Source organism: Thermothelomyces thermophilus, chromosome 7 (assembly GCF_000226095.1).
Source record: "Thermothelomyces thermophilus ATCC 42464 chromosome 7, complete sequence".
NCBI lineage: Eukaryota > Fungi > Ascomycota > Sordariomycetes > Sordariales > Chaetomiaceae > Thermothelomyces > Thermothelomyces thermophilus.
Genome location: NC_016478.1, coordinates 1,771,968 through 1,877,189, shown reverse-complemented (window position 1 = coordinate 1,877,189; position 105,222 = coordinate 1,771,968). Strand labels below are relative to the sequence as shown.

The following is a 105,222-nucleotide window of genomic DNA, read 5'->3' as shown; positions in this document are numbered from 1 at the left end:
TTTGTTTCCCCCCCCTGGGTGCCCTTAGGCTGTCGGATCGTGTCCGCGGGATCAGCTGTGCCAACCTCCAAACGAAGCTGCCTGGGAGCGGCAACGCCCAACCATGATGACCCTCCGTCTCAAATTCTGATGGCTCGGATTGGCGCCGGACGAGCCCCCACGGGCACACTAAGAGTATCGCAAGATTAGACAGACACACCTGCTCACCGCACACTCGCAAGCACGCAAGCACGCACGTACACAGTACACCACTGCACGCCCGAGCGACAGAGTTGCGGTGTAAGACCGCCTCCCGCCTGTTCGTTGATTCTTTCGCAACGGCGGCAAGGACGAGAGGGTAAGAAAACGCCCCCCCTTTCCCCCCCTTCCCCCCACGTCTGGCTTACGATGGTACACAACCATCGTATCCGAGCGACCTCGCTCCAGTTTACAACCGTATCGGATTCCTCTCCCTGGGTTGGAAGGTGATGGAAGTTGGGATTGGAAGGTTCGAGATAAAAAGGGAGCCTATCGCGACGCCGCCCCCAGATACGAAGAACGAGTCAAAAGTCGCGCGCCTTGGAAATTCCCCGTGGCTGAGCCTAGTGTAGCTCCCCGGGTTTCCGTGCCTGTGGGGAAGGGGAAGAGGCCCTCAGCGTTTTTAAAAACGGAGGTACAGTACAAACCTGAGGGTCTAACGTTTTGACCACTTTCGCCCACCAAACCCCTGTTCCGGGGTTGCTTCTTCCGCCTAGTGTAGGGGGGAGCAAGGTCTGGGGCGGAGTCAGACCGTCATAACTCCGCTAACCCTGGAACACATCTTCCCCGGGTTTGCTCCCCGGGAGATCAAGGCCCCTGTTACCCCATGAGTTCTGGCGGCCCAGAACTGCCACGGTCGCGCCTCACTGCCTGAAACGGCAACCTGAAAGACGAAGAAACAAACTGCCAACGCCTCCCGGATTCACGCTGGCGCCGACACTGTCGTAATTAAACGCAATATCTTTTTTCTTCTTTGTCTTTTGCTTGTTCTGTCGTTTGAAGTGGGAAGAGATCTCGATTGTCTGTCTCAGCTCAGCTCGCTTGCTTGCTTTTCTCTCACTCGACGCTGGCTTGGCTCATATTTGACTTGTCACCAGCGCCCAAACCGGGTCGCCGCGCCACGGTGTGACACCAATTAGTATACTGCTCCCCAACCAACGCGCGAAACCTGCCTGGCCCCCATTCTACTCTCTCCTTTCTCAGCTTGTTTGGACCGCCCAACAGAGAAACGGGAATATGATGGGTTGGAAAACCAGGCTTTGGAGGCCCTCCGACAAGGGAGGAGCGAAACAAGTGGTGGCCAGATTCGGCCACACCCAACGCCATTGACGAGTGAGCGCTGTTAGTTGCGGCGCGGTTTCTAAACTAGCTCCGAGCCTTTGTTTCTTGATTGCCAACACAAACGTGCGTCTAAATAAAAAAAGAAAACTTGTCCAGCTCACGCCCACCACCCCTCCACTTGGTTCCTTCACCGCACTTGGAACGTTGCATGTGGGAAACAGAAGAAAGGAAAAGCTAGAAGATGAAGCAGACGACGAGGTGGCACGCTACGTCACCGCGACCCCTCACGTTGGGCTCACCAGTTTTTGATGTGTTTTCTGCCTTGGCTGCGGAGGTGTTGTTGTTGTTTGAATCTTGAGTCACCCGCGACATGCGAAGCCAAACATGACCTAGCTGAGGGGTTGCCCGTGTGCCCAACGGGAGGTTCTCGTGGTCCTCCCCATCTGAGCCCGCCCCGACCTCCTTAACCACCGGGAAGTGTCTGGACCACTTCTCTAATCTTTGGGTCCGTTTGCGCAACGGTTTACGATTGTGACGGATCCGTATCGCGGATGTGGTACTCCATAGATACCGGATGAGAGAAATGCTGATATGAGTGGTTGCATGCAGGAGGGCGCAGCCCTACGCGAAAACAGACCGATAAGTCGCACGGCAATAATAAGCACGCTCGGCACGGTAACCGCCTTTCCATCAGATTGTTGGCTGCCGGCTCGCTGCACGCTGACATTTAAACTACATCACCCTCTTCCTCTCCACTTGACATTACTGCGTAGGCACGCCGCCGCCGACACCAACGCAAATTCCGACGCGGCCTCGGGTCAGCCTGGGGAAGCACAACGACGCCGAGACAAGTCATTGCTGACTCCGTCTTCATTTTTGCATTATCTCACCTCCCGCCTCCCCCGGACGGGAAGGCCCGGGAAGGATTACACCCGTACTTCGAACACGGGCTCATTATTATTAATCGGCGGGAAGGTCGGAGCGAAGCAGAACCAGCGCTGGTTTCTTTGGGAGGCGCCCTTCGGTATCGGCCGTAAGCAAGAAGTCCGTTGCGGTCGCCAAAGTGCGGGTTTCGGCAGTTTGCTGGTGTGGCTTCCCGAGGGTTGCTGCTATCCGCTTGCCGCGTCGCGCGCATTTACGGGCTTTTTTGCGGACGACGTGCCAAAACAGCCTTATTAGCGGCCGAGCATGCGGACGGCCTTGTCGCATCGGATGCTGATAAGGACAAACCGACAGGCTCTGCCGAAATGCCAGACGCCATGGCGGCAGACTTGTTGATAGTCATGCAAGCTTCACACCGTCCTTGAATGTCGGCGGTCTATGCTGAGCTGTCGTTTCTGCATGTATAGTAACAAAATCGGCCACCCTCTCTCCGCTCCTTGGCCGATCCAGAGAGCTTTGCACTGCTGCTGCAACTCTCCCTGAGCTGTCAATTCACCCAACGCCCGGGCCAGACCGCCTTTCCTCGAAGCGCACTTTCCTAGACTTACGCCCCTTTCGCCCGGCCTGCGCATCGTGTAACTGACGGACAAATTGCTCCAGAGGCAAGAGCTGACGAGTTTCTTATTGTGCTATGCGCACACTATTCCCGGATGGAAGGCGCCAAAACAACGCTACACGCACGCATTACACTACTACACGACGACTTGGAGATGGGGAAGGTGCTCCCCACCCTCTTAGCTTGCCCGCTGATCTCACGCTAGACCCCATACACTAGCGTTTAGTGTACGCTTGCTTCACCAACGCTACACGCGACGGCGGGTGCTCCGCTTCCCGGGCGCCTCCCCCGGATTGACCGTTCTTCTCGCCGACTGGCCGACCGACGGTCGGCTTCAAGAAATGCCACAAGGTGTCCCACACAAAGAAAGGGGCGGTCCAGGCCGCCCCAGGCGCCGCTTATCAGTAGTGGGTTTTCGGCAGCGAGGATCATGATAGCGCTTGCACGCGAAGAGAAGGTGACAATTTTGCCATTCGGGCTCTTGCTCATCACGCGCTATGTAGTTGCGCTAACTAACCATGCTGTTGTGCGATTGGTGCTGAAACGGCGGTTTTCGGCGGTTTTTCGTGCCCCGTCGCGCTGTGCCGCCCCGAAGATCACTCCGTCTCGAAACAAAGGCGACCTATGATAACGTTGACCAAACACCACACATGCTCGGACCCGGCCGCGGACCCGAGTGCTCCCTCCCTTCGGATGGGATCCGGACTCTGCACTTCTGAGATGAAACAGCAGCTCGCCCTGGTCCATACATTACGCTCGCTGGCACACTCCACGAATATCCTAGCCTACGCAGTACGCAAAGGTTGGTGGTTCTGATCAGCGGAAGCAGGGGCTCATTAACTAGCCGAGAAAATAAAAAAGACATCAAGGTCCCCAAAAGAAAAATCCTACCCCTTCTCCCTCCACTCCCTCTCCGTCGTTCACGGGAAGCCTTCGCCGCACGCAAGGGAGGCGAGATCCTATCGGGCCTTGCAGGTTGGCGTGCATCTGGTAACTTTACTCGGTACACTCCCCCGTGCACACGAGCGCTCAGAACGGATACTGACCTTGTCGCTTCCGCCGGGGAACCGAACTTTTGATGATGAACTTCATCCCAGCCTACAAGCAGCAAAGGTGTCTGAGCGGCCGGCCAGCCGGGGCCCTGGTCACCGGTGGAAAGGAGTCCATGCGCTGACCCAGCAACTCAAATTGGACCGTGGAGCCCAATCCATGTCGGCCATGCTTTCGCCATGGATTCCGGGACGCGGAAGCCTTCCCCGCGGTCGGGCTAGCTAGTGTACGCTGCCTAATCCTCCTGGGGCCCCTTGTCGCCGTCGGCGGCGGCGCCGGCGGGAACGCTTCCCGCTGGGAATGAGCCACCTGATCGGAAACTAGACCCCCTTTTGGCGAAATTTCACCATGCACCAGTTCCCTGGACTCGGTTTCTTCCCCCTCGTCGAGGAAAAGAAAATTTTTTTCCGGGAGACCCAGGAGTCAGGAACCGGAGCCAGGGGATCGGACTCCCCGTGGCGCTAGTCAACGTTAACCGCGGCCTTCTTCCCCTTCCTTTCGCTTCGAAGGAAATGCTCTTTTCGGCAAAAGGATGTCCCCGTCTCTCACCCCTTCCCTGGCAAAACGAAAACGCTGGCTACCGGTGGAATGGATCCCGTCCCGTCCACCGACCGTTCAGTCATTTCTCATGCCTCCACCCCTGCCCTCTCCCTCCCCCCGGTCGAGAAAATTGACGTTATACGCCGGGAAGTTGGGAAGGTCACCAAGTTTTGGGGTCCCCGGGAACTAAGGGGTTGGATCCGCGGAAAAAAAGAAATAACTAAAAGACTAAAAGAGAGGGGGAAATTTGGGGGGGGGAGGGAACGGCGAAAAAGAACAGCGGTTGTGATTAACGTTAGTGTGCTTGTGCTTGTCCACTACACTAGTGTACCGACAAGTCGGTCCGCGGGATGTGTCTGGAGCGAGCGTGGGGGCTTGGGCATTCATCTTCCCGGCGCTCCATCCGGACACGTGGGCTGGATGTTGGGCTTGCAGCCTTCGCGAAACCCAACCCCCCACACCTTTGAACTTCCCCCGTCCTCCCCCCGTGTCGCCCACCAGGACGAGGGGGGAATGGTGGTGTGCTCGAGCGGGTATCTCGCGTTCTTTCCTCTTGCCTTAATAAGCAGGCTGATCGGTGTATCAAAAGGGGGAATACCTGAGGCGTGGTGTTGCGGCGCATTTTTTTTGGCCCATCCCTATTATTATCTTCCCGCATCCTTCTTTTGGAAATGCGGGAACGGAAGAGAATGGAGGTGGCTTGTCGCTGGGGGCCGTAACTAACATGATATCACATCAGTCAGGTCTGCTTCATTTGAAAGGATCACCAGACTCGAGGGTTGGAGTCCGTAGTGTAGAGAAGCCGCGGAGGTTCCGTTTCAGGAGTTCGGAAGGTTGAACAGAGGGAGGATTCTCGGCGGGATCCCATGGGGAGACCTTTGTTGGTGTTTTCCGTTCCCGACCTGCGCCGGCAATAAGCTTGTCACTCATTGTCCGCGCCGGATGATTGGAGTGGCGATCCCGTCTCGTATATGTAAACCACAGGTAGACAAGTACCTAATCCGTCGACGGAGTGCATGCATGCATTTGACTCGCACCGCCACACTTTCTGCAGGCCGCAGCTCGGGCCACAGCTTCTTCGAACCTGTCCGGGGAATGGGCATCGCAAGGAGACTCGTGATTCGTCCGGTGTTCTCCCCTAGGTGCGAGTTCCAGGTCCAGTGACACCAGCCCTGAGCTGCTCGTAACTCTCATCCGTTAGTTACACACGGTTGCCGGTTCTCTCTTTGGTCGGCCAAGGGTAGGTAGTGTAGTTTAACACCTCAACGTCGAATCATGTTGCCGGACTGCTTCCCAACCTCTCTGCCCCGTTCAGCCAGAGTTGTCGTCGTCGTCAGATGCTCGCAGCACACCCAATACCTATGCTTGAGCAACCACCATGATGTATCGTGAGATAAGTCACTGCCACAAGGGCGAACGGAGCGTGGGGTTAAGCTTCCTCTTAGTGACGCGTCCCAGATAACCGTGAGGATAGCATCGTCTTCCGTCTCGGCGACAGAGTGATCATCGATATATTCACGCAGTGGCCCCCCACGGCGTCTTAGTGGTTGTCTCCCAAACGGGCGTAACTAGCACTTCAGCTACCCTGCACGGATTACCACGTTGCTATATATTATTCTGGGCTGGGCAGGATCAGAGGGATATACAGTTATTATTTTTCATCAACACGCCAACCAAGCATGATACTCTATGAATGCATCATCATCATCACCACCAAGATCTGAGTCTCGTAACGCTGCTGTAGCACGCTGGCTTGACGGGTCTCTATAGTGAAAAAAAGCCCAACGTATTTTTATTCCTTTCGAGTTACCCCGTGGAGATCAGCGCTTGTGCAATAATATAAAAACAATATCAGGCCTGGCATCGTTTACTACCGGTCTCAGCTCGGCTCATGTTCTACCCCCCCCTTTTTTTTTCCCCACGCGAGGGCAAAATTGCCGCCGGCGGCAAGAAATGACTCGTTTCCCTCCGTTCGCGAGGACGACGATAACTAACGGGTAGTTGGCGAAAGAGAGGAGTCAGGAGATGAGCTGAACTGAACCTGGAGTCTTGGTGCGCAGTGTGTGTATAGTGTGTATCGAGGCGTGATAGGAGAAGCGCCGGCGAGATCCGGCGAATCATCGGGTCGTGTGACATAGTGTGACACAAGTTGGGGGGAAAGGGCGGGCGCTTAAAGCTCGCGTTCTGCCTCGGGGGTTCTTGCGCGTTTCTTTCGCTCACCACCACTATCACTCGAGCGCTAGGAGGTCAATGGGAACCGCGATCTGAACTCGCCCACGCAGCCCGCGGCATCATATCCCTTTTTCTTTTTTTCTTCGTGTTTGGCGGCTCTTTTGCCATCTGGCTGTCGGCAGTGGGCGTCTATGAGCGTCAATAGCGATAGAAAGGAGGCTTTACATTACAGTTCCAGTTTCCCGGTCTCACACCCTCTTGGCGTTCTTTTCAAAGTCAATCGATCAGCATCTATTTTATTTTCTTTTCTTTTTGGGATTTGAATTGATAGTCATGCTGCATTGACCTGGGCAGCATGAGGGTGCGGAAGGGGATGTGTATCGGAAGACAAGCCACAGCATCGAAGACGTCTGAGAAGGAGGCCGTGCTGTGCGGTGGTTGACAGAACCGAGAACAAAGAAGCCCGGAAGTGCGTAGAATCCAGGTGTTCCGTTTGTTCGTATTACATGTTTGGTAATCGCAAGCAAAACTGCAAGTACAGCATGAACCTCTCCAAATTAAACGGTTTCGAGGCCGTGATCGCAGGCCATATGGCCATTGATTTTGCTGTTCAAAGCACAGCGTACTTTGGTCAAGCCCCAGGACGGATGAGCCATGTCCAACTAGAACCGGTCAAGAAGCAGAGTACGGACTTCCCTCGAATGCTCCCAGGAGGAAATTGGCTTCCCCGACTCACCGTGCGAGATGCTAGCCCCTGAGCTAGCGATGGCCACGACTTCAAGAAATATATCTGACACGCCAGGTGGCCAGAAAAATAGAGCGAATGGGCGTACGGCCAGCTGCAACGACCCCATGTTATTTCAGGAGGCCATCTGTATGCCCCATGAGACGGACGAGTACGCATATGTAAAGTCCCAGACATGACGTAGAAACGTGCCAAACCGATAGCAAGCAAAGTGGTCTGACCCAAACGCCCAAAACGCCGCGGTTCCCCGATATCCAGCGCCTAGCGCCCGCCAACATCCCGCCGAGCACGAAGAAGACGACAAGCTCCATCACCACCATCACCATAAACAGCGACAACAAAAGCCTCAGCGATGACACGACGGCCCCGGATCTAACGCGTGCGTTCACAAGCGACTTCAACTCCTCAGAGCCTCCAGCCGGTTCCTCATCTGGTCCATCATGGCCTCCGTATCTTCCTCGTCTTCCTCCTCTTCCACCTGCTGCTTCTGCTGCTGCTGCTGTTGCTGGAGGGGCTGTTGCTGAGCGGGCACCTGCTTCTGTGGCGGGGGCACGCTGGGCAGGGTGCCGGCGGTGACCAAGCGGTCCTTGAGGATCTCGCCGAGGACCTTGTCGATCTCGCCCTCGGCCTCCTCGTCCTCCTCCAGGTCGGCGGCGAGGGCGTCGGCGTCCTCGGGCAGGACGTCGCCGACCATCTCCTCGATGATGCCGGCCTTGACGAGCTCGACGCTGAGCTCCTGCATGGCCTGGGCGAACTGGGGCAGGCGGACGAGCGCGTTGACGTCCTTCATGATGCCGACGCCGGCCCGGATGCTGCCCTCGATGCGGCGCAGCGCGAACGCCTCGCTGACCTGCATCTGCACGCTCGCGAGCTGGGCGCGCCCCGTCACCAGCCGGTCGCTCGCCTTGCGCGTGCGGATCAGCTCGCGCGCGAAGTCGCGCACCTCGCGCTGCGCCTGCCGCTGCCGCGACGGGTCGCCCCGCTGAGCCCGCTTGTTGGCCGCGATGATGAGGTTCTTGGTCTTGATCTCGGTCTGCTTGAGCGCCGCGATGTCGCGGTCCAGCTTGCGCATGTTGGCTCGGAGGAGGGCGTTACATTTGCGGTACTGGAGGGAGAAGGAGGAGGAGGAGGAGGAGGATCGACGAGTTAGCCAGAGGAATAAATTGGTTTGTCTGGTTTCTTTTTCTTTTTCTTTTTTTTTTTTTTTTGGGGGGGGGTGGGTTGGAAGGGGAAGAAAGAGAGAGAGAGACCGGGCGAGGGAAAGGGGACAAGACACGAACCTGGGCCTGAGGGTCCGGCTTCGAAAACATGTTTCGGAGCGTCTCCATGGCTGCTGCTGCGGCCGCTGCAAGGCGGGGACCAACGCCTGGAAAATCGGAAGAAAAGGAAGAAAGAAAGGGAAAAAAAATGAAAGGAGAAAAGTTATCCGAGGGTGATTGCCCGGAAACGCAATTCCCGGGTGGTTGCCAGCGGCCGTGGAAAGCGTTACCGCGGTCGGGCGGTTCGTCTGTCGGTTGTTTGCGCGGACGTTGGACTCTGACGTCGTTGGAAGATCTCTCGGCCGAGCGTTGAGCCAAGGTCGCCCTGCGCTCCCCTCCTCCCCTCCAAACAGCCGCTGAATCGGAGCGGGCCCAGGGAAGCCCCGGCGCCGTCAGGCAACCCCGCTTCTTACCTGAGGTAGCCGTTGCCGTGGCCCCACCAATGTTGCGTGCGAAAGCCTCGCCCCGTTACGCAGGTACTGTATGTATAGGTATGTATGTATGTATGTATGTATGTACTCCGTGGTTAGCTGTAAAGAAGTCGGAGACGAACCACGGCTGATACCTGCGCATAGAAATGCTTTCCTACCTACACCTGCAGTAATAGAGTATACTAATGGCCTCTGAATTCACTAGGTCGTTCTTAAATGGATTTCATCCTTCCTCCGAGGCCAGCAGTTTCTCAGGTCATGATACAAAGACCTAAACGATTCTCTGGGTCTTTGTGTCTTAACAGTCCCAATGCGTGGCAGAGCCGACCTCAGAGCCTATGAAACTGAGGTCTCTTGCAGCCGGGCTCGGTTCAAGGAGCTGAACATCCACTGCCTGCGCAGCGAGTGCCTAGGAAAAAAGCATCATCGATCACTTTGGGGAGGAAACGAAGACCAGTGGTAGAGCACGATCCAATTTTTGGGCTTTTGGCCAGCTACCCTGGAATATAAAAAAGGTTCATGCGGCAGATCGCCCTGTAATCCCCATACAGGTTCCGCACAAAAAAAAAAAGGAAGCGGGACTGAGAGCTCGGTTAGCGACCCTGAGCCCCAGTACTCTCATGAGGGACAAGTGCAGACACACGCGTAACTCAGCGATTCAAATGAGTGAAAGGGCACGGCGTAGTACAGTACATCTCACAAGTGCCTACCTACCTACAGTGAAGTGATGGTGTGGGTAGTTGCGAGATTGCTGATCGATCGAGGAAAGCTTGTCGTAGGAAAGCTCGACACCTCAGCCCAGGGCCCCACTGCAGGTGCAAGATACTGGGTCGTTCCAGGCTGGGATGGCCCGTGCTGGTCGAATCTTTGGGCTTCTGACGAATTCCACCGTCACCCTAGCTGGCAAGGCGGTGCAAATCATAGCAGCCTCACAACATCCCGCCTTGCGACTCTTTCCACTCCCGGATTCAACTTGAACCTCTCAATTCCTCTTTCTTCAACCACCACCACTCGAATTCGCAAACGCAACATTGAAACACATACGGCTCAACACTTTTTGAAACTCGAATTCCACTCACTATTTCGCGCGCAGCAAAACGTTGGTTTCGCCATCCGAGAGCTACCCCACCTTCAAAGCCCCTCCACGCAGCACTTACTGGGACGACACGGAACTGACGACCTGCTTCACCCTAACAGATCGCAATGGCTGACACCAAGGTGACACCCGAGGGTAAGTCGACTAGCTCTCACTAACTCTCTTTTCATTTCTTCCTTTTTGCTTTCGTCCCATTTCGTGGCCTGGGCCGGACCTGGCTTCTGCCCGTCACCCGGGCGCCGCAGTTTTAGCTTAGCTTGAGTCTTGCCCAGGCCAGTAGTAACAGGGGAGTTAGGCTTGGGCGCCTGCTAACCGCCGTGTTGTCGCTTTGCAGTCCTCTGGGCGCAGCGCTCGTCCAACACGGACGCGGAGAAGAACTTCATCTACCTGACCATCAAGGTGCCCGACGTGCCCAAGGAGAACATCAAGCTCGAGCTCGAGCCGACGAAACTGTCGTTCGAGGGCCATTCGGACACGCTCAAGAAGACGTACCACGTCGACCTCGAGTTCTATGCCGAGATTGACCCCGCCGAGAGCAAGACGCACCACACGGCTCGCGATGTCGAGCTGAAGCTGCGCAAGAAGGAGCTCAACGAGTCGTATTGGCCGCGTCTGCTCAAGGACACCAAGAAGGCTCACTTCCTCAAGACCGACTTTGACAAGTGGGTGGATGAGGACGAGCAGAACGAGGCGGCCGACGACGACTTTGCCAACTTTGGTGGCATGGGTGAGTGATCCTGCTTCCCCTTCCTCCCTCCCCGAAACGCAGGGCTTCGCTGCCTGGGGGAATCGGCGCGCCGGTCGGGTCTGCCAAAAATAAGAGAGACCCTCTCTGTCCAGACGGCCGTTGCTCCGTTGGCTCAACGCTCCGTTGGCTAAACATGGCGTACCTGTCTCCAGCGGGACTACCAGGCATGGGTGGTACGTAACATGTTAGCCTCTGCCCGGGCCGGCTCGGGGCGCTCAGGCGGGATGCGGCGTCAGCTACCGCTCTGCAGGCGTGCCCATATCCCAGGCGGCGTCTAATTAAGTTTTTTTTCTTTTTTTTTTTTCCTGGGGGACAATTGGATCTTGCTGACCATACTCTGCAGGTGGCGGCGACTTTGGCAACATCGACTTCTCCAAGCTCGGCGGCGGCTCTGGTGTGCCCAACGACGACGACGACGACGAGGATGAGTCAGACGACGACATGCCGCCACTTGAGGGCGAGGAAGAGAACAAAAAGCCTGAGAAGGACGAGGACACATCGAAGGAGGTCGTCACCGACTCGTAGAGCGAGTAATCCGTAAGTCTTGAACCTCTCTCCCCCCCCCCCCCCCTCCTTTCTTTTCCTCGCGTCGTTGGGAGATGCCGCGTCTAACAGCTTGACCTTCAGGCCCGGACAAGGACGAAGCAATGATATGGGTTAGCAAAATTGGTTCACATATGGCGCTTGGCCTCGGGGCTCGGCGGCTGGCGCAGCGGCGGAGCAATCTGATGTACTGAGACAAGGATTTCTTTCTTGCCTTTACGCACCGGCGAATGAAGCTAATTTGTTTGCCTCGAACCTTGGATGTGGTGTGTGGCTTGTACGTGACTTGAAGTGAATCTGCTGATTCCTCTAGATGCTTGTCCCATCACGGGGATGCGGTACGATACGGTACTCCGGGGTCACGGACTCGAAAACGAGATCGAGGCTTGCATATCGAGTTGCTGTTGGCAAACCCGCGCATTGTCTTACACCCGATCGGCCGTAAGCTAACTTAGATCTAAACCGGCGGGTTTGGTGAGATGGAGACCGCCTTGCTTGGTTGCAAGGCAACGCAAGCACTGTCGGATCAGATCAGGTCGGGATTTCTTACTGTTTCGACGCCCCTTCATATGCGTCATTGTTTCCTTTGGCGCGCTTAGCCGACCATGTTACGCGAGGGAATCGTGTCTGGACTCAGTCTAACCGTCTGAACTTTCCAACTGGTTACTATTCATGGCCGCGAGGAAGACTAATCTGCTTTGTTGGTTACCGTGGCACCTTATTTGTCCTCGTGGCCTTGCAGTTCCGAAATTCCTCTGAGTGTGCCTTGGGACCAAGAGAGAGGAATGCCATTTTTGTGCCCGTTCTTGCCCCTATTCTCTTCAGGCACCACTTCTTCTTCTTCTTTTTTTCTTCTTCCCCCCCCCCCTTTTTTTTTTCTTCAAGCAAATATTGACTCGGTTAACTTGCCTTCAACCACCGTGGCTCTCACAATCTTTTCCTTTCCTTTTCTTTTTTTTTTTTTTTCATATATATTCTTCTTTTATTGGTTTCTCACTTTTGTTTTTCTTTTCCCCTCAGACCAGACCTCACGCTTGCTCGGCATCGCGCTCACCCTCGCCCGAGTCGGTCTCGAGGCTCAGGACGGTGACGCTCCCGCCGAGGGCCTTGGTGGCGTAGTTGAAGACGGCGAAGCGGTAGCCGACAAAGAAGGGCCACCCGGCGTAGAGTTGGTAGGCGGGCCCCAGGCCGGCAAAGGTCTCGCCCCCGTCGACGCTGTACCCGAACCGGGCCGTCCGCTCGCCGTCGGGCCGCGCGTCCATGCTCGCCCGCAGCCACACGCGCGTCACGCCCGAGGCCAGCTCGACCCGCTCCACCACCTCGCCCAGATCGAGCGTCTCGCCGCTGCCCCACTCGTCCAGCGTCATGTTGAATCGCGCCACCACCTCGTACGTCTTCTTCTTCTTCTCATCAGAGGAGGAGGAGCAGTGGATGCCGATGTAGGCACTGCGGTCGCGGAAGGCGGCCAGCCCGGCGCGGTCGCCGTCGGCCATGTCCGCGACGTCGAGGACCAGCGTGGCCGAGGGGAAGGGCCCGTGGGCGCGGTGCGTCAGCGTGTTGCGCGCCGAGTACAGGTCGTCGTCGGGCGCGACGGTGGCGGCCCGCAGGATCAGGCCGGCAGCGCCGTTCCCTCCCAGCGTGTAGTTGCTCGCGTCCGGGTTGTGGTTCCACTCGAACGCGGGCGGCAGTTCGGCGAGCGCGCTGAAGTCGTACCGCGCCCGCGACCACGGGTAGCCCAGCGGCCGGCGCGGTAGCGGCGGCAGCGGGTAGCTGGCGCCCCAGGCGTTGTTGTTGTTGTTGTTGTTGTTGTCCTTGGCGGTGACGAGGGTCGGGAACCCGTCCGGCTGGAACTCGATCGGGGCCAGCACGGGCAGGCGGCCGGACGGGTAGGCCCAGGTGAAGGACATAAAGTACCAGGCGCCCGAGGGCGTGGGCACCAGGCTGCCCTGGTGCGGGGCGCCGCCGCCGGGCAGGGGGCTGGCGACGTTGTCGGCCAGCGCCTTGCCCTCGTAGGGACCCCAGGGCGAGTCGGACTTCCAGACGTAGGCGGTGGTGCCCGGGTGGTCGTTGAGGATGTAGTAGCGGCCGTCGATCTTGTACATGCGGTTGCCCTCGAGGGCGTCGACGCCGGCCTGCTCCGGCACCAGGACGGTCTCGGTGCGGACGGCGCTCAGCCCGTCCGCGCTCAGCTGGGTCACGTTGACCCGCTTGCCGCCGTCGTGGGTGTAGACGACGTACATGGTGTCGTCGTCGTCGACCAGCAGGCCGTTGTCGTAGAAGCACACGCCGTCGCCGAAGTCGCCCGCCCGGGTCCAGGGCCCCTCGGGCGCCGGGGCGGTGAAGACCCAGGTGCGCCAGAAGTTGGTGCACCCGATCCAGTACCAGAGCCCCGTGCTCTCGCGGTACCGCAGCGTCGACGCCCACGTGCCCGCGCGGTACGCCCGCTCGCCCGTCGGCGGCAGGTCGTAGCCGGCGCCGAAGTCGAGGCGCGGGATCGAGTGGCCCACAAACTCCCAGTCGACCAGGTCGTAAGACCGCAGGATGGGCGCCCCGGGGCTGAAGTGGAAGTTGGACGCCGACAGGTAGAAGGCCCCGTCCGGCCCGACCGACACGTCGTTGTCCGGGAAGTCCTCGTACAGGATCGGGTTCCGGAATGTCCCATTCGCCAGCGGTGCCCATCCCCCCGCCGCCGCCGCCGCCGGGGTCCTGGAAGGGTGGCCGTTGGCCGCCGTTAGGAGGAGGGCCAGCGCCGCGGGGAGGGCCGACTTGAGCATCGTCATCGTGGTGCGAGGGGCGGGCATTATTCACAAACCAAACAGAAAAAGAGGCCACAGGCGGTTAAGAGATCACCGAGTTCTCGGTTGGGCAGTCCAGAGGAGAAAAGGGGGGAGAGGAGAGGGGAGTCACCTCACGGTACGTACCACTGCGAGAGCGGGATATACATATATATATATATATATATGTATGTATGTATGTCGTGCTGCTGCGTATGTATATTGACGCAGCAGTAGTAGGGTGCCATCCGCGCCTGCGGCTCTCCCCACGTTCCTGGACGGGGTTAATCTCGAGTGCCGTCCCTTGTTTGCGCCGTTCAGCAGGGGCCCAAGACCATCACACTCCAAGCTAGTCGAGCCGTTGGACGCTCTCGCTTTGGCTAGCAGCTCCGCTAGTTACCCCATACTCACGAACCGGTTCGGGGCGGGTTCAGAACCGGAAGGCAGGGCAAGGGGAGAGCGGCCACTGTCACCCCTTATCCGGTACGGAGCCGAGCCTCCGATATGGGGGGGGTCAGTCGGTCTCCCACGAGGTTGGTGGAACTGCTTGACTCCGTATGTATGTACATACATACGTGAGCACCGCTAGGGTGGCAGCATGATCGACAGTGCGTCTCGCGGCAAGATATTGCTGCTAGCCGACGTGCCTTCGATGCAACCTTCTCGAGGCCACCTGGTAGTGGACATTCGGAATCTGACTTTTTCTCTTTCCCTTTCTGTGCGACTTTCTCTTGAATAAAGTTAAACCATAAAGAAAGGATTGAGAAAATATTCTGTTAAATGAAGTGGAGCAATAGAGAAAAAGATGGAGAAAATAGATAGATAAAGTTTCTTAAGAACTATGAAAGGAAAGAGAGCAACACGCATATATATAATATAGTAAGAGACGTGTTTGCCATATCCGAGTCGACCGTGACCCTGAGATGGACCCTGTGGCCCAACTCCCACATGGGTCCCATCCTCACAAGGACACACTCAAACGAATTTTGTTTCTAAACAAAAATCATAAGCAGACCTCCCTGATGACTCCCTACAACCCGCCTGCCTCCGCCCGGGCCACTACCTCGTCCGCCACGAGATCATCGCGCTGCACTCGGCCTGGGCCGAGGGCGAGGCCCAGTTCTACCCCTTCCCCCTTTTTCCTTTTTTTCCCTCCCTTCTTTTGTGTGTGTGTGTGTGTGTGCGCGCGCGTACATACGCGTGTGCATTGTTGTTTTGTTGTTGTTGTCTTCTTGCTATGATCATGATCCTATTTTTCCTCAACCATGGCTAACTAACATCGTGTCGAAGCCGGTAACTACACGATTCCCGGTCCCGCGATCTGGAAGTGCCCAGAGGCACAGCAGAACGAGTGACTGCTTCCCCTCGGCGGGACCAACCCCCTATACAGAGCAACGCATCTCCAAATCAAGTGCGAACTGCATTGCTCAGGCTTGGTTTGCAACCTTCTCTCTGAGAAATCACAACCTCGGACATACATCAAGGTAACCACGCCGTGTGCGCCCAAGACCGCTAGGGCTTTAATTATACAGTAGATACAACACACCCGACAAAGCTAGCTACCGAGGATTGCCAATCTGTGCCGAAGAAATTGCTGAATAACTGCCACGTGAAAGCAGTGCCCAATCCGTTCTCCCCCAAATGCCCGCCGGTCCCTGTCTCGTTTCGTACACCCATGTCCCACTAAAAACACCCGCTCTCAGGAGTCTCAGAAAAGAAACGCTTCCCTCTACCCATATGTTCCCACAAGACGACTACATTCCCCTCTCTAAAGAACGTCCTCCTCCATCGCAGCATCGCCCCCGGCGGCTGCGCCATCCGCGGCCGCCGCAGGAGCAGCCCCGTTGGCATTGTTCTCGTTGTTGCGGTTCTCAAAGTAGTCGGCCATCTCCAAGTCGAGCTCCTCTGCTGTTTTCTTCGGCCGGCTAGCGCGGCCCCGGCCACCCTTCTTGCCCCCCTTGCCGCCCGCGGCACCGCCCTTGCCGTCCTTGGTGGTATTCTTCTTCACCGTCGCCGCAGACTTGGGCTGCGGCTTGGGCTGCGTCATGCGCTGAGCGAGTGACGGGGGTTGGGGGATGAGGTCGGCAGAGGCGACGACGATTTCGACCTGGCTGAGCGTTAGCGACCGCGACTCGAGGCCCAGTAAAAAAAAAAAAAAAAAAAAAAAAAAAAAAAAAAAAAACTAGTAAAGAGCGGTTCCTACCTTAACAGGCTTTCCATCGATGAGCAGGCCGTTGAGGTTGCTAAACGCCTTGCTGGCGCCGTCCGCATGGTGGAACGTGACGTGCGCGATGCCGCGGCTGACACCGCCCGGCCCGTACGAGATCTCAACCTTCTTGACCGGGCCGACAGATTGTTGAAAGTACTCCTATCGAACGGAAGCCGTGGTTAGCGTCAAACAGAGATTGGCAGTTTCGAGTGTCCGCATCCCGGGTCCGGTCGAGGTCAAGATCCAGCAAGGCATTCCCGTCATGCTTTAGTCGTCCTGGGGATAGGTATCCAAAAAAAATAAAAAAAGACAGCGAGCAGAGCAGTGAGCAGAGACTCCCAAAATCAACATCACCGGTGACTGGCAAGGCGACCCACGTCCCTCCAACCGAAACCATACGACCGACTCCGCGTGCGAGACCACGGACCCTTGTTGATTGGCGACAGATTGTGCGACGTGACCGAACCACGCGAACTGAACCCATCATGGGGCACAGCAACCAGTTCCAGACGACCCAGGGTCCCAGAAAAAGAAAAGCCCCGCGACGATGGATACTCCGGTAAGAACAGGATACGAACTTCCGCCTTCATGCCAGCCCGCCCCCACCTTGGTGAAGGCAAGGGAATAGGCGGAAGCCGCAATTCCAATTGCTCACTGCTAAGCTCGCTGACACCCATAGTCCCAAACCCGGTGACCAGCCGGGTGGAACATGGCGACAGCACCCAGCTAGGCGTTCTCTGTCTGATATATAGCCGGCGCCCTGTATGTCTGCGCAAAAACTTCGAGATCACGGGTGCTTGCCAGGCAACCCGATGACCCAAGGTTGCAGCTAGACGCGGGCTTGCTCAACTTCCGAGGCTCGAAAGCCCGTTGATGGCGCAGGTGGTGGTGCCAGGCCCACCTACGGCATCGGGAAGGAACTAGGGCATCATGACAGCCGCTTTCTAGCGCTGGTGTTTTGACGGGGCGAGAACCGCTCCCAACTGTCCACGAGGACAAAAGCGTCGATAGGATATGCCGCGGAAGAGGTGTGCGCCGACAAAAGTTCGAAGGCATCAAGGGCGCCATCGGTCATTAACATACCTTGATCTGGCCTTCGGAAACATCCTTGGGCTGGTGAAGCGTTAGAGACCTTCCAACAATCGGACCGATTGCTCTCCAAGTGCGACTTACCAGGTTGCTGACCACAATCTTGCTCTCACCGGTCAGGCCAACGCCCTTAGCAGGGGTGGGCTTGTTTGCGCCGCGCGCGGGCTTGCTGTTCTTTTGGATGCCGCCGGCCGGCGCAGTGGCAGCGGGTTTGGCAGCGCCAGCCGAACGGCGGGCAGAGCGGCGACGGCCCTGTTGATTGCGCCGCTGGCTGCTGAGAATCTCATCGAGAGACTGGTCGAGCTTGCCGGACATGATTGTCGACGGTGAAAGGCGGAAATGAGGTATGCCTTTTGAAAAACGGATGGCAGGTGCGGCCAGGAGCGGCTCTTTTATTTTAAAATTTGCTGAGTGACGCGATGCGAAAAAGCCGAGCGGCTTCGGTGTGATGGCTGAATGGCAGGTTCGAGAAACCGGTCGGCGGATCGCTGGATTCGCGAGCTCGCCGCTGCAGCAGCACGTCGCGTTGAGTTCGCGTTTGGTGCGGTCAGGTAGCAAGGGCAGAGAGGAGAATTCTCGATGTTTGGTCTCAGAAAGAAAAGAAGAAGAAAAGATTTAGAGCACCCCGGTGATGAGCTGCGCAAAGCCTGGACGGTTGCGAACAGGATGGGGATGCGCTGGGTTTGATGGGCGCGGTTGTGATGGAAGAAGGCGAAGGGAGGCCCGGGATTGAGTTGAGCGAGAATTTGAGGGAGTAGCAACGGGAAGCAGGGGAGTCAGGCAGGAAGAGCCAACTGGCTTCAATCAGCCCCATTATTTTAAGGTGGCGCGGGGCTGCAACTCGGAGGCGCTAAGCCCCTTCAAGACTGGTCAAGGCCGCAGCTGCCGAGGCCCACTTGCACGTCTGCCTTGAGCTGAGTAATACTTCTCGATTAGCTGAGTTAGGGATTGTGGAACACTTTTCGAGCCATGTATGGTCTATGGCTGCCCTTATCGACCTCAGACGATACATCTGCAAGCCCATCGGGCAATGCTGCTGTGGTGTGGTGGGAGAGCGCGCTTGGGATCGTATAGTGTGGTGCGTCTTCCCTGTCGCTGATCAACTCGTGGCGACAGACAATCGCGGCGGCAAGAGAGAGGGACCGAAGAAGATCCACCCAACGCTTCTCTTCGCGTTGCCCCACGGGCATATCCGGAGTATGTAGTGTACTTGTACGTATACCGTACTCCTTACGGAGTATGTACATACATTACATACACTAGGATCCAAATCGGGCACCCTGGCCAAGAAAGAAACCCAACGCAGGCCTCAATGACATCCGCTCTGTAGCTCACCAGCCCCTGGCACAGGCTGAGGGAGCTCAACGCGAAGGGCTCCTTTCTGCCAACGGCGAAGGAACAATCGGACGCTCCCGCTCTCTACTACTGTACGCAATTGCGCTTGCCCCTGAAGCATCCCCGCCACAAGCACACGGGACACCACCGATGTCAAAACCATGAATGTGCCTAAAATAACCAATCGTGCATCTCGCTTGTCGCGGTATCGCGGCCCTGATTCTGTTGTGCCGTCTCGTAATGCCAACCGCAACCCATTGCGCTGGGGCGTCGAGTGCAACTCGGGAAGATTCCTGCCCCCCCGAGAATACGCCAGAGATGCCGTTCAGAATCTAAAAATCGCCAGAAAACAAGCATCCCCTCAAACGCCGTATCGTACATCCGCACCTTGCTTGCCACCTATCGTGTCTTGGTCGACCCCTGTGTGTTTTGTGGCGCCCCCTTCCTTGATGCCTTCTCCTTCAAAGCTTCGCTCTGTTCCTCGCCGGAGTTGACTTCAAAGAAGTGGTATAAAATGATCAGCACCATCGCGGCAGAGCCGAGTACAATGGCCAGGCGGTAGAGCTCTGTGTCCGTGATCATGGTGACAGCAGGTTGATATCGGGGGAGGGGGAGCCTTGGTAACGGATGCTCCAGGGCGAGGAATCGGAGTGGACAGGAAACTGGCTGTCGCATTTACAATCAGTGTAAGGAAGCGTGCAGTAACTCGTTGTAGCAAAAGGCGCAAACTCACCTTGCTTGGGGATTGTCTTCTGCGACTGGGTGGTCGTGGGACTCGGCGCGTTGAATCTGGACAGCTTTCCAAAGCACTGACTGGTACGGTTCTGGCGCGCAAAAGTACTCCGTACCGGTACGTACCTCGAGGTAGCCACTCGCTGTACGGAGTACGGAGTGCGTAAGTAATCCGTACTGGTAGTTTGTTGGAGTGCCAGGTGGGCACTTCCTTACCAATTACTTCGTGCACGTCACGTGCTAGCAGTTACATTGGTACCAAGTACGGATTACACAGTACATAGTACGGACGTAGACGTCTTTGCTTCCCACGCCAGGGCTGGGTGGCAGTGGGGCGTCGTTAAATCGAAGCGCCATTCAGAAGAAGCCTTCCAGCCGGCGAAACACAGTTTCGAACAAGATCCCCCGCCCTTGGTACCTGTGAGTTTGCCTTCTGCACGCACGATACACCATCTCCCCCTTCATCCCTCGTCGAGTCCTCCAAACGCTACCGCTCTTACCACGCCGCTTCGCATAGGATCTGATATACCGAATCTCGCCCATCATGCCTCCCAAAAAGAACGAGAAGGGCGGCAAGAAGGATGCCAAAAAGATTGTCGAGGACAAGACTTTTGGCATGAAGAACAAGAAGGGTGCCGTTGCTAGGAGGCAAATTGCTCAGCTCGAAGCCAGCTCGCTCGCCCAGCAGAAGCGTAAGGAGGCCGAGAAGAAAGCGCGCGAGCAAGAGAAGAAGGCTGCCGAGGCGGCCAAGCGGGAGACCGAGGCCCTGCTCAACAAGCCCGCCCAGGTCCAGAAAGTGCCCTTCGGCGTCGACCCGAAGACGGTTGTGTGCATTTTCTACAAGAAGGGGAACTGCGAGAAGGGCAAAAAGTGCAAGTTCGCCCACGACCTCGAGGTCGAGCGCAAGGTCGAGAAGAAGAACGTGTATCAGGACACGAGGGCGGAAGAGGAAGAGAAGAAGAGGCAGGAGACGTCGGCCGACTGGGACGAGGAAAAGCTTCGCTCCGTTGTGCTGTCTAAGAAGGGCAACCAGCGCACAACGACCGACAAGGTGTGCAAGTACTTCATCCAGGCCATCGAGGACGGCAAGTACGGCTGGTTCTGGGTCTGCCCCAACGGTGGCGATAAGTGCATGTACAAGCATGCCCTTCCGCCTGGGTACGTATTGCACGGCACGGGTCGTATCCCTGGCATAAGCAACAAAGCTAATTAACCCACTCACAGGTTCGTGCTCAAGACGAAGGAGCAGAGAGCCGCGGAGAAGGCCCTATTGGAGAAGTCGCCACTCAAGACGCTGACCATCGAGGAGTTCCTCGAGTCGGAGAGACACAAGCTTACCGGAAAACTGACACCGGTGACGCCCGAGACGTTTGCCAAGTGGAAGAAGGAGCGTCTAGACAAGAAGGCGGCCGAGGAACAACTGCAGAAGGCCAAGGAGGCGACTGGTCGTGCCTTGTTCGAGAGCGGCAAGTGGCGGATGGATGAAGATGAGGAATCGGAAGACGAGAACGATGGCACCTGGAACCTCGAGAAGCTACGGCAGGAGACGGAGGCGCTCAGGATGAAGAAAGAAGAGGAGCGTCTGGCCGCTCTGCACGGGATTCCGACGGCGAATAGTGAGCCCAGCGGCGTTCCAGAGGACTCGGCCGAGCCAGAAGCAGTGCCCAACACTTGAAAGGCCACCGGCAAGCACGACCTACTCACCATGCCGAGCGGCCGGGCGAGGGCAGCGAGCCCACAGAGCGCTCCCCCTCAACTGGGCGCCCGGCGTCGGCCATGCTGCTCGAACATCTGGAAAGCTTTCAGTTGACGAGTGGAGTTCAAGGCTGACTCACAGGGCGGCGGCGTATCCGGAAGCATATGAAGCTAGAACACACTACTTGATCTGCTGCAAGGTCACGGGCGCAAGTTATCGGTTTATATAGGGAACACGACAAATACATCTCGATGTCGGAGCCCCAGCTGGCCCGGGCTTACCGCTTCGCACCTCTGTCACGCGAACGTGTCCTTGTGCACTCCCTCGAAGCTCCGGAAGCGGCCAACAACCAAGATGTTTGATGTAAGAGTTTTCAGTCCTCTCCTTAACCAATGTAGTTGTTATTCCTTCAAAACTTCTCAACATACGGCCTCAGATCCAGCTCCTGCGTGAAGCTCGACCGATGCTGCGTATGCAAGTGCCAATAACTCTCGGCAATCTACGGTCGCCATTGCCGCCACCGCCGGCATCGTCGTCGTCAGCAGGCAACGTACGGCGAAACATCTCGAAAAGGTCCGGTCCAGAACTCACCGCATCAGGACTAATCTTGCCATCCTCCTTCCCGTCATTCACCGTGTATCCACGCGTCCGCGGGATGTCAATGACGCCGTCGACTATGACATGCGCGACGTGGACACCCTGCGGGCCGAACTCGCGCGCCAGGCTCTGCCCCAGCGCCCGCACAGCGAACTTGCCCGCCGCGAAGGTAGCGAAGCGCGCCGAGCCGCGCACCGAGGCCGTCGCGCCCGTGATGAGCAGCGTCGGCGGGTGGGGCGAGGTCGGAACGGCGTCGAGGAGGGAAGGGAGGGTGGCCTGTGCGAAATTGAAGAGGCCGCGGCTATATGAAGCCCGTCAGATGTTAGAGGGAGGTGTTCGCGAAGAACTGGGAACAGGGTGATGAGGAATCTGCAAGGGGTGCAGCATACGCGTTGCTGTTCAGGCTGGCGTCGAGGTCTGAGGCTTGCACTTCGAGGAAAGGCTTGATGGCAAAGCCAGCGCCGACGTTGTCTGGCAGTTCGAACCACTCATGTCAGCACTGCTCTCCCGACCCAGCCATCACTTTACTTCCATCCTGGGCGTGTAGATGAGGAGAAAAGCTCACAAATAGCAGCAGCCAACTTCAGCCCCTTTCCCTTCTCAAACTCGGCCTTGATCGTCTCAAACGCCGACGCAACCGCCGCGGGGTCGGAGGTGTCTGCGCTGATGCCGCGCGCCTCGCCGCCCTGCTGCTTGATCTCGGCCACGATGTCGGTGTAGTTCGACGGATTTCGGGCGATCAGCACCACGGGGTAAGCCTTGGCGAAGCGCAAGGCCACGGAGCGACCGGTACCGGCGCCGACACCAGCAACGACGGCGTAAAAGGCTTTTGTTGAGGCCATGATGAACTTGGGTGGGATATAAGGATCTCGGATGTTTGACTCGGTAATGCTCGGTTGTTAGGTCGGGTCAAATTAGTAGAGTGAGGAAGTTAGGTAGGAACGAGTGCTCGTAGTGTGGTTAGAACTACGGGTCTTTTATAGATACTAGTAGTGTGCCGCCAATGCTCTCACAGGCAGCTGCCATGAGGTGCTCGGTTGACGCAATGATATGATGAACCGGGTGCCGAATTCACACAGCACAACCCCGCCCTGAGGACCCCAGATGTGGTCATGATTAATAATGCGTTTTCTATCTTTGTCTCCATGATTAGAAAATTACCGAAGGCAGACGGAATCCGTCGTGCAAAAAGATTCTACATGTGTGCCATTCACTCCTCTCACTCGGTCGGATAACTCGCACGGGAGGGAAGGAGACGGGGAGTGCTTGAAGCGGTTGAGTATGGCGAAGCGGCACTTGCTGTCCGAGAATGAAATTGCAATCGGCAGAGGGTTAGGGTTTTGGTTGTTGTTTTTGTTTCCCTTGTCTTGCAATGCTTAGGTACTGTACCTGAGAGGTAACACACGGAATACGTGGAAACTGTTTCATTCCTTAGCGCGTTCTTCTAGAGCTTCAAGCAAACACCTTCTGCCGCACGTTCTCATCTGTCTCTCATGGGTCGGATACCCTTTCGATGGCGCTCCGGTTCGATCTGCCTCTAGATTCGGTATTTGGGTCTGTTGGTCGAGTAGCTTGTAAGTAACCGCCCACCTGAACATCAGGTACCTTAAGGTACTTACATTACGGGAAGTTAGTAACCGTAACGGAACAGACCGCGTGAACCTCAACATCCAAAGTTCCGCCGCGTCGAGAACGTCAATTGATATTGATTTCTTCACCACTGACGGGACTTAAGGGTTAAATCCTGGAGGCTCTGTTCAAATTGATTTTGTTATTGAATCTACCCGTCGTGGATTCGGCCCTTGGATGATGCGATAACCAAGACCGTCGTTTCCTAGTTGCGACCAGATTGTTCACTTGAGCCTTAAGGTTTCGGGAGGCTTAGCCTTTCGGGGAAGATGCCTTACGATCCGGACTGGGACCTGGAGGAGGGGGATGGCTACAAAGCCGATACTCTCCAAGCCGAAGCTGATCACGGGAGCCTATCTTCCGGGCACGCATCGAACGGGATGGGCGCAGTGGGAGAGGGAGATAAACAGGGACAGGAGACAAGCGGCCATGAGGACGGGCCGGACAATGTGAAGAGTGAGGATGGCATGGAAGTTGAACTACCCGATCGTGATCGACATCATTTCGGAAATGCTCAGCACGACAGGCACACGACTCCTCGGAGCCGGCTGCCATTCCCGGGTGCAGAGGCTATTGCGAGGCTTCCCCACGTGGAAGTCGTCCTTCACTCCAGCCCAAGACGGTCCTCATTCACCGCATTGGAGGATGAAATGATGGAAAGAATTGACGGAGAAATGAATCTGGTTACCTCGGACATTGTCCCAGACCAAAGGAGGCACCAAGAACGACCCCCAGCAAAGGCGCAGGCTGTCCCGCCCAAGACGCAGACTTCTGCCGTTCCAGCACCCATCCTCACTCCCCAACCCAAGAAGCGCGGGCGCCCGGTCGGCTGGAGACTGGGGTACGGCTCATACACAGCAATGAGGTCGGGACTGCCACCCGGGTCGTCGACGCCGCGTCCGAAGCCGCAGAGGCCGACCAGCGAGCAGAAAGCGAGGCGCCGCCCGGGGCGGAAACCAGCTCCAACAGCGCGCGAAACCTACCTGAAGCTCAACCCGCGCTTTATCTCCTTCCGTTGCGAGTGGGAGAACTGCCCGGCGGAGCTGCAAAACTTGGATACCCTCCTCAAGCACCTGCTCGTCGTCCACGGCCGGCCGTCATCGTCGGCATCATCATCCGAGTCCGGCCAGCCTCTCCCCTGCAAATGGTCCAACTGCACCGCCATGCCACTCCCGTCCCGCGACTCCTTCGCGGCCCATGTTGAAACCGCCCATCTGATCCCCTATCTCTGGCACGCAGGCGACGGCCCGCGCAACAGCACGCCAACGCCCCGCCTCCGCCTCCGCTCATTGAAAGAACTCCCCGGAACGGCAGCGGCGGCAGCGGCGGCAGCGGCGGCAGCGGCAGAAGCAGCAGCGGCATCAGCAGCGACGACGTCAACGACGACGGCGGCAGAGCCCCTTCCAAGCTACCTTTTCAACGAGCGGGGCGAACAAGTGACGCCGTCAATCGCCGGCCAGCAGGTGGAGAACGAGGAGGAGCGCAAGAAGCGGCAGGCGCGCGTGAACCGGGTGCTGCTGCAGCGCGACCAGAACGCGCCCGAGGAGCCGGACTACACGCCGCGCGAGCTGGAGATGATCACCGAGCTGATGAGCGCCAAGAGGGCGCGGCAGGAGATGTTTCGCGAGTACGCCCGGCGGGTGTACAGCAGTGCCGAGATGGCAGGGTGGAAGCCGTATTAATTAAGGTCTTGTACTCTGGATTTCAGTCTAGTTGCACGTATACTAGTAATCGTAGGGCCGAGGGACACGTATGATGATGGTCTTATGACAGGTGTTGGGCCTAAGATATCCAGAGCTGGGGAGCGATATATGCCAGCAAAAGTCTAGCTGGTGTTGATTGGAGACATCTATGTAGTGATGGGACATTCTGGGCATATCAATCTCATGGCAACGTGCACGGCGTGTTGAGCAACGGCGTTAAACGTAAACGTTTGTGAATTGTGCTGGCTTGAGTCGATAGATACGTAATGTACGGGTTATATTCCGTCGAGCTCCGTTCTCTACTGGTCCGTTCTAAAGAAGAAGGGCAAGCGGCCGCCGATTAGCTTCCTGGCCCCTCAGAAGGGCTAGAAGACGTATAGAACAATCTGACACAGGGACCCGCGGGGAACTGACTCGCACCCAGAGACGACACCCCGGGCATTGACCACACGTCAGTCTCGCAATATTGGAATTGGCCACTCGTTAAGGCGATCGAGATAGGGGTCGCCTAAGTGGCTGCCAGCGGCACATTGATGAGCGATCGTATGTACACACCACTTGGTGCACATACTGTACTGTAGGCATATCCATTCATCAATGAACTTTGATGCAGTCATCTCCCCTTTACGAGTCGAGGAAGGTGGCGAGGTGAAGAGAAACCCCCCTACCACAGTCGGCTATTCACGTTCGAGTCGGGTATTGGCTCTAGCAGTTGCACTAAGCACTGTAACCCGTACAGAAATCATATATACTCCATGGTGTTGGTGCCAATTTCGGGTGTTGTGATTTAGATGGCTGAATCACCAACAAGACATCGGCAACAACCTCATGGTTCTCGCCCGGGTTAACTTTCTTTTCCCCGTGGTCCGACACCGCTCTCCCAATACAGTAGGTGCAGGGCTTTGTAAGCCGAAACGTGCGCTCAACGGCGGCAAACCGACACGAGAAGCGGTGGTCCCGGAACCGGCGGTACTCATCCCGAGGGCTCAAATCCCAAGAAAAGATCGAATATAACCGCCTCGTTTGTTGGCGAAATTTGGCACCACCATGTTCAATCCTTCGAGTTAGCCATTCTCGTCCTGGTCCTGGTGCGCACCAGGTACTTGGTATGTATGTACTTACAGTACCTTACCTAATCTGAAGGCACCAGAACCTGCTCGAGTGTTGTGCAGTAGGAGGCAGCATTGACAAGTCGCCCCGCCTCTACCCCTGCGCCTCTGCGTTGAATTTGGAGAAAAGGGGGGGGGGCTCCTGCCTGCGCCTTGGCCTGTGCTCACTAGGATCAGTTACGAATTGGGTACGGAGTAGTGGCGTGTCTGGTTGACCAGTCTGTCGGGGCAACCGTGGACTTTTTTTCGAGTTGGATGCATGGGGGTTAGCCACGTCGCAAAAACAGCATTTAGCAACTGGATAGAGCCTCATGTGTGCAATCGGGCCAAGGTGGTAAGATTGGCTTTGAGTACCAAGAATGGCTTTCTTCACTTGTTCAAGTCTTCCAAAATTACCTTCAACTCGGTCACTTGGTGACTCAGGTAGTTAGTAAGTTGTCGGGAAGCGAAGTAGATCCGGAGCAGCGGCAGGAAACGGAAGGTGCCTGAAGCGGATTCTGGCCGGCGGGCGGCATGTCCCGTGACTCCCCACTGTTGAGGCTACTGCTCGGGCCTGGATGCGTGCGCTAAGCCGCTCGCTTTTCGCGGCTGGCAGCAGCCGCCCACCCCCCCCAAAAGGACTGGATGGGGCCATCAAGCCGGTTGATTGCTCACGGTCTTCCTGTCTTCTCCTGCCACTGGCCGCCCGCCTGCACACAGCCCAGTAGCCAGAGCCCACATTGTTGTGCACGACCGCATCCATTCCGTCTATTCAATCGCTTTCCCCCCTCAACTCTTCCCTCCCCCCTCCCCCCCAAAAAGAACCCGGAAAACACGATGGTCCGCTCCCCATGATCATCACGACGCCGACCTCCAGGATGCCGTCCATCACCAAGAACACGAACGGCGACATCCATTTTCACCAGAAGGTGAAGGGGTGGTTCACGCGGAATTCGGCCAACCGCGACCGCGCCGTCGCCGACACCGTCGCACCCCAGAACGCCGGCACCGGCAATGGCGCCCCACGCACCGACAGCGGCAAGAGCACCTTCCGCCAGACCAAGTTCTGGACGGTCGGCCGCCTGCGCAGCGCCACCACGGCCAGCGAGGGCAACCCGCTCGAGACGGAGACGATGAGCCCGACCGCCCACGCGAACCCCTACTTTGCCCACCAGGGCCAGCCCGGCCTCCGCCACCACAACGAGGGCTCCGTGCCGCCCAGCCCGCCCGACACGCCCACGGTCAGCGTGAACCCGCCCGACGATGACCACGGCGTCCCCCCCGAGAAGGCCACCTCCGCCACGGCCGCCGCAGAGCTCGCGAGGAAGCTGAGGAGGGTTGCCAGCGCGCCCAACGCACAGGGCCTGTTTGCGAAGGGCGCCAAGAGCGGCGGCGGCGTCGTCGGCGGCAGCAGCAGCAGCAACGGCAGCGGAAGCGGCGGCGACGACGGCGGCAACGGCCAGCGGGCCGTCTCGGATGAGCCGACCAAGGAGCCGTTTGAGGAGGGCGAAGGCTCCGGCACGGCCGCGGCCGACGGCGGGCTGGCGGTGCCCTCGGAGACGGACGGGATCGGCTCGCTGCCGCCGCCGAGCCAGTCGGCGCTCGCGTTCCGCAGGACGTATAGCTCCAACTCGATCAAGGTCCGGGACGTGGAAGTGGGGCCGCAGAGCTTCGACAAGATCAAACTGATCGGCAAGGGGGACGTCGGCAAGGTGTACCTGGTCAGGGAAAAGAAGAGCAGCAGGCTGTATGCGATGAAGGGTTAGTGTTGCCTAATGTTTGCCGGGGCCAAGCGTATTCTCCGGGCTGCCGGGGTCCCCCGTTTTTTTTCTCTCTCTTTTCTCTTTGCTGACAGATTGCTATCACAGTGCTGAGCAAGAAGGAGATGATCAAGCGGAACAAGATCAAGCGGGCGCTGGCAGAGCAGGAGATTCTGGCGACGAGTAACCACCCGTTCATCGTCACGCTCTATCACTCGTTCCAGTCCGAGGACTATCTCTACCTCTGCATGGAATACTGCAGCGGCGGCGAGTTCTTCAGGGCGCTCCAGACGCGCCCGGGCAAGTGCATATCCGAGGACGATGCCCGCTTCTACGCGGCCGAGGTGACGGCGGCGCTGGAGTATCTTCACCTCATGGGCTTCATCTACCGTGATCTGAAGCCAGAGAGTAAGTACACTCGAATAATCCTACCCATCTCCCCCCCCCCCCCCCCCATGATAAGCATGATATCCCGCTAACCTTGCTTCCCCTCTCTCCCCCTCGCCAGACATCCTTCTCCATCAGTCCGGGCACATCATGCTGTCGGACTTTGACCTCTCCAAGCAGTCGGATCCCGGCGGCAAGCCGACCATGATCCTCGGCAAGAATGGCACAAGCTCGTCGTCGCTCCCGACCATCGACACCAAGTCGTGCATCGCCAACTTCCGGACGAATTCGTTCGTCGGTACCGAGGAGTACATTGCGCCCGAGGTGATCAAGGGCAGCGGGCACACGAGTGCGGTCGACTGGTGGACGCTGGGCATCCTGATCTACGAGATGCTGTACGGCACGACGCCCTTCAAGGGCAAGAACCGCAACGCGACGTTTGCCAACATTCTCCGGGAGGACATTCCGTTCCCGGATCACGCCGGCGCGCCACAAATCTCAAAGTCAGTTCTCTTTTTTTCCCTATATTTTTGCTTTTCTGTTCTTTTCTTTTTCTCTATGTCTCCTCAATTTTCTTCCTCTCTGGTCATCTCCCAATCCCCCTTTGTCATAACTAACGTGGCGGTGCAGCCTCTGCAAATCCCTGATCCGCAAGCTCCTTATCAAAGACGAGAATCGGCGGCTCGGCGCGCGGGCGGGCGCGTCGGATATCAAGTCGCACCCCTTCTTCCGGACGACACAGTGGGCGCTGATTCGGCACATGAAGCCGCCCATCATCCCGCACCAGGGCCGCGGCATCGATACGGTCAACTTCCGCAACGTCAAGGAGAGCGAGAGCGTCGACATCAGCGGCTCGCGGCCCATGAAGCCAGGTGTGCCGCCCGATGGCAGTACTCCCGGCGCGGAGACGCCAGATCCGTTTGAGGAATTCAACAGCGTCACTCTGCATCACGAGGGAGATGATTGGAGGACATAGTTGTTGGGCTGAGTAGTCGCGATCGCGATCGGCTTGAGGGGAACTTTTTGAGCAGATGACGACGCATACCATGATGGCCGCACCTTTTTTCTCCTGTTCCATGTACTCATGCTTCATCTGGTGGAGTTTTACGGCGTTTTCTCGTCTTTTGTCGCCCTTCGGTCTTCTTTTGATGAAGGGGGAATCCTTGTTCTTTGTCATTGTGAAGGGATGGATGGATGGATGGATGGACGGTGGATGGGTGGGAAGCGACGCTGGGATGAGACAGGTTTTCTCTTTTCCCTTTGAAGAAAAAAACAAAACAGAATCATTGTGAACAGTTGAGACCGGAGCAGAAAGAAATTACAGCGTCCTGTAGGATTTGGTTAGGTCATGATCGGGGGTTGGACTCGGTGGTGCTACTGCTTGGTCTGCTGCCCTTCTGGCCTAGGCGTGTAGTGTAAGCAAGTGAAGAAATGATTGAAGTTGCATCCACGTCGCCTTTCCACAGCATCGTGTCGAGAGGTAGCGGCTGACGTGAGCTCCCCCCTGCTGCAGAAGAGATCTAGAATCAAGCTCGAGGTTGATCTGCAAGGTCCGTGTATATTTGCAAGTTCGGCGTGCTTGGCCCGCGTGGCTCGCATGGGCCGTGTGACCGGTGCAACTGCGCATTCCCGGAGAGCTGTCTCAGTACTGGGAGGTCAGTTATGTATGTTCATACAGCACACATGGACATGATTCTGTATGTACGTACGTAGATTTCATTCCCCAGTTTCGCATGTGGCTGTTGGGACAACGGACTCGCAAGGTGGGGAATGTGAACACACCATTTCAATATATTCAATATATCAAATCAGGGAGGACTCAAACGCACATGTGCCCGCCTGAGTTGGTTTCGTGGGGGAGCGGGGCTTGGGGCGAGGGAGTAAACGGAGAAGATAAGGGGGACGGTGGCTTGCCTCTTGCTGTGGTGAGTCTTTCCCTCGGTGGCTCTTTCCCTCGGTGGCTCTTTCCCTCGGTGGCTTCCTCTGTCGAGGCCGAGGAAGAGGGAAGGAAAGGACGGATCTTGAACACGTCCGCCGTCCGCTTTATTAAAGTCTGTCCCAAACTTAACCCTCCTCCTCCCCTCCGCCATTGACGTACCTACCATACGATATGAAAGGTACCTTATGTACATGCATTTCTATATACCTTATATCCTTGATCCACCGTGTTCTCCTTGACGAGCTCGGGACACCAGCGTCACATTGTTTTTTTTTTTAAAAAAAAAAGATCCGGCACCACAAACTCCCTCCGACGTCACCCCTGACGCGACACACGAGCCCATCCGCACCCGGATCGACCACAAAACAGCCAAACACCGGAGATGTCTTGTTGCCCCCTCCCTCACGTCAACACCCACGCCGCCGCCTCCCCTTTCCCTTCCTCTTCACCCCGCCCAAACGACACAAACACCAACACCATTTCGTCCGGTCGCTTCTCCCTCCCCTTCCGGCAGCCGCCCACCGTCCTCGAGATCATCCGCGGGGACCCGGACGAGGGAGACGGACCGGATCCGCGAACCGCATCCGTGACGTGCCGCGCCGCCGTCGCCTCCTCCCCGCTGGGCCCTACACCAGCTTCTCCTCCGCCACGCCTCCGCCTCCGCCTCCCCCTCCCCCTCCCCTTCCTCCTTTCCCAGCCCCAGCAGCAGCAGCAGCAGCAGCAGCGACCACCACTACAACCAGCACCAGGCGGTGGTGGTGGTTCGCGGTCTGCCGCGGGACGTGGTGGAGGCGGCGCTGGCCGAGGGCTTGGTGCCGGCGGGGTGGGCGGACCGGTTCGTGCGGAAGTGCCTGGCGCGGCGGAGGCCGTGGCGGCCGGTGGTGATCCGGGGGAGGGGCGGCGGAGATGGGGCGGGAGGGAATGATGGAGGCGGTGCCGCTAGTGGTAGTGGTGGTAGAAATGGTAGTGAGACAAGGGGGCAGAGGCTCGGGGGGTACGTTTGGGAGTATCCTGAGGTCGTGGAGCTGGAGGGGGGCGGCATCGCGTTCGGTGGTGGTGTGAGGGACGGTGATGTCGACGGGGCGCTGCCGCCGCCCGTGATGCCGCTGCTGCCCCGAGGAGGCGCTGGCGAAGAGCGGGAGGGTCGCGAGACGGGGAATAAGAGGCTGGGGGTGGTGTTCTGCCGGGCGGGCCTGTGGTTTGGGAAGGAGAGGAGCGTCTTGTTCCTGGACAGGGATCCGCGGGATGGCCAGGGTCAGGGGAGGCGCAGGGCGAGGAGGAGCGCGGGTGTTGCTGCTGGTGCTGCTAGTGCTGCTGATGCTGATGCTGATGCTGCTGGAGAGGCAAAGACGGAGACCGGGGCGGAAGGGGAGGTCAAGGAGGACTTGGAGGACATGGTGACGGAGATGCTAAGGTCGAACCCGCACGCCGTCGACATGCTGCCCACCGTCGTCGCCGAGGCGGCCTACCACCAATGGCTCGTGCTGTTTGACTTTCTGGAGCCGCACCCCAGGGTGCTCGATGAGGCAACGATGGCGTGCTACCTGCGGATGCTGCGCTCGCTGGAGCTCAACGACGAGGCCGACGACGGGGACACGGTGTGGAGGAGGTTGCTCGTCCGTCTCCTAGGGCGCATCCAGTTGCTGAGCAGCGCATCACCGGTCGCCTCCCTGTCCACTCCCCGGGCTCCGACCGTCTCCGGGACGACGGGCGAGATGGCCAACATATCCAAGCGAAGGATCACCAGCCAGCCCAGCACAACGGGCGAGTTCTGCCTTGTCCCGTGCCGCCACGGCCCCATCGCCCAAAGAGCCCTGGACGAAAACCGGAAGGCGCTCGACCGGCTCGGCTACCTCGCCGGCATCCTCAGCCCTCTGCCCATCGTCTCCGGAATCCTCTCCATGGGGAACGGGTTCGGCCCCTATGGCGACAAGTTCTTTGTCTTTTGGGCCGTGGCCGTCCCTCTGGCCGGGCTCGTCCTGCTCCTCATCCACGCCGACACGATCCGCAAGGCCGAGGTCTGGGTCGAGATCGGCTCCGACCGCGTCGTGCCTATCTCCCCGGGGAAGACCCGAGACGGTGAAGACCGACCGTCTCCCGGGCTGCTGCGGCATCACGCCGTGCCCTTCGTCGTGGACCACGAGGCCGAGGAAAGGAACCTTGACATGCCGACGATGACGGATGGTTCTGCAATCCTTGCCGGAGAGCCGGAGGATGGGGACCGGCCGCGTCGTCGCCGGTGGAGCACCGGTTGGGAACAGGTTCCCGCGGTGATCCTGGAGAGACCGGCCGACGGGTCAAAGCCGAGAGCGTGGAAGAGGGAGCAGCTGAGCTGGTACGGCGCAATTATGGCCATCTTGTTATTCAGGAGGCTCCGGGATGGGAGCCATGTCCCGGAGGGCGTGGCGGCGTGTGAGAAAGCCGGCCGTTGCAGAACGAAGTCGTGCTGACGAGCTGACCTTGTTATATATGTATTCATTGCCAGAGCGACTAGTACGGTAAGCTGAATAAGATTATGTTCTTTTTGGCGCCATCAAGTCCAGAATCAGTCACCTCATTTTCCACCATCAGAGGGGTTCCGGGGGGTGGGGGTTGAGTATTAGGGGTTAGGGGTTCAGGGATGGGATGAGTGCCATGGAAGAGCTCTTGGTTAGATGCAATGTATTTTTACCAGCCCATGAAATTGATGATGCATGTTAACTCTGTTATCCATCGAATTCGCGAAAAAAAAAAAAAAAAAAAAAAAAAAAAAAAAAAAGAACGGTCAGATAGAAGGACACGGCAGTCACGCATCAGGCCGAGCGCCTGTAAGATACCGTAACGACTTACACGCTGCGGCACAGCGTAACAACCCCACAACCACTCGCAACGGCCCGCTCAATTCAATGCTGCGTTCACAAGCCCCCCCGTGCGCGTCGACCGCGTCCTTACAAGCATTCTCACAACCTCACTTTGAGAATTGGGACAACCACACGCAGTGATCGCTATGGATCCCCCACCACGACCACAGAGCGCCCTCCTCGCATCCCCGCCCGAGCTCTCCCCGCTCGAGCAGGAGGTTCTGGAGGAGTATGAGCGGCTGGCCGAGAACATGAAAAACGTCCGTTCCCCTCCTCCCTCACATACTCCCCCAAACACGTTATCATCGAATACATGAAATCAATACCAACTCGGGAAAGAAAAAAAAAGAAAGTTAAAAAAAATAAAATGGAACGAAAGAAAAATAATAATAAAAGTCAAGACCCTAAACTGACAAACACAAACTAACCAAAAATAATCCAGCTCGCCGCCATCCTAGACGACCTCGCCGGCGCCCCGGCGTCCGACATCCTCGACGGCCTGCGCGCCCTCGAGCGTCAGACCAGCCTCGTCTTCACCCTGCTCAAGGCGAGCGTGTACAGCATCGTGCTGCAGCAGGAGATCGACTGGGGCAGCGGCGACCAGCAAGGGCAAGGGCAAGGTCAGGGTCATGGGCATCACGGTCAGGAAGAGCAGCAGGGGGGTGAGGAGGACGAGGGGGAAGAAGGCTGAAGAGGATTGATTGGAGGGGATTGAACCAGATCAAGCGGCTGAGGGTGAGGTGAAACTTGACAGAAGGACCTTTTATTTTTTTTTAATTTTTTTTTCCCACCCCCGGCCAGAGAGCGGCCGAAACCGGTTCAGGTTCAGCGGGAGACATCCAAGTCCCGTATTTTACCAGAAACAGCCATTCATCATTTGGGCGGCACATGACGAGGATATCCACGGTCTCATGGGTTAAGGATTGGTTGACGAGGGCGGCGGCGGCAGCAACGGCCACGATGATGATGGTCAGGGTGGGGATTATGGGCTTGACATTTACAGGGGGAAAGCAAGAGAAAAGCCGTGTGCCAGTCGAGGAGGAAGGAGGAAGGAGGGAAGTTACCTAGAGTATGGAGGTAGTGTATGCAACAACATTGGGAGGGGCCCGCCCAGCAACACCGAACATTACCTATGTATGTCATCCGTACATATGTACAATGCCACCACTACTAAGCAATTGGCGTCATCATTCACAACTAACGCCACGCCACGCCACGCCCCCCAGCACATCCCTCCCCGGACTCGCCAAACGGGGCCATGATGGATGTATGCACATGTCCGTACGTACACACGGCACACGACGCTTGCTCTTTTTCTTTCTTCTTTTATACAGGAGGATTCTACAGTGCAGTTCTGCCGGGGACAAGCAGAACCACAATGACAAGATACAAAAGAAAAGAGAAAAAAAAGGTTTGGTGGTTTGATATACATAAGATTTAGTACACGTCTCCGCCATAGTACACCTTGCGCACGTCGACCAGCTTCTTTCCGCGGCCCATGGCGATCTCGTCCGGGTCGGGCTGGTGCGTGAGCGCCCAGTAGGCGGCCTTGACTGTGTTCATGGGGTTGCGCGAGCGCGGGATGCGCGCGGCGAGGTCGTGGATGCCGGCGGCGCGGCACATCTCAAAGATGCGGTGCGGTACGCGGAGGCCAAATCCTGGACAGGTACATTAACCCGTCAGTAAGTGTGATCCTCCAAATCCCGAAAAAAAACAAGGTAACGCCGGTAGTATATGAAGCCTTTTAGAGAGAGAGAGAGAGAGAGTCTTACCTGGTGGGCGGGCCTCCATCTTGACGACGGTACCCGACACCTTGCTCGTGACGGAGCCGTAAATGGTCCGGTTCTCGTACCGGCGGATCGGCTGCATGTTCCGGATGGCCATGAGGCGGGCCTTGAGGGCGGCGACGGTGGGCTCGGTCGACTTGGCCTCGCCGATGCCGAGCCAGCCGTTGCCGTTGCCGACGACGAACATGACGGAGGCCTTGCGCACCTTGCCCAGGCGCGTCTGGTTGGCCACGAAGCGCTGGACGATGCGTTTCGACTGCAGGTTGAGGATCTCGGCCACGCTCAGGCCGGTACGCCGCTTGAGGTCCTGGTACACGCCCGTGTCGTCCAGGCCCTTGTCCTCCGGGTCGATCGCGTTCTTGTACAGGCCGGCCACCCCGGGCACCTTGCCGGGCAGGCCGTGCGCCAGCGACGTGTCTGTCGTCCGGTTCCCGTCCGTCATGGCCGACCGCTCCAGGATGTACTGCAGCACGTCGGCGTCGGTCGGCCCGGACGTGTCGTCCGGGTCCTTGGCCGCCTGCCTGCTCACCTCGGCCTCGAGGTAGCGCTGGAAGGCCCTGTGCGCCTCCTCGCGCACGTCGCCCGGCCACTGGCCCTCGGGCGTCTTCTTGTACTTGTCCGGCACGAAGTCGACCAGCGTCTTGAGCGTCCCCGTCACGTCGCCCGTCTGGAACTTGTCGGCCCACCTGATCAGGTCCTCGGTGAACTCGTCCATGTTCATGAAGCGCGCGTGCGGGTCCGGCGCCTCCTTGTGCCGGGCCCGCTTGTCGACGATGGGCTGCGTCTCGGCAAAGTCGTCAATGTAGGGCAGCGTGTACGGGTCCGACCGCAGCCGGCCCTGCACCGTCAGGTCGCGCGGGTCGATGGCCGCCTCGCCCGCCTCGAGGGCGGCGATCTGCTCGGGCGAGTACTTGGTCTTGAGGTGCTCGATCTCCTCGGGCGTGTACTTTGGAAACTTTTCCTTTGTGAACTGGTCGATCTGCTTGTCGTCCATGATGCCCATGTCGGCCGCCCGCACGCTGGCGAACCGTGGCCGCCGCCTCGCCGACAGCTGCGGCGAGCTGTGGAACTGGTTAGAGAGGACGAGTCGGCCGTGGTGGCATGGCGCCGTCGTCGTCGCCGGCGCAGCGCATGCAGCACCCGGCGACGGCGACGCCGCTGCCGCGGCCAGGCACCCGGAGACGAGCCTCCTGGCGGCCGGACGTGCTATGCTCATCGCTCTTCGGCTCAATTGGCTCGGCCCGCACCCGGCTTGGCTGCTGGTTGCTGGTTGCTGGCTGCTGGTCGCTGGTCCCGAGGTCGAGCTTTTTTTGTTGGCGGTCACGTATCGCTTCTATCGGGCCGGGACGAGCACTCAACCGGCTGCCACACGTTCAGATGGCCCAGACAATTTTTTTTGGGTCCAAGCTTGCCTGCAACTTGTAAAGATACGCGCCTAACTTTCGAGGCACCAAGTCATTCACTTGGTAACTTGTCTTGGCACTCTACAGAGTACCCCCATGGACCACATTCTGTGTTGCGCGACTGAACTGGTCATGTGAGTGCTCATGTGACCACAAACCGTTCCCACCTCCTTTCCCCCCGGTTCGACACATCAGCCAGTCACAACGATAACAAGAAGCTTTTTGAAATGGAAAGTATCAGTACTCACTTACACAACAGTATGGAGCAGTCCGTAGTCTGACTTGGCTCACTTCCGACCCGAGTAAGGACCCCTGGGCGATATGTTTTGGACCATTGGGCCTTGTCAACTCCTGATCAGACACGATTTGCGACCAATCAGTCCTCGCTTACCTAACTCTCGTTCAACTCTGGCGCAGCCCTGAAACACATTCGAGGACCAGCCCCCCCTCCTTCTGGACGGTTTCTTGCCGCTGCTGCAACGCCAATAACTACGACCCCGGATCAGACCCGCATCCCGAGATCTGCTCAGGCATTGGGGGAAAGACGGGGCCATCAATGACATCCCTACACAGTAAGGTATCTGAAGTCAGCTCCATCGTGACGTCCCTGGTTTCACATGGTTGCGCTTAAACGGCCGCCCATTTCCTCTCCCTTCTCGTGTAGATTCTGCTGTTTCTTCGTTCCACTCTCTTCGACTGTTCCTTCGGACAACATCTAGTAGTAATTCTGTTATTTTCTCTTCCGTCTCAATCTCTTTGCCACGGGCGCAGGCGGCCGCGGAACTTATTCTTGTAATTCCCGGAGGCGGCCCTCAACCTCAACTTAATCGCACCAACCTTCCGGTCGCGTCACATCCAAAACATCGACGTCAGCAACAGGCAACACCAACAACGCCGCGATGGGGCAATTTGACTGGTTCGGCAAAATCGGGGCGACACCAGAGGCCGTCGCCGTGCTTAACGACCAGCCTCACCTCTTCACCATCCTGATCATCGTCCTCATCGCCCTCATCCTCCAGTGTGTACTGCATTGGTACATCCACTATGCCACCATGAAACCCGAACAGAAAAAGAAAAAGGAAAAGAAGGGGGAGAAGAAGGGTCCCGAGCAAAAACGTTGAGGCTTCACCTCGTGGCTGGGAGCGTCACGGAATGCGCCTTTGGGGGTGGCTTCCCAATCTCCCGTCTGAGCAGCTGGGCGACGCGAGAGCCGGGCAGCCAAAAGAAGGACGGACGGTTGGGGACACGGAGGTAGAAGTCGACGCTCCGACGCAAGTTTTTGTCGCCACCTCGGGTCTTCGCGCTGGCCGCGGGTAACTCTGCTTTCGAGTTTTTTGAGCTCATCATGGGTCGCCGCATCCTCGGGGCATTGATTCCAGCTCTCTTCTGGCTCTTTCTCATACGACCATGCGCGAAGGCGGTATGCGTCCGCCAGACTGACCGCGAATTTGGTCCGACAAAGTCTCGGCTCAACTGCCCAACGGCGCATCTTCGGGGTACGGCGGCGGGAAGAAGTTTTCTGCGGCAGCGTTTGTGTTGATATGGCCGACCGGATCTGTTGTTCCGTTTCCTTGATACATAATAAATGTTTGACCTGGATTACCAAGCCAGTGTTCCTCTAATTCTTCACCTTGCGTTTGGCTGAAGTCGTAGGGATCCGTAAGTTGGGTGGATAACCATTCACTCTGGCCATCTTCCGCAACTGCTTCCCTGGCGATCGGATAAACATTTCCTTGTCCGTCAGTGTAAAAGTAGTCGCCTTCGGAACTGAGGGTCAAGTTGTCTGAGGACGGTACTCCGTCCTCTAGCGTGTAGGAGTCGCTCGTCTCTTCCAGAACGCCTATCTCGTGGACGGCCGGCTCGGAGAGGACTTCCGAGAAGCCGCCACTAAGGTCGAAGCTTTCTGCCAGGTCGTGATGCTCCGTTGTGGGCAAATAGCCGACGTCGGTTTCATGAGTCGGAGTATTCTCCCATCTCGTTCCTGCAAGGCCGAGTTGAACCCGCGGCTGTTCAACTGTTTTTCGCTCTGCTTGTCTCGTGGCAAATGGCCGCCTAACCAGTCCCGCCCGTATTCGAGTTTGACACAGTAGCCATAGTCGCTGTCGCACTTCGTCTGTGACATCTGACCTCGGATCCGCCAGCTCTTGGTCGTCTTTCGCTGGTGTGATCGGACGCGCAAAGTTGTCCAGCTTCCTTCGGAGAGTCGCGGAATGGGCGTTCCGCAGACGGCCAATTCCAGCAGCTATGGACGGAATGAGTTGTGAGTGTACATATATGGCCTACGACTTGAGTTAGCTCACCAACGGGATGTTTAAGATGCTCTAATACGTCACCTGAAGATACTGCATATCCCAAACGGCGGGAGCAATTTCAAGTAATGATGGGGAGGCCAAACTTTTGATGGTTTTAATTCCCGTCGTTGCACCCTTCACGCCAATAACTTTACGAAAAGCAATGTCTAGCAGAGAAGCCATCTCTGAAATGGCTTCTGCTGCTAATGACTCCACGTCTCCTTGTTCATGGTCGGGTAACTGAGGGGGTTGCGTCGTCATCGAGGTGGGACTCACATCGTTGGATTCCTCTTGGGCCAACACCGCTTTCCTGCTTCGCTTTGGGTTGCTTCTGAGGTTATATGTATGTCTTTGAGAAGGTTTCTCTGCCTGCTGGGGGCGGTTCAACACTTCGGCTGTTACTGGCTTGGGAACGTGCGTCTGGTTGCCAACTTTTCTTCTCAGTGATCTAAACATGTAATTCGCCTCGCACTTCAGCCCCTGGAGTTGAGCTAGTGGGATGTCTGCAGGGGCCACCATCTTAGATGAGAGGTCTGGATGGTGCAAGAAGTACGAAGCCTGTGCATGGCTCCAGGCGGATTGTATCTGGGAATCGTGGTTCGTCCGCAGCCTAAGCCCGAGATGTTCCCAGACCTGCAGCATCAGATGCCGTAGGGATTAGCTAGATAGCAACAGCAGATGGGAATGTCGAGGTACTCACCGAACATTCAGGGGGGAAGTTGGCAATCGCGGTCAAGATGCTTGGATCGAAGGTCGCCGTGTCGGGTACTTCCCCGTTTATCAAAGTTGAGACCTCAATTCGGCAGGAGCTGGCCTTGGAAATCCAAATCTTGCCGGAGGCGGAAGCCTGGGATAATGCTGCTGCGGTTGGAGTTCCTGGCCAAGATGGAGGAAATGCAAAGGAAAGCGAGCTTGACAGGACGAGAGACAGGCCCGGCGTCTTCCCGGCAACCTCGATGCTTCCAAGGTCGATCGAAACCCCCACCATCGCACGTCAGCGCAACCTGACTTCAAGGGCCGACTTCCAAACGCAGTTTTCTCGAAGTCGCACCCCAGAAAGTGCTGCGGGTTTGATAGCGGCAAGCACGGACAATATGGATATTATAGACAGCCTTTTTTTTTGAGGGATCAAAATGCCATGCGGACATGTCATTCCAAATCTCTCTCGGAATCGTGACAGGAGAATCACTTACTACGTGGACTCGAGGTAGGTACCGTGGGAAAGATGCTCTTCTCTTCGGGAAGGCGCCGCCCACACCACGAGTGAACACCTGGAGGAAGGTTGGAAGTTCCATTTCTGAGATGGATTCCGTAAATGTTTGTCGCAGTTCTACCCAAATAACTCTAGATGTATTGGTAAGTCAAATCAAGACCGCACCAGTCTGGAAGTGGTTCTCGTCGTCTCTCGCTCGCCACTGCCGAGCTGAGGACATCGTCCAATGCCAACTCTGATCACTGTTGTGGCACTCTCAGCAGCGAAAACAGCCACCAAGTCAAAAATGTTGCCGCAGAGAGAACCTTGGAACATTCAAAGGCCAGTAACATAATAGAGATTTCGTCTTTCATGCCTATTGTCTCCCATGCAAGCCTTGGGGTCCGACGCAAAGTCCGTGTGTTTCCCTCCTCTCGATTAGCAAAAGCGGCTTGAGAGCGCGGTTGTTACCCGGGCACGAACTCTGGGGCACCAGTAAACCGCATCCTGGAGCGCCATCTTGAGCCCAACGCACATTCTTACGTTTTAAGTCATCGGTCACGCGACCACGAGCCACCTCCTGGCAAAGTAAACAAACCCCCCCACATGCCAACTTACATAACAGACTACCGACTACAGTCATGCTGGTCCCTTGACCGAGCCTGTGGCGGACCGAGCATCAAAAGCGGCAAGGGGACAACAACATCAATTTCCTGATCCGTTTACCGAAGCGGCTCCGTCTCTCCTGGATTAGGGGTGACCTCAGATCTTCTCGCCGTCATTATCACGTTGAATCCATGCACAACCACCTCGCTGTGTCCACCCAACCAAGCCCTCCTGCCGCATCCGCGATGCACTGCACTAACTAACTGTGCGTGCTGCAAAATCCGCACTCGCGCCCGCTCGCCCTCTTCGCCACCCTGTATTCATGATCTAGCAGCCGTCATACGGACGGAGCCTACACCAGCTGGCTATCACGAAGACCTCCTCCGAAAATCAATACAGATCTCGCCAATCAGATCGGGCCCTACAGCCGCCACGAGCTCGGCAATGCGCGACTTGAGCGTGCCAAAGTCGGAGATTTTCTCCGTATCCCAACTGACAAGGTGCGAGGCGACGATCAGGTTGTCCGAGAAGTCGGACCGTAGCACCAGGCCGTCCATGTTAACCTGTTCCATCTCGGCGAGCGATGGGATTCCGGGCATGCTGCTAGACAGAAGGAAGGTCCCCTCCTCCCCTTCCCCTTCCTCATACTCGTCGACATCATCTTCATCTGCTTCTTCTGGTGGGCCGGCTCCACTAGCACATGTTCCTGCTGCTTCTGGCAGCGGCGGTTCTGCTGTGCCGTCGTGGATCCCGTCGTCATGACTGACCTGTTCATGTTCCCGCATGTCTCTCGAGAAACAGACGTAATGTGCCTTATCGAACCGCGCCAGCGCCTCCTTATCAAGCGGATACCACCGCAGATCTTCTGGATCCAGGACATACTGCGGTTTGTACTCGATCTTGTACCTCATCTTTGCGCAATTATGCACGTAGTAGCCAGGGTACCACCAACGGTAGCCGGCCTCGCGTGCCAGGGCTATCTCCCGCAGCGCGCCGAGCTTGCCCGGGTTGAGCCAATGTATCGACTCATGGTAAAGGAAGTACACAGCGCTCACGCAATCGGGTAGGAGGTCTAGCACGCCGACGGCAACCAGCTTTCCGTCAATGCGGTAACACTGGTGGAAGGATCCCAGCTGGCGTTCCCTACCGTCCGGGCCTACCATTACACCCCGGCTCAGGGGGGAGTTGCACAGAAACCGCTTAAAACCATTGCGGGATATCTTCTCGGGCGGCTCGCGGTGGACGACGCGCTGGTAGTTCTCAAAAACCTCGTACTTCTCCTCGGTGAACGTATCCGGCTCTAGAGTGACAGTAAAGTCGTGGTCCGGTGTTGGGGGGGTCTTGAGGGCTTGGGCCTCTGGCTCGTGGATTCTCTCGACCAGGTCAAAGACATTGTGGCGCCTCCTTACCTCGGCGCGGGATCGCGGATGCAGACGGGCCGCCTCCCTGACATAGGTATCCCCGATAATGTGGCGGTTAAAGCGGTTGACGGCCTGGCGTTGGTCCTTGGTGGGTTTGAACTGGGTCGAATCCAACCGAAGGGTGTAGTGTGGGCAACACGAGTGCCTCGGATTCGGCCGGTACAAAAGAGTGCCAGAGCGCCTCCAGCAACGGTCAACGATCTTTTGGTAGAAGGCTGGGGTCAGGGACGTCGCTATGGCATAGTAGGAATAACCTGCAGAAAATGAGTGTTAGTTGACATCGCATTCATGGACGCGAGTGGTGGCAAGGCATCTCTAGTGAGAGGATGCCTATCCTGGAGCGTGACCGAAGAGTGGGAGGGTGGGGGGTGGTCGAGCCGACCAGGAGGCTCGGGATGGGCAGCCGTTCCGCATGTGTCCGGGGATGTGTAAACGATGAACGCCAGGTCATGTCACAGTCAGGAGGGAAGAACATTCACGCTTTGCAAACTGACCACCACGGCTTCTTCGGCAATACCCGCACTCGGAAGAGTTATCATAGCCTAGTTGTGTTGACAAGACCGTTAGCATCTGTAATCTTGTCGAAAAACGCAGTACACTTTGATGTGGAACCCGGGGCTGTGGTTGGGGAACCGCCGCATTGGCGGCCGAAACCCATGACAGAAGGAAAAAGGATCCAGCGCTAGCTGTGAGTGGGGTGAAATGGTGAAGGGATTGGCTTTCGTGTAGGCTCGTGAATACAGCACGGGAGGACAAGAGATTGAGACGGCACCATAAGCCCACTCAGGCGTGGTGTAGAATGCGGGAGGAGATCGCGTGGTCTCCGGAGCGGATTGGCCAACGATATCGTGCCGTTGACGCACATGGCCCGAACGGTTGGGTGAGATGGCTCGGAATCTCGGGACTCACCGATTGGAAAGAGGAACGAATGCTGCGCTGCAACCTCGCCAGGTACTTGCATGCTTGCCTCTGCTGCTCCTTCCATCCTTCTCTTGGCTTGTGAAACCAAGCCGGTAGGGCAAGCCGGGTCTGCTCCGGAGCCGGGCAAGTCGGGGGCCCAGCGGGGCAGTCGGGTGAGAGCGGCGATGCAAGTGCCACGGCGCCGGACGTCGTCAGGCGGATTCGACACCGTTATCAATTTCCGGTGGCCGGCCGAGGGAGGTGAGGAACGTCGGTGCTGTGCTCCAGGGCTTGCACGTCCAACGGCCGGCTATGCTCGCGGGAGAGCCGATGATGGCTTCCGAAGGTGCGAAACTTCCGTTAATGAGGCTGCAGAGCCGTACTACGCTTTGGGGTAGTGCCGCGTGGCGCGTATTCCGGGGGCTTGTGGTCGGCGTCCCGCAGGCTCCGAGGATCCAGCTGTGGAGGGAGACAGACTTCCGTTGCAGAGCGGTGAAACCCAGCGGGGCGTGAGCTAGAGGAGCGCGCCTAGTGTACGCCAGGGCAATTCTCCGAGCGGCAGCTTCAAGATCGCTCGCCCAGTGCCCCGCGCGACCGCGCGAGAGTTTCGAACTTGCGTGGGTGACCGAAGCAAGGATGACGACGATGCTGTGAACAACGATCGCCGCTGAACGATGGGTGGTGATCAGGACAGCGGCGTTGACGTGCAGCAGGCGGACTGTGATGCCGGGCTGTTGGGCATTGAACGGTTCTAGCGACCTACGAGTACTGTGTGTATGTATGTTAATCCGTACACTACATCACCGACCCCCACTGTCTGTCAGTGCCTTGCCCCGCGGCAGCAGCCGGAGTCGCTGCCCCGCATATTCAGTCGTACACGGGCGCGGGTGACAAGTGCGCGACAGATGCCACAATCGACGGCTCAGCGAAGTTAGTATTCAGAGGGGATTCGAGATGGAGATCGGAGGGCTTTCGAATAATGGCAAACAAATAGCTTGTTTCGGTTACTATAGCAGTCTGAGGGCCATCACGTTTTCGTACGACGCCAACAAGTGCAAAGGGAAGCAAGTCTGAACCTTGGAAGTTGCACAGGTGCGAAATGAACAAGACTGCCCAGGCAGGCGCCCTCGAGGTCGCAGGCTGGCCTGTGCTTTGCGGGAATGGAATCGGTCGATCTGGAAAGCGCCAGCGAGGCCGAACACATGCCCACTCTTTTCGGGCCCGGGACGTTTCGGAATGGCATCACCTCACGGGACACGTACGCGATTTTGGATAAGCAGTCCGCAAGTCTCGATTACACTATGCCATGGCCAATGTATCTCCGTTAGGAAAGGACTCGGAAAGACAGTCATTAAAATCAAACTCGGAAGGCCTCGGCGGCTTCCGCACACCATCCAGTCGCTCAACGTGTGTTCTGTCTCGATGCATGGACGGAAAGAAGTTTTCTCCGGCGATAACTAGCTGGTCTCGGGATTGGATTGACATGTAATAAATGGTCAATCCGAAGCGGAATGTCTGACAAGCAGGCTGGGTCCCAGCATCAGTAGCGGGATTTGAGATCCCGGCAGTAATTCGTACAATACACTACTGCGTATGTATGTACTGTACAGGACACTAGCTAGCCCTGGTACCTTCTAAAACTTCAAGTGCACAACGACCTAGCATGTCACCGTTTCAGGGTATGTGCTGTACGTATGTATGTACCCCACGCAACCACTCTATGCGGCCGCTCCACTCGGCGTTTTCCTCGTTCGGTTTACTGCTCGCTCAGCATTGGCAAAATTTTTAGCTCTACCAAACTATTGCTGGAGTTCGTGCCTTTCCCCTTCCGTCTCCTCATCCATCCATCCATCCAGTTCCTGCCCACCCGCCTCCGTCATGGCCACCATATCGCCGCCCGCCATGTGTGGGGTACGCAGTGGGAGGATACGCAGTATTCGACCAGAAGCTACCCCTGCCTGCCGCAGCGGCTGCGGGCAACGCAGCGAGCAGCAAGGCCACTGCGCTCTGCAGGGAGCTGCTTGCTAGCCTCCTTTTGCCTCGATGGCCCGGCCGGAACAGAGTCATTTTTTGCTCCTTTTTTTCTGTCGTGTACCTTGCGATGTACCTTAGAGTATAAAGCCCAGCTCCAGTCTCCCAGAGTTCCCCGAAGACTGCCCCTCCTTTCCCCAGCTGGGGGACCAACAGCCCTGCCCGCCCAGCAGCGCGCCCTGACGTTCAACGTTAGCCAACGAGCCAGCATTCATCCCATCTCGAGCAGGTGCGAATAGGTTAGGCACCCACCTTACTATTGCTCTGCCGGCGCAACGAGGTCCTCCTTTTCCCCCCACACTCAGCGCAGCTCTTTTGCGCCCACCAAACCACCTACGTCTTCGGTGGTCAACGTTTGTAGCACACTTGCGTTGCTTACCCCGAAACTGGGTCTCGAAATCCCCTTCAAGACTGTTGCATGCGGCCGAACCTGGCGTGGCCAACCTTTGTTAATCCCCGGTTGCCAAGCGCGTGCGCGTAGAGCCAAAAACTTTGTTTCGACCACCATCTCTGCGAAACCCGCGACGTCTCCGCCCGAATTGCGAGCCGTTTCCCCGTCCGGCCTCTTTGGTATATTCGAAACCGACTTGTCGAGACTGGTTGCCATTCGCCCCTGCGTGGTCTCCAACCGACCCCGGGCTTTCCTCACGCGGTGGAAAGACCGTTGCACAAGATTTTTGCGCCGCAACAAGCCACCAGCCTGGTTTCATTCGTTTACTCCACGAAGACGGTCTCGCCTCGCTACAAGACTAAAAAGGAAGAGCAACAAAAAAAGTCGCTGTCACCCGGCCAGATACCAAGTACAGATTCTGTGCAGTGGCTTCTCGGCAACCCCCGCTTCATTATCCTCGTCGGTAAATCGAGGCGCAAGACACCCTTGCCTTAGCCGTAAACTCACCGCCTCATCTTGACACGATCTCTGAGCGATGACCATGCTGCCCTCAGCTTGTTAGAAGAGAAGGTCGCATTCTCGCCGTTCTACAGCTGTTACCTGCTGCGGAACCGTCCAGAACCCGCCGAGCCTCGCTGACACCTTCCTCGATTGGGTCTGTTAACGCCACCCCGGGACTTGTCGAAGCCTCAACAACCAGTTGCCATAAAGTCACTGAAAAATATGGCGGCAAGCGGGAACAATCGCTCAATGGAGTCGCGGACTGGGAGGAGTAATCAAAGTGAGTCGCCCTCGCCTTCTAAATGAAACCCCAACCATCCAGCGAGGCGATGAGTTCAGAGTAATTCGTGGAACGGGTTGCAGACGCGCCTCTTTCAGGTTTTCTCTTCCTCCTCCCGAGGCTCCGATCTTTTGCAACTCCCCGAACCGCGCAGGTCATAAAAACTGACTTTTTCCCTTCTCTTCCCCGTGCCACAGGATACAATTCGAAAGGCGAGCGCCTGGTCGCCGGTGTGGTGCCTTTGACCGAGGACAAGGCCTACGTGATGCTGATACAGTCGACGCGGCGGAAGGGCTGGGTGCTGCCTAAGGGCGGCTGGGAGACGGACGAGGAATGTCACGAGGCGGCGGCCCGTGAGGCCTGGGAGGAGGCGGGCATCTTCGTGCAGATCGACTACGACCTGGGAGACATCCACGAGACGAGCCCGCGCAAGAAGGCATCACCGTCGTCTTCGTCTTCGTCGTCCAAGAGCTCCGGCAAGGATTCGACCAAGGACGGCAAGGACTCGCCTAAGGAGAAGCCCCGCTCGCTCTATCGGTTTTACGAGGTCACTGTTACCAGCGAAGAGGCCGACTGGCCCGAGCGGGAGAAGCGCGAGCGCAAGTGGTTCACGTTCGCCGAGGCCAAGGACATGCTGAAGGACCGGCCCGAGCTGCAAACCGCCCTGGAACGGTCGACCATGAAGAGGTAGCCTTAGGGATCGCCATGTCGAGGGGGGAATGTGCCGTTTCCTGTTTCCGAATTCTTGGTACTGCAATGGCTCAAGCGGTCCTCTTTGGGGGAGACGAAGGCGGCCTTTAACGGGCTAGAGTGCTTTTGTCAGCTTCTTCTCTTCCTTCCCCAAGACTTAAACGTCGAAAGATCTGAAGCCAATGTGGCTTTGAGCCGCCTTGACGCTCACGGGTACACCTCGACATGGCAAGGATATTTTTCTTGGTCTGCCCAAGGTTTTCCCCTTTTCTCTTTTATTCTCTTTGTCTTTATCTTGGTGTTGGTGGTATTATTCCTAGTCAATGCCCAGATGCTTACCTTTGGGTAAGGGGAGTGCATGGAGTTCTTCTTTGTCAGAAGGGCGATGTGTCACCCTGCACCCGTGGGAACTGCATCGGGGTTGAATTGCTCCTTTTGTTGAATTTCGGTCTCCCAACCATGGAGGGGATCGGTCACTCCTCGAAGAACCGGTTGCGGTTAATCCGCATGTGTCCCCAGGAGTTTGTCGAGGGCGGGCTGTGGTAGATCTGTTTCGCGTTGCCTATCTCACACCCTTTTCTTTCCCCTCTGGACGTAAGATACACATGGGTTGGGTATTCATGGGCAGGCCACCTCTTTTAGGGATCCCGGTGCTTGAAAAGAGAAAAAAAAGAGAGAAGAGTCACAGAAATCATATGCGGGTTTGGGGCGGCACACTTCGTTTGAACAACTTGCATTATCTCGGGTGGGTTGGGTTTGCACGGCTTTTCGAAAGCAGCGAAAGAAAAGAGCATCGTAATGCTGTTAAGCAATTAACAGGAATGCAGTTCAATCTTGTTCAGGTTACCCGGCGCTTGGGGGGAGGGGGTCAGGAAAATGTTATCGCTCTGGAGACGGTTTATTGGTCAAAACCGGCAGGGCGCGTACTCGAAGCTGGGGTGGATCTGGCTGCGTTTACATCCACGCACAGCTCATGGTGTTCAGCGAGCATAGTGTAGGCCTTCCGAGAAAGACTCGGGAGCTTAGGGGCATGTTCCTGAACTGAGCCTGAGTTTCTGATAGAATTGGAAGGGACATTTTGACGATGAGTAGACATGTTGAGAGATAATATGTGCATTAGGAGATCTGAAGATCTCTTCGCAGCTGGTGAGCTATGATGTGATAATGGGCTCGTCCTGCGAGAGACTTGTGTTAAAGGATATATAACCTCACAGGGCGAATGATCCAGACGGTGGTACGGCGCCCGTTTCCGAGAACGCTCCCACCACCATTGGTGCCAGTCGAGTCCACGGTAACGGTACCCGATCACGCCTTCTTCCGGCCAACCCCTCCCCTGCCCCTGCAGTCCCGTATTGAGGCTGTTATTATCCACTCACGCCCAAACCCGAAAGATAAACCCCGGCCTCGGAAACCTGGCATTTGCCTATGACGCTCCAGCCGAGCCACTGATCCGTTGTTCGTCTTTGTAAAGAAGAAGACCCCAAACCGGACTTGTCATGAGACGTTGTAAAGGAAGGCCGGAAAAAAAAGGTAACCGCATGATAGGCCATGAAGCAACTCCACCGAATGACTTATAATCACACCGATCACAAGCCGTTCCTCAGCCTCTGTAGCTGGCTGATCAACCCGTAAGCGCCGTAACCCTTGGTCTCGGTCTGCCCCGGACCATCAGCAACCTCGACACCACCGGCCGCTTTGCCGCTCGCCTCCGCCTGGGGCCTGCCGGCTCCGTCCCGCCGGCCCGAAGACTGCTGCTGCTGCTGTTGCTGTTGCTGCTGCTGCGCCTCCACCTCCCTCAGCAGCTCCCGATGTCTATCCTCCACCATCTTAGCCAAGCTCTCGACAAACTTGGTGCGGCCCTTCTCCTCCGCCGTGCCCTTCCAGACGGTGGTCAGCTCCTTGAGTTCCTCGACGCGGCGCGCGGCGTCCTCGATGCCCTTGATCGGGTCGCCCCCGTCGTTGCCGGAGAGGAGGCCGGATATTTCGTCGCGCAGCTTGCGGAGGACCTGCTGGCCTTTCTCCTCGGTGCTGTGGCGGCCGCCGCCGTCGGCGTCCGGGGCCGAGACGGAGAGGAAGGAGGAGCTGACGGAGAGCTCGGAGGGAGGGAAGACAAATTCCATGGCGTCGCCGAAGGTCTTGATGACGGACTCGAGGCGGGAGCGGACCAGGGTAAGTGTGCGCAGCTGGGTGATGTAGGGCGGCTCGGAGGGCGCGCTCGACGTCTCGGCCTGGCCGGCCGGGCCTTCTGCCGGCGCTGGCGCTGGTGCTGGCGCTGCTGTGCCTTCAGCGGCGGCTCTCGTGGCCCCTGCCGTGGCTCCCGGGGCGGCCATGAGTATCGACTTGCGTCGCTGATGCGCAGACGTGCCATGGCTGTCAACGCCGGCCTTCGGCTCGGCCATGATGTCCCGGACGCCGCCCGGCACGAACCTGGAAATGTCATGCTCGAGCCCCTCGGAAAGCGCCTCCGCCAAACTGAGTGTCTCGCCCCGCAAGAGCTCTACCTCGTAGGCTAGGCGGCTGCCACTCCTGAGGATGTCGTTTGTCAACTCGGTCAGGGTATTGGTCAGCCTGGTGGTGTGGGCGTTGAGCTGAGAGAGCAACTCCTGCGTCTGTATCGAGAGTTCTGCAAGCGGTACTGCTTCCCGGGCCGAGCCTTGGCTCCCAGATGTGCGAGACGAGGTTTGCAGCGGCGGTAAAGTCGCATTGAGGTATGAGGCGGCGTCAAACGACGGGCTCAGAAAGTCCTGGAGGAAAGGATCTGCTACATGTTGAGAACGTGGCTGGGCGACACGTCTCGACTGCTGTCTGGCGTGGATGGCTATGCTCCTCGTCCCCGATGCGGCACTGCTTTTCCTCCGGCGGGCCGCCTTTGAGTCCCAGGCCATGTTAGGTGGACGAGGGGAGAATGAGAGAATGCAACAGCACCCCGAAAGACACTGGGACGGGACCGCGTGTTCCCCTACTGATGTGGATGGATTGGCTCAATGCGAAAGAAAAAAAAAGGGAAAAAAATCAGAAAGACAGAAACTGAAGAAAGTTTGACTGTGTGAATGTCCCTTCGTATGAATTCAAATGAGTAATGATTCACCTGCTAGATCGACTTCACGTCATTGTTAAGTGTATGAGAGGAAACAATGTTGTACTCGCTCCATGAACGTTGAATACAATCTTCCTGGTTCAGGCTCCGTGAGGCCGATGGGTCCGGCTGTGGGGTCTTAGCGCAGTGTCCCTGGCGCTGTAACATTTAACACTCATTGACGTTATGGATTACTTCAGCTCATCAGCCTGCTTAGTAAGGCAACTCCGTCCGGAGGGGCTAGACATAGCTAATTAACACAAACTTCTAGCCAAGATCAACACCCAGAACCCGACCACGGTCGCTGCCATTTTCTCTCTTTCTGATTTCTCCTATGTCGCGGGTTCGCTCGTTGCGCTCTGTTGGAGATGGCCACATGCATGAGACGATGCAGGTCAGAGGCGGGAGAACAAGGCAAATAAGAGGTGACCGAACATATAGTTCGTGTCCTGGACATACATACGGAGTAATCCGGTGAGTGTGCGCGAACATGTAGCTCTTGACATGCGCGGCCGTGGAAGTTGTTGATTGGACTTTTTTTTTTAACCCAGAGTTGGAAAAGTGTTTGCCCAAGCCTCCTGCAGGCACTTTTCCTACACCTTTGAACCGTGACCTCGAGAAAGTCCACGCGCTCTGTGCCCGGTTGCAGAGATGGCCTGTTCGGCGCTCGACCCCGCCGTTGCTGCCTGCGCCTCACAGGGAGGAAAGCGCTCCTGCTTGCTCAAGGCATCATTGACCGATGAGTTTCCTTGTTTCGCACTAGGGCATGAGACCAATCCAGTGCAAGGCATCCTTCTTGCGCATCAGATATCACCCTTTGTTGGTTTCGTTCCACCGGTCCCAATCCGTAGCATTAGAAGGAACATATGCCAAAGCTCTCCACCTGGTCTTCTGCCCATGGGTTTTCCGCGCGTCGACCTTCCCAACCCAATTCAGTCGAGTGGTTGACGGTTTTAGTTTCCTGACCGAACGGAAGGCTGCCGATCTTGTGGCTAGCCTCAGCCTCCTTCGCTACACCAGGAGCCTCAATCCCCATCTCCCCCATTCGCCCAAGGCCGACTTATTTCAAAGGTGACCGACCGAGCAATCTGTGAGCTCGAGTCCCTCTCAAGAGTAGCGACAAAAACCCTGTCTAGCACGACGCTATTCCCCGAAACCGACCTGAGTCTTGAACCCCCTATGCTCCCGCAACGCCGCCATGGGCTTCAAGAAGTTCAAGGCCGATGTCTCCACGGCAGGCCAGAAAGCTGCCAGCGGCGAAATTCCAGGCGTGCGCTCCATAACGACTGGCGACTCTGATGGCGAGGTTGTCATCAAGTACCATCATGAGAGCTTGCTGGCAGATGTTCGCATCCAGGCCCTGGCTCAGGATGTCGGCGAGTATCCCGACGGAAACATGTTCATGCTCTGGACCGATGATCCAGATCCGCCCACACCCGTGGCCGCTGCGGTAAAAGCCGCCCGAGAATACCTGCTAGGCATGTCCGTCTACGAAATGGTGACGGAGCTGGTCCGCCGCTTGGAGAAGGAGATTGGCCGCGCACTTGACGGAGAGGTCGGAAGCCCGGGCGACGTGACTGAAGAAGACGAAGTTGACGACTATGATGTTGCATTTGACACAGACTATCCCTCAGATGGGGACGAATTTGGCCTCCCGTCACTGCCAGCGCAACGCTCGCACCACAACTTGAACTCGTCAGTCAACCAAAAAGACTTGCTTCGGCGCATCAGGAGAGACCTCCGAGAGGTAAGAGAAGCTGGCTACAGAGTCGGCTTCCTCGATGGCTTTGGCAAGGATTCTACAACCGGCACCATTGCTCTTTCCATCCGTCTTGACAAACTGGCTCTATCGAACGAGGCCATGGAGGCGTGGGATGTGAAGCCCACCGAGTACGTTGTCCTCCTAGTCCGGTTCGACAGGAAGTACTATCCACTGGAACAAGTCTTTAACCAGGCTGCCGCGCGCACGGAAGTGACCTTCCGCATCGGAAAATGCAGCAAACACAAGCCGTCGATCGAGCAGGCCTCGCGAGCCTTCGCAAAGCCCAACCGTTCCGTTTCCACCGAGGGGTCCGAACCAGTGAAGTCGACAGAACGGGATAGCGATGAGACAAGGTTCGAGAAACTACTGGTCTCTAACTCGTTGGACTCGTTCATGTGTGAGAGTTTCATATCTCTCCTCAAGATCCGGGAGGCTCACGGCTGCAGCTGGGAAAAGGCCAATGACGTCTTGTTGTCAAGGATCGGTTTAGTTGCCGAGGAGAGCTGGGGGTATAACCCGCACTCTGATGCCGACTCCAACAACACTGCCCCCGAGCCCGAACCTGTTCGGGTCCCCGGCGCAGACCACCTTCTGCAGGGAGGCAATGACAGCGAGCGCAGCTTCCCTCTTATTGCGGTCCAGTTCGCCATGCGCTACTTTGTTAGGTGCACCGAATACTGCCTGCGGTGCCATCGTCGTCTCGAGAAAGGCTTCGAAGCTCTGCGGCCCTACGTCTGCTCTGACCCACTGTGCCTGTTCCAGTACATGGCCGTGGGACTCGGCCCTTCGATAGAGCATGAGATTCTTACGGAGCCTTACGTTGTCGATCTCCTCGTCAGCCTATGCTACGCCGCCGTCCAACCAGCCTCCATCCACTTGGCAAACAATCCTTCGAATACGCGTCCCAAGTTCCCAATCCGCTCCTTCCCGGTCGGCTTGCGCCTCAGGGTTCCGGACTTGACCAATCCCACGGCAGTAACATTCAAGGCGAGGCTCGAAGCCGGTGACAAGCATATCGTTTTTGAAGATGAGGCCGCGAAAAGCCTCGGAGGCCGCCTGGCACCAGGCGCTTGGCTTGCTTTCCCAAACCCCACGACGCGCCTCATCCGGAATGCACGGGTGAAGGAAGTCTACAGCTCTCCCAAGACCGCCGTTATTGAAGTGATTGGCGAGTCTGTCGTCTCTTGGTCCTTTTCACAATACAGTCCGCAATACTTGCCAAACCAACCAGGGCCGAGTCCTGCCACCGGTAGCATGACGCCAAGCGCAGCGACGGACGACGCTGACATGGTGGATATCTACCTCTACGACACTGACTTTGACTCCTTGGACGACTTCAGCAAGGCCGCCGCAATGCGACATCTTCTCGATACCCTTCCGCCCATCCTCGAGATTGAGGAATGGCTGGCCAGTCACCCGGGGCACAGTTTCCGCGCCATGGGACGCATCTCCCCCGCTGCCGCGTCGCTCCTTCAATGGATTGTGTCCTCAAACCGGTCCTGTATTCTTCAGGTTGACCGCTCGCGGGCTATCGCTCGACGAGCAAAGGGGCCCATCGAGAGGGGAAAACCAGCGCCCGGCGCGAAGAAGAAGAACATGGGGCCTCCGGAGACCGCTGGAGTAGCTGGCAGGGGAAGAAACCGGGAGCACGAGCGCATCTTGGGCATGGATGGATGGGTCCAATTCCGCTTTGCCCAGGGTGCACCAGACAAGGAATTACGCTTCAACCGAGCCCTCCAAGAGGTCGCTGCACGCAAGCACATCGGCCATAACCCGACCATTTTCGCATGGCACGGGAGCAACTTAGCAAACTGGCACAGCATTCTGCGGACCGGCTTGGACTTCCAGAACATCAACAGCGGGCGCGCCTTTGGGCATGGTGTCTACTTCAGCCGGTGGAAAGAGACCAGCGTGGGATATGCCTCCAAGGGGCAATCGTGGCCCAACTCAGACCTCGGCATCACCAACTGCTTGAGTCTGAACGAGATCATCAATGCACCGGACGAGTTTGTGTCCTCTAACCCTCACTACGTGGTGTCTCAGCTGGATTGGCAGCAGTGCCGTTACCTCTTTGTCCAGACAGCCGCGGGTAGGACGCAGGAGTTGGCTCAAGACCAGGCAGCCAATGGTGGTACGACGACCAGCCCGGCTTTCTATCCACAGGCGCGGGGAGGTGAGGCTTTTGGACAAGGCTACCAGCCCTTGAAAATCCCTCTGTGTGCCATCCCACTTCGAACAATTGGCCCGGCACCAGCCACGCCGCCGGATTCCGCGAAACGGACAATGCACCTGCTGGAGGAGAGTGAAGACGAGGATGCCGAAGACGCGTCCCGCCTGATGTCAGATGATGAGGACGACGACTTCTACATTCCACCGAGCAAAAAACCAGCATCGCCGGCCTCTAGTGTGGGCGCGGCGAGCATTCAAAACATATCTCATGTAAGCCGCGGCGGCCCTCCGAGCCCGGCCAGCAGCAGCGTCGGCCGCGGCCTAACCGAGTTTGAGCCCGGCGCACTAGACCTCTCAACTCTCCCGCGCCTTCAGCCCCCTTCGTTTGCGACCGACGGCGCCACAAGAGCGCTCAGCCGCGAGCTGCGGGATCTCCAGGCCCTGCAGGCCAAGACACCACTTCACGAGCTCGGCTGGTACGTCGACTTCGACAACGTGAGCAACCTGTACCAGTGGATCATCGAGCTGCACAGCTTTGACGTAAGCTTGCCGCTAGCCCAGGACATGAAGCTGGCCCAGGCCACCTCGGTTGTGCTCGAGTTGCGCTTCGGATCGGACTTTCCCTTCTCCCCGCCATTTGTGCGCGTTGTCCGCCCGCGCTTCCTGCCCTTCATGGAGGGCGGCGGGGGGCACGTCACGGCGGGCGGCGCCATGTGCATGGAGCTGCTGACGGAGTCGGGCTGGAGTCCGGCCAACAGCATGGAGAGCGTGCTGCTGCAGGTGCGCATGGCGCTGTGCAACTTGGAGCCGAGACCGGCGCGGCTGGACCCCAGGCTCCTGAGGAAGACTGGCGCCCGCCCCGGGTATAAGGGGGATTATAGCATCGGGGAGGCTATCGAGGCCTTCACGAGAGCCGCGAAATCGCATGGTTGGACGGTACCCAAGGGGTTGAAGGTTACTGCCCTGGGGGGTTAATCGAACCGGCAGGGTTCGGAAGAGAGAACGGGGCCCATGATGATGGATCCAGACGTGGGCTTTTCACGAGGCAACGACGACTACATACGCAGTGGGAGGTGCTAACTCGATGTATTCTGTGTATACCTGATCAAGACGCGATGAGCTTACGGAGCAGCGGGTAATACTAGCAAGTAGCGAATTTCGCTTTGAGCAGCGTTTTTTTTTCCGGTTCGGACATACTAATACAATTTTCTTAAGAAAGCTCTTCACTTGCCGGGCAGGACGTGTTGCCAATCGCTGGTGGTGCTGTCGGGATTGTAGCGGACCGCTGGGGAAGTGAAGACCGCCTTCCAGGTTTGCTTTCCTGTGGTTGCTATTGGCGCGCAAGAAGCCTTCCAAAGGCAGCTCTATTCCTCACTTCAGCTTGCTTCGAGGACCGCGAACTCATATGACCTCGAGCTTGCAAACCACCCAGTTCGTGGGGCCCGACAAGCTCATCACATTGGGCCCGGTATGGCATGAGCTTAGGAACATTGGAATCCTGGCCACGCATGATTGGCAATGGCCAAGGACCTCTACCGAGCGACGGGATCGCTCGGAGCTCGCTTGTGGAGCGGGAGGTTGCGGGTAGTGTACCCGGTTCCTTAGCGTGGACCATGCATATGTATGTTACCTACCGATGTATGTACGGACGTACTCCGTTATTGTTGGCTGAGTGCTTCACGTCATCTGCGCACGCGTGTCTGGGGACGGACGCGCAGTTCTCTTCGTATTTTAGGCGATACATGAGTTGATAATCGAGATTTGAGTGCTTCCTCCCTCGTCCTCTACCGGCTTTCTCCGTTTCCGAGTTTCTCACCGTCCTTACGCCATTGAGCCTTTTGGAACTGGCGCGTCTGGCAGTGCTGGTTACAGACTTGTTGTACACTCGATAGCCACAGGCTGCATGGAGTCGTAGTAAGCAAAATTAATCAACCAGGTGCAGGCATTTCAGGCAGAAATTAATTATTCGGGAACGCCCTGCATGGCCTGTACGTACTGTATGGTAAGTTAAGTGACAGGGTCCACCGGGCAGGTACAGTACGAGTTCTTTCCTAATAACTAATCAGAACTGCTTCTGGCGCCCAGACAGAGAGCGCCCATTCAAAGCAGCACCTGCTCCACAGCAGCTGCCAGCGCCCGGAGGGCCTCCTCACCCCCACATCGGCCTCGCGCCAATTGCCCAACCGGGCCCCTCACCTCCAAAATTTCAGCACCACACTGCAACCCAAACAGGGCAAGCTGCAAACGGGAAACCCAGCTCGCGACCCGGCATGGGAGCACCCCGTCAGCACCTCTCTCAAAGCACCACAAAACCGAACGACCAAATCTAATCTCTAGGGTGTTGGCCGAGTCAAATTTACAAAATATATTAAAAAAAAGGAAAAAGTTAGGAAAGGGTGGGGAAAAGAGAGACAGACCAGGTCCCGAAAATGGCATCCAGCCAACACGTCCTCCTCTCGCCCGCCGAGCTCGCCTACCTACACAGCTCGCTCTCCCTGACCCCGCCCATCCGGCCGGACGGCCGGTCCCCGACCCAGTTTCGCCCCCTCGTCGCCGAGACCGGCATCCTCCCCGGCACCAACGGCAGCGCGAGGATATGCTTCGCCGACGGCACCGAGGCCATCGTCGGCGTGAAGGCCGAGGTCGAACGGACTGCGCAACGGCCGGGCGACGAGACCGTCTTCCTCGAGGAGGGCGGCGCCAGCGGGGATGGGGATGACGACGACGGCGGCGAGGAGGGGGAGGGAGGAGAGGAGGAGGATGGTAGGAAAGGAACCGGGGTAGATAGGAGGAAAGGCGAGGCGTCGTGGGTGGAGATGACGGTTGAGATTCCCGGGCTGAGGGATGACGACTCCGGGACGACCTTCTTGTCGGCCCTGTTGAGCGAGGCGCTGCTCGCGGACGGCGAGTTCGTCAAGAAGCTGTGGATCAACAGGCGGTTTCATTGGAAGCTATATCTCGATGTAGGTTTTGTTTTGTTTTGTTTTGTTTTTTTCCCTGTCTCCCCGTCTTGACTGTTGTGGTTTTCCCCGAGATGGGCGATGCCACGGCAAATCACGGCAAATCACAGATGGCTAACTCGACATCATCCCAGATCATCCTCATCTCCCCACCCCTCTCCTATCCCCTCCCGCTCCTCTCCCTCACAACCCACCTGGCCCTCCTCTCCACCCGCCTCCCGCGCCTCAAATCCGAGGGCGATGAGGACCCTTTCTTCGACGACGACTGGGCCGCAGCGCCCTATCTCTTCCCAAGGTCGACCTCATCCACCACCGCCGCCGCCAAACAGACAGTCATCGCGACCCGGCCCCCCATAACCCTCCTAGTAATGGCCGTCGGCAACAACATCATCTTCGACCCGTCCAAGGAGGAGCTCGCCGTCGCCGACGTGGCCTTGGCCGTATCCGTCACCAGCGGCGGCGGCGGCGGCGGCGGCGGCGGCGGCGGCGGGGGTCGTCAAGGGAGGAACAACGACGACGCCGCCGGTGCGGACATGGACGTAGACGGCATCGCCGCGGGGGGCAGGAACCTACGGCTGCTGTCCATCCGGACGATCGACCCGCCGTCGAGGCTGACGCCGCCGGGCGTGCCCAACGCGGCGAACGCGGCGTACGGGGCCGCGGCCCCGGGCACGCAGAAGATGCTGGAGGCGCGGACCGCCGAGACGGAGGCGGTCGAGGGCGTGTGGAAGCCCCCGCGCGGGGGCGCCAAGAGGATGGTGCTCGGGGCGCTGGTGCAGAAGGTGCTCGAGCGGGGCGGGGTGGTAGACGAGGTGTTGGATGCCTTGGAGGGGGTTGAGTTGGGGTAAGGGAAAAAGGGAAAAAGAAGAAAGAAGGGTGTGTGTGTGCAGTGAGTTGAGGGGTTGTTTTGGTTGGGAGGTGAAAGAGAGGGAGGGGATATCCGATGCTTTTCTTCTTTCCTCTTCTTTTCTTTTTACTGTACCCCCCTCCCCCTCCCCCCCCAAACCTCAACCGCCCGCCTCAAGTTCCCATCCATTTTTCCCACCCGCTGTCCCGAACCGTCTACTGTACAATCGTCGCGCCTTCGCCTTCGTACGTATGTTATGTATACAGCCATCATGATGATAATTTTAAAAGATACCCAGCCATTTCCCCTTGGTCTTCTCGACCACCGCCTTCCTCTCCTCTTCTGTCAGCCGCTTCACCTCCGAGCCCTTCGGCCCGTCAACACCACCCTCTCCGGCGTCCCCGTGCCCGCTAGCCTCGACCGGGGCTTCTTCTTCGACCGGGGCGGCAGCCTCAACCTCCTTTTGCGCCGCATCGCTGCCGCCGCCGCCGTCTTCAGCAGTCCTGATCTTGGCCATCGGCTGGTTGAAGAGCCCCATCTCGTCGGGCAGCCCGTGGGCCTTGCGGTAGGCGGCGCGCTTGGCCACGTCCTCGACGTTGCGGCGGCGCTTCTCGTTGATGCGCTCCGCCTTGTGCGCCTCGTGCAGCCGCAGCACCTCGATCAGCACGCGCACCGAGCCGATCGGGTGGTACAGGTACTCGGACGCCGGCGGGAGCATGTCGGCGAAGGGGGACGTCCTCTGGAACGAGAGGGCGAACGTGTAGATGGCCAGCCCCGTGAGCGTGCCCTGTTGTTTTGTTTTTTTGTTTCGTTTTGTTTCCCGTGGTTAGAGGAGGTTTTTTTCGTTTTAGAATGGGAAGGAAGGAAGGAAAGAAGGAAACTTTGGGGCCGGGTAATGAGGGAGGGAAACGTACGACGGTGATGACAACATGGATCCAGCGGCTATGCAGGAACCAGTGGGCGAACGTGTTTGGCGGCGGCGGCAGGCCCGGGTAGTCGCGGGAGGCTTGCGCGCTGGCCTCCTCGAAGCTGAGGTCGCCGCCGTAGTGGCGCGGGATGCTCTTCTTCGGCAGGCGGGAGCCGTGTGAGGGGGGATTGAAGCGCTCCGGCTTGGCGAGCACCCGCTGGCCGGACGGAGTGCCGGCGTTGCTGCTGCTGCTGCTGCTGCTGCTGTTCCTGGCGAGCCGCAGGAATACGCGGCTCCGGGTCGAGACGGAGGCCGGAGCCGAGGCCGCCGGAGCCGCCCGGCGCCATATCAGGCCGGTCTGCGGGAGGAGGAAGCGGGGGATGATGGGTGCTGCTGGTGCCGGCGTCATGACTACTATAACTAACTGCCGCCGCGCGTGTCCGCACAAATTTCGAGTGAGCGAGGAATGAATTCGGATTGAGGTAATCCGTAGTGTACGAGCGAGATCCCTCGAAACGAGGGGAGGCAATCAAAGATTCTTTGTCTCCTCTCTCCTCCCTCTTTTTGCTTATCCCCGGTTCCTCTCGGCGACAGAAATGCAACTCGGTTTTCTGGGTGCCCGATCGGGGGTCCCTCGGCGTCGGGGCAACAAGGCAATTCGCAGGGTCGCGGACGTTGCGGTGCGGCTCAATCAGGCGATATGCGAGTGGTCAGAAAATTCGCCTGCGTCAAGTTGCTGCAGGATTCTGCTGCTATCCCATTCCGGCTAGCGCTTCTCTTCTGCTGTGCAGTACTCCGTACACTATAGTAGCTCGCGGTCCTCGGGCCAAGGCGCGTCTTTGGGTTGCCCCGGGGGGGGGGGTGGCGGCGCGCCAACAGTGCCGGTCGCTCCCGAATTTGCCCGGGGCGACTGACTAACAGTCGAAACATGATTGGCACAAGTTAGAAAATAGGTGGGTCATTTTTCCACGGATTACCATGGCTCGCTCGTTGGATGATCAAGGCTTGGCAGTGTTCATCGATGCAAAAAATCCGGCGCGCGGACCTGGCACGGCGATTGCAGCAAACTAACACCTCATTCCGAAATTTTTCTTGAACTCTTTCCTACTTCCCTTCACATCCGACCTTGCTTCGCAATATCTGCTCTTCCTCACCAACACCGACTCCTCTCAGACACTCAATCCTCTCACTACCCCAACCGTCAAGATGGGCTTCTCTGCTGGTAGGTGCTTTGCAACTGATGTGTGCTTCCGCTCCCCCGATCCCGCAGTTCGGCCACTTCCGAATGCCTTCCGTCGCATGGCTTCTCGGAGCCATTGGCATCTCAAAACCCGGCCCGCTCTCTCCTGAAGACGTCCATGCCTCTTGGAGGCTGGCCCGACTCCTCGCAACTCCTCAATATTCCGCTGCTGTCGCCCTGCAGAGGCCTGCGTCACTTCAGCTGTCTGGGGCCCTGCGTTATTTCTCGGGCGCAAGCTGGCTGAAGGTCGGCAAGTGACGCGCAGCCGCCGATGCGTTGCGCAGCAGGCTGAGCAGGTCGAGCGTTGCGGCAAACACGTTTCCAATAAAGAATCCTGGCAGTGAATTGATAGCTAACCTCAACCCCCCCCTCTCTCCTTCACAGGTGACGCCAAGAAGGGTGCCAACCTCTTCAAGACGCGCTGCGAGCAGTGCCACACCGTTGACGCCAACGGCGGCAACAAGATCGGCCCCGCGCTCCACGGCCTGTTCGGTCGCAAGACCGGCTCCGTCGAGGGCTACGCCTACACCGACGCCAACAAGCAGAAGGGCATCACCTGGAACGAGGAGACTCTGGTATGTCATTCCGTCTATGTGTGTGTGTGTGTGTGTGTGTGTAGCCGCTAACGCTCTTCCAGTTCGCCTACCTCGAGAACCCCAAGAAGTACATCCCCGGCACCAAGATGGCCTTCGGTGGTCTGAAGAAGGAGAAGGACAGGAACGACCTCATCACGTATGTCACACTCCACCGAACGCCCTGTCAGATCTTGCACGTAGACTAACGCATATTTCCCCCCCGACCAGCTACCTCAAGGAGGCCACTGCCTAAGTTTTCCGGTTGTTGTAATCGGGGTTTAGGCGTCCCTTGTACTACCATTTACTCGATTTCTTCGCTTAAACAGCCAAACCCTCGACAAAAAGCACGCGGTTGCCGGTTCCGGTTGCGGACACGGTTGCGAGAAGGACGGGGAGTTGGGTCCGTTGTTGCTACTATGACCTTTTTTGCATTAGACGGGACGGCTCTTGTACAGCACAAGCAACTATCTGCTGCCATTTGTACCATAGAGGGAGGACGACGACATGTTCACTAGACGAGACGGGCTTGGGCGAATGTAGCCTGATTGATGAAAGATTAATCTCCTACTCTTTATAGCGCCTCGGCTCCTTTCTTTCTCCACTGTGCCCATTCCCATTATGCCGTCTCGCTTTGTTGACCGACTCGACCTGATCTGAGAGGATGACGGGGACAAGATGTTTTCGAAAGACACAAAGAGATGCCGAGACCCCGAACGCCGAAACAGTCCCCTTGGCCAACTTGGACAGGGTGCAAATGTCTCTCTCTTCTAACGCCGACCCAACCTTCTTTTACTGACCCTCTAGCATATACTTGTCCGCGTCCTTGACACTGGGCTTGACCTCGGTGAGGGCCTTTTCCCAGTCCTCCATCGTGATAACGGGCTCGAGAGCCGCTGCCGTCCCCGCCGCACCCGCACCCGCGCCCGCGGGCCCCCGCTTCCGCATCAGGTACGCCCTCTCCAGGCACGCCTGCGCGGCCGCCTGCATCAGGTTGCCGAGATCGGCACCCGAAAAGCCCGTGCAGCGCACGTCGCGGGCCACCTTCTCCAGGACGGCCTCGTCCGTGCCGATCGGTGCCGTGGCGCCGCCCGGGGCGGGGGAAGAAGCGTCGGGCATGTCCACGTCCCCTGCCGCCGTGGCCGCCGCCTTCGCCTTGGCCGTCGTCTCCTTCCTCGCCTCGGCCACCGTGTTCCGGTACAGGGTGCGGAGGATGTCGACGCGGTCGTCGGGGGAGGGTAGGCCGACGTAGATGCTGGTGCCCAGGCGGCCGGGGCGGCGGATGGCCTCGTCGATGATGTCGGGCCGGTTGGTGGCCCCGATGACGTAGATGCCGGAGCGGTCGCCGACGCCGTCGAGCTCGGTGAGCAGGGTGTTGACGACGCGGGCGCTGGCGTCCGAGAGCGAGTCGTCGCGCTTGGGCACGAGCGCGTCCATCTCATCGAAGAAGAGGATGCAGGGGGCTGACGACTTGGCGCGCGCGAACAGCTGGCGCACCGCCCGCTCCGACTCGCCCACGTACTTGTTGAGCAGCTCGGGCCCCTTGATGGAGATGAAGTTGGCCTTGGACTCGTTGGCGACCGCCTTGGCCACCAGCGTCTTGCCGCAGCCCGGCGGGCCCCAGAGGAGGATGCCGGCGGCCGGCTTGATGCCCACCGCGCTGAAGAGGTCCGGGTTCTTGATGGGCCCGATGATGGACATCTCGAGCTTCTTGCGCACGTCCTCGAGCGCGCCCACGTGCGACCAGGTCGTGTCGGGGATCGTGCTGAAGCCCTCGCGCTTCGACGCCGGCTGCACCCGCGAGACGGCCGCTCGGAACTGCGCCATGGTGATGCGGCTCTCCTCCCAGGGCGCCGCCCGGTGCTCCTGGAGGAGGATCCAGTCGCGCTGCCGCTCCGAGGCGCTGCCGAGGTAGTCGGGCGCGCTCTGCGCGCGGGCCTTTTGGAGGAGGTCCTCGAGCTTGCTGCGGCAGCTTCCCGAGACCGCCGCCTTGACGACGTATTGGAGGTCGCTGCCGACGTAGCCGGGCGTGAGCTTGGCCAGCTCCTTGAAGTCGACGTCGTCTGCCAGGCTGAGGTCGCGCGTCAGCGACCGGAGGATGTGCTCGCGCGCCTTCTCGCTGGGCATGCCCATGTCGATCTCGGCGCTGAAGCGGCGGCGGATGGCCGGGTCCAAGAAGTCGGGTCGGTTCGTGGCGGCCAGTACGACGACGTTCTTCCCCAGCGGCGTCTGCTGCTTGATGCGGTCCATGCCGTTCATGATCTCGGCGACTATGCGGCTCTCCATTCCCTTGTTTGCGCTCTCGCGCCTGCCCGCTATGGAATCGATCTCGTCGAAGAAGACCAGGCAGGGAGCGAGGCGGATCGCCTCGTCAAAGACGTCGCGGATGTTCTTCTCGGACTCGCCCGACGTCCCGCCCACGATGGACGGCGCGGAAACGGGTATGAAGGCGACCCCTATGCTGCCGGCGACGGCGTGCGCGAGGGTCGTCTTGCCGCAGCCGGAGGGACCGTGGAGCAGGACGCCGTTGTCGTATCGGTAGCCCATCTTCTCGCAGGCCTCCCCGGCGCAGAGCGGAAACCAGACCTCGTCCAGCAGGCGGTCGAGGGTGTCGTCGACGCCGGCAATGTCCAGGATGGAAACGCCGGTTGGCGGGCTCCTGTCCACCTCCTTGGGGGCGCTCTTCCTCTTCTTGGGCCGTGGCTCGCCGTTAGGCTGCCTGTCCCCGGCAGCGGTAGGAGTGTCCATGCCAGCTACAGCAGGGGTGGCCTCGGGCTGTGGTGGTGGTTGCGCCCCGGGCGTTGTAGCGGGAGTCTCGGCAGGCGTGGTGGTAGCTCCTGTGCCGGCGGCTTTCTGGCTGGCAAACCCCCAGGATTTGGCAATTTGGCGGTTGAGCAGGTTCTGATCGCGTTCCGCCTTGGCCGCCTTTATCCTTTCCTGCTCCTGAGCCTCGAGAAGGTCGTCAGAGTCTTCCTGCTCGTCGGCCTTGGTCTGCTCCCTTCGTATCGCCAGCACCCGCTCGATCGAATCCTCCAGGGGCCGCTTCTTTTGGCGGGCGAGGCTTGAATTGGATCGCTTGATGCTCTCGTAGACCGATCCGACCGTGAGCCGGGGCTTACGCCCATCCTCCCCCTCCTCTTCCAGTTTGAGCACTATTTGGTAGACGTCGCGGTCTAGGCCCAATCTCATGTTGAAACCTTGCCGTCGTGACATGCCTTCTGCCGACAATCCAAATCTGGTATCACGAAAAAAAAGGAAAATAAAGATCAAGTGGAAAAAAAAAAAATTGAAAATGAGAGGCAGGTGACAGACAGAAAGAACTCAAAAAAGTTCCAGAAGTCGTTAGACTGTCAACCTCTCGAAGGGCTGTCCAGAGGTATATCCAGTCCGGCAGCGGCCGACGTGTGCTTTCCTGCTCATCATAAAACCGATTGATGAAGCGAGTGGGATGCGGAAAAAAAAAAACCTTGAGTCGAGGGTACGGCAGCGGTACACAGTGCCGGTGAAATCCTCTATTGCGAAACCAACCACTGGTAGCCGACAACGAGCCGGCCTATGTCATCAGAAATGCAAACATTGAGCTTCCCTTATGAGACCAGTGCAAGAGTATCTCGTAATCGGACTTCAATTCTGAGAATTTCTTGTATCGATCGTTCTCCATGGCGATGAAGGGGATATCGTTTTTCTTCAAGCCGGTCACAGTTGTATCATCGCTGGCCGTACTGTGTAGCAACCAATGAGAAGCCGAGATGGAAGTTATGAAAATCTCGGACGGATAGTTTGAATGGAAAAGATCCAGGAGATAGATAGGATACACTAAGAGAGTATCAGAGATGCTAAGAATTTATCGAATCATTTTGAGAAAGAGTGGAAGCGATAGTACGGAAACAAGAAGCGGAAGGTACAAAACAGGAAAATTGACATATCGAACCCTAACCCCCGATGTAATGCTTTGTAGTGTGTAAGTCGTACTCCAAATCTGGAAAGAGAGGCTTCAATGATGAATCTCGGAAACTGCCCTCGGGACTCTTTCGCTGAGCTTGACCGCCGATCCTTCTCTTTCTTCTTACTCCAACATCTCCACCCTCGCCAAGTCCAACATTCTCAGCATTTCCCCCGCGGACGCCCTTTTTCTCGGATCAGTTTCGGCCATCCGCCTCAGCGAGCCAACCCTGTGGTCTACATCGACCCTCTTTGCCAGGTTGTGCACAAAGATGGTGGTGTCACATTCCCCTCCGCCCCGACTTGCCATTGCCCTGTCCAGCAAGCAATGTCAGCCATTCATCACGCATTACGGTAACTAGGCCGCCATAGAAACCTCAGACGCATGAGAGCACTGCCGTCCTCCCAAATCCGTCACAGGTGAGGTCCAGTATCGATGCAGGAAAAAGGAAAGATAAAACAATAGAATGATCAATGGACGGGACGAAAAAAAAGGAAAAAAAAAGAAAGGGGGGGAAGGGGGGAGAGGGATGTGGGGGCAAAACCAGAAACAAAACATACCAGATCCCATTCAGATCCAGCACCCACAGCGCCGTGACATACAGCGCCCACACGTCCGACTTGTGCGACTGCCGCTGCCACCGCAGCCGCCGCCGCGGCCGCTCACTGCCCACGTCGCCGCTCGGGAACAGCTCAGGCGCCATGAAGGCCGTGGTGCCGCGGACCGTGCCCGCGTCGATGCGGGACTCGTGCTCGCACAGGCCGAAGTCGCCCAGGCGGAAATGGAAGGGGAACGGGGAGGCGCCGGTGCCCCTATCCCAGTCGCTGTCCCAATCGTCGCCGCCGCGGTCTTTGTCGCGGCCGCCGTAGCCGGGGGCCAGGACAAAAAATATGTTGTCGGGCTTCACGTCGCGGTGCACGTAGCCCCGTACGGAGAGGTAGTCGAGGGCCTGGAGCATCTGGCAGAGGACGTGCTTGGCGAGGACGCGGCGAGGACGGGCCATTCCTTCGGCTAGGGACGCGAGATTGCCGTCCATGAGGTTCAGGACGATCTCGACGTGCGAGGTGCCCCAGCCCTCAGAGCCAAAAGTGCGTATGATATGAGGCTAATCAGGCCGGGGGGAAGGGGAAGTGCTGTTTAGTTGCTGCAAGGTGACTTTATCCCAAGGTGACGGGACAAAACTCACATGATTGAGCGTGGGAAGAATGCTGCCCTCTCCTCTCCGGGCCAGAGTCATTGCGAGGTCCCAGGAGCCGTTCGGCGGGACCAAGACTTTGACTGCATAGAGACGACCTGTGGCCCTGTCACGAACCTTGTATACCGTGCCGAAGCTACCGCTTCCGAGCTCACTGAGCAAGCGATACCTCATTTCGAAGAGCATCCCTCTTTCTCACTCTGTTCTCAATAGGCACAGCGGACGGGATCTTTAAGCACACTTGACACCTTCTCCGCCCCTTTCATATATATATATATATCCTGCCCGTCATGTCCGCAACCCCCAAGCCCCAAGCCCGGGGAAGGGGCCGTCACAGAACCATCTCGATGCCCCCATTCTATTCTTCCATACTTTACTGCGTTCCCCTCCGAGGTGCCGTTCCCATTGTATGTACTAAGAAGGAGAAGGAAATGCGTCAGATTCTTCGAACTCGGACCACCAGGCGGCCATGGGACAAAGACACACTCGATATGACACACGCCACTGATCCCACAACGGGCCTACATCTCTTATTGTTTACCTTTCCCTTTCCCCCATGTTCTCCCCGGCAGCTAACTGTCTCAGCCTTCTGCTCCGGGCCGCCATCCGCGGCATCCGCTTCTGCTCCAATAGGAACCACAGCCGGTTCAGCGGACGCGGCAGTGGAGGGCGCTCCTTTGTTGCTGCGGTTGGTTGTTCAGACGTGGCGTTGCTCTGACTCCCAGACGAGGGCGGAACAAACCCGGTCTAATCGAGTAGTATCTACAGCGGTCGAAACAAGGCTAGGCGCGTGAATTGACTTTTCGACGTTGCATGAGCCACGCGTGGATATCTGTGTTTCTGAAGATAAGTGCGGATCAGGAATACTCTTTGGACAATGCCGATGATCTGCCCACGCCTATTTGACAGATGATGACAGAGATTCTCCCATGACCTTGTTTGTCATGGAGTGTTTGTCTTCAACCCGCTCGCTATTCTATCACTTGCTAGTCACCCCGAATGTATTGATGCCCCTGACTCCCGCCGCAGCCTCGGTAAGCAAGATGCTTCATGAACAGAAGAAACAAACCAACGCCCCTTCCCTTTGAATGTCCCGTTCAAGAGGGAAGAATGATGCACTGAGAAAACCATACACAGCCAATGTATGCACCGTCCGCCTTGCTGTATACAATTTTTATCCCTCAGTCCGCCGAATCGGTGAAGTAAAGGGGGCCAAGTGGGCCTCAACAGCCAAGGACGATAGACGCTAAGTGAGACTTGAGTATACACAATTCAGAAAACGAAAAAAAAAAAAGGTTGGGGGGGTTGGGATTACTGGTCCCAGGCCTTGATGCGCTTCTTCAGAAACTCAAACGACGAGAAGAAGACGGCATTGACGGCACACGACCGTCCCATGGATACGCCGAGGCCGCGGTACATGTTGCGCTGGAAGAAGCGGATCTTGACGGGCTCGACCTTCTCGCCCTTGGAGTACATCAGGGAGTTGCGCTGGTAGATTGACTTGGCCGAGTCGACGGGGTCTGAAGGCACAGGGCAGACATGTTAGCAATGCATGTCCGTCTCGGGAGGAGACAACATTCCTCGAGGGTGTTAGCTTACATATCAACGCCCAGGAAACGATGCCGCACAGGCCCCCGGCCACGACGACGACGAGCGGATTAGAATGGGTGCCGTCGCCCCCGAAAGTGGTCAGGAGCTGCTTGCTGCTTTCGTACGTCATGAAATAGGTTGCCGTGCCGAGCGTGTCGCGCACTACAAGAGACAAGAAGAGTCAGTCACCTCGCCGGATATTGTTGATACCAACAAAACTAGAGAAAAAAGGAGAGTAAAAAGAAGAAACTAAAAAAAAAAAAAATGGAAAAAAGGGGACCGCGCTTACTCAGATGTAACCGAAATCCCGTGTACAACCCGCCGAAACCCCTGTGCTTGATGATGTTCCCCAGCGTCTTGAGCGTTCCCTTGTTCTGGTAGCTCGCTGCGATCGCGTGGCTTCCCGGCTTTGGATAGTTCTTCTTGTCCGCCAGCAGAACGGACACCTGGGCGCTGAGCTTGGTCAACTCGAACGGGCCTGGCAGCGAGAGTGTCAGTACGCAGACCGCCGATCCGGCCCCCCTCTCCGCTGCCAAACTCACAGGCTATGACCGTTATGCAAGACCCGGCCGTCGCGCCGGCCGCGCCAAACGTCGCCACGGACCAGAAGCTCGGCAAGCTCCCCGGCGAGCTGACGTGGGCCATGACGTCGACGCCCAAATTCCGCTTGACCCAGTCGCAGTAGGCGTGCTTGGACCGCTGGTAGATGGAGAAGGAGACGGTCCGCACGAGCGTGATGCTGGCCATGGGCGCCGTGACGCCGCGGAAGAAGCCCCGAAACTTCTCCGTGCTGTACGTGTGCTTGACGCAGTCGAGGAAACCGGCGTACCGGTACGTCTGCATGCGCGTCTTGACACTGTCGAGCGGGAAGGTTGTTAAGGTGGAAAGCACGCTGGATGCCGAGGCTGCCACCTCGACACGGTAGCGCTTGACAAGGCGCTGGTAGCTCGATATGGCATCGACACCGCTGGATGCGGGAGCGCTGGAGGGCGCAGAAGACTCGCGGCTCAGGGCGGCCGCTGCCGCAGCTGCCGTCGCCAGTCGCGGATCCGGAGAGATGTCCTCGTCGAGGTTTCTGTTTGTGTGGCGCTGTTCCCTCAGGTTCCTGTCACGTTTTTGCGGCTCTTGCTGCTGCTGCTGCTGCTGCTTCTGCTGCTGCTGACCGTCATGCTGCTGCGATGAGGATGAAGGAGGCATGATGGGAAATGGAGGGCGGCGGCCGTGAGCTGGACCATCTTGTAGGAGGATGGGGCGATGGCGGTCGTCGTCGGCGGCGGCGGACTCTAGCTCAGCAGGCATGCTATCTCAACGGATTGTATTTTTTTTCCCCCCCGTTGTCTCGGTGGTTAAGTTCTTTCCCTCTCCGCTCCCCGTCTCGTTTCCTCGAATGCGAATATTCGTCTCGTCTTATCGAAGTGCGGCAAGGCGCCTCTCACGGAGCAGCCGTCAGCCAGCAGACGGTGGTCTCGGGGGTCCAGCCGAGACCAAAGTCCTCAGCGGAAGGGTCGCGAAAGGGCCTGGGCCAGCGGGTGAGGGTCCATAAAGAACCCCCGCCGGTCTGGTCGGAGGTGGTACCTTTGTCGCTCTCTTCGGTCGGTGGGAGCTCAGTTGCGGCGTCAATGAGGTCCAAACGATGGGATAGGAGTTGGGGGGGCCGAAAGCAACAAAGGGCTCGAAGAGATGGGGTGTAGTAGAGGGGCAGGCGTTGATATGCATGCCCTTGCCCGCAATGATCGGGCGTCAATTGGTTGGATCGACGGGCGAAGGGGGGGTGATAGGGCGAGCCCGTTTGTTGCGCAAGGACGATTGCAGGCAGGGAGGAGGTTGCGAGCGGTGTTGTGAAGGATGCGCGACGGCGTAGCTCGATTGCGGGGTCATGACACCAAGCAGCTTCTCATGTTCGTCTTCGTCGCTGGGGGTTGCTGGTGTCGGTCAAAAGCCACAGGTCTAAGCTCGGCAGCGCACAAGCTCGCTCCACCATGCCCGGGGCCCTTTTTTAGCGCGGGGCCGACCTCGGCAGGTCCCTGATTTCTTGTGCCCCGACTCTCGCTATCAATTAAAGGAGCACAAACAATGCACCGGACGCAAGGCACTGTATTTTCTGTCAAAGGAAGCTACAAGAGAAGATCTAGCACTGTGTGCCGCAGTGGTGTGAAGCGGACTTGCTGGCTGGCTTCGTGACTGGCTACGACGGCTTCAATCCGGTGAGAAGTCAACCGGCACGGTAACGTCATTGCTGCAGCATCGCTAGCCAATTGAGGAGAGCTTCCTGCGGTGGGGTGGAGGCCAGAACAACCCACAGCCGGTTTGTGATTTCGTACGAGTACACTCACGAGACTACCGCGTCGTATCAGAATCCCATGATACAGATGAACAGATGAACTACACTCATTCAATGACCAGGCTTGGGGGGGGGGGGGGGGCAAGCTTCAAAGGCAATGCCTGGAAACGATTCCCCAAAATGCGCAGGCGAGTGAGGTGTACTGTAATCCGTACTCTGTACAGTACGTAGATACAAGTTTCCATCGCTTACCCTAATCCGCGGTCCCGATGACGCCCCACCGCCGCAGCCCGTCCGAACCCCTTAACATCGGCCTTCCAGTACGGAGTAGTTACCCGACTGAACAGGCTGGCCAACCGCACACCAATGGATCTGCGGGCGGTCGGAACCAAGGACCCTCAGATTCGTGACCCGAAGCTCCTTTATATACTCCTTTATAGATTTCATAGTGCTGATCCAACTTTCAATCGAAGTTATCCAACTTCCTCGGGTTGGCTAGCTGTCGGCGTTTGCTGGAACCCAAAGCGCATCTTGCCTTCCGACAAGGGAGAAACGGTGCTCTCAGCCGAAAAGAGCTCGGCTCACGCAGGCGTCAGCCACCGCGCAAGGGGCTGTCGTGCTGAATGAAACTCGGTTGTGCCACCTACGAGGGGACCGGGCAAGCTTCCGTTGGCTGGCGGGGCACGGCATTGGATAGGTCGGCGTGCCGGCAATCGGCAAGTAGCCCGGCAGACGGAAACCCCGGTGACCTCTTTCTGGGTATGCATGCCCACACACCAGGGATGGGGAGTTCACCGCAAACATAACCCCATCGTATCATTGAGCATAGCAATGGTCCGCTCAAAATGCTCATACTCTGTCCCCTTGATGACATCGGGGTCCCTATTTCCGGCCGCTCACGTTAGCATACGCATACAAGAAAAAAAATATATATAATGAGTTGTTTAAAAGGAATAAAACGGTAATAAGATATAGAACAGACCAACAGGAGACGCGATAAAAGTGGAAAAAAAAAGGAAACCGAATATAAAGACAAAACCACAAAGCCCGGAAAAAAAAAAAAAAAAAAAAAAAAAAAAAAAAACTCACTTCTTCTTGGCCTCTTTCCTGTTCTTTTCCGCCTCGTCATGCCGCACCCGCATCCGCCACGCCGTCCTGCTCGCCTCGCGCGCCCGCTCCCAGTGCACGCGGCACAGGTTCTTGAGGATGCGGTGCTCGAGCCCGCGCTGCTGGGCGGCGGCATTGAGGAACCAGACGGTCCGCCGCACCCGCTCGGCGTCGAACGTGCCCCGCGGGTCGCGGAACCCCTCGCGCAGCTTCGCCGTGAGCGTCGACCGCGACGGCTGAGAGAACTGCACCGCCCTCAGGCCCGCCCGGAGGAGGCGCCGGTAGGCGTGCAGGAGCTCTGTCGTGGCGGGGGCGGCGGCGGCCATTGTCCGTGTCCTGGTTGTTGGGTTGTTGATGAAGGAATTGTTCAAATGTTGGGTGTTCGCGGTTCCTGGCATCAAGATCAGATCTCCGACCGAGATATGCCCCAGATTCGAGGCCGCTTCTTGAGCTTGCTGTTTGGTGCACGGACCACCCAATGACCACCTTCTGCTCACACCCTCCCTGCCCCTTCCTTCACACCAGTACGAGAACGCCCGATTGACCAACACGATTGCGACGGGAACATGAGAACGGAATCGAGAATTTTTTTTTTGTCATGAGCCCGCAGAATGCAAATCGTACCTTATATATTCTATGCTTGCAAGCCTGCACAAAGTTAGAGAACTAACGCAATTTCAAAGGGGTTTATTTGACCGTTCCGACGCAAAGAAGCCGCTTGCTGGTACGGTACATGCTTGCTGCGCCCCAGCCAAAGCATCTCTATGTGACCGAATTAAGATCCCCTAGCCCAGAAGACGGGAAAAAAGAAGAGAAAAGGAAGAAGCAAAAAAGAAGAGAAAAAAAAAGGAAAAGGAACAGGGAGGTCCGGATAACATTCCGCCCAGCGACACACATCCGCGCCATCTATATGCACCCCGTGCTACCCAAACCCAAAATCACGAGTCCCAACACACGATCCTAGGTAAAGTCGCATCTAGATATCCTTCCAAAGCGACACCGCTCTAGTCCTCCCTTTGTTGAACAGGGGCATACCCGCCGGAACTCCCCTCTCCGTTGCTGCCCCGTCCGATGATCCTAGAGAACCAACCGCCCAGGCCTCCGCTCCTACCTTCAGCAGAGGCCCTAGTGGGGGCCGTCCTGGATTTCCCATCAGCCTCGACATCAACAGGCGGCTCAATGTTCAGCCCGGGAATAACCGCGCTCGCAGCGTGCCTGCTCCTCGCTCCACCCGCGGCATCAAGTGGGGGCACGGGCGACTCCGGACGCAGCAGCGCGTCCGACTCGGCGCGCATGGCCGGGGTGGAGGACGAAACAGGGGTGCCGAGGGCGCGGGTCGAGTCGCCAAAGAGAGCGTCCATGTCCTCGAGGCGAACGCCGCATGTTTCGGGGTAGAGGAAGTACACTAGAGCCTTCTGTTAGGACCACACACGACTGAACGGGCGGGAGTTTGGGGGGCGGGGGCCGGGGGGGGGGGGTCCAGAAACATACCAACTACGAAACTAAGTGCGCAGAAAAAGGCATGCACGAGATACAAGCGCCAGGCAATCAACTCCTGCAGGATGGGCGTCATCTCGCCCACCAGCCAGTTGAAGGCCCAGTTGGTGGCTGTCGACAAGCTGGCACCCTTGGAGCGGATCTTGAGAGGCAGAATCTCGGGCGGGTAAAGCCAGGGAACGGGGCCCCACGAGTAGCCAAACGCTGCGTTGTATATGACGACCAGAATGACGACCAGCTTGGGCGTCAAGGGGATGTCAAGGTACTGGACGTACGCGATCGACGAGAGCGACAGGCACATGGCAATAGCGCCGGACAGCAGGATGGGCCGCCGACCCCAGCGGTCCACAATGTACCACGGCGGAATGGTCGACAGGACATAGGTGATGCCGTTGATGCCGGCCATCAGCACGGCGGCGTGGCCGATCCAGCCGGCCCGCTCAAAAAGGTAAGGGGCGTAGTACGAGATGACATTGATGCCGTTCAGCTGAGCCAGAGCCTGCGCCGACATGGCAATGAAGACGCGGCGGCTGTACCGCTTGAACATCTCGCCGTAGGTGCGCTCGCCCTCCTGTCGCTGCAGGAGAACGTTCATCTTGATGTCGCGGAACTCGTCCCGAGCACGGGGGTTGTGGATGTCACCGCCACCATAGAGGTTGGCGATAACGACGATGCCCTCCTCGTCGTGGTCGTTGTCCAGAAGCCATCTGCCAAAGTTTGGTTAGCATGCGAGAGAGAGAGAGAGAGACCGGGTGGTGGTACGGATACACACCTAGGAGACTCGACGATGATCAAGCTTCCCAAACCGAGCAGGCCGCCCATTATACACTGCATCAGCAAGGGCAGACGCCAGGACAAGTCGCCCTCGATGAACATGCAGAAGTAGTCGACCCAAACGGAGGTGGCATATCCGGTAATATTTCCCGTGAACTCGATGCACGCGAGGTGGCCACGGTTATGGGGAGGCGAGATCTCAGACTGGTAGACGGGTACGATGGTCGACAGCATGCCGACGCCCAGACCGGCCAGGACTCTTCCCACCAACATCATTGGCATGTTCACCGCGAAGCTCTGTAGGGCACCGCCGACGAAGAACACGCAGGAACCGTAGAAGATGGTCTTTCGACGTCCAATGATGTCGCCAATCCGACCAACCATGAGGGAGGATATTAGAGCGCCGATCTCGAGGATCGCGACCATGGTCGCGATCTGCACCGGTGTCGGGTCATGAAAATACTTGCGAAAATACTCGCCGCTGTGAAAACGCCTCGGTTAGCCAGCATTCTAGGGTGCTGGGAGGGATTCAGAGGAATCGAGCTTACACGATGATACCTGACATAACACCCTGGTCATATCCGAAAAGGAATACTCCTAATGATACAAAAATCGAAGTGAAATAACTGTGGCAAAGATCAGCATCCCTGAGCAATTCGACGCGCTCGAAGCAACGAACAGTAACGGCTTGCCCGTCAGGCCGTGGATAGAACTCGTGCCGCCCGTCATGATTGCGGCTAGTAGGCGCTCCGCCCTGGGTGCCTTGCGATTGCCAACGGTTGGGACTTGGATCGCCTCTTTGCTGATGGCGTCAATGTGCTGTGATGCAGACCGGCTGCTCCCTGGAGACAACGGCTCGCTGTACCGGACCCGCTTGGAGGAGCGGCCTCCGTGATGCCTCTTCTTGAGGGACCCGGCGAACGCGTCGTCGCCGAGTGTCTGTGTTGCCCGCTGGCGAAGCGGATCGTCGTCGGCGAGCTGCTCGGCAATGTCTCCCGTATCTGTCCACGAACTGTCGTCCTCAGACTCCGAGTAGCCGGGTTCGTCAACGGGGTGGCCGTAGCCGTGAGATGAACCGAGTAGCCTGGATGTCTGTTCTCGATCGTGGCCCGGGTGTTGTCGTTGGTTGTGACCGGGCAGTGTGCGGAGGGGAATGTTGGAGGGAAGACGGGCCGGATTGGGGACGGGAATCTTGGTGGTTATGGGGCTGTTTGGCAGCAGCCCGCGTCCGCGTGGAGTGCAGATGCACGATTGTTGATGCCGTGGGAGTGGGGAGGGGAATCGTGGGGCGTTGTCCGAACTCGACGGGATTCGCTGGCGAGGGACTCATCCGGTCAGCTGTCACGAGGGTTACCGTGCAAAAGTGTCGGGTATCCTCCGGGTCTCAGGCCTCGAGCGGCGGTGCAGAAGAATGGTTGGGAGTTTGGGAGAAGTTTGGCGTCAGAGGACCGCCCCCGGCCGCCAAGCAGCCCGCCAGCGACGCGGACCCCCCTGTCTGCCAAGCCGCTAACCCACTTCGCCAGGACCCCGGACCCACATCCAACTTTGTTCCTCCTGTTGTCTTCCACAGCCTACCCGAGTATGACCGCCAGCCAGCGCACATCACTGCAAATCCCTACGGAAACTCGGCAAGGCGGCAATTTGATGACGGATAAACTGCGGTTCTTACTCCCCCTTTTCAGGGGCTCACGGGACTGAGAACATCATGCGCGTTTTCGTGTGGCATTCGTCCGACGAGGAGTCCGGTCATCTGGGCAAAACCGAAACTGCCTGAGGAGAGCCCGACACGCGAGCAAACATGGTTCACGGTTTGGAAGCACCTCCGCCACACAGTACATGCACAAATACCTTTATCCGGCATTCCATATTTGTAGAAACTGTGGTAGTTCCATAGTACGAATAGGTAAGTAACCAGTGAGTCTAACTCCAACAAAGCAGGGTCAGCTTGGCCTAGCGATCCTGGCCACGTCTCCCGTCATTTTGACAAAGTGCAGATGTGTTCGACCGCGTGTGGCGTTCTGACCCGCAACATCTCATACATTAAGGGTTCAAGAGAAGCAATGCAGCAACAACATGCCATGTGAAAGATTCAAACAACCACCGCCTTTCCACGGTGAACAGTGATGAGAAGGGAACTTGATTCTTATTAACCTCACTAGGCAAAACGTTTCAATGCCTTGCCCTGCGCTCTAACAAGCTGTGCCGCCTCCAAGCTGTCGCAGCCGGACCTAGCGACCGATTAGCTGGGCGCTTCAGACCAAGACAGCTCTCCGCGCTGTCCGACACAGTATGTAACGAACACTGTGGAGTGTTCCTTATGTTGGCCGGTCTTGCCACGCGGATGGCCATGGGTTCCACCATCCCGGCGCAGACCGTTTCGAGCATGAATCGCCGCCGGCTTGGTCTCGGTGGGCACCGTGGGGCCGACTCCGCCGACGGTGGCCCGCAGCGGGCGCCTTGCCGCCTTCTTGCTCCCCACTTCCGCCCCTCGGAATATTTGATTTTGCAGTACCGGAGCTTACTTGCTTACCTTACTAGTACAGTCACGGAATCGATTGGCACTGTCTTGCGTAATATGGCTCGTTCCGGATGGTGACGAGTCTTGTCCCACCTGGCGAATGCGAACCTGGGTCGCAATAGCTCATGAGAAGTTACAAGTTGGCACAAGATGGAAAGTCCGCCGAATACTCCCGAAATGGCCCATGTAATGAGCCTGGAAATATTCCTTTTTTCAACGGATTACGCGCAGCGGACTCGTACTGCGGGAAGTTGAAGCATGGCGGAGGGTGGGTTTGTGTGTGTGTGTGTGAGTGAGTGAGACAACTGGAACCTCCAGCTCGCTGAAGACCCACATTGGGAAAGGCCGGCGCGACAGGCCAACCAGATCTTCCTGTCTTTGGCGCTGCGCAGCACCTGTGGCTGTGACGCATGGTCATGTTTCGAAGCACCTCACCGTATGCCCGGCATCGAACTCATCATGCATTCTACCTGCACACGCTTGCCGACAACCAGAAATCTGCATTCTCTACACTCCGTTATTGACGAACCCTGCGATGGGTGTGGTCGAATACCAGGAACACTCTTTGCAAGATCTCCATGGCAATCTTGTTCACCCACCAATAACCGTCTTAGGAACCCATCCAAGACAGAGTGTTCGCAGCTGAGACCGATTGCGTCCCTTGTCACCCCGCCGGCCTGCACCGCCCCATCAAAAAGCATAGCCAACGAGCGATGGGAAGCGCCGTGTACCTGATTGTGTAATCCGTACTCCGTAGTTTAATTGGTAGACTCCTGTCGAGGACTGTCGGCACCACTCCGCAATGGCTTGAGTACTATAGTATTGCCCAGATCGGTCTTCGGAGATCTCACGCTAATAGGGAAGAAACCGTTGCATGGAAAATGCTACCGTTCCAGCTAAAGTAAAGCGAAACTGGTTGGCTCCAGTTTCGCTGTCACACTGTCATCTCGTAAGAGACTTGGGCTGGATACCGAATGGGAAAGGTGCCTCCGTCTCGAGCCAATCACCTTCTCAGATTGAAGATTTTGTGGATCGATTTTTCCGTGCCACGCCAAAACGGGGCGCTGTCTTGGTTCCTGCCGCAAGTAAACTCGAAGAGGCAGCTCCCGGCCTTCGACCAGGCATTGGGTTTATATTGCCGAGCTGACCAAAACCCCCAGCCCGCGCTCGTTCTTCATCACAGCCAGCCTGTCCATCCCACAACGCCACCGCCCGCTTCGAGAAACGAGCCGATCGCCCTCAATTGCCGTTGAGAACCGTGTCGCGTGCGCGGGAATCGTCAGACGGTCGACAAGGAGTGTTGCGCAGGGTACAGAGCCATCTAAAAGAGGTGGAATCAGCTTTTGCGCGCAAGCAGGGCGAGCGTCACTGGGCAACGCTGTGTGTCGGCTGCATCAGAGCCAAGCTCGAATCCCCACCCGCCAACCACCACATATCCTGGCCAGCGCTGCGCGTGTCGAATGGTCGGTGAAGGCCGCGAAGGGCGAGATTCAACGGGAGACGAGAGAAGAAGAAAAAAAGAAACAAGAAAACGAACATTCTTTTGAGATACAACAACGTTGCATTCGATTTTTTTCTTCCTTCTGAACGCACATATTGTCGTTGGTAACTCGGCCGCATCACTCGAACGGAACGCATAGCACCAAACGGCCGCGGCGTCACCTTGCACAATGGGTTCAACAAAGTTTGGCAACTTTGATGTGGGCAACACCAGCTGCATCGGAGAGGATTGCATGAGGCTGACCACGCCGTGGGAATAGGAGTTCTGTCGAGACACGACGCTCCCCGTCTGCAATGTGAGTGTGGCCCGCAAGAGAGGATCCATCCCTGCTCAAAGCATGTTTGCTCGGGGCACGTTTGCTCACCCATCTCTCTGCAGCTTCTATCACGCGATAAGCATGATCAGTCGGGACCATGGGGCGGCTGCCAGCTGAAGGGCATTTCATTGTCCAATGACCGGCACCTGGGCAATCTCGGTTTGTGACCCGCCACAATACTGTTCGACGTCTCAAGACTGACAATCCCAGGCTCGATACTACTGGCCGGCGTTGCGATTGTTGTCAGCGTATGGCTGCTGTATCGCTCAGAAAGGAAACGGGCAGCTGTCGGAAGGAGGTTGGTGACTCTGCATATGTATCGCGCTGCCCTGATCTAACCGCTGTGGTAGGGAAATGCAAGCGTTCCTCCTGGGCTACATACTGATTTCAATATGTGAGATCTTCTCGGTGGGAGATTTCCCCCTCAATTCTGACGTGCGAATGGTATGTAAGGATGTCGATGGACCAGGAAAGTTCTGTACTGATTGATTCGAATCACAGGCCTTCAGCGCCATTCACATTGGAGCCATTGCCGCAACCACATGGATCCTCTTTCTCAACGGCATTGTCGGCTACCAGCTGATGGATGACGGGACACCGCTCTCCGTCGGGCTGTTCTTCGTCTCGTCCCTCGTCTTCCTTATCGGCGTCGGTTACATTGCCCTCGACACCGGATTCTCCTTTACCGGGTACTGGGACTCGAGCTACTCCCTTCCGAACAGGAACATTGCGCTCTATGTGCTGTACCTGCTCATTCCCCTCCTGTGGATTGTCCTCTTCTTCGTGCTGGAGAGCGTTCTTGTCCTCAAGGTGCTCGGCGAGATCAGGCCGATGATGTTCCTCGTTTCGGCGGCAGTTGCTTTTGCTGCCGGTCAGGTCTTTAATTTCGTCGTCAGCCCGTACATCTGCGATGGCACCTCTGGCGCGATCGACGGGGCGCTCTTCCAAACCCTGTTCACTCTAGTGTCGGTGGTTCTGGTGTGGTTCTTCTGGTCCAGCATCACCGAGGACGATTGGCCAATGGATCCAGTCCATCCGTACCCATGAACGCAGTTATCGAGATACCCGCGTCTTTCGGCGTACCACACGGCAGGCGGCAAGGAGCATCGGAGTTTAGCGGTTGGATGTTTCACGACACTCTTTTTTGTGATACCTTGATTTTTTTTTTCTCTTTTTTTATTTATTTAAATTTTGGCGGCGGCTGCTTTGCTTGGCGGATTGTCGGCGTCCATTGCGAATCGAATGAAGAGAACAAGGAGGGAAAAAAAACAACCTATTCAACAAACAGGATACGGTGAAGGGCGGTATGTGGCTAATACACGGTGCGAGCGGGCACATTGACATATGGTGACCGGCGGAAATACGCGGCGGTCTCGACAGGAGGTTGGCCTGATGGTCGCTGAAAGCAAAGGCGAGAACGGAAACAATGCCGGGTCGCGCTTTCAGCGTGGGAGGCTGTGAAAAGGAGGGGATGAAGTAATGGTGGGAGGGGGAGGGAACGACTGCCGGAGTTGGGACTAGGTACCCGAGAGATTGCCTGCTGTCTGTCTGTAACAGCATGTATCACGGGAGGGTTAGAATATGTTTGGCGTTCTTGTATACCCGAGAGACGATGCCTCAGTTTAATGACGAATACTGTATTTTAAAAGGTCGGCGCATGTTGGCTATGCCGCGATTATCATAACATGTTGACGTTTGCCAGCCCAGCAGAGCAGTCCAATTGTTCAATCCCAAAAGCTCAAGCCGTGATCCAAGAAGTACGAAGTAGCATTCATCCAATCTAACCCCGACAAGAAGGTCGTCCCGTGAGATAGGCTTCCTAGCTTATTCCTCCAGCATCCAGCACCAATATAGCTGACTCCCTGAAACGTAGGCCCCCCTCCCTTAGATCGACTCTAGAATAAGTCTGGATGCCAATTTAAGAAAGGAGGGAAAGTAGGCCAAAGAAAAAAAAAATCATTAGCATGATTCTATTACTCTCAATCCATTTCCCGTCAACCACCTCATCCGTCCGTATCTTCCCTCAAGGCGCGCCACCCAGCCCCGTTAGAGCAAGCCTTCAGGAGGAGGAGGAGGAGGAGGCGCGGGGTGACCGCAAGCCCAACTTTCTCAGGTGCACCCTCGGGAAGACGCCGGCGACGATGAGGGCCTCGGCCACGAGCACGGCCCAGAGGCGGATGCGCAGCACGCTCTTGGTGTAGTCGGTCTCGACGGCGGCCGCGACGGTGGCCAGGAGCAGGAGCAGGGCCGCGTAGCCGACCCAGCGGTGGTACTTCCACAGCCGCTTGGCGGGGTCCTCGCCGCCGTAGAGGGCGGGCACGGCCCAGATGGTGAGGCCGAAGAGGTACTGGAGGAGGAGCAGGGAGAGGGTGATGACGCCCAGGAAGGCGTGGGGCGAGTGGAAGTGGGCGAGGTGGTTGGTGGCCTTGTTGACCTCGATGATGGTCGTCCCGGCGACGAAGAGGGACAGGGAGAGGATGTGCTGTTGGACGGTGGGGGAGCGAACCCGGGAGGGTTACGTGTCAGCGAATTGGTGGTGGACATGATGATGCAGCAGATCGCGCGAGGTCTTACGCCTTGCGAGGGGATGCAGGAGGACTTACCATTCGGAAATGGGCGCGCTGGCCCAGGAGCTTGGTATGTGGAGTGTTGGTCGGCTGAAGAATCAGAATTGCCTGAATCACGGTGTAGACGCCCAAGGATTGTAGAAGAGGGTGGGGAGACACGAGCGGGAGGGTCGGGTTGGTGAAGACGGAGGCCCAGATGATGGCGAGGAGGAGCAGTGCACCAGCCTGGGCCAGCTTGCCCGTGCCTAGAAACGATGAGCTTTTTCGAACGGCGACATGGAAAGTATTGCAAGTCGCAGCTTACCGAGGAAGAGGTTGTAAATCATCGGGGCGTCGGGTCTCTGGGTTGCGTCGCCTGGCCTGCCGAGCAGAGGTTCGCTTTCGGTCGGTGCAGGAGCGTCGCCGTGGGTTGGCAAAGTAGACTCTGCAGAGGCCATCTTCATACGCTATCGTATGTTCGGATTTGATGCAGGTCCCCGGTCGTCGAAAGAAGTGGCAGCCGTTGAAAGCTCTGGAGAAGCCGAGGGTGAAAAGATCGTACAGGAGACCACTGAAAACGATGGCGCAAGCTGCGGGGAAGTTGCAGCTATCTGAAGCAGTCCCCCTGGAGGTGAGCTCCGGGCTGCCTGTGTCAACCGAAAAAGAAGCCAGCGCACAGATTGAGAAGAGAAAACAGATCAAAAGTACACACAATTCCCACTTAGTGCGATGGAGGTAGGGGAGGGAACAACTGTTTTTCGTGACGCTAAATATCTATTCTCGCCAAAGAACAGTTTCTGCTGTTGGGTGTGGTGTTGATGGTGCAGCTACGACCTGCGATGACGGCAGGCAGAGCTCCGACCAATGGATTTCGCGCGATTCTAAATCACCCCCGGCTTGGCGTCCGTGTCTCGCCGTGCCGAGACCCATGGGTTGCCCCGCTTCAACGGGCATCCGAGCAATCGGCCAAGGAGGGCGAAGTGGAAAACTCTTTTGCATTCTCGATATTACCTAGCGTATAACTAATACGTACCTGGTCAGCAACAACGTGTGAGTGGGTGCTCTCTGGTCAAAATGGACCCGCCCGACTTGCCTCCGCATCTCTCCAAACAACGAAGGCGAACGGAGCCGGCCGAAGCCCACACCTCGGTGCCCGTTGGGAATGCCACAGTAATAACCCAATTCAGGGTTCAGTTAGTGTACTGTAATCCGTACAGTACATATATAAGGTACCTACAGGGCTCGCGATAAGGAAATCTCACTAATAACCTAACCCCTCTTGATATATTTTGACCACCTTAATTAAAGCCGATATCGCTTCGTTGTCGTAAGGAGGGTTGTCACACGGAGCCCCCGTAAAGAGCCATCTTATTTTAAGCAATTCACCAATTTACTTTCCGCGCCGCCGACGTCATGGAGGACATTGAATACCAGCTAGAAGCCGTCCCGGCCACCCGGGTCCCGGCCGATGAGATTGACAACACCTTCCGTTCCAGCTGCATCGGTTCGTGAACTCTCGCTTTCTGACCTCACAAACAAGGCCAGCCTCGCTTCAATTCTCCCTGCTGGTCTGACTTTCATGCTTCAATACAGATCTCGTCTCCCAGAGTCTCGGCGGGAAGGTATTGGGCTTCTCGGACGAATGGTTCGCCGATGCGGCTAACTTGATCAACCCGGCCGCCCCAATCCGGCAAGTGGGCAAGTACGTCCACACGGGCGCGTGGTATGACGGTTGGGAGACGAGGAGGCACAACCCGGAGCCGTTCGACTGGGTCGTGATTCGCCTCGGCGTGGCCTCCGGCACGGTCGAGGGCGTCGAGGTGGACACGGCCTTCTTCTCGGGCAACCACGCGCCCGCCATCTCGGTGGAGGGCTGCTTCAGCCAGAACGACGACGAGGTCCTCTCCTGGAAGGGCACCCGGGGCGGCTGGGAGACCATCCTCGGGATCCAGGAGTGCGGGCCGAGCCAGAGGTTCGGCTGGAAGCTCGACAACCCCACCAAGAAGCAGTACACGCACGTCCGCCTCAACATGTACCCCGACGGCGGCATCGCGCGGTTCCGCCTGTTTGGACACGCCGTGCCCGTCTTCCCGGAGGACAAGGAGGCCATCTTCGACCTTGCCGCTGCCCAGAACGGCGGCGTGGCCGTGTCGTGCAACGATCAGCACTTCGGCACCGCCGCCAACCTGATCCTGCCCGGCCGCGGCAAAGACATGGGGGATGGGTGGGAGACAGCGCGGTCCCGGACCAAGGGCCACTTTGACTGGGCAATCATCCGGCTGGGGGCGCCCGGCTACATCCAGAGCTTCCTCGTCGACACGGCCCACTTCCGCGGCAACTACCCGCAGCAGGTGAGGCTCGAGGCCATCGAGTGGAACGGCGACTCGGAGCCGCCCGCGGATGCCGAAGGCTGGGTGAACATGGCCGAGCCCATCAAGTGCGGCCCGGACGCCGAGCACCCTGCCGAGAGCTTGGTCAAGGATAGGCCCTTTACTCACGCAAAGCTCATTATGATCCCCGACGGCGGAGTCAAGAGGCTGCGCGTCTTTGGGAAGCGCGCTGTGTAAGAAAGGGCAAAAGGCTCTGCTTTCTCAATTGCGGGAGATAGGTAGGGAAAGAGCAACGCGGGCAGCCAAGAGTGTGGCATCCAATGGCCGGTGAGATAAATATTGGAGGATTAGGCCAGTATATGGAAGCGAAGCTCTTCCCTTCGCTCTTCAATGTGTATATATACACATCTCAGAGACTTAAGTCATTGAAGCTTCGCTTCCATAACTACGGAATAAATGCTTCCAAGGTACTCTTCTCTTTTGTAATTGAGAAACTCAGACAAGGTCGTGGCGCAACGGTTACGACCGCAGGGGGAAAGCGTGCAATCCTTGGGCACATGAATCGAACGCTGGCATCGCTTTACGGAGTACGGATTACTTGCATTCTTTACCGATATAGCCCACTTTATCGTCTGCACGGGCCACCAATGTGGGGTGTCCTCCCCCTTGCACCACGATCAAGCCAAGCCCACTTTACACTAAGGCACGCCCAAGACCATCTTTGGAGGGGGGAAACGACGAGGGCAGCATCGCTCGACACCCCCGTCTACTTCTACATACTCTCGGCCCTACAAACTTTCCCTCTCACCGATCGAACTAAGAGAGGGTAAACACGCAACTCCGGGGACCGTTCCGAATGCGCGCTGCCGATACCGAATGCGCCCGCCCATGAACCGATGAACGGCTGACGCATGCGAGACCACAATCACCCTGAGCCATGGATCTCGGGGACTCTGAAGGCGGCTTCGATGCCGGCACCCCAGGGCAGCCGCCGAAGCCGAGGACCCTCCCAGACGATCTCCCGCGCTCCCTCGACGACAGGCGACGTGTGCCAACCGAGCTGATGCCCGAGGCGGAGATGTACGACGGATGGCAGGGTTAGTGTGCCCCTCGGCTCGCCCTTTACCCCTCCTCCCCCCTTCCTTCCTAAAAGCCCACCGGGCCTCTCCCAGTAGCCGTGGCTAAACAATTCTCCTTTTAGGGCAATCGCAGTTCTTGACGTCGCCCATAGTCGCGAAGCCCATGACCTTCAGCGACTTGACGCTCGAAGACAACTACGGCGACGACCTCACCAAGGGCGGCCCGGAAAGCGAGTCGCGCCTGATGGAGATGCTCGCCGCTCAGGCCGCTCATGCGGCGAGCGCCGCCTTCGAAGACGAGGACGCCATTGCCGCGGATGACAAGAGGTCCGAGGACGAGAAGAAGGACATTCTGCAAAAGACGTTCATCATGGCGGCAAGCAACGGCAATCTCGAGTCGGTCACCAAGATCCTCGAGGGGAAGGCGAGGAAATACGTCGACATCGACGCGCCCGACGATGAGGGGACTCCCGCCCTCATCTACGCAAGCTGTTTTGTGAGTTGAGCGCTCGCAGCGTCCCGCATCTCCGCTTATTAATACCCCGGGCACAGGGCCACGAATCGGTCGTCCAGGCCCTCATTGACGCCGGCGTGGACGTCAACAAGCAGGACCGCAACCAGTGGAGCGCCCTCATGTGGGCCATGACCAACCGACACAAGGGCATCGCGAAGCTACTGCTAGACAACGGTGCTTCCACCGAAGCGAAGACCTCGACGGGGAGGACGGCGTTCGACTTCGTCGCCCCCGACAGCGACATGTCCTTCTATCTCAGCGGCTACGGCATCGGGACCGCCGGGACGACCGATGACTTCTACAACCCTGGCTTCGACCAGGACAAGCTGGAAGAGGAGCTGGCCGAGAACGAGATGCGCCGGCGCATGATGATGGAGAGTGCCCGCGACCTAGAAGTGGACCTGGGGAACGTGGGCATAGACGACCAGCCCGAGGTAAAACTCCCAGAGTTCCGTTCGCGCCCCCTTCCCGGACCAAGCTAACTGTCGGTCTCTCAAGTCGCTCGATGATTTCGAGGAAGAACAGCAAGAGTTCGACTGGTCCAGGTGTCTCCACGACCAGATGTTCGTCTTCCAGGAGAATGAGCTTGAGCGCATCCTGGATATCGTCATCACCAACATGACTCCGCAGCGGTCGCCATCCCAGAAGCCGGTGCCCGCAAACATGATCTTCTTGGCGGCGCGGTACGCCCACTATCACTCCAGCCCCGAGCTACTGGCTAAGCTGCTCATCACGGCCTTGAACAAGATCAACGCCGTGGTCGAGAAGCACCAATGGGATATGACCATCTTGGCGTTCTGGATGTCAAACGCAACACTTCTCCTGCACTACCTGAAGAAAGACGCCGGTCTTGTCGAGGCAACCACCGAATTTCAGGCGCAGCTCGCCGAGCTGATCAACGAGATATTCATACTCATCGTCCGGGACGCCGAGCGCCGGCTCGACAAGGTCCTCGACGTGGCCATGCTGGACCACGAAACGATACCCGGTTTTGAAGACATCACGTTCCAAAACGAATGGAAGATCTTCAAGCGGAGGAAGGAGGTCAAGGAGGAGCCGCTCGAGAAGCGGCTCCGGCCACCATCACCCAAGCGGAGAGCCAAGCCTTCCCCGCGCAACGTGACCTCGCTCCTCTCGTCCACTCTCTTCGTCCTCGACCTCTACGACGTCCACTCGGTCATCACGGCCCAGGTCATCTCCCAACTCATCTACTGGCTCGGTGCGGAGCTCTTCAACCGCATCATGTCGAACAGGAAATACCTGGCCCGCACAAAAGCGATGCAGATCCGCATGAACGTATCAACCCTGGAGGACTGGGCGCGCCAAAACAACCGCCAGCCAGAACACTACGAGAAGGGCGAGATGAAGTCGTCGGGCGAGACCACCGTCGAAGCCGCTCGCCGCCACCTGGCTCCCGTCATTCAATTACTCCAGTGGCTGCAGTGCTTCTCGTCCCTCGACGCCGACGACCTCGAGGCCCTCGTCGCCACGCTGCAGCAGCTGAAAGCCCTCAGCCCGCAGCAGCTCATCCACGCCGCCACGCACTACCGGCCCGAGGTGGGCGAGAAGGGCCTGCCGAAGAGCGCCATGAAGTACCTCGTCTCCATCCAGAAAGAGGCCGCCCTGAGGCGCGAGAGGAACCGCGCTGCCGCGGCCGCGGCCGCCTCGCCGCCGGGGACCCCGGGGAGGAAAGAAGGCGGGAAAACGTCCAACGGGGCAGCAGCCGGCGGGACCTCGAGACCGGATACGGCGGGAGGAGGAGAAGGCGACGCTGGCGGCCGCGCCAGAGACGACGAGGAGGACGAGGCGCCCCCCAATCTACTCCTCGATCCGGCGCTCATGCTGCCCTTCACCCTGCCGAGCTCCACAGACATGCTGGTGAGCTACGGCGCTGGGTTCGGCGGGCTCAACCGCGAGCGGGAGAGAAAGTATATCCCGACTATCCCGCCTGAATTCCTGGAGAAGCTCGAGAGCAGCGGCACGGGAAGTAGTAGTGGACGAGGGGCGTTGTATGGACAGGCGAATTGGGATGATGAGGATGACTAGGGGGAACGCTCTGAGTGTTAATAGGTTTGATTAGCTGCTGCTGTCAGGCAGGGAGGTCGACCATAGCGTGGCGTGGCGAGAGACCGAGAGAGAGAGAGGAGGGGAGAATCTCCGCTGGACTGGGCTACGGTTAGGCCACGCTGGCCAGGTCCTTTCGAGGAAGGGGGTCTGGTTGGAAGTAAAGAAAGGGGGGCGGAACCTTTGCATATCACATACAATTACACCGCCGGATGAGCTACGCAGTGCGTGAATGGCTAGTCGGCTGAATGAACGAACGAACAAACAAGCAAACGAACGGGCAAATACACAAAAAAGGATGAATCTATCCACTCAATGACGAACCAAAGGGGGTGGGCGAAGTTTTCGACTGGCAGTTGTTGGTGATGGAAAAGGTTTGTGGTATTACCCAATTTAAGGTCGCTAGGATAGACAAACACGGCCATTGTTTGTTCCTCTTCTTTTCCTTTTCCTTTTCCTTTTTTTTTTTTTTGTTTTTCTGTCTTGTTCTGTCTTTTGTTTCTTCTCGCTCGACGTATAGTCTTTCGTGCCGTCATTCATCTCCGTAACGTCGTCCTGGAACCCCCGCAGCCGAACGCGGCCAGTGTGCTGAAAGGTATGCACATGCCGGCATAGCATCGGCGTTGGGCACTTGGTCGTGGTGGCAGGGTGTTGTGTTACTCGTGATGTAGGCATCGCCTACGAAGAATACCCAAATGGCGTGGCCTACCGTACCTGCCGATAGTTACATTACTTACTGGCTGGGCCAACAAAGAACTCAGCCCCCTCCCCCCCCCCCCCCCAAAAAAAAAAAAAAAAAAAAAAAAACAAAAAAAAAAAAAACCAGCCCATTTGTTAGCTCGCTTCTCTTCTCCTCGCCCGCCTCTCGTCGTTTTGTTTGCTTTCCTTTTCGAACCCTGCCCCTGCCAACCGCAACCGAAAACCCGAATCCCCCACGCGGGTGCCTTGCATTCCCGTCTCCAACCGCTGCCGCAGTTGGTGGGTGGTGGGTGGTGGGCGGTATGTTGGGTCGTCGTTGGGGCCAGTTGGCTCGTGGGTTTCCAATCTTTTCACGTCTTTCTTTCTGGTTTTTTTTTTTTCATTTTCGTGCAAGCTGCAAGGGACGAGAACATCGAGCCAGCCTGGTTGGGCTAATGATGGTGCCCGTGCCTGCGCCCTGTGCCCTGTACCTGGTTGGCAGGGGGGAGAGGAGATTGGATATGTGACGTTGGAAAGTTGGGGGAAACCCCGGAGGGGGAGGTGGTTTGGGGACGTGGCTTCGTCCTGTTGGCTTCTCTTCTCTGGATCTCTCTGTCGAGATGGCGCGGGTGGGCGGATGGTGAGGGATTTCTGGGAAGGGCCAATGGACGTATGACGACTGGATCGTGATGGGTTGAGGTGTATCTTATGAATGCGAGGCACTGTGCGAATTGAGTTGCCGGAGTGCATGGCGATGTCGGGGGGAGCTGGGTTCTTCGTGGGTACCGTGCACTACTAGTAGTATCCAGGCACAGGTGCAGCCACGTAACGGGCGATGCAAGGGGCGCGCCCAATGGCGTGCGGATTCTGCTCTCTTAAGCATTGTCTAGCGCTGCGGGAGAGGCGAGACAAGCAGAACTGACTTGCAGCTGGCTATTGGAGCTTGTTGGTCGTCGGCGCCCAATCTGGCCGGGGAGGGGGCTTGGAGTTGTATGTAGTGTACTCGTAGGTCGTCTGGGTTTGATCCTAGTCTTTGACAACGCTAACGAGAGCTGACGAGGGACGGGGCATGCCTCTGAGAATGGGAGCATATCGGAACCAAAACGGAGAACCGGCTCCCGTTAGGGAACCACGGCCAGGATGGTAGGCTATAAGGGCGCCCAAACCCGGCCACAGAGCATGACAGATTGCGAGCCTTGGCAAGAGCTACTTGTATGGAATTTTGTATGGAATTGACTTATTACTCTGCGCTAGGAGCCTCTGCGCCCGAGAAGCCCGAAGAGGCAGCACGGAGACAAACGCAAAGAGGGCGTGAAAGGGCTGAGATGGAGGCGCCGGGTGAGTTGGCTAAATTGATGCCACGTCGCGGTCCAATCAATCGGTTCACCTCGCTGGCACCGGACTTTGGGTTTCCGTTGAAGAACCGGCATGCGTGCAGCACCCCGTCATTGGTCGGCCACACACACTCTCTCTCTTGCTGAATATTTCCCATCATGGCTGCATCCCATTCCTCTCTGTGGGGTTTGGTCTGGATGACCAAGTTAAAGATGAAGGAAGGGATGAGAAATAAGCTACCTGGGGTGTGGCGGTCACAGGAACCAGGGAACATCTTTGAAGGCTACACCCCACTTTGTCGGAAAGACCCCACCAAGCGCGGGGATCTTGTAGTGGGGTACCGTGGGCTTGCTGAATCAGAACTCTGTCTGTCTTGTTCTGATTTGATTGTGACCGCAAAAGGCACTCAGATTCCTCTGCTCATTGATGCGGCACTGACAGTTGTCTGATAGAAAATACGCAAAAAGAGATGTCGTATGGATGGGAATCTTCGAGCATCTCGAAGGGAAACAAACAAACAAGCAGGGACGGAGGGTTAGCAGGGTCTCCCGTGAACGGAGAGTTTCCTCCCTCACCCATGGGTACCAAGAAAGGTAGGACCAACTGGGCCCTACTAGTGTTAGCAGCAAAGGCACATGTGTGTGGCCTTTCAGAAAGCTCATCATGCAAGACAGCGTGGCCAACTCATCCTCCTTTGTTCAACCTGTTCAGGGAACAGAGGAGCCGTCTTCATCGAGCCCCCGCATCACCCAGAGTATCCCAAGAGCGATCTGCAACCTTGGTGAGCTCTATTCCAGGTTTGCCGGAGGAAGTATTCGCGTGACATGCCCGGCAATCGAGTTCGCTTGAACGCCATCACTCGCGGTACATGCACTAGCAGGAGTGTGGCTGCAATGGAAGAAAGCAAAAGCTTCTACCGACGAATCGAAGGGAGCTTACTGTAACCCTCCTTGCAGTCTCTCAGTATTTGCACCAAAGAATTTTAGGACACGGCTCCACCCAGAGTTAATTGCATGCAGGCAGGTGATAGCAAACGCCGCTGAAGAAGGTGGCACTCTCTGGGTGGTCCGGCCCGTGAACACAAGTCCATCCCATGTTGCCGTTACTTGGCGCGGACTCTTTTTCACACCGCATATCAACGGCGGGGACGGGTCGAGAGATTGGAGCCAGTTCGAGCCATATGTAGGTCGCTAGCAGGAAACCGCAAGCCAGAGAAAGCCAGACCCCCAGCTGCCCGCACTTGGCAACACACCTGAGTAGTTTGCTAGTATACTAGTCGGGTAGGATGGCGAATTGACGGCACGGGAGTGGAAATGCTTTAAAGACCGGAACTCCTCCTGCCGCCCACCACCTCCGTGGTCAGGTACTTTAAGCATACAAGTTTGTCGTGTCCAGACAGTTAACAGTCCTCTCCCCCGCTCGATCTGGGATCCTTGGCCTCCGCAGTGCGAGTTGGGACAAAGCTGCGAGTTTGCAAAGGGACACTGGCGAACTGACACATCTACTAGCGTTTTGTTTGGGTGGCCGGGTGTCTGGGTGTTCTGAACGCATCGCTTTGGTACGTGTGCGGCCGGTACAAGAAGCCGACCTTGGGGATTCTTTGTTGTCTGCGTTTTTCATTTCCGTCACCGAATCGCCTGGAACATATTCCAGGCAATCTCTCTCCCCAACTGACTGACTGACTGACTGACTGACTGACTGACCGGCCAAACTGGCTGGCTGACTGAGTAGCTGCTGCTGCTGCAAAAAAAAAGAGAGAGAGCACTGGAGCAATCAGCCGCTCCTATTGCCGAAAGCAGGTGCACTGCGGCGCTCATACTAGGTAACATGGCACTCCCAAAATTTGGGAGCATGCGCCACAGGAGGCCATCAGGAGCAGCAGCTCGTCTTACCCACTTCCGAGACGACACTGGCCTGGTCGCACTGCGATACGAGGAGACCAAGCTAGCTGAGCCCCCGATCCCCCTTCCTCCGCCGCGCAACCCTCGTCGCCTCGCCCGCGCTTCATCGACCATTGCATCATCAACAACGGCCTCGGCCACTCCCATCACGGTCAACCCACCCCTGGTGCCCCCGCCGCCTGAAGAGCACCCGCTATTCCGAGCCCAGCGACAGTCGCACCAGGCGCACCAGACGTGCCAGGCGTGCCAGGCGCAAGCGCAAGCACAAGTCGAGGAGCGGAAGAGGGACTCGGGCGCACCGACATGGTCGACTGTCACGCTTCGGGAAGAGCATGCCGAAGGCCCTGCCCATTCAAAAATCCTGCACGACGCGGCCGACACACCGTCGGTCTACTCGTACGACGACGAGGAGGACCCGGCCATCGTCCATCAACGACAACAACAACAACAACATCATCATCATCATCATCATCATCAACTTGCACCGCCGCCGCTGACGGTTCGCATCCCGCCCCGCCCCGGAAACCCAGAGTCTGCTGGCGGCCCGCCGTCCTCCTGCTCGCCCACTCCGCCCAAGTCGCCATCGTCGCCATCGCCCCCATCGTCGCCATCATCAAAATCGCCGTCCCTGCGGCGCACATCTCTCGGCGAGAGATTTGGCAAGGCCATCGGCATTGGATCTGACGGATCAAGACGAATCCGGAAAAGGGTGCTTGGCGCCGACAGGGCTGCAGCTCAAGCGAAGCCTCCCGAGATGGAGCCAGAGCGGGGCTCGGCTAGGCCGCCAAAATCGCCCAAATCGCCCAAATCGCCTACTTGCAATAAGCTTTCCCCACAGGTGCCAGGACCAGGGCCTGCTAGCGCCGACAGGGCACCATATGCCGCCCCCCCCTTAACGTCGGCTGCAACACCATCCGCCAACGCGAAATCTTTTGCGCCAATCATCACCACCCCCATCCCAGATGACAGCCTCTGGGAGGACCTGCCCGCCGTCTCCTTCTCCAAACGGGGGAGTATCATGTTTTGTGGCAAAAACAAGAACAACCGCTTCAAGTCGATGATGACCATGTCCGCCCCCGACGCGACAGCGCCTGCGCCTGCACCTGCACCTGCACCGGCTCCTGCTCCCTCAGGCGCGGACGAGAGCGCGACCGCGGCCCGTTCCTCGACCGAGCACCAGCAGCTCCCGCCGACAGCCGACGACCATGACGCCGCCGCCCCACGCCAAGAGACATGCACAGGGAAGGCCGAAGAGACGGCTTCGAGGCACGTCTCCGCCGACGCACCGTCCGTCCCCAGCATTCGCGTCTCGTCGATGGATGTAGAGAGGGAATCACAAAAGGTGAGATCGCTCTATGAATCCGGCGACGACCTGAATTGGGAAGATGGGGGGCGCGTCTCGTATCCCGAGCGCCTTGGCCTTGAGCCCACAACAGAGGTCCCATCTGAAGAGGAAGAGAACGCCGTGTACGGTTTCCTTTGAACTCACACACCCACACACACCCACACACACACTCTCTATCTCTCTCCTTATAGACACTTGTGCCTTTGTGCTTGGATGTTCGGATGCTGACCCGTGCCCTCGCCACCGAATCTAGTTCACTACGTTCCTCCGATCCTCTCTCCGCATCGGCCCCTCGTTCTCAAAGCGCTCGTCTCAACCCTCCTACGTCTACTACAACTACGCCGGCCCCGGCCAATTCCTTGTCACCGCCACGAGATAGCCAAGTCCGGAGGGAGTATGAGCGCGCCGGCGGCACCGAGGACTGGGCCGACCTCGACGGCGTCGAAGTGGACCGCTACGGCTTCATCACCCCCAAGCGGCCCGTGTCGAGCGCCGGGACCGCCGTGCCGAGGTCGTCCCCTTTCTCGTCCAGGCGGAAACCCGTCTTGACCAAGCGTCCGTCCACGTCGTACGCGACCTCGCTGCCGGGCGGCTTCATCCGGCCCCCGAGCCGCAAGGTCTCGGCCCGCTCCCTGAACACGTACGCGTCCGAGCTGTCGACCGCATCCCGGCGGTCTACCCGCTCTTCGATCCGCTCGGCTACCAACCGCCTCCCGCACAACCGCGAACGCCGGTGGATGGACGAGGCCGGAGAGATGCTGTCCCTCCAGGCCGGCCTAACGAGCATCTCGGACGACGAGAAGATGGGCAAGACGGTCGAGGCGCAAAAACGCAAGGAAGCAGAGCGCTCCGAGAAGTGGCGCAAGATGGCTACCGTCGTCAGGCCTAGCGTCACTACCGTCACTACTACGACTACTTCTTCTTCTTCCACTCCTGGCGGCGGCGGCGGCGCCAGCGCCAGTTTTGACCACTCTACCCCGGCTCTCTCCCAGCCCGCACCCAAATACCCGCAGGGTCAGGGCATGTCCTACACGTTCGACACCACCTCGCCCAAGCTTATTGACCGCGTCTGGAAGGGCATCCCCGACTGTTGGCGCTCCGCCGCGTGGTGGGCCTTCCTCGCGACGAGCGCCGCGTCGCACGATCACAACCACAGCAGCAAGACGCCTCGCGAGACCGAGGACTACCTGATCGCCGAGTTCCGCCGCCTGCAGGCCGTCGCCTCCCCGGACGACGTGCAGATCGACATGGACGTGCCGCGCACCGTCAACGGCCACATCATGTTCCGCCGACGCTACCGCGGCGGCCAGCGCCTGCTCTTCCGTGTCCTGCACGCCATCTCTCTCTACTTTCCGCACACGGGGTACGTGCAGGGTATGGCGAGCCTGGCCGCCACCCTGCTGTGCTACTTCGACGAGGAGAGAGCCTTTATCATGTTGGTCAGGCTGTGGCGGTACCGCGGGCTCGAGCGGCTGTACCAGCCGGGCTTCGCGGGGCTGGTGAGCGCCTTGGCCGAGTTCGAGGGGAAGTGGTTGACGGGGGCGGGGAAGGACGTTGCTGAGAAGCTGGTATGGCTTGCCCCCTTCCCTCCTCCCCCTTAGCCCCCCCTGGTTTGCTGATACCGGTTTTCTTCGTTCGGCCTGTGTGTGCTAACCGTACCGAAAATAAACACAGAACGAACTCGATATTAACGCAACCGCCTACGGAACCCGCTGGTACTTGACCCTCTTCAATCTATCCATCCCTTTTCCCGCCCAGCTGCGCGTGTGGGACGTCTTTATGCTGCTGGGCGACTGTCCCCCGGAGCCGGCGGCCGTCGCTACCACCACCCCCCCTCCAGACGCAGCCCCCGCCACGGCAACAGATGGCGCGCCGCCACCCCCCCGGTCGTCCCGAACCGCGGACGAGACCCCGCCGAAGGGCCTGGACATTCTCCATGCCACCGCTGCCGCGCTGATCCACGCCCTGCGCGACGTGCTGCTCGATTCGGATTTCGAGAATGCCATGAAGGCGCTGACCGCGTGGATCCCCGTGCGCGACGAGGATCTGCTGATGAAGGTGGCCCGGGCCGAGTGGAGGCGGCACCAGCAGGGGCGCGGGGGGGCGAAGTTGTGGGACTGGGATTGGGACAGGGGAGTCAAGGGGAAGGAGGGGAAAGAAGGTAAAGATAATAAGGAGGGGAAGGAAAGGACGGAGCATGCCAAGACGGAGAAGGGGAAAGACAAGGAAAAGAAAGAAAAGGGCAAGGGGTTGGGAATGGGCATGGGCATGGGCATGGGAAAGCTATGGGAACGAGGGTCGGATAAAGAAAAGGCCAAGGACAAGGACAAGCAGCACCAACAACAACACCATCATCAACAACGGCAACAGCAACAGCAACAGCAACAGCCACAATCACAAAAGAGCGGAAAGGAGAAGGACGGGACGGCTTAGGGGCCGTGGTCATGCTTGTCAATGAAGGCTGCTGTATGCAGGGCAGGAGATGATGGGCGACCGAGATGGACAGGCTGGTGGGTTGGCGGGCTTGCGGGCTTGCGGGGCGGGAGGCCGCTGCGATGATGGCATGGCTCCGACTGGTCGACTTGACTGATCGACCGGCTGACCGACCGACTTGACTGACTGACTGACTGATTGACTGACTGACCGGACACGATCTTTTCCAGCTGCTTCCTTTTGTCATTTTTCTTGTTCTTTTTTTTTTCTCCCTACTTCTTCTCTTCCTTCTTGCAGGGTTCGGTGGCTTGCCCTTTTTAGAACTGGGGGCCCATCGCGGCCAGGTTTATGGGTCGTTTACGCGGAGAAGGTTTGATACCCCCCTTTTTATTTAACCTTGTTAAATTCCGATAAAAGCACGGCCTGTGTGCGGTGTGATTGAATTTATATTCGATAGCTTTGGTTTCTAATCTTTGCCTTCGTCTTCTACTTCTCCTTCTACTTCTTCTACTTCTACTTCTTCTTCTACTTCGTCTTCTTCTTCTTCTTCTTCTTCTAGTTCTTCTTCTTCTGCTACTTCTACTACTACTCTTACTACTTATTACTATTTCTTGTACTTACTCAGCCTGCTTCGACAGCTTGTTGCCATGCCAAACCTATCCCGTGCCGTAGCAGGAACATTTGAGAGTAATTATACCTACTTAATTCGCAGCCGAACTGTGTGTCTTGTTCAGTCATCGCGGAGTGTATTCAGTAGCCCTCCATGACTCAGCTCGTCGCCGGCAGTGAAGGCCTCGAGTGTCCTTCAATTTGTTCTTGTTTGGCTATCAACGCCTCCCTTGTATTTCTTCTAGGACGATGGAGCATCCCCGGTTCACTGATCCTCTTCACCCGCCCATTAGGTTGTGATGAACACTTTGGTCGGTGTTTGTATGGAAATGTGGTTATATTCATACATATATGACATCCGTGCGTTTGCTTGTGTGGACTTATAGATATAATGAACAGGTAAGGTAACTCATCCGCACCCTTCATCATCCGCCGAACCTTGGTGGCAGCGATTCCGGTTAACCCCTTTTGACTCCCCTCCGCCCTCCTACCCTCCCCCTTCTTTTCTCTGTACACCAAGCCCAGACCAGGTATACCAGAGTATGAACGATGTTATCCGTGATAAAATAGGCCGGCGGGCCAGTCTAACCAGGGGGGGACGGGGGGAAGTTGGGGGAATGCGGGCTCGTCACACCCACAAGCTTGATCTCCGAGTCGCCCTGGGGAGGTGGCTGAAGCGAGCAACCGTTGCCACGCGACGTACCCTGGGGATTGCCGGAGGGCGTGGTTCCCTCGGACGGGTGTCGTCCATCTACGACTAGTTATGTGTGTGTGTATCCAATATCGTGTCTCTTAACCAACCTTGTCTGGCCCAGCAATTGCAGGGCGGAACAAAAGCGGAAAGGACTTCTTCCTGCGTGGCACCAACATGGAAGAATGAATGACACAGGTCTTGCTTGATTCCGTCGACAAAACGGGGTTGCAAGCAATCGACGAGAAGGGGTGGTGGGTTAAAAATAACCACGATATGTTGTGTGTCTGCGCGTCCCAAGCGCAACACACAACACACCAGCCAGACTCTGGACGGACGAGCGCGGGAAGGGCATCTATACCATGGGACTGGATGGCTGGTAGCACTGTCGCTTGTATTCAGCCGCTTTCCCGGGCGACTCCCGGTACGCAAGTCTCGGGAAGGGGGCCGTCAGCAGGAAAAAGGGGGGGGCCGGGGGGGGGGGGGGAGAGACAGCAGCAGGGCAGCGGTCAAAGGACCTGAGCGATGCGAGGGATGGTGGGTGAGGGAGGTGTGGTGTTTTCCATTCGATACTAACCCCCCTCCCCCCTTCTCCCCCTATCCAGTCGGCTTTTCTCGTCGTCGAAGCCAGAGGGGAAGAAAGGAGAGCCCTAAGGGGAAAAAGACGACAATGAGCACCAACTAGGGATACACACGGCGCGTACGGAAGAAGCAAGCCAATATCAAGCCGCGGCCCAGCTGTGTGCGTCATGCCCACTCTAGCGCGCACACACACACACACACACTGCATAGCCGCCTTGTGTAGCGTAGGCACGCAGGACATCTTACGCTTTTCCTCTCTTGCCTGAACACACGGCCGCCTGGGGATACGGGAAGAACACGTAGTTGTCTTCCAGAAAAACAGAACAGCCACCTCTCCTTCTTCCCCTGCCGTACCGTTGACAGGGGGTGGCAGCCCTAGTGCACATGGCACGCCGTGCTCTTTTCCTTCCCACATTCCTTCGTTAAGGGAAGTCTGTCTGCTCCACAGAGAGAGAGAGAGAGAGAGAGAGAGAGAGAGAGAGAGAGAGAGACACGAATTTCGGTAGACCTCGAGCCCACGCATCCCGCCCCAGCGGTAGCCGTGTTGCAGTGAATGCGGTGTACCCAGATTTCCCGAGGCGGACCTGGTTGCCCAATTACCCCAGCGCGGTGCCGGTCAGCGTGTGGATATGCTACTGCCAGACGCTAGATGCATGTATGTATGTATGTCTGTACATGTACGAGTCCGTACAGCACGGAGCCAGCTTTGACTTAAGGCTTCCGAGTCCGCTCTGGTTTCGGCCCGGCCGCCGGGTATGCCGAAATGTGACCGGTCGAGAACGTACAGGGCTCCCTTTGGGCGCGCGCTACGTGTTCCAGAAACATGGGCTGGGTCCAAGGCCAGGCAGGAACAGAGATTCCGAGACCAAAGAGCGAGAGAGAGGGCGAGAGAGAGTGAGGGAGGAAGGGCCAGGGTGAGTGAACGCCCTGCGGCTGTTCGCGACAGAGGGCTTTGATTCGTAGCAGACCGACCCGTCGTCTCCGGGTCCCCTGTGCCCTGCCGAGATAGAACGAGGCCCGGCGCTGGCAGCCGCTGCAGGTGGGAATGCGGAACCGAGTATCGCGCGCAGCCGAACCGACTGATTTGTCCTCTCAGAAAAGGGGAGAGGGGTGCCAATCTGGCTGCAGAACTTTGTTGTGTTTCCTGATCCTTCTTCGGCAGAGATTTGTTGGCATACGGAGTATGTGCCTATTTGTATATATTCATGGATGTACAGGACAAGCGGCGTAGCAACATTTGTAAAATGTCATCAGTCAGGCTGGAGAGAGGACCGTTGCTCATCTGAATGCCGGGATCGTGACGGCCAGGTAACGGCTGCAAAGGGCCACACACTAACGCAGTACTTTGGGGCGGAAGACGGGCCCATGGTGCCTTGCCGTGTTGCTCCCCCCTTCATCATAACCATGCCGGGGATTGCTGCCTTTGTTCAACCACAGCGACAGTACATGTATAACACACGACTGCTACTAGGGAAATGATCTACATTGTTCTGGCTCCTTCCATCGAGTTGTGTCGTTATTATTCCGTAGTGTAATCCGTACTCTGTAGTGTAGTTGTGCGACGCCGCATCTCGCCAGCACAGATCGATACGGGACCATCTTTGCTTCTCTTGCCATTTCGGCCGTACTTGACCGCGGCTATCATGTAGGCGCCAACAGGCTAAAAACTCTATGTGATCGCCCAGCGTATGTCCATACTCCGTCCCAGGCAGGGCATTTGATTAGTATGAAAGAGAGAAGGGAGGGGGAGGGGGAGGGTAAAGATGTGTCCATGCTGCTCGAGTTAATACCCTACGCACTTTGCTAATATGAAAGGTCGTTTCACCGCGAGGCAGCTCGGATATCGAGCCAATCCGGCTCCCCGGCGTTGCAACCTTCCTTCACTGGGCCGGCGGGATCGTAGCGTATTGATGTTCCGCTTGTCGGCAGCCAGTATGCCCAACTAGCGCACTTACAGACGGCTTCCGGGCGAGGCTCTAGACTGTTAACAGCACACAAGTATGTATAGCGGAGTTGGGAGTGCAGTTCTTAGCGTACCAGTAGTTCGTATTATGGGACGTACGGTATGTATGTACAGAGTAATCCGTGCAAACTCGTACATACAATACATAGATACACTTCCCTAGCGTAGCATTTCGGATTCTGCCGCAGGGGTGAGGCGGCTGAGCCGCGGTTCCTAGCGTCGTATTTCTGCGGTTCCCCTTGCTATTCCTGACATTCCAGATCAATCTGGAAGACATTGCGTCGCCTGTTCTTCTGCGGATCAATCCTTAAATGACACGCACCCAACGGTCGGCGGCATGCGGGGGCTTTCCGGAGGTGCTAACAACATCATACATACGGTACTGTACGAAGTATGTACAGTACATACACCACGGATCATCAGCCCTGGGCAAGTTTGGTGGTTAGCGTGACCACCAAGATCGAGGAAGCGTTCGTTACCTTGGCTCGGCGCAATTGTGCAGCGGCTCTACCACGTAGTATAGTGTAGCTGGGGACATCATGGTTGACAAACTTCCCACGTCAGATGAAAGCCAAGAGAAAACGGGTTACGTTCATTATATGTTTCGCGTGAGGAGGTGAAAATGGGGGGAAAAAGAAAAGAAAAGAAAAGAAGCGAAAATGAGAAGGGTTGTGCAAGAGCAGCAACTTAGCGATCGTAAGAGGCAGGTGCAACCGAACAACATATTGTGCAGGACCGCGATTCCGCGAGGCGCAAGTACGGAGTATGTACGGATTACGCAGCACACTAGCAAGTACTAATTAGTGTACGGAATACTCCGTTCGCAGCAACGGAATAGGTCTTCTACACTTGTGGGAGACTAGTGCTATGGCACGGTGCCCGGGCAGCCGCACACGGCCCAGAATGGGAACGACTTTGGATGGGGCCAAACCAGTTTTGGACCGTACCCTTGTGTAGTAGTGTAGTGTGTGCCACGGGCTCGGTTCCAGTTGCTCAACATCAGTCTCTTCCGTACTCCGGTACCGACACACTTACTTACATTTGCGTAAAGCAATGCGAAAGTGCCCCGTTCTTTCCGAGACCGATCATGTAGTGTATGTGTGTATTGTACTGTATAACGATATAGTACGCCCGAATGCACAGCCCTATATTAAGCAACGTTATGTCTCTCTTGCGGGTTGCTTGTTTCGGCGGAGTCGCTGCCTACGTCCGCTTCCCCCAAGCCCCTTATTTGAGTTTTTAGCACTTTGGCACTGCCAACCTCCCAGGCGATTTGCCCATTAGCAGCCGGTCTCCTCACTAGTACAGTACATATCCGGTTACAGATAACCTTCCCAATACGGGTAGTGTAGAACGCGGAATGACCCAAAGGCAAACGCGGAAATCATGATGGCGAATGAGAAATTGCCCGATGTCCATTTTGAGAAATCTCTAGTGCTGTACTTGCATGGTGAGCGACTTAACAACGTGCGCACCAAGCCTTGTCGCGTAGTGTACATACACTAGTAGTACTGTAATCCGTACTGCGTAATCCGTGCCATTTTGCTCCCCCAACCCGTAACCGACGAAACGGGTCGGCCTGCTCGTGTCAAAACTCAAAACTAGACGAATGCGACGATTCGCTTGAATTACCTGCAGACAGAGTCGGCCACTTACACTTAAGCGCCGTCCCGGCGCCTAAGCTGCGTCGGCCCTGCAGGTGCTTTGACTCTTGCGTGTCTTGGGAGAGGCTCTCCAGCTGCCGACCGTGTTCCATCGGGCGCGTCCCGCCTTGGTCTTTCGGGAGAGGGAGGGACTGGGAAACAAGCCGCAGAGTGCTCTCACAACCTCTCAAGTCTTTGTTTGGGGGGGGGGGGGGGTGCCTGTTCATCAATTGCCCTTTTTGGCAATGGCGACAAGACCCCGCGGCGGTTGACAAGCGCCCGCCAATCTTCGGTTGATCGACCGACAAAAAAGAGTCGACACTACATTAGTGTGCGGAGTACACTACGCCCGTTCCTCATCATGGCTTGACTGACTGCGCTAGTCCTTGCTTCTGCTCTCAGTTTGCTGCTATTTAGGGAGGTGTGCCTGATCGAAAAGGGAAAGAGGCCAGCGGGCAGTTTGAGGATCGCCGCGCAAATACAACACTCCTCCCTACGCACGCCACACTAAAAGTCTGCGTAAGGGATGGAAGTGATCCGTACAGCACTGTATATACATGGGTAGGTAGGTACAGTACATACAGACCATCAGTCACGTCTTGCAAGATCAGGCTCGTGCGAGCGAGCTTGCTAAAGGCGGGGGGGCTGCTGAATTGCAGGAGCTCATGGTGGAGAGGGTGTGCGCAAGTTTGCGGCCACCTCCACTTTTAGGCCATCTCGACTTGGGAAGGAGAGCTGGCGCGCAACTTGCGGAGCAATTTGTGCGCTGATAAAAAAAATGGATAGAATAATTTCCATCTTTCTTATGGTATCATGATCGATAGAGCAGGCAAAAAAGAGAAGCTCGTCTAGGTAGTCACTGCCCTATAGAACATACCCACTTGCCTATACATTCAAATGCTGGGTAGTACTGTACTTCGTACCTTCCGGCGTTTCACAGGTATCACACTGCCGGTTGGGTACTACGAACCGAGGCAACAGCCCTACATCGTATCCGTGGTTATCCTACTCGGCAAGCCGCTTTGTGGGTTTCACACAATTTAGATGTTTTAGTGCATCTGCGTTCCAACTTGCCGGATGGAAATCTTGTCTCTGTTTCAGGCCGCTCATTCCATGAGTGTACTAGTAAACAGTTCGGCCTTCTGTGTCTCGACACAGAAGTATTTCGTGTAATATGCAAACCAAGTGCAGCAGTATGGAGTGCATGTACTGTACGGAGTAGTTACCTACGTAAGGTATGTATGTACTCCGTACTGTACTGTACCTACATTTGGTACTGTAGCAGGCCCTAGGGCCTGTGCTCTCACCGGCCCTATCACCCAGTCCTGGCGATTCGGGAACCCGAGCCTCAGTCAACCCAGACTGAGACTACTGTGGTACACTAACGGCACCCAATTCGTGGTCCCTGTAGCTCGCACCTTACCTGTCCGAGAAATCTTGTGCGATCGCACACTTGCCTTGGTTCACCAAACTCGACCAAATCGGCAAGAGAGAGATACTTGTAAAGTCAACACGTGCACCGTCCACTACGCACGTATGTACTATGTAGGTACCTAGATAGGTATGTACACACTTTTCCCTGCCACCAGTTCCGTACTGTACAAATAAGCTTGCTGTGTGTATTCACGACGCAAGTTTACATAGCCAGAACACAAGACAGCCACTGTTTTGAACCTGCAGTCAAAAGCACAATAATACACAAATATAGAAAATCAACAAAGCATGTGTAATACAAACCGTAAATATACATGGCGAATATACAAATGGGGCCAGAAGAAGAAGGAGCAGAAGAAAGAAAAAAACAAGAGATAAATAACACAAATCAATAGCCACTGGAAGCAACAAGGATATAAAAAGAAGAGACAAAGGTGTCCAAACCTGAGACAGAAAACAGAGTCGAAAGAAAACAGAGCACGCCATCGAAACGATCCGCTCAAGTACCTGCAGAAGTCGTCGAACGCCCGCAATGACTCGACGGATCGGGAAAATGCCCCGGGGACACGGCGTGTCTGTGACGAAGCCCCTCCGGATTGTTTTGTTTGTCTGTATGTACAAAGTACAGTACTTGTAGGAGCGCAGCGCAACACACGCGTGTGCGTGGGTGCCGTGGTTGTCCATTTGTTGCGCAGCGTGGGAACCGCGCGCCCGCCCGCTCGGCAGGTGGAGTGCGTCGTTGTTGTTGTTGTCGTTGTCTTGCATTGTCGGGGTGGCAGGGTTTGTTGCGTCGTATCGGGACTAGTGTAAAAGTCCCGCTTTTGTCCGGGGGGTTCCTGGGCACTGTTCCATTTCCAGGAACCTTTCCCCATTCCCCCCTGGTCCTCCCCTAACCCCCTGCGTTCCTCGTGCCCAGTCGTATTCCTTCACCAGCCTCCCCCCTCTGATTGCTGCAATCGGATCCAAGCCGCAAAGGGTTTGGCACCGGGGGAGTACACTAGAGGGGCCCCGGCGAGGCTGAAACAACGATGAGATTAAGGTTCGTGTGGTCATCACACCCGGCCGCGTGGCTGTTGATCCCTTGGCTCCACCATTGTGCCTACACTTAGTGTAGTAGTGTGTACTGTGGATGTTCAGGGGAATACGTGGAGTGTATCACACACGCCCAGGGGTTCCCTCTCCCACAACCCGCGGTGATGACGGCCGCTCCCGTCCTGCTCGCTCTCGCCGGATGATGCGCTGGCTCGATCTGAGTCACTGAGGCGACGGTGCTGGTACTGGTAGTGCTATTGTTGCTGCTGCTGCTGCTGCTGCTGCTGCTGCTGCTGCTGCTGCCGTGCTTCCCAATGTGTCCCTGATGCAAAGTTGCGCGCCGTCGCCCGGGGAGACTGCGGGTCCTCCGACAGGAGGGATGAGACCGAGTGTGCCCCAGTCCGCGGCCCAGACGGCGCCTGCGCTGGCGCGGACGCAGGCTGTAGCACCTGGGTTTGCTGCGGCGCCGACGATGGCGGGTTGCCGCCGTCCCGCGCAGAGTCCGTCCCTGACGTGTGCATCGGCGACGATTCTCGCCCGGGGTCAGACATCTCTCCACGCCCCCTGCCAGCACCGGACCGGTACAACCCCAAATCGCTTCGCTGCCGCGAATGTCCTCGCCTCCGCCCGGGCGGTGGGTTGGAGAGCCTCGTGGCTTGCAAGAAGGGTGGCGATCGATGCCGATGCGTCGTCGTCGATGGCGGTGGCGCTGGCTGCTGGGGCCCTGGTGCTTTTCGTTTCCGTGGAGATTCCCCTATTTGCGTGACAAGGAAAAGAAAGAACACATCCAGTTAGCTCCCGCGCACCCCAGAGCCATCAGGAGCGCGATTTGCTTTTGGACGAACCTGAGGGCGTGGCGGGCTGTTCCGCCCCGCCCCGTCCTCCCCCCGCCTGCGTTGTCGGAGGCTGCCAGTGGTGGAAGTAGATGGACGGTGACCGTTGTGCTTCCTGCTGCTGCTGCTGCTGCTGCGGTTGCGGTTGCGGCTGAGACTGCGTGAGCCCTGGCTGGTGGCCCGATACGCTGGGAATGTTGGTGTTCAAGTTCGACAGGTTCGCACTGGCGCCGGCAAGCGGACGTCCCGCCATTGCTCCAGGCATGCTCAGCCCTCTCGGCCTCGTCGGGGAACCAGGATACCCCGACGTGTATCCGCCCGGGACTCCTTGCGCCGAACCCGGAGTGGATGGAACGCCACCACCGCCAGGCGCCGGGTACTGTCCGTACGGGTGAGTCTGCGAGTCTCGTCTCGGATGCTCCGAGGACATGGCCCCAGGCGGCATCAGTGCAGGCGGGTGTTGCAGTGGAGCATGCGAGGCCATAAACTGCTGCGCCCAGTCCAGGGCCGCAGGCGAAAGAGCTCCGCCGCCCATGCCTGCGAAGACTACCGGCACCAGGGGTGGCGGTATCCCTCCTTGCAGAGAGGTCCTCAGCATCTCGTGCTCGATCCTCCGCTGCTCGAGGCGGTAGCCCTCCTGTCGTGTCTTCTCCTCTTCCTGCCTCCTCTTGTCCTCCTCCGTCTTGGCCGCAAGCCAAGCCCTCATCGATTCGTCATGCCAGCTCGGAGCGGGTGGGAGCTGCCCCAGCGTCTGACTTTGCGATGCCGAAGGAGGCGAGACGGTTTGGCCGGCGGACAAGCTGGGAGGGGGGTGCGAAGGTCCGGATCCGGGGGGTGGTTGGACTGGAGGCAGAGCCGCCGGCGGGGGCAAGCCGCGGTGAGGCGCCGACATGGGCTGGTCAGACAGATTGATGCCCCCGGAACCGGTCGGCGGCGGCTTCTGGCCCTGATCCAGATGTATCAGGGGGGGAGAAGGACGAGATGTGCTCGGCGGGGTTGGTAAATCATGGACAGGCTGGTAGCCGTACTGTACTGGGTTGTTGATGGTAAGCATCCTCCTCGTGCAAACTGACGAGACGGGCCGGGAAGGAGATGTGAGGTAGGATGGGATGGTGGAGGCGGGTTGGGGTCCTCGTTGGTAGAACGAAGGGGAGGAGGGTAAAGGAAGATGAGTGACGAGGCGGGTCTTTGTATGGTGTTCAAAGAGAGGAAGGAGATGGGGAGGCAAAGTGAACAAGAGGTGGAAGCGACCTTCTTGATGAACTGGGTACAGTAAGTTGGATATGGCGAAGAGCCCCGGCAATGGTAGCAAAGAGGGTAGCAGGCGGGGCGCGTGGTGATGAAACGTCGAGAGGAAGTGGTACTATGACGGAGCCCACCCTAATTTGGCCATTGGCGCGCTGCAAAGGAATTATATAAGTGTTCTTCTGCCCAAGCACTGGTAGGGAAAAAAAAGGCCACGGAAAAAGCGGGGGGCAGCCGGTCGGCGAGCAGGATGTCCAAGGACAGAGACGCAGCAACGGTGCAGGTCTACTAAAAGCTCCGGGCGGCGTTGGTGTCAAGCGGGAGAGGCGAGGGTGACCCTGGCTCCCTGTTCCTTGTCCTTCCCGATCTCTAGTGTAAACCTTCCACCCGCACTAGCGTGCTGTACTGCGGTATGTAAGTATGCAGTAATGTATCGGGGAAGCCGCGAGAGTTCGGACGAGGTGGGCTCCTAATATTTCCCACAAGTATACAAAGGTACATAGAATGTACAGTCACGGCACGGCCACGGAGTTGCAAGTCGAGACCGTGGGGGGGGGGGGAGGTGGGGGGGAGGGGGTTGTACACTCGTAGGAGGGGTGGGAAAGCCAACAATATTGTACTGCGTACTCTAAACGAGCTTGATGGAAAATACCGTTTAGGCAAGCAAGCAAGCGGAAACAATGTGGAGCAAAAGAGGGCGTCCGGAGTAGCTTGGGCTTGTTATCCCATTTGGAAACAGCGCGTATCGGAACAGATTGACGCAAGGGTCTTTGGGGAGATGGGGAGGGGAAGGGGGGCTCGAGCAGCGAGACGGTTCACCAGGATTGCGGAATAGTGTAAGCAATACCGTGAAAATGCTCAGGATCGAACGAGCCGGTCGCATCGAAGAGGACCGCGGGAAGGAGCTTGCCAGGCCAAAAAGGACTCGAGATGCATGGTCCCAGGGCTATGCCAAGATGAACCCAGGGATCTGGTGAATAGTAACAAGCAGGGGAGTGCTGAAAACGCAAGCCATGCCCAGCACACTAGTGCAGCTGTCTCATGCTCGTAAGGGTGTACTCCGCGCAAGTGGTGTATGTACCTATGTACGTACATACCTATGCACATACCTAGTGTACATACACACATGTATTCCGTACACTACTCGGAACGCTATTGCGTGAAAGCAGGATGAGCTGTGCTGCCCGGAGTCTTCACCAGCGGCACGGCTGCCATGGCTGGCTGCTGCTTTTGGCTAAGACGAGCGAGGTGCAGAAAATGTGTTGACTGTTTTTAGCACGCCGTTCCGGGCCCTGGCCACTTGTTCCAGGTGTGGATCTTAGGCTGTAACATATCCTAGGGCCGGTGTCAGGGGGGCGAACTGAGAGGTAAAGTACAGGGCAGATCCGCGATCGATGACCGGGGTTGGTCGGCGAATCAACTCCAAGATTGCGAACTTGTTGTAGACGGAGGGGTGGAAATAACGAGACGCCAGAGGGCCATCCAAGATCAGCAACAGAAAACCTCCCCCCCCCCCTTTCTTATACTTCAAAGGTTTGGCGTTGGTCTATGCAGGTTCATAAACTCAGGTTCATTCCCCCATCAGCGAAATGGGTGAGCGGAATTCTTTTTCCTAGTAATGCGACCGCCACCAGAATATATGGTTCAGGTTCACTAGAACTTGCTGAATACCTCGCCGAGACATTGACCCAGATGCAAGGCATTGATGGCCGGTAAACTAGCCAAGGGGAAGAACAATAAGCCCGACGTCACAAAGCATTTGATGTTGGTACACCTTACAGCCAAGCACGACCGTTTGAGTCCAGGTGCAGCTGAGGGGACCTAACAAGGGTGAGCGGCGGGTAATGAAGGTGGGGAGACGCCTGGCTGAACTGAGTTCCCGAAGAGGAAATCGCTGTGTAACTCGGTGTACGCAGACATGTGGCGGACAGTGGGGTGCGTGCTGATATCTCTGCGACTGTCATGGGGCACCAATGCCGCCTGGTGCCGTTCAGGTTGTGTTTTGCCAGGAACCTCATCGGCGGCGCACCGTAAAGACGAAGCACAAGGTGTCTTGGG

The 105,222-nt window shown here is 57.3% G+C and overlaps 33 protein-coding genes across 33 annotated transcripts; 15 read left to right on the top strand and 18 right to left on the bottom strand.

Annotated features, from left to right (window-relative positions):
* Positions 1 to 5,124: 5,124 nt before the first annotated feature.
* MYCTH_2312073 (uncharacterized protein) lies at positions 5,125 to 5,423 on the bottom strand. Its single transcript, XM_003666872.1, has one exon. The coding sequence runs from the start codon at positions 5,315 to 5,317 to the stop codon at positions 5,138 to 5,140; it is 180 nt and encodes a 59-aa protein (XP_003666920.1). The 5' UTR covers positions 5,318 to 5,423; the 3' UTR covers positions 5,125 to 5,137.
* Positions 5,424 to 7,390: 1,967 nt separating this feature from the next.
* MYCTH_2316579 (uncharacterized protein) lies at positions 7,391 to 8,816 on the bottom strand. The gene is made up of 2 exons (XM_003666871.1): positions 8,585 to 8,816; positions 7,391 to 8,409 (listed from the first exon to the last, which is right to left on the bottom strand). Exons 1-2 carry the CDS (start codon positions 8,630 to 8,632, stop codon positions 7,702 to 7,704), a joined length of 756 nt encoding a protein of 251 aa, XP_003666919.1. The 5' UTR covers positions 8,633 to 8,816; the 3' UTR covers positions 7,391 to 7,701.
* A 1,081-nt stretch (positions 8,817 to 9,897) lies between these two features.
* MYCTH_2312065 (uncharacterized protein) lies at positions 9,898 to 11,519 on the top strand (the record flags this gene model as incomplete). Its single annotated transcript, XM_003666870.1, has 5 exons — positions 9,898 to 10,093; positions 10,192 to 10,225; positions 10,425 to 11,011; positions 11,182 to 11,375; positions 11,466 to 11,519. Coding segments are annotated over exons 2-3 (425 nt in total), but the record flags the coding sequence as incomplete, so codon positions are not given.
* An 890-nt stretch (positions 11,520 to 12,409) lies between these two features.
* MYCTH_2072383 (glycoside hydrolase family 43 protein) lies at positions 12,410 to 14,155 on the bottom strand (the record flags this gene model as incomplete). The annotated part of the gene is made up of 2 exons (XM_003666869.1): positions 12,410 to 13,028; positions 13,233 to 14,155. The coding sequence occupies 2 exons, from the start codon at positions 14,153 to 14,155 to the stop codon at positions 12,410 to 12,412; spliced, it is 1,542 nt and encodes a 513-aa protein (XP_003666917.1).
* Positions 14,156 to 15,843: 1,688 nt separating this feature from the next.
* MYCTH_2316574 (uncharacterized protein) lies at positions 15,844 to 18,149 on the bottom strand. Its single transcript, XM_003666868.1, has 4 exons — positions 17,538 to 18,149; positions 17,448 to 17,477; positions 16,359 to 16,523; positions 15,844 to 16,262 (listed from the first exon to the last, which is right to left on the bottom strand). The coding sequence occupies exons 1-4, from the start codon at positions 17,766 to 17,768 to the stop codon at positions 15,924 to 15,926; spliced, it is 765 nt and encodes a 254-aa protein (XP_003666916.1). The 5' UTR covers positions 17,769 to 18,149; the 3' UTR covers positions 15,844 to 15,923.
* A 573-nt stretch (positions 18,150 to 18,722) lies between these two features.
* Positions 18,723 to 19,557, bottom strand: MYCTH_2316572 (uncharacterized protein). The gene is made up of 2 exons (XM_003666867.1): positions 19,522 to 19,557; positions 18,723 to 19,454 (listed from the first exon to the last, which is right to left on the bottom strand). The coding sequence occupies exon 2, from the start codon at positions 19,368 to 19,370 to the stop codon at positions 19,188 to 19,190; it is 183 nt and encodes a 60-aa protein (XP_003666915.1). The 5' UTR covers positions 19,371 to 19,454; positions 19,522 to 19,557; the 3' UTR covers positions 18,723 to 19,187.
* A 302-nt stretch (positions 19,558 to 19,859) lies between these two features.
* Positions 19,860 to 21,437, top strand: MYCTH_2312055 (uncharacterized protein). Its single transcript, XM_003666866.1, has 3 exons — positions 19,860 to 19,940; positions 20,038 to 20,678; positions 20,745 to 21,437. Exons 2-3 carry the CDS (start codon positions 20,065 to 20,067, stop codon positions 21,193 to 21,195), a joined length of 1,065 nt encoding a protein of 354 aa, XP_003666914.1. The 5' UTR covers positions 19,860 to 19,940; positions 20,038 to 20,064; the 3' UTR covers positions 21,196 to 21,437.
* On the bottom strand, positions 21,411 to 22,738 carry MYCTH_2312054 (uncharacterized protein). Its single transcript, XM_003666865.1, has 4 exons — positions 22,379 to 22,738; positions 22,203 to 22,284; positions 21,808 to 22,114; positions 21,411 to 21,715 (listed from the first exon to the last, which is right to left on the bottom strand). The coding sequence occupies exons 1-4, from the start codon at positions 22,653 to 22,655 to the stop codon at positions 21,626 to 21,628; spliced, it is 756 nt and encodes a 251-aa protein (XP_003666913.1). The 5' UTR covers positions 22,656 to 22,738; the 3' UTR covers positions 21,411 to 21,625.
* Positions 22,739 to 23,711: 973 nt separating this feature from the next.
* On the top strand, positions 23,712 to 25,124 carry MYCTH_2121442 (uncharacterized protein; the record flags this gene model as incomplete). Its single annotated transcript, XM_003666864.1, has 2 exons — positions 23,712 to 24,714; positions 24,811 to 25,124. 2 exons carry the CDS (start codon positions 23,712 to 23,714, stop codon positions 25,122 to 25,124), a joined length of 1,317 nt encoding a protein of 438 aa, XP_003666912.1.
* A 1,764-nt stretch (positions 25,125 to 26,888) lies between these two features.
* On the top strand, positions 26,889 to 29,569 carry MYCTH_2312051 (uncharacterized protein). Its single transcript, XM_003666863.1, has 4 exons — positions 26,889 to 27,994; positions 28,102 to 28,401; positions 28,502 to 28,883; positions 29,011 to 29,569. Exons 1-4 carry the CDS (start codon positions 27,085 to 27,087, stop codon positions 29,354 to 29,356), a joined length of 1,938 nt encoding a protein of 645 aa, XP_003666911.1. The 5' UTR covers positions 26,889 to 27,084; the 3' UTR covers positions 29,357 to 29,569.
* A 1,132-nt stretch (positions 29,570 to 30,701) lies between these two features.
* Positions 30,702 to 32,769, top strand: MYCTH_2145572 (uncharacterized protein; the record flags this gene model as incomplete). The annotated part of the gene is made up of 2 exons (XM_003666862.1): positions 30,702 to 30,910; positions 31,017 to 32,769. 2 exons carry the CDS (start codon positions 30,702 to 30,704, stop codon positions 32,767 to 32,769), a joined length of 1,962 nt encoding a protein of 653 aa, XP_003666910.1.
* A 369-nt stretch (positions 32,770 to 33,138) lies between these two features.
* On the top strand, positions 33,139 to 34,040 carry MYCTH_2312047 (uncharacterized protein). The gene is made up of 2 exons (XM_003666861.1): positions 33,139 to 33,419; positions 33,602 to 34,040. Exons 1-2 carry the CDS (start codon positions 33,306 to 33,308, stop codon positions 33,848 to 33,850), a joined length of 363 nt encoding a protein of 120 aa, XP_003666909.1. The 5' UTR covers positions 33,139 to 33,305; the 3' UTR covers positions 33,851 to 34,040.
* A 550-nt stretch (positions 34,041 to 34,590) lies between these two features.
* MYCTH_2312046 (uncharacterized protein) lies at positions 34,591 to 36,369 on the bottom strand. Its single transcript, XM_003666860.1, has 2 exons — positions 34,932 to 36,369; positions 34,591 to 34,817 (listed from the first exon to the last, which is right to left on the bottom strand). The coding sequence occupies exons 1-2, from the start codon at positions 36,160 to 36,162 to the stop codon at positions 34,597 to 34,599; spliced, it is 1,452 nt and encodes a 483-aa protein (XP_003666908.1). The 5' UTR covers positions 36,163 to 36,369; the 3' UTR covers positions 34,591 to 34,596.
* Positions 36,370 to 37,248: 879 nt separating this feature from the next.
* MYCTH_57543 (uncharacterized protein) lies at positions 37,249 to 37,470 on the top strand (the record flags this gene model as incomplete). Its single annotated transcript, XM_003666859.1, has 1 exon — positions 37,249 to 37,470. The coding sequence occupies one exon, from the start codon at positions 37,249 to 37,251 to the stop codon at positions 37,468 to 37,470; it is 222 nt and encodes a 73-aa protein (XP_003666907.1).
* A 280-nt stretch (positions 37,471 to 37,750) lies between these two features.
* On the bottom strand, positions 37,751 to 38,823 carry MYCTH_2084777 (uncharacterized protein; the record flags this gene model as incomplete). Its single annotated transcript, XM_003666858.1, has 2 exons — positions 37,751 to 38,628; positions 38,683 to 38,823. The coding sequence occupies 2 exons, from the start codon at positions 38,821 to 38,823 to the stop codon at positions 37,819 to 37,821; spliced, it is 951 nt and encodes a 316-aa protein (XP_003666906.1). The 3' UTR covers positions 37,751 to 37,818.
* Positions 38,824 to 40,640: 1,817 nt separating this feature from the next.
* Positions 40,641 to 42,957, bottom strand: MYCTH_2312042 (uncharacterized protein). The gene is made up of 3 exons (XM_003666857.1): positions 42,769 to 42,957; positions 42,339 to 42,401; positions 40,641 to 42,113 (listed from the first exon to the last, which is right to left on the bottom strand). Exons 1-3 carry the CDS (start codon positions 42,818 to 42,820, stop codon positions 40,807 to 40,809), a joined length of 1,422 nt encoding a protein of 473 aa, XP_003666905.1. The 5' UTR covers positions 42,821 to 42,957; the 3' UTR covers positions 40,641 to 40,806.
* A 1,982-nt stretch (positions 42,958 to 44,939) lies between these two features.
* On the top strand, positions 44,940 to 47,491 carry MYCTH_117406 (uncharacterized protein). Its single transcript, XM_003666856.1, has 2 exons — positions 44,940 to 45,962; positions 46,160 to 47,491. Exons 1-2 carry the CDS (start codon positions 45,905 to 45,907, stop codon positions 46,651 to 46,653), a joined length of 552 nt encoding a protein of 183 aa, XP_003666904.1. The 5' UTR covers positions 44,940 to 45,904; the 3' UTR covers positions 46,654 to 47,491.
* Positions 47,492 to 48,159: 668 nt separating this feature from the next.
* MYCTH_2312038 (uncharacterized protein) lies at positions 48,160 to 49,802 on the bottom strand. The gene has a single exon (XM_003666855.1). The coding sequence runs from the start codon at positions 49,535 to 49,537 to the stop codon at positions 48,239 to 48,241; it is 1,299 nt and encodes a 432-aa protein (XP_003666903.1). The 5' UTR covers positions 49,538 to 49,802; the 3' UTR covers positions 48,160 to 48,238.
* Positions 49,803 to 50,801: 999 nt separating this feature from the next.
* Positions 50,802 to 54,752, top strand: MYCTH_2312036 (uncharacterized protein). Its single transcript, XM_003666854.1, has one exon. It carries the CDS (start codon positions 50,927 to 50,929, stop codon positions 54,632 to 54,634), a length of 3,708 nt encoding a protein of 1,235 aa, XP_003666902.1. The 5' UTR covers positions 50,802 to 50,926; the 3' UTR covers positions 54,635 to 54,752.
* Positions 54,753 to 55,890: 1,138 nt separating this feature from the next.
* MYCTH_2312035 (uncharacterized protein) lies at positions 55,891 to 57,621 on the top strand. The gene is made up of 2 exons (XM_003666853.1): positions 55,891 to 56,622; positions 56,754 to 57,621. Exons 1-2 carry the CDS (start codon positions 56,089 to 56,091, stop codon positions 57,465 to 57,467), a joined length of 1,248 nt encoding a protein of 415 aa, XP_003666901.1. The 5' UTR covers positions 55,891 to 56,088; the 3' UTR covers positions 57,468 to 57,621.
* Position 57,622: 1 nt separating this feature from the next.
* Positions 57,623 to 58,875, bottom strand: MYCTH_2312033 (uncharacterized protein). Its single transcript, XM_003666852.1, has 2 exons — positions 58,381 to 58,875; positions 57,623 to 58,253 (listed from the first exon to the last, which is right to left on the bottom strand). The coding sequence occupies exons 1-2, from the start codon at positions 58,780 to 58,782 to the stop codon at positions 57,750 to 57,752; spliced, it is 906 nt and encodes a 301-aa protein (XP_003666900.1). The 5' UTR covers positions 58,783 to 58,875; the 3' UTR covers positions 57,623 to 57,749.
* Positions 58,876 to 59,444: 569 nt separating this feature from the next.
* Positions 59,445 to 60,767, top strand: MYCTH_2316564 (uncharacterized protein). The gene is made up of 4 exons (XM_003666851.1): positions 59,445 to 59,595; positions 59,998 to 60,188; positions 60,251 to 60,345; positions 60,417 to 60,767. Exons 1-4 carry the CDS (start codon positions 59,580 to 59,582, stop codon positions 60,439 to 60,441), a joined length of 327 nt encoding a protein of 108 aa, XP_003666899.1. The 5' UTR covers positions 59,445 to 59,579; the 3' UTR covers positions 60,442 to 60,767.
* Positions 60,734 to 63,568, bottom strand: MYCTH_2312029 (uncharacterized protein). The gene has a single exon (XM_003666850.1). The coding sequence runs from the start codon at positions 63,372 to 63,374 to the stop codon at positions 60,978 to 60,980; it is 2,397 nt and encodes a 798-aa protein (XP_003666898.1). The 5' UTR covers positions 63,375 to 63,568; the 3' UTR covers positions 60,734 to 60,977.
* A 721-nt stretch (positions 63,569 to 64,289) lies between these two features.
* MYCTH_2121454 (uncharacterized protein) lies at positions 64,290 to 65,365 on the bottom strand (the record flags this gene model as incomplete). The annotated part of the gene is made up of 3 exons (XM_003666849.1): positions 64,290 to 64,312; positions 64,810 to 65,233; positions 65,315 to 65,365. The coding sequence occupies 3 exons, from the start codon at positions 65,363 to 65,365 to the stop codon at positions 64,290 to 64,292; spliced, it is 498 nt and encodes a 165-aa protein (XP_003666897.1).
* Positions 65,366 to 66,603: 1,238 nt separating this feature from the next.
* MYCTH_2312027 (uncharacterized protein) lies at positions 66,604 to 68,485 on the bottom strand. The gene is made up of 4 exons (XM_003666848.1): positions 67,456 to 68,485; positions 67,203 to 67,391; positions 66,923 to 67,075; positions 66,604 to 66,843 (listed from the first exon to the last, which is right to left on the bottom strand). The coding sequence occupies exons 1-4, from the start codon at positions 68,108 to 68,110 to the stop codon at positions 66,635 to 66,637; spliced, it is 1,206 nt and encodes a 401-aa protein (XP_003666896.1). The 5' UTR covers positions 68,111 to 68,485; the 3' UTR covers positions 66,604 to 66,634.
* Positions 68,486 to 69,930: 1,445 nt separating this feature from the next.
* MYCTH_2312024 (uncharacterized protein) lies at positions 69,931 to 70,697 on the bottom strand. The gene is made up of 2 exons (XM_003666847.1): positions 70,284 to 70,697; positions 69,931 to 70,076 (listed from the first exon to the last, which is right to left on the bottom strand). The coding sequence occupies exons 1-2, from the start codon at positions 70,625 to 70,627 to the stop codon at positions 69,986 to 69,988; spliced, it is 435 nt and encodes a 144-aa protein (XP_003666895.1). The 5' UTR covers positions 70,628 to 70,697; the 3' UTR covers positions 69,931 to 69,985.
* A 217-nt stretch (positions 70,698 to 70,914) lies between these two features.
* On the bottom strand, positions 70,915 to 74,276 carry MYCTH_109194 (uncharacterized protein; the record flags this gene model as incomplete). Its single annotated transcript, XM_003666846.1, has 6 exons — positions 70,915 to 71,706; positions 71,793 to 72,505; positions 72,571 to 73,053; positions 73,121 to 73,198; positions 73,252 to 73,779; positions 74,263 to 74,276. The coding sequence occupies 6 exons, from the start codon at positions 74,274 to 74,276 to the stop codon at positions 71,306 to 71,308; spliced, it is 2,217 nt and encodes a 738-aa protein (XP_003666894.1). The 3' UTR covers positions 70,915 to 71,305.
* A 2,484-nt stretch (positions 74,277 to 76,760) lies between these two features.
* Positions 76,761 to 77,954, top strand: MYCTH_2070984 (uncharacterized protein; the record flags this gene model as incomplete). Its single annotated transcript, XM_003666845.1, has 6 exons — positions 76,761 to 76,790; positions 76,851 to 76,886; positions 76,997 to 77,066; positions 77,118 to 77,205; positions 77,258 to 77,351; positions 77,409 to 77,954. The coding sequence occupies 6 exons, from the start codon at positions 76,761 to 76,763 to the stop codon at positions 77,952 to 77,954; spliced, it is 864 nt and encodes a 287-aa protein (XP_003666893.1).
* Positions 77,955 to 78,716: 762 nt separating this feature from the next.
* On the bottom strand, positions 78,717 to 80,274 carry MYCTH_2312016 (uncharacterized protein). The gene is made up of 3 exons (XM_003666844.1): positions 79,779 to 80,274; positions 79,511 to 79,719; positions 78,717 to 79,389 (listed from the first exon to the last, which is right to left on the bottom strand). The coding sequence occupies exons 1-3, from the start codon at positions 79,909 to 79,911 to the stop codon at positions 78,967 to 78,969; spliced, it is 765 nt and encodes a 254-aa protein (XP_003666892.1). The 5' UTR covers positions 79,912 to 80,274; the 3' UTR covers positions 78,717 to 78,966.
* Positions 80,275 to 80,866: 592 nt separating this feature from the next.
* Positions 80,867 to 82,020, top strand: MYCTH_2113541 (uncharacterized protein; the record flags this gene model as incomplete). The annotated part of the gene is made up of 2 exons (XM_003666843.1): positions 80,867 to 80,957; positions 81,047 to 82,020. 2 exons carry the CDS (start codon positions 80,867 to 80,869, stop codon positions 82,018 to 82,020), a joined length of 1,065 nt encoding a protein of 354 aa, XP_003666891.1.
* A 700-nt stretch (positions 82,021 to 82,720) lies between these two features.
* Positions 82,721 to 85,422, top strand: MYCTH_2113540 (uncharacterized protein; the record flags this gene model as incomplete). Its single annotated transcript, XM_003666842.1, has 4 exons — positions 82,721 to 82,880; positions 82,985 to 83,358; positions 83,415 to 83,810; positions 83,875 to 85,422. 4 exons carry the CDS (start codon positions 82,721 to 82,723, stop codon positions 85,420 to 85,422), a joined length of 2,478 nt encoding a protein of 825 aa, XP_003666890.1.
* A 3,754-nt stretch (positions 85,423 to 89,176) lies between these two features.
* MYCTH_2312007 (uncharacterized protein) lies at positions 89,177 to 93,914 on the top strand. Its single transcript, XM_003666841.1, has 3 exons — positions 89,177 to 90,821; positions 90,953 to 92,267; positions 92,374 to 93,914. The coding sequence occupies exons 1-3, from the start codon at positions 89,281 to 89,283 to the stop codon at positions 93,130 to 93,132; spliced, it is 3,615 nt and encodes a 1,204-aa protein (XP_003666889.1). The 5' UTR covers positions 89,177 to 89,280; the 3' UTR covers positions 93,133 to 93,914.
* Positions 93,915 to 101,340: 7,426 nt separating this feature from the next.
* MYCTH_56561 (uncharacterized protein) lies at positions 101,341 to 102,625 on the bottom strand (the record flags this gene model as incomplete). Its single annotated transcript, XM_003666840.1, has 2 exons — positions 101,341 to 101,840; positions 101,932 to 102,625. The coding sequence occupies 2 exons, from the start codon at positions 102,623 to 102,625 to the stop codon at positions 101,341 to 101,343; spliced, it is 1,194 nt and encodes a 397-aa protein (XP_003666888.1).
* Between the last annotated feature and the right edge of the window lie 2,597 nt (positions 102,626 to 105,222).

Excerpts from the sequence above, each read along its gene's own strand:
- MYCTH_2312055 (XM_003666866.1), top strand. The coding sequence starts at position 20,065 with ATGCCTCCCAAAAAGAACGAGAAGGGCGGCAAGAAGGATGCCAAAAAG. Across the intron at positions 20,679-20,744 it reads AAGCATGCCCTTCCGCCTGG|GTTCGTGCTCAAGACGAAGG; the intron begins GTACGTATTGCA and ends ACCCACTCACAG.
- MYCTH_2312051 (XM_003666863.1), top strand. The coding sequence starts at position 27,085 with ATGATCATCACGACGCCGACCTCCAGGATGCCGTCCATCACCAAGAAC. Across the intron at positions 27,995-28,101 it reads CAGGCTGTATGCGATGAAGG|TGCTGAGCAAGAAGGAGATG; the intron begins GTTAGTGTTGCC and ends TTGCTATCACAG. Across the intron at positions 28,402-28,501 it reads CCGTGATCTGAAGCCAGAGA|ACATCCTTCTCCATCAGTCC; the intron begins GTAAGTACACTC and ends CCCCCTCGCCAG.
- MYCTH_2312024 (XM_003666847.1), bottom strand. The coding sequence starts at position 70,627 with ATGGCCGCCGCCGCCCCCGCCACGACAGAGCTCCTGCACGCCTACCGG. Across the intron at positions 70,077-70,283 it reads AGGAAAGAGGCCAAGAAGAA|GGACCCCGATGTCATCAAGG; the intron begins GTGAGTTTTTTT and ends GGCCGGAAATAG.
- MYCTH_2316572 (XM_003666867.1), bottom strand. The coding sequence starts at position 19,370 with ATGATCACGGACACAGAGCTCTACCGCCTGGCCATTGTACTCGGCTCT.
- MYCTH_2316574 (XM_003666868.1), bottom strand. The coding sequence starts at position 17,768 with ATGTCCGGCAAGCTCGACCAGTCTCTCGATGAGATTCTCAGCAGCCAG. Across the intron at positions 17,478-17,537 it reads AGATTGTGGTCAGCAACCTG|CCCAAGGATGTTTCCGAAGG; the intron begins GTAAGTCGCACT and ends ACGCTTCACCAG. Across the intron at positions 16,524-17,447 it reads TTTCCGAAGGCCAGATCAAG|GAGTACTTTCAACAATCTGT; the intron begins GTATGTTAATGA and ends TCCGTTCGATAG.
- MYCTH_2312042 (XM_003666857.1), bottom strand. The coding sequence starts at position 42,820 with ATGCAAGTACCTGGCGAGGTTGCAGCGCAGCATTCGTTCCTCTTTCCA. Across the intron at positions 42,402-42,768 it reads TTCGTTCCTCTTTCCAATCG|GCTATGATAACTCTTCCGAG; the intron begins GTGAGTCCCGAG and ends CAACACAACTAG. Across the intron at positions 42,114-42,338 it reads TGGTGGTCAGTTTGCAAAGC|GTTATTCCTACTATGCCATA; the intron begins GTGAATGTTCTT and ends CATTTTCTGCAG.
- MYCTH_2312073 (XM_003666872.1), bottom strand. The coding sequence starts at position 5,317 with ATGAGTGACAAGCTTATTGCCGGCGCAGGTCGGGAACGGAAAACACCA.
- MYCTH_2312046 (XM_003666860.1), bottom strand. The coding sequence starts at position 36,162 with ATGAGCATAGCACGTCCGGCCGCCAGGAGGCTCGTCTCCGGGTGCCTG. Across the intron at positions 34,818-34,931 it reads GATGGAGGCCCGCCCACCAG|GATTTGGCCTCCGCGTACCG; the intron begins GTAAGACTCTCT and ends GTACCTGTCCAG.
- MYCTH_2312036 (XM_003666854.1), top strand. The coding sequence starts at position 50,927 with ATGGGCTTCAAGAAGTTCAAGGCCGATGTCTCCACGGCAGGCCAGAAA.
- MYCTH_2312007 (XM_003666841.1), top strand. The coding sequence starts at position 89,281 with ATGGCACTCCCAAAATTTGGGAGCATGCGCCACAGGAGGCCATCAGGA. Across the intron at positions 90,822-90,952 it reads GAAGAGGAAGAGAACGCCGT|TTCACTACGTTCCTCCGATC; the intron begins GTACGGTTTCCT and ends CACCGAATCTAG. Across the intron at positions 92,268-92,373 it reads AGGACGTTGCTGAGAAGCTG|AACGAACTCGATATTAACGC; the intron begins GTATGGCTTGCC and ends AAATAAACACAG.
- MYCTH_2312047 (XM_003666861.1), top strand. The coding sequence starts at position 33,306 with ATGGATCCCCCACCACGACCACAGAGCGCCCTCCTCGCATCCCCGCCC. Across the intron at positions 33,420-33,601 it reads TGGCCGAGAACATGAAAAAC|CTCGCCGCCATCCTAGACGA; the intron begins GTCCGTTCCCCT and ends AAAATAATCCAG.
- MYCTH_2312029 (XM_003666850.1), bottom strand. The coding sequence starts at position 63,374 with ATGAGATTGGGCCTAGACCGCGACGTCTACCAAATAGTGCTCAAACTG.
- MYCTH_2316579 (XM_003666871.1), bottom strand. The coding sequence starts at position 8,632 with ATGGAGACGCTCCGAAACATGTTTTCGAAGCCGGACCCTCAGGCCCAG. Across the intron at positions 8,410-8,584 it reads AGCCGGACCCTCAGGCCCAG|TACCGCAAATGTAACGCCCT; the intron begins GTTCGTGTCTTG and ends TTCTCCCTCCAG.
- MYCTH_2312038 (XM_003666855.1), bottom strand. The coding sequence starts at position 49,537 with ATGGCCTGGGACTCAAAGGCGGCCCGCCGGAGGAAAAGCAGTGCCGCA.
- MYCTH_2312016 (XM_003666844.1), bottom strand. The coding sequence starts at position 79,911 with ATGGCCTCTGCAGAGTCTACTTTGCCAACCCACGGCGACGCTCCTGCA. Across the intron at positions 79,720-79,778 it reads GATTTACAACCTCTTCCTCG|GCACGGGCAAGCTGGCCCAG; the intron begins GTAAGCTGCGAC and ends CATCGTTTCTAG. Across the intron at positions 79,390-79,510 it reads AGCGCGCCCATTTCCGAATG|CACATCCTCTCCCTGTCCCT; the intron begins GTAAGTCCTCCT and ends ACCGTCCAACAG.
- MYCTH_2312035 (XM_003666853.1), top strand. The coding sequence starts at position 56,089 with ATGGCATCCAGCCAACACGTCCTCCTCTCGCCCGCCGAGCTCGCCTAC. Across the intron at positions 56,623-56,753 it reads ATTGGAAGCTATATCTCGAT|ATCATCCTCATCTCCCCACC; the intron begins GTAGGTTTTGTT and ends ACATCATCCCAG.
- MYCTH_2316564 (XM_003666851.1), top strand. Across the intron at positions 60,189-60,250 it reads CCTGGAACGAGGAGACTCTG|TTCGCCTACCTCGAGAACCC; the intron begins GTATGTCATTCC and ends ACGCTCTTCCAG. Across the intron at positions 60,346-60,416 it reads GACAGGAACGACCTCATCAC|CTACCTCAAGGAGGCCACTG; the intron begins GTATGTCACACT and ends CCCCCCGACCAG.
- MYCTH_2312054 (XM_003666865.1), bottom strand. The coding sequence starts at position 22,655 with ATGGCCTCAACAAAAGCCTTTTACGCCGTCGTTGCTGGTGTCGGCGCC. Across the intron at positions 22,285-22,378 it reads GAAGTTGGCTGCTGCTATTT|ACAACGTCGGCGCTGGCTTT; the intron begins GTGAGCTTTTCT and ends TCGAACTGCCAG. Across the intron at positions 22,115-22,202 it reads GCCAGCCTGAACAGCAACGC|CCGCGGCCTCTTCAATTTCG; the intron begins GTATGCTGCACC and ends GGCTTCATATAG.
- MYCTH_117406 (XM_003666856.1), top strand. The coding sequence starts at position 45,905 with ATGGCGGCAAGCGGGAACAATCGCTCAATGGAGTCGCGGACTGGGAGG. Across the intron at positions 45,963-46,159 it reads GACTGGGAGGAGTAATCAAA|GATACAATTCGAAAGGCGAG; the intron begins GTGAGTCGCCCT and ends CCCGTGCCACAG.
- MYCTH_2312033 (XM_003666852.1), bottom strand. The coding sequence starts at position 58,782 with ATGACGCCGGCACCAGCAGCACCCATCATCCCCCGCTTCCTCCTCCCG. Across the intron at positions 58,254-58,380 it reads TCCATGTTGTCATCACCGTC|GGCACGCTCACGGGGCTGGC; the intron begins GTACGTTTCCCT and ends ACAAAACAACAG.
- MYCTH_2312027 (XM_003666848.1), bottom strand. The coding sequence starts at position 68,110 with ATGCCTCCTTCATCCTCATCGCAGCAGCATGACGGTCAGCAGCAGCAG. Across the intron at positions 67,076-67,202 it reads GGGATTTCGGTTACATCTGA|TGCGCGACACGCTCGGCACG; the intron begins GTAAGCGCGGTC and ends TGTCTCTTGTAG. Across the intron at positions 66,844-66,922 it reads CGTTTCCTGGGCGTTGATAT|ACCCCGTCGACTCGGCCAAG; the intron begins GTAAGCTAACAC and ends CTGTGCCTTCAG.